Source organism: Aethalodelphis obliquidens, unplaced genomic scaffold, assembly GCF_003676395.1.
Source record: "Aethalodelphis obliquidens isolate GAN/ISIS:26980383/991018 unplaced genomic scaffold, ASM367639v1 scaffold23, whole genome shotgun sequence".
NCBI classification, from domain to species: domain Eukaryota; kingdom Metazoa; phylum Chordata; class Mammalia; order Artiodactyla; family Delphinidae; genus Aethalodelphis; species Aethalodelphis obliquidens.
This window is the reverse complement of record NW_020837967.1, coordinates 3384295-3528473: the sequence shown is the minus strand read 5'-3', so window position 1 is coordinate 3528473 and position 144179 is coordinate 3384295. Positions and strand designations below refer to the sequence as shown.

The window sequence follows — 144179 nt, the reverse complement described above, 5'->3', positions numbered from 1 at the left end:
GTCCTGCATGGCTAACTCCTTCCCTTCCTTTACGTCTCTGCTCAGATGTCCCTTTCTCAATGATATCTACCTGACTACCACATTTTTAATTGCAACTTTCTTCCCCAACCCTAGCGTTTTCATTACCCCTCATAATGCCCTACTTTTTCTCATAGTACTTATCCCCTTCCACGAATACTATACAATTTACTTATTTTTGTTATTTTTATTTTCTGTCTATTCTAACCACTAAAGTGTAAAATCCACAAGGATGAAGACTAATGTCCATTCTGCCCACATGTATTTTCTGTGTTCATAATAGAGCTTGGGACACACAATCAGAGATCAGTAAGTATGTGCTGAATGAATTCAATAAATGAATATGTATTACAAGGCCAATATTTTAAATAATATCCATTTTTAACTTTAAATTTACATATGGTATGGATTTTGCTTCCCACATGCCTTCCCCAAATTGACAGCAAGAGTTGCCCTACAATTCCAAAATAAAATGAATGAAATCGATGAAAAGAGTAGTAACCATCAAGTGTGCTTCTTAACTAAAACACCATAAACATTTAATCTACAGTTACATCACTGAGAATAGAAAATAACACTGGGTTTTGTTGTTGTTGTTGGCTGAGCAATTCACCCTGGCCCAGACAGAGAGGATTCATCAGGACATGGGGATCCTGAAATCTGTCACTTGATGGTTCCCAATTGTTTCTACTAAATAATGCCCCCTTTTTTAACATCAAAGGATATCATGAACGCCCACAACAATACAGCTGTAATTTTAGTGTACGTTAATTAGGGAAATACATAATAACAAACGGCTATGAACTAAATGAAACTGTATGTTATTAACCACAACTGTTATACTCATTTAAAATATAGTTACATGTATGCTCACATAAGTGCTTTTACTCAGCCTACATACAATGCTTTACACAATGTAAGTTCACACGACCCAGGCAATAACCTCAAGTCTTCCCATAAGTCCAAGATCTACAGGATGAAACCAGTGGCATAAAGTATCGGAAATCTTCATTATGGATCTTTGAACCTTATAAATGGAAATATCACATTAATACAATTTAAGCACAAAAAAGCTCAAGTAACTTAAAAAAAAACAAACTAGTCCTCTGGAGTCAGACTGTCTGGATTCAAATCCTGGATCCCCCAATTACTAGTGCGTAATCTTAAAAGTTTACCATCCCTACACCTCAGTCTGCTCGTCTACAGAATAAGGACAACAACAGCACTTAATTCATAGGGTTATGATGAGGACTAAATGAGTTAGTATATGTAAAGCCCTCAGAAGAGCGTGTGGCACCTAAGTCAGGGCATCTAAGTGCTGCTGTTTTTCACCAAGTTTCATCAAATCCAGCATTTAGTCTCTTGTCCCTCAAGGTGTGATATAAACTCACCATGCATTACACCTTTTTGCTGTTAAAGTTTAGAAAGGTTGAAAAAATAAAGTCTCAAAAAAAAAAATACCCGCTGCCATGACACATTTGTTGAAACATTTAATTAATATTGTTAAACTATAACCACGAGTTTACTGATAGGCTCTACTGCCATGGTGGGTTAAATACCACTTTGGCAGGTTCGACAATTGCACAGTATTTGTAAGAAGACTTACAATGTCTACTGCACAGATATGTAAAGGTATAGAATTCTATGCCATTTAAAAAAATTTTTCCCAAAGCAATTTTGGTAATACTACAGAGGACAGTTCTGGCAATCCTTTCCTTCCCAACAAAGCCAGCTTTAATAAAAATGAAGGCACTACCAGCTTCACGTGAAGTTGAACTTTAAGAAAACCTTTAAATGCAAAACTAAGTGTATCCCTGTTTCATATTTAACTTGCAATAGGATACCCAGCCACTATCAGGGGACTTGGCAAGGTTTGTGAGTTGACGACGCGATGCCTGCTGAGATGGGCTCCACACACAGGTAACACAAAATTGCAGACAAAATCTTCCAACCTACACCTCAATCTCCTTTAAAGTTAATCTGAACACACCATACATGAAAGGAAATGAAAAGTGAGTTTTTCTCCTTTACCATGGCACTGGGACTTCCTGAGTTTTCCATTCCATTGCTGATCGGTCCAGAACTACTGTTTCCTTCTAACTATTCCCAATTGTGTCTGTCACACATAATTAGGGTTACACACTAAAAAGGAAGTGTTAAAATGTAATAGCGCCATTAAATCCAACAAATAATTTTTACTTTCACCCTCAGTATATCAGGAAAAACAGCTATTACCATTTGACATCTGGGCTTAATGGAACCTTCATATTTTTAAGCTATTTTTATGTATAATTTACAGAAATATGAATAAAAGGATAGTGAAAACAAGGCTAGAAATGTTGCTATCTCTGCATTTATTTGTGATCTGTCTAATAATTATGAAATGTCAGTTTTTTCTCTTTTCCATTACAAGGGGAAAATGAAAAATTCTGCATTTTCAACTATGTTCAATTAACCCTAAAAGTAAGCTAGAACAATGATGTTTCCCATCTTCTTACATACATTCTTGAAACAGAATATAGAATTAGAAAAAAGTCCCAAAATTAGAAAAATGAAGGGTGACAATTTATTTCACTATTGGATCATCCTTATCTAGGTGATTTCATCCTTCTTCCATTTTATTAGTCTTTTTTTTAAAAGCATATTTGGGAATAACTGATGAGTAATGATGAGTCATAATAAAATACCTATGATGAGAAAATAGCAAGATGTTTCAAGATACAGGAAAATATGATCCATAAGATCCCATAATGTAACTTAGATTTATAAAAGGGTGCAATAGACCCATATGGTAATGGCAAGGCAGAACGAGTTTTATTCAATTAAAAAAATTAAATAAATTTTCTCTTTGTGCTTTGACAGCATCTAAGAAAGAATAAAAATCATGAAATGCCAATCCTTTCAGACAGTAAGAACTGCTCAAAACTCAAAAACAAAATTAGAGCCAATCGGGCTTCCCTGGTGACGCAATGATTGAGAGTCTGCCTGCCAATGCAGGGGACATGGTTTCGTGCCCCGGTCCGGGAAGATCCCACATGCCGCGGAGCGGCTGGGCCCGTGAGCCATGGCCACTGAGCCTGCGCGTCCGGAGCCTGTGCTCCGCAACGGGAGAGGCCACAACAGTGAGAGGCCCGCGTACCGCAAAAAAAAAAAAAAAATTAGAGCCAATCAACTCTAACAATACACCGAAGGTTAAGAATACTTTTTCTCAAATTATGTTAAATGTTAATACCAGAAAAATTTAAAAATTTTCAATGTAAATAAAATCATCTGTTAAATTAGAAACACTTTTAAATGAAAGATGGAATAAAATGGGTATTCTGTATTACTAGCAGTACTGTAAACTAATATAATATTTTAAGAGAAATTTCATTAAAATTCTTTTAACTTCCATAGTCTTTAACTCAGTAATTAAACTTTCGAAATTCAATCATAAGAACTAATCTGAAATACTAAGAAAACTGCATGAATGAAAGCATATATTGCAGTGGTATTCATGTAAGTTAGAACTTAGAAGAGGCCTAAATCTTCAAGACTAAGGGATGGCCTATCGTACAGTCATTTAAAATTATGGCTATAGGGACTTCCCTGGTGGCCCAGTGCTTAGAACTTCGAGCTGTCACTGCTGGGGCACGGGTTCTATCCCTGATCGGGGAACTGAAAATCCCACAAGCTGAGTGGCGTGGCCAAGAAATAAAATAAAATAAAATGATGGTTTTAAGACTATCTAGGAACATGGAATAATATTCTTCATCTTTTATTTCAGATGAGACCTCTCAAACATCACTCTGTAGCTGAACACCTAACTGCTATGAGGCATATACTCACAGATATTCACTAAGTAAGTACCACAAATCAAAATCTTTAACACACTTGCAGCACCTCCATACCCGCACCCTACTCAAAACACACTGTTGCTTACACACACCCTATCACGACTAACAGGGCGCACACACACACTTACTTTGAGGACTACATCACAGTAATAATAGTGGTTATGTTCCAGTGGGAGATTTTTGGTTTTAGTTCCCAATTTTTACCTAAAAAATTTAAAACAAAATGCCCCCTCAAATGTATTTGGTTTGTTTTTTTTTTTTTGTTTTTTTTTGCGATACGCGGGCCTCTCACTGTTGTGGCCTCTCCTGTTGCGGAGCACAGGCTCCGGACGCGCAGGCTCAGTGGCCATGGCTCACGGGCCCAGCCGCTCCGCGGCACGTGGGATCCTCCCAGACAGGGGCACGAACCCGTGTCCCCTGCATCGGCAGGCGGACTCTCAACCCCTGCGCCACCAGGGAAGCCCTCAAATGTATTTAATCTAAGTTTGTAAATATATACTTTGAAATTCAATTCCAGTGAGACTTCTAGGATATTGGTATAATCACAAATTTATTATGGCATCGCAAAATGATACAATTCTTTTGAAAAGCAATGTGTAATACATGTCAAAAACCATACATGTGTTTATACCTTTGACCTAAAAACTCCTACCCTGGGAATTTATCATAAAGAAATAATATAAAAGAAAAATGTGCACAAAGATACTCGATGCAACATTGTAATACTGAAAAACATTAAAAGTCTCTAAAAATAAGACAATGGCTATGTAAATTATGATACATTCTTTAAAAAAGAGTAAATATAAAATACACAGGAACAAGGAAAAGAGGTGACAAAAATGTTAAGTTAAAAAAGCAGAATATAGGGGCTTCCCTGGTGGCACAGTGGTTAAGAATCCGCCTGCCAATGCAGGGGACATGGGTTCGAGCCCTGGTCCGGGAAGATCCCACATGCAACTAAGCCCGTGTGCCACAACTACTGAGCCTCTGCTCTAGAGCCCGCGAGCCACAACTGCTGAAGCCCGTGCGCCTAGAGCCCGTGCTCCACAACAAGAGAAGCCACGGCAGTGAGAAGCCCGCGCACTGCAACAAAGAGTAGCCCCCGCTCACCACAACTAGAGAAAGCCCGCGTGCAGCAGCGAAGACCCAATGCAGCCAAAAATTAAATACATGAATAAATAAATAAATTTATTTTTTAAAAAGCAGAATATAAATACTGTTGAATTAAAAAGGGTTTAAAAATTGTATTAACTATGTCAATTAACCAAAAATTCTCTTCATAAATGAAAAAGGGATGGGCACACTGAGAAATAAGGAAGACTGTTATGTCAGAGTGGGGAAAAAGTGTTCATTTTTAAAGTATTTTCTAATGGGACTTTGAAGATAATGTTTAAAAATCAAAACATGCAGGGAAAAGTAGATACTCATGGATAATAATTTCAAATTTTTGAAAAGAAAATCTAGAGTTTCAGAAAGGATAACATAGGCCTTTGCTAAATGATAAAGCAAATTCTTGTCTAGATGCAAAAGTTTCCTTAAGGAAAATAAATTTTAAATATATTCCTATGTAACTGCTCTAGCAAAGTTCCAGAGACACTAAATTATTAACAATGTTGCTGTTTTTCTTTCTAAAACAAGCCATCTATGGTTAAGTTGTATGCTTTTTCTTAAGACTTTAAAAACTTTTCTTGGCATTTGATTGGATATTAACACTAACAGAAAAGGAAAGAGTGCCACCTACTGAACTGTAATCCCTTCCACAGTAAAAAAAGAAATCAATATTCCTATTTAGACTGCAGAATTTGAAGTCTCCAGCAAGGATAAAGTGGATAATTAAACATTATGAACTAGCAGCATATTTTAAACATTACATTTTTACTACATAATACCTGATAAAAATGAATAATAACTTTAAACCAAGTCTGATTACATGCAGGAAAAACAATCAATCAATGCGTTAATTGTGCACATGGCAGTGTATTAGCACAAACCATCAACAATTAATCAACACTGTAACGTAACATCACAAGGCTCACAACAAAGAAAAAGAAAGTATTGCAAGTATTGCTTCTTTTCTGTGGTAAAATTAGATGCAAATAGCTACCTTTAAGTATTATGTAAAATAAAATTCTTAAATATGTCTAAGGGTTAGAAAAAGTTGATTACAAGTTATTGAAAGTGGATCAGTAAAATTAAAGTCTATCACCAAAAAACAATGAAAGAGACATGCAGAAATATAAACGATAGCTGCAAAGATCTGGCCCAAACAACTTGCACATTCACACACATCTTCAATCTATTTCTCTCAAAGCCAACCAGCGAGGTAACATTCTGAGTGATGCTGTGGTCTTCAGGTGTGAGTCTGTGGACCTGAGCTGGCTGGCAGTGCAGCTCACACAGGAAAGGCAGGACAGTCCGTCAACCAGAAGGCAGTAAAATACCCCAGCAGATGAGAACCTACTCTGTGCCGAGCACTTCACACACCACGAGAATGTTCACATCAGAAAGAATTAGACTGGGTGTTATTACCAACGTGTACATTTACAGTACTGTAAGTGTTTCTTCAGGATATAATGGTATGACAACCATCATACTTGGTGCTGAGATTTTCAGGAACAAACTGTAAATGTGGTCCTGCTCTCAAAGACCAAGTTGAAGACTTACAATAATAGATGATATTAATCTCATTCACTTTTTTTTTCTCCAGCCACGCCACGTGGCTTGTGGGATCTTAGTTCCCCAACCAGGGATTGAATCCGGGCCCATGGCAGTGAAAGCATAGAGTCCTAACCACTGGACCACCGGTTAATTCCCTCATTCACTTATAATAACAACCCTATGGAGGCTACTATTTCCATTCTACAAATGTGGGAACTGAGGCTTAGGAGAGGAAAGAGCAGACATAACAATATTGTGGGAAAGCAAAAAAAAAAAAGAAAGGCTTTAAATCATCAAACCCCAATGAAATACCAAGCTAGAATTTTTGGCAGTCAAACACCACATGACTACAGCAAAAAACAGGCATCACAGCACGAGCGTTATCTATAACTTTAAGCCCTAAACTAATAAACTGAAGGTTGATATTTAATCTTTTAGTAACAAAACTAACGTGAGGTGTTTTTGAACAGTTTCTGTTCTAAAATCTCAAAGCATATTAATTCAGTATCCTACAACGACAAACAGGGCCATCTTCAAAAATCCTCATTACACCATGAGGTCAATGAAAGGAGAGCCTTTGCACCCCCAACATGGAGCACAGGGCCTGGCACAAAGCAGGTGCCCTAAAATTAAACTAGTAAAAATGACAATTGATAACAATATGCAAACCCGGCCTTTTTTTTTAAAGCAAGTGCATCTGTTGCCCTTAACAAACAACATAGTCTGCTCGGCATCCCAGGTTCATGCCGGATTATTTAATCTTGAACTCCATCTGATTCCTCTTTTTAAAAAATAAATATAGGTTATGCTGGAGCATTGCCTGAGGGATAGAAAGTCCATTCTAAGGTTAATCCCCAGATCAGGCCAATGTGTTTAAGATCAGGACACCTAGATGCTGAGATTACCACCCAGCCTCCCCAGCATGGAGCCCCGCTCCTCTCTCTAACACACTCTCTATAATTTATCTACCACCCAATCCTGTCCACTCAGCACCTCTCCAATCCGGTCCTTCCTCTGATCGCTTCACCACAGTCAGAATTCAGGCCCCATCAGTTCCCCCTTGCATGGCCACACTAAGTTGCACCCAGGCTCTTTTCCAGGTCTTCTCTCTCGAGGCCATCCTCCTCCTCACCATGAGAATTTACTCATGGAATCATCTTATGCCGGCCACTTAACCGCCATCGAGTCCCTCATCCTTACAGAACACTAAGTAAATATCTCAAATAATTTGAATCATCTATAAATATTAGTCTAACCTTTCTTCTTTCCTATAGATTAGAAGCTCTAGGAAGGCAGAGTTGGCGCTTTCTATTTTCGTTCGCCCCTGTATCTCCAGAAATAAGCAGCATGCCGGGCTGACAGTAGGCTCTCCATAGCTATTTGATGAGTAAATGAAAAAATGATTCTGAATTTGCCTTTAGCACCGATGGTACAGGATAAATATATAACCGCTTTAAATTGAAGCAAATAACTTGATATTATTCTCTCTGAAACAGAAAATCTCTATGTAGCCATAGCAGATAATTAGTTAAATAAAATGCAATTACTGCACTGTCCCAGATACGATTCAAATTCAGCAAAGCAAGATAGAATAAACCCTAACTACAATAAAAACACTAATGTTGGGGTCTTAACCCAAGTCAGCTGTGTAACAACTATCTCCCTACTCTGCTCAACCTCCCTCCCTACACGCACGCGCGCGCGCGCACACACACATACACACACACACACACACACACACACACGCACACACACACGGGAAATTTAATCCAAGAAATCTAACTGTGGATATTAGAAATGTTAAACTTCTGAAATTTTTAAAATTTGATAAAAAACGGACAAAATATTTTTTTCTGTCATGGATGCCTAGAAGGGAGAAACAGACAAATTTGGTGGTTGTAGTATGTAAAATATCAAAATGCTTAACTTTTCTAAGGCCTTTGATATTACTCTGTTGATTTAGAAACATACAAACTACTTATTATAACACTGGAAGTGTGCTCTGATTTTTATAAATCCACACAAATTAAAGGGAAAAAATTTCAACAAGGAAGAGAATTTTGGCCGGGTCCACTATAAACTGTGGTCTATCGTATCAGCATGTGCTGGTACTTTTACTGTCCATTGTGAAATGTATACACCTCTACTTAAGGGCTGATTCTGCTAGTCTGAATGCAAAGCAAAAGATACCCATATTTTTAAAAAACCTAATTTAAAAACTTACGCTGTAGGTAAAAATCCATATCAAAGGACAATAATAATAAGCAAAAATTCACACAAGTGAAAGAATCAAATAAGATGTTACCAAATGTGATTTTTTTTTTTTTTTTTAAGTAACTGCACTGAAGGAGTCAATCTGAAAGGAAAAGAAGAACACTGGAAGAGCCCAAGGATAAACCCTGCTCTGTTTCAACCTGGACTTGGAGAATAACAGCAGGGTGATGAGTGATGCAAAGGAGACTGGGCTAAGACCAATGCTGGGCCTCGAGGGCCAGCTCTGTCACTCAGCAGCTGTATTACTCTGGACAAGCTACTTTCTGAAACAGCTTCCCCAGCGTTCTGAACAAACTGCCCTAAGGACAGCGGTCAGTACCTTTCTCTGTGTCTTGAACTGACCACTTAGGTACAGTAAAAGGGCTTTAGGTTTTGTACAAAAGGAGGAGTGGAGAGAGAGTGCAGAGGAAGCAAGACCAGTGTAAGTTCTGGAGACAAAACCAATCATTAGAACAAGACGTACTGAGGGTGATGATGGAGACGCACATTACATGGCGCCTAAAGGAGCCCGGCTGAGGAGGGGACTCCAGATGAACCTGAGCAAAGATATGGAGGTGCATGGTTCATTTGGGGAAACATAAGCAAGTTAATGATTCTGGAGATTAAAGCCTGAAGCAATGAGGGGCATGAAACTAATATGAAAATGCAGACAGAAGTCTCATCATGAGGACCCTATAGGTTCACGCTCAGAAATTTGTCCTTAACATCGTAGACAAGTCAGCACATATCAACCCTTCATTATCACTTCAGATGTAACCTTTAGGCTCAGACGCTGTAGGATTAAGAAAAACAACACGATGCCTCCAGGTAACCACCTAGGATACACAGAATAAACTTTGCCCAGACCTTCGCACCCCAGCCCTGGGACGTTAGGAGGCGAGACCCTGAGAGGGTCCAGTGCAGGGCTGGCCACTGGGCTGGACTTGGGGCCAGGACGCTTTCCACAAGCCCGTCCGCTGAGAAGACGGGCTTGATGATGGTACTGCTCCACTCAGGAAGGCCTGCCCAGGCTGAGATTTCCAACAACCACAGAAGGAAAGCCCAAGAGTGGGGAGAGGGGACGCCTTATTCTCCTCTCTACTGTCAATCCCACTTCCCCGTGTAGGACTTGACACTGGGCATCCACGCACGCAGCACTGAACGGAATCACCAAAACCCGAATCCAGCCCTGCTCCCAATGCACCATGTAATGCAAGGCAAGGTAACTGAAACATTTTTTTTTGGAACTTTCATTTCTCCTCTGTAAAGTGGGAGTGATAACAGCATCTGCCCTTAGGGTTGTTTCAAGATTAAATGAAATAATATTTATAAATTTGCCATGTGATGCCAAGCTTTTATATGTCTACTTTCAAATAAACAAATATTGATATTTTAGTGACTTAAAAGCAGTGCAAATTTCCTCATTAGCACTCTTCTATTCAGTTAGTAAGTAATCTAAGTTGGAAGAATAAACATCTTTTCTTTAGAATGATTAAAGCTACATTTATCTTGACCCAGTGCAGCCAAAATTTAAAACAAAAAAAATTTTTTTTTTAAATTAGGGACTTCCCTGGTGATGCAGTGGTTAAGAATCTGCCTGCTAATGCAGGGGACATGGGTTCAAGCCCTGGTCCAGGGAAGATCCCATATGCCGCGGAGCAACTAAGCCCGTGCGCCACAACTACTGAGCCTGCGCTCTAGAGCTCACGAGCCACAACTACTGAGCCCGTGTGCTGCAACTACTGAAGCCCGCGCGCCTAGAGCCCATGGTCCGCAACAAGAGAAGCCACCACAATGAGAAGCCCGCACACTGCAAAGAAGAGTAGCCCCTGCTCGCCGCAATTAGAGAAAGCCCACGCGCAGCAACGAAGACCCAATGCAGCCAAAAATAAATAATAAAAGCAATCATTAAAAAAAAAAGTGGAAATGTTCAATTAAATATAATAATATTTTTTTAAAAAAGAGGCCCAAGTGGAAATCAAATTACATTTACATAAAAAAATTTTAATCTATAATTATCTTGCATGAAAAAAGGAACTTGCTCTCCACAGACATTTTTGGTTTTCCTTGAGAAACAAGGAGCACGCACTGTACCTGTAAGCAGTGGAGAGCCAATAAGGTGTTTGACACTATGGGATAGACTTAAGTTTTATTTAGCAGCTTATCGTGGAAGATAAGGATAGTTCAGGAGAGAGATAAAGGTTTAAACAAAGGGAATTTTGGGGTAGTGTTTTAGAAATTTTTAGGAAAGAAAATTAGCAGAATTGGTTATGGGACTGAAGGAGCAGAGTGAGCGGAGGGGCCAAAGTCAACACTCACACGTCTAGCTTGAGCGGCTGGGTATCAGATGGTGCCACCAACAGAAACAGATAACACAGATCATCAAGGGGGAGATACTGTGTGTAGCCCTTGATGCGCCAATGTGAAGCACCTATGGGAAATGTGGAAATGGCCGCCTGACGCCTGGATATAGAATCTCAAAGGTGTGGTATGAGGGGACAATTTGGGGACTCATCAGTATCCAGATGACAGGTGAGACCAGGAGAGTAGAGAAGATCACACACTGAAACACTGTACAGTGTGGGAAGCAGCAGGTCAAGGATACAATTTTGGGAGCATCAACATTCTGGAGGTAGAAGAGCCACGGGAGATGAGCCCATGGGAAGCACAGAGAGTGAATTAGTCACATAAAAAGAACTAAGAGAGGACGATGTCACTGAAGAAAAGGAGTTTCAAGGGGTGCCCAACAGTGACCAATGTAGCAAGAAGGCCCAATAAAGGGAATCCTACAAGAAAGCTGCTGCAGTGGCAGTGCAGTTTGGGGATCTTCCCAAATTGCCACATAAAAATAGAGCAACTACTATAACGAGGTGACAAAGTACACCCCTCGACACCAAAACACAGAGGGTGAGGGCCAATCACCAAGAGCCACAAGCCCTGAGTACCACCCATCTGCCAGGGCAAACGGTGAGAAGCAACGGGGAGACGGAAGGAAGATTCTCCTGAAGAAGGAGAGCCTTAAAACCCCAGCAGGTGCTGACTGCCAGCCAGGCAGGCCACACGAGAGGAGGGGCTGAGGCTGGGAAGGTCTGGCCACTTCCAGGGGCAGGGGAAGCGGAGATGGGGGGGGATTGATGTAGAGGGCGGAAGGGTCAAGCCCCCCGAGCTTTCAAACCTGACCCTTGGCTCCTCTGCCCAGGACAGAGCCCACTGAGAAGAAACTTGCTGGGCCTGGAGTCATAGCCGAGCAGAAAAGGAAAAGCAAGCTGGCAAGAAGGAAAGAGAAGATCCAGATACAAGTGCTGGAAGAAAATGATACAGAAAATCTCAGAAAGCAAGCTATGTCTGCGCATTACACAGCAACAGCAGAAGAGGGAGCACGTAAAGCTAGAAAAACCACCCTCAACTTCCTTCCAGATGTTCAGAAAACCTACATTCACCTGCACAATTTCTATAAGAAAAAGGAGATGAAATACCAAAATAACATCCCTACAGACAATGAAAGTACACGAGAAACACATACTCAAAAAACAGATGAAAACTGTAATGTTCTATTTGAAGATGGTCTAGAAGACATGAAAGAGCATAAATAAAATTAGGAAAACTCAAAAGATGTAACAGAACTCAAGAAAGCAGCTATATGGTCTGACAAGGTACAATCATAGAAAACTGGGGGTGAGGAGTAATAGGATAGCATAAGCAAAAACAAAATTTTTACCTGTTTCATGAATCATGAATGGCAGTTTTAATAGTGTATGTGTAATCCAGGATATGGATAATGTTCTAATTCTATCATCTTCTTTTTATCCCTGGGAACCAGAATTCTTGTTAGAGACAAAAGTATTTACTGGTATAACATGAAAAGCAAAACACCCAGAGTCATGAATTTGAAGTGGAAATATCTGTATAAACTCCTGAGGTCACCTATCTATTATCTGTCTGTCTAACTGTCTATGTATTCACACACATCTGTATGTATATATATGATATAGATATTTATTTAGTTATTGCCTAGAAACAATGACAACCCAGTTGTAGTAAGTACCCCAACTGCCCAGATTGTAAACTGGAAATGCCATTTCCCAAGAAGCCAAGGCTTTCTTGGAAAAGTGACTGATTCCGAGTGTGACACAAGAATATACAAGATGAGCTAGGACATTGTGAGACACCAGGTAGCAAGGGCACCATCAGAGACCACTAGCATCATGTCAAAAGGATTCAGAAGCCACACTGAAGAAGCCTCCACTGGCCAAAAGATGGGAAGATCTGGTTTGCAATAAGGGTAAGAATTGTAATGAAAGAAACCTAACAAATATCTTTAAATCTATGAGTTCATAGTGATATATTAAAAAAAAATTAGTCACCTATGAATGACAAGGAACCAATTCATTATCTTAAAGACAAGAGAGATAAAATGAAAGAACCAAGCATTTATCCTGCTTTTGTTGTATGAACTAAGTAACTAAATAGTGGATGAGGGAAAGGATTTCTTTATAAAATTATTCCAATTAAAGAATGAGATAAAAATAAAACGATAGAATATCAGTACCTTATGACCCCAACGAATGAACAGACCTAGGCACTGAGCACTGAAACTCCTAGTATCAAAAAGAGTGAAAATCAGGGACTTCCCTAGTGGCACAGTGGTTAAGAATCCGCCTGCTAATCCCATCCCTCTAGGTGGTGACCACCTAGAGAGGTGGGATAGGGAGGGTGGGAGGGAGACACAAGAGGGAGGGGATATGGGGATATATGTATATGTATAGCCGAGTCACTTTGTTATACAGCAGAAACTAACAAACATTATAAAGCAATTATACTCCAATAAAGATGTTAAAAAAAAAAAGAATCCACCTGCCAATGCAGGGCACACAGGTTCGGTCCCTGGTCCGGCAAGATCCCACATGGATCACTGGTCCGGGAAGATCCCACATGCCACGGAGCAACTAAGCCCCTGCGCCACAACTACTGAGCCTGCACTCTAGAGCCCGTGAGTCACAGCTACTGAGTCCGCGTGCCACAACTGCTGAAGTCCACGCGCCTAGAGCCCATGCTCTGCAACAAGAGAAGACACCGCAATGAGAAGCCCGAGCTCCACAACAAAGAGTAGCCCCCACTCGCTGCAACTAGAGAAAGCCTGTGTGCAGCAACGAAGACTCAACACAGCCAAAGAAAAAAAAGAGTGAAAACCAGACGTTATTTGCCTCCTGATGAAGGAAAATGACCCTGCATCTATCTTGCCAGAGGTACTGATCAATCCTCAGATTCTTGCTGCCAATTTCCAAGAAACACATTGTGCTGCACCATGAGTACACAGTCAGCAAAATCCAGACTGTGGGAAATACTATAAGTCCAGCCACCCAGGTTCCTCTACGAATACACTGTAAGGAAAAAAAGGGATTTGGTGGGGGCAGGGAATTACAGGGAGGACCTGTAGATTAAAAGAAACTTTAAAAGACATGTAAAGTAAAAAGAGGGGCTATGTAAAGAAATTAAAGTATCTAGAGATACATGTTTGATTGATAGAACTATAAAGAAAAGAAAAGCAGTATGTGCTATAAAGTGAGGACACTGGAGGGAGGGAAGAGGGGCTGGGCATATGGAGGGCTCTGGGGTGGCTGGTAAAGTTTTATGTATTGAACTGGGAGATGGTTAAAAGGTATTTTCTTTATAATTCACTAAGCTATACCCACCCCCCCGCCCAGAAAAAAACAGATCAGTAAGGATAAAAAGTTCCTTTAAGTCAACCAATTAGGCAGTACTTGGGATCTCAGTGAGAGCTGCTTCAAGAAAAGGATGGAGGGAGAAGTCAGATGGCAGTAGCTTGAGAAATAAATGGTAGGGATTGAAAAAGACACATATCCTTGAGTCTAAGGAGTCAAAACACTTCCTATTAAAAGATCTAGAAGGATTCATACTTTTTTTTTTTTTGCGGTACGCGGGCCTCTCACTGTTGTGGCCTCTCCCATTGCGGAGCACAGGCTCCGGACGCACAGGCTCAGCGGCCATGGCTCACGGGCCCAGCCGCTCCGCGGCATGTGGGATTTTCCCGGACCGGGGCACGAACCCGTGTCCCCTGCATCGGCAGGCAAACTCTCAACCACTGCGCCACCAGGGAAGCCCAAGGATTCATACTTTAAACAATGTTATTCATGGTGAATGGGAGTACGGGGAAAATAACGAGGACCTTTCGTTTTATACTGAATATACTGAGGCAATATTTCTTTTTTTTTCAACATGCTTGTGTTACTTTTGTTAATTATTTTGAACCTGTAAATGTTTATCTTTTAAAAGAGCTTCATAGTGACTTTCCTGGTGGTTCAGTGGTTAAGACTCCATGCTCCCAATGCAGGGGACCTGGGTTCAATCACTGGTCAGGAACTAGATACCGCATACCAAAACTAAGATCCCGCACGTGGCCACAAAAGCCCTGCGTGCCGCAAGTAAGATCCAGCGCAGTCAAATAAATAAATAGAACTTCCCTGGTGGCGCAGTGGTTAAGAATCTGCCTGCCAACGCAGGGGACATGGGTTCGATCCCTGGCCCAGAAGATTCCACATGCTGCGGAGCAACTAAGCCCGTGAGCCACAGCTACTGAGCCTGCGCTCTAGGGCCCGTGAGCCACAGCTACTGAGCCCCCGTGTCACAACTACTGAAGCCCAGGTGCCTAGAGCTCCACAATGAAGAGTAGCCCTGCTCGCTGCAACCAGAGAAAATCCGTGCACAGCAACGAAGACCCAACGCAGCGAAATAAATAAAATATAAATAATAATAAAAAATAAATATTTTTTTAAAAACTACACATAAAACAATATTTAATAAACAAACAAACAAACAAATAAATAAAAGAGCTTCATAATATAAGCCCTGGGGGAGAAGAGACAAATTGAGAAGAATTTCAAATAGTTTCTGGAGAAGAGTTTAATTTGAAGGTGGAAATACTCCACCTTCAAAGAGAGGGCGTGTAACTCCCAGCTCCTTAACTGTGGGCTACGTGTAAGGAATTCTTTCCAAAGATGACAGTGTGGGAAGCAGGAAAGAGGGTATCTTTACAGTGGAGAAACCTGAGAAACACTACCTCGGCCAGGTGACCAAGGTCAACATCAATACTGATCAATCACGTTGACAGGATGTTCCCCTAATACGATGTGATGAAAATGGCACTTTACTGCTGTGGTCTTCCTCCCCCAAAACTCATAACTCCAGTCCAATCATGAGAAAAGCCTCAGACTAATTCCAACAGAAGGGCATCTATAATGTATCTGACCAATACTTCTCAAAAGTATTCTCAAGGTCATCAGAAACAGGGAAAGTGAGAAGCTGTCACAGCCAACAGAAGCCTAAGACAGGACAACTAAAGTAATGAGTATCCTGGATGGGAGCCTGGAACAGAAAAAGGATATTAGGTAAAAACTAAAAATAATGGGCTTTAGTTAATAATAATGTATCGACGTTGGCTCATTAACTATAACAAACATCCCATACTAAATATAACATACTAACACTACAGGAAACTGGGTACAGGATATAAGGGCACCCTCTGTACTATATTCTCAATTTTTCTGTAAACCTAAAACTATTCTAAAAAATAAAGTTAATTTAAAATATTTTAGGAATAAAACCCCTAAAAGTAGCAGCATCACAGTATCTTTACCAAGTTTGCTAGGTTGAGGTTGGTAAGTTTCTACAATAAATAAAGCAGAGTAAATGGTTTCTATTTATTTTTTCTTTGTCAAATATTATGGACAGATCAACAGACCACCTGAACACTACTGAACACACTCTGAGAACCAAACAATGACTTTGGCAGAGAATGCTATTTTTCACGCATTCCTCAGCACAACAAAACAGGGAAGAAAAATTTGTTACTGTTGTGATTATGAAAATACGTATGACAGGCTGGCGGGAGAATGTTCTTGGTGAAACACACTGGGTACCGGCCATCAGAACTGTAATAGTCTACGCAAGACGTGCATTTATAAAATACTTCAAAGAGGTCTCACTTGTAAACATTTAATCAGATACAACGGGCAGGAATGCCTTCTACTTCATCTCCTCCCACACCATCTTCACAGGGCTGACAATCAGAGAGCTCTTCCATCAAGCACGCACCCTAGCCCAGCTGTTAAGTTTGTGTTCCCTCAGCCCCTAAGCATGTGATTAACAATGTTTTAGATTTACTCTTATTGTCAAGTCACTTCACAAATGTATATTGTCTTTCAAGTGAAAAGGAACTTCCTCAAGAGTGAGGAAGCAGGACTTCCCTGGTGGCACAGTGGTTAAGAATCCGCCTGCCAACGCAGGGGACACAGGTTCGAGCCCTGGTTCGGGAAGATCCCACATGCTGCGGAGCAACTAAGCCTGTGTGCCACACTACTGAGCCCCCGTGCCACACCTACCTACTGAAGCCCACATGCCTAGAGCCCATGCTCTGCAACAAGAGAAGCCACCACAATGACAAGGCTGCGCACTGCAACGAAGAGTAGCCCCCACTCACTGCAACTACAGAAAGCCTGCGCACAGCCACAAAGACCCAACATAGCCCAAAATAAATAAATAAATAAATTTATTTATTTTTTGTTTTTGTTTTGCAGTACGCGGGCCTCTCACTGCTGTGGCCTCTCCTGCCGCGGAGCACAGGCTCCGGACGTGCAGGCTCAGCGGCCATGGCTCACGGGCCCAGCCGCTCTGTGGCATGTGGGATCCTCCCGGACTGTGACACAAACCCGTGTCCCCTGCATCGGCAGGCGGACTCTCAACCACTGCGCCACCAGGGAAGCCCAGATAAATTTATTTTTTAAAAAAAAAAGAGGAAGAGAGATGGGACATTCATTGTTACGTGTCCTATGCGTTCAGCACCGTACTATTCTATATAAATGTCTTACAAAATCTCTCACTTAGTCCTCACTATCGCTCACGTGGCAGGTATTATACCTATCCTATGGATGATGGATATGACGTTCGGAAAAGTAAAGTGACTTGGTGAGACTGTAAACTCAGTAACTAGTTGAGTCACGTCTGAACAGCTCCATGAAGTCCAAACTTCTTCTACTACAGCCCGCTGCCCCTTCAGGCCTTCTAGGCTTCCACCCCCACCAGACGACTTAGACTGCTGTGCGTGGAGAAGACGTTCACACGCTTTTTTGACGAGAACCAAGTCAAAGGATTGATAAGAGGGTAGTCCCATGACAGTAGTTTGCGAACAAAATGTTATGACCAAAGTCTGACCGTGTCCGTGGCTCTTACGAAAATAAAAAAATAAAAAGCTTGGTGAACAGGTGTTATTATCAAAGCTGTTCACGTCTGTACCACACTATGCACCACTAGCCAGAATACTAGATACTTTCTAACATGCTGTGCCTGTGGAAAAAAAGACGTCAGGTTGTAAATGATTTATTAAGTTGACTTGTGTGGCTATATTAAAAAATGGTAACCACAGGACTGTATTTTATGTCCTTTTCCATGAATAAGGGGAAAAGTTTTTGATAAGCATCTTATTGTACTGCCTATCATTATTACATCCTTATGAACCATATGCATATCGTATGAATCAGCAATATCTCTGCTCCTTAGAAAATCCCTAAGTGTTAGCTGAAAAGAGAAGTGGTCAAGGCTTACATAATTCTCCTCTTAAAATGTTTATAATTTTTATTGAAGAAAACTTGAAATAAGATTCAGGTTTTGCTTCAAATAATCCAGAAGAGAAACTGAAAAATATACTACTGTAATTTCAGACAGAAGTCACTAGCTAAAATCACTGAATTCTTTTTCATACTTCCTTCACTACCCAGCAAAAATCTACTATCTCAGTCACATTTCCTTGGCAGTATTTAAACATGATAACTGTATCACTTGGAGAGAATTTCACTGTGCCATAAAAATGAAACAAAAGGGTTAAGCGTAGATTATAATCAAAATCCTAGCCTTGGTTTTGAGTAATGAGTTCATTAGGGCTTATTACACTATTAAAAATAATTAAATAACTCTCTAAATTAATAAATGCAGGCCATACATGGACCAGAGATGAACCTGTATGTGAACCAGGAACTGAGATTAATCAAATATAGATTCAAATTTTCAAAAAGACTAGAAAAAAATTAAACAATGTAACTATTAAACAGGAGGTGCAACAAGAGACAGAATGAAATGAAAACTACAAAACAGATTTAGAAAGCTCCAAAGCGCACCGAGAAAATGGACTAAAACTTTCTACATGGGGAAGATAGTAGTTCCGACTGAATCACACGCCAACTGATAACGAACCTAAGTCTTGGCCATTACCCATTACCACTGTCTAACCCACTGACATAAAACTCATATCCTTCTGAGATCACTGATGTGCCAGTTATATACAGTGCCTTTCCTTTAGTTTCCTCCTACGTAACGCCTTCAGTTTCCCCCCAGCATTTGATTACCATTCATGTTTTCTTAGCACAATTCCAAATTTTGTGTACTTCTAAGTGGCCTTTCAGCTAAAAATTTCAGAGCCATACAAAGACTATTCTTAAAGAACAAGAGGACAGATCACGGACTGACTTAGCACTACTTTCATGAAGAGGTCCAGGATGCTGAATAAATCACATCCAATGACAACAGCAAAGAAGGACATTCCAGGCCTACCTGACAGTCATGACCTGTTTATACGAGAAAATGGAGTTCTTCTCAATACAGCTACTACCAGGCCTCTGCCCAAGAAACCCTCCTTTGATAATTTTAATATTGAAACGTATTTGTTATATTTTTAAAGTAAATAAATATATGCTTAGAGATGCTGTAATAAATATGTTTCTAAGATCAAAACCACTGACATTGGGGAATGAGGGGTTTAAAGAGAATGACTTTACACAGGGAGCTACAAACAGTAAGATTTCCTCCAAGGTAATAAAGGTTACAAATACAAATAAATTCAAAGGTGGGGAGGAGACAGATTTTTAGCAGCTACTAAGGAAAGCTGGGGATGACTGAGATGCATGTGGCGATTTCCAAGTCCTGCTGTTCATGTACCATTAGGCCAGAAAAGGAGAAACAAGGAACCTCTACAGGCAAGATTCTATAAACAACGTTTACTTGAATTGAGTTCAAGAACATTTACTGAAGGCACCCTTTGTATCACATTTACCGGTGAAACTGATTGCTGCCTTCAGTCAGGATTAAATCTCTAAGAACTTTAAGCAGAAAAGTGCTAAGCTGTCAAGCAGAGTCTTTTTCTAAGGGACTCAAGCCAGAAAGCTATGACAACCTTCCAAAAGGTTACAGCGAGTTCTTTCCACACCCATGGTGCCTATCACCAAGCACGAACACAGCACTTCACCTCAGCACACTTGATTACAGCACCAGCCCTGTTCAGGAGAGCCCGCTGCCCCGAGATCCAGAGTGTCTGATGGCCACGCACCAACCCAGGATAAATCTCTACAACTTAGGGCCAGTGTTCATCCAGTTTTTCAGATGAGGAAACATTGACACACAGATTGTAAAACAACTTCTTTCATGTCTAAAGCTAGTCTCTGAAACAAGTAAGTAACACTTCAAAATGCTATTAAAGTGCAATTGGAGATTAGAAGAAATGAACCACAAGAAACTGGGACCCTCGGGAATTGCTGGTGTGAAGGAAAAATGGTACAGCCACTGTGGAAACAGTATAGCTGTTCCTCAAACAATTAAATATAGAATTACCATATGATACAGCAATTCCTCTTCTGAGTATAGACCCCAAAGAACTGAAAAGCAGGGAATCAGGTATTTGCAACGTTCACAGCAGTATTATTTGCAACACGCAAAAGGTAGAAACAACCCAAGTATCCATCAACAAGTGAACAGATAAACAAAATATGGTTTAATACGCACAATGAGGTATCATTCCGCCTTAAAGAGGAGAGAAATTCTGACACCTGCTACAACACAGATGAATCTTGAAGACATTATGCTAAATGAAGTAAGCCAGACACAAGATAAGTAACATTCCACTTTTATGAAGTACTTAGAGTAGTCAAATTCATAGACAGAAAATAGAATGATGGCTGCCAGGGGCTAAGAGGATGAGGAGTTATTGTTTAAAGGCTCAAAGTTAAAAAGGTTAAAAAGTTGGAGTTGGAGGTTAAAAAGTTCTGGAGTTGGAGGTTAAAAAGTTCTGGAGATGAACAGTGGTGTTGGTAGCATAACAATGTGAATGTACTTAATACCACTGAACTGTACATCAATAAAAAGGTTAGAAAGTTATTTCTGCCATCATTGGCATTATCCTGAAGCACATCTAGGGCTTCAGAATTTTAAAAAATAAAGAAATTTCAGCTTTTCCATTTTTTAACAAGAAAAAATATTCTGTACGTGCGTTAAAGACCACAAATTACTATGTATCACTTTAGAATCATAGTGAACCTAAATGATTAACATGTAAATCATGCAGGAAAAAAGGAACTCTGCATGGATTGACTACTGTGCCTGATTAGGTATTATTTTACAATAAAAATTCGATATGACCAAGCATAAACATTTCTACTCATCATAAAAATGCAGATAGCATGCTCTCACTGCCGATGGCCCAGATTCAATCCTTGGTCAGGGAACTAAGATCCCACAAGCCACACAGCATGGCCAAAAAAAAAAAAAAAAATACAGATAAATCTGCATAATATTAGTGAATGTTCACTCACTCACTGTTTCCAGTATTATCCAACTCACATTTATAATAAGGGGGGAAGGGGGAGAGCTACCCCAATTCTCTTTATGTTTCAAAGGCTTTCTCATTTACTTAATATCCCATTCTCATATAATACATCTTTGACAGACTTCTCTCTGTGGTCACATTCTGTTCTCCCCTACTTAAAATTTACAAAGGAAATCAAAGCCTCATCAGACATACCCTTGATTCCATGGCTCTGCCTGGTGAGGCCCGCTGCAAGATTGTTGGCTTAAAGGTTAGAATAATTTGTAAGTAGTATTATAATATTTTTACTGCATTTCTAGAATTTATATGTTAGCATAACTTTTTATGTAATTCAGTTAGGAAACCTAAGAAGATTAAAAACCCGTTAAAATAGTTACAAATATATGAGCGAGAAACAAAAAACCCCACAGACCTTCTTGAGAAGACACAATGGGTGGCATGTAATCAGGGATGTATTCTTTTCTTTCCTCTGCATCTTTACTTCCGGGTTGAGGAAACTGAAGTACGTTGTTCTTGCTAACAGGAAATGAAGGAATTTGATGTGGGAAAGTGACAGGTTCAATGTTGTGGATATAGTCTTCTAGTTCATGAAGACTAACGCCCATAAGTTGGAAAGCTTCACCAACATCATCCAAAATTGGGTCTGTCCGGCCATCTGAAACAAAGTCAAAAGCAAAGCAAATTATTTTAAGCAAATTCCATGAATATTTTTTAAAATATTAAGAAAAAAGTATTAGGTAAATATGCAGCTCAGAATCAAATATACTACATACTTAAGACCCAGTCACTGGAAAAAATTGAATAGATTTTCAATAAACTATCATATTGTTTAAATATTAGAAAGTTGACTCTGAAAGTCAATTTTAAATATGATCTGACAACCAACCAGAACACCACAGACAATTCATACTAACAATCAGCCAGCACAGAACTAACGTCAAAAGTAACTTGCAGATGGTCAACAGCACCTGGAACAGTGGCTGACACAAAGTAAATGCCCGATAAATATTACTATTATTATATTTTATCAAATAAGTATTGATAGAATGCTGAGCTAGGTAAATGTCCATTCCATTTTCTCTACTGCTCAGTGATACAACTCTGGAAACTACAACAGCGGTTGGCATATAGTTGGCACTCCATAAACATTTGCTGAATGAATTATACCACTGAATCAATTTTTTAAAGCCAAGAAAATTTGCTGAAAGGGCTTAGACCATAAAGGTAATTTACATGTAAAATTTAAATGTATTTAGAAGACACCGTATAAAATGGGTAGAGATAAAATGATAAAACATTAGATATAGTGAGATTCTCTTTACAAAAGGAAGTTTCTCCTCTGCCTGCCCTTAGCAGAACTTAAGGTCTCTACATCTTTTAAAACTTCTATGAAAATTCCAGTTCCAGATTTCCAATAAATAGCTTATTTTTTTAACTACAATCTCCTATGATCACGGCAAACTCAGTTTGTCTGAAATTAAATCATGATGTAAAATGGAAAAGAATCATCCAAAGTTCATAAAAATGAGACACATGTTTGCTCACACCCACACAAGGAAACTTCTGGAAGGATATACATCCAACTGTAACAGTTTATGGGGCTGAAAGCTGCAGAACAGGGGAAGGGCAGAGTTGAAGCAGGAGACTCGTTTCTAACTTCAAAGATTTTGTAGTCTGAATTTTTATACAAGTATGGGTTACTTCTTTGACGTAGAAAAAAGAGAGGATAAATAAAATGAATACTCATTCTTTCCTTTAATGACAGGCATTTCAACTCTTTGATTCTTATTAAAAGCAGTATTCTTTTCTCAGTCTTAAAAATGTGGTCCTCTTGAATTCTTCCACATTTTTGCAATTTCAACCCAAGACCTTCTGGTGTTCCCCCTGCACCCTTTTGGGTACCGGCTTTCAGAATTTTTCCTTTCTCTCTCTTCCTACTCTCACTGTCTCAGCCTAGTTTCAAGTTCTCCCGCCTTGCGCCTCTCTTGCACTTAACCGCCTCTCTTGCACTTAACCGCCTCTCTTGCACTTAAGCGCCTCTCTTGCACTTAACCGACAGCAAAATTGTCTTGAAGCATCACTTTCATCACACAATCCCCCTCCGTAAGAGTATGCAGTGTTTCCTACCACGTTGTAATTTCTCTCTCTGTTAAGTCCCTCCCTAATCTGATCTCACTCCATTTAACATCTTCCTCTAGCACCTTCCAAATGAACTGGTTACATATGCCAAGCTGGCCACCTCACTTACTCCCACTTGGTTATCTCAGGTTATGCTTTTCTCTACCTGGCATGCTCCCTACATTATACAACCTTGCTTCACGGCTCAACTCAAATCTCATCTTTCCAGTGAATCCTGCCCTGGAACCTAGAGTGTGCATGTGTCTCTCCTTCACCGCATTCCTTTTGCATTTCCTGCCTATACCTATACCGTGCACTGCTTTCAGTGTATACACACATTATTTAATGTATAATACAATGCATACAGAAACTTCTGCCTCTGAATGCTTTGGCAAATCGTTACCTTAGGGAAATTTTCAAATGCATTATTTGTTGAATTGATAGTAACTTCTGATACTTGCTTTAATGTTAGAGCATTTTTTTTTTTTTTTTTTTTCTTCTTCAGTGCGCGGGCCTCTCCCGTTGCGGAGCACAGGCTCCGGACGCGCAAGCTCAGCGGCCATGGCTCACGGGCCCAGCCGCTCCGCGGCATGTGGGATCTTCCCGGACCGGGGTACGAACCCGTGTCCCCTGCATCGGCAGGCGGACTCTCAACCACTGCGCCACCATGGAAGCCCTAATTTTAGAGCATTTTTAAAAAAAGGAACAAATACCATCAGTTTGTTTTTACTGACATTTCGACACCCTTTTACACACCTTACAGGCAGGGATTGTGTCTAAGTAAGCCTATGTCTCCGACATGTAGCACAGAACTCAGATCATAAGTGGTGCTCAATAAACGTGTGTCAGAAAGACAAAGGAAATAAAGAAACAGAATACAAGATTGCATAGTGGTGACCCGATGTTACAGTAACTCCGGTTCAAAATAACAATAGTGTAGAGAAAAGAATATTTAAAAGTCTATGACTAATAAGTATACCAGGAATTAGCATTTTCAAAAAGTCACCAAACCACAATGGAGAATGAACCCGATCATCGTATTCTCACTAAAAGCAAGAAAATCATTACAGAAATTGGTTAATTATCGAGGTTCACATTAACACAAAACAGGGATCACCCGATGACTCTAGAATACCTGGTTGCTTGGGGTGCCAGCACCTGTCTGGTACCATGTATTAGGCAGGAACAGTAACTATGTATTCAGGGTTATTCTGATTACCTAAAGGTACAGAACATCTGTCCTCATTTAGGAAACTTGGTAGCAAAAATACAACCTGGACTACGTATGCTGTAACAGTATACTCAAGCACCAGAAGTGAGGAGGGAGGGAAGAGAAGCAAAAGCAGACAGCGGTGTGCTGGTGGTGTATTTTAAAGATCAAGATGAATGAGAGCTACTCAACAGTTCCAAATTCAGATTAGAAGTATCCATGAAATCAAGCTGTCTAAAAATACACATTTTTAAAACTCAAAAGATGAAATGACTAAATAGTTACTATGGTGGTGGATTATCAGTTCACTTATTTATTCAACAGCTATTTCCTGGGTGCCTATTCTATTATGGCACTGTACTAGGTTACAGAATACAAATATAATAAATTTGTCTCCTGGGGAGGGGAGAGGGGAGGGTGAGAGATATACACAGATGATTATAAAGCAAGGTGTTCAATAACATAGCAGAAAAATGCACAGAATTATGAGAACAGATATCACGAGTTTGCTAAAGCAAGTGATAAGTGAATTTCAAACTAGAAGTCGTACTACTGGTGGACCAGGGGGCGAAGGACACACTAGGAAACAGCATGCATGCAGGAACGGAGGCTTAAAGTGTTTCGGAAAAGGCAGGTAGCTCAGCATGGTTGCAGATTTAGAATGACGGAATGGCAGAAGATAAGAAAAATACTAGCTCACAAAGGGAGGTGTGTGCTGCTCGAGAGCTTAGATTTTTCAGCCTGTAACCAACTGAAATACTTTTAAGAATGACAAAACCAGATTTGCATGATGGAGAGATTAACATATTATTCTGGCAGCACTATGGCGCTGGAATGGAATTTGGGGCCTAAGAAGTAAAGTGTATTCATGGGTCTCAACTTTTCAGTGGAGCAACCTCTTTAACAAAAAATATCCTATAAAACACTTCACCCAGTTTTCCAGCTGAACACCTGAAAAATAATGCCCCAAAACTTAAATGAGGGGTAGTTCCCCCTCCACACACACAGACTTCCCATCAATGAGATGATGTGTTGCTTCTACTAAATATTCCAACTTAGTAAATGCCACCAGCTATACATACTACCAGACATTTGCTTAAAAACCATGTACTGTAGCCCAGATTACCTGGGGAGCCTTGTAAATTGCCGATGATCCCTCTACCACACTTTGATAACCACTGACACAAAAATATAGAAGAGGAGGAAATCAATGGGTGGCTGAGACATAAGCCACAGGTAATCTAAGTGAAACCGACAAAGTCGGCCTTGGGAAGGAGTAAGCAGAGATGCTGTCTATGAAACGAACACATACAGAAAGAAGAGGCAGTGTCCCTAACGGACCAGAGCTGTCAACGAGTATGTGTTGTCAGGAGCTGAAGAATGGCCAGGCTTGTAAGAAACGGCCGGTAGACGGAGCGCCTGTGACAACTAGTTGTAGTAGTTTGCGGGCAAGGGAGGAAAAGAACCAAAGTAACAGAGGCTGTAAGACATTCTGGAGGTGGTTCTACACGCAGCCAAAAGCAGACGATGATTAAGACCGATGATCAGATCACAGAGGAGGGCAGAGGCTGTGGAGCTGGGAGCGGGGACAGGGCTCGGGCTACGGGCGGGATAAGTTAGCGGCTGACGAAGAGGGACCAAAGGGATGACTCGAGTTTCCAGGGACAGTGGGAGCGGAGGGACGTCAGGGGCCGAGAAGACACCCAATCGCGGGGTGGGGGAGAAGAACCAACACCTCCTGGACGCCGGTAGAGCGAAGGGGAACGCGGAGGTGTCACCCGTGACTGGCCAGAGGCAGCCCTCCCGCACCCAGCCCGGTACTCACACAGCTCAGAGTACCGGTGGCAGCCCCGTCCCAGCTGCTGCAGGTAACGCTGCAGCACGTCCGTGAGGAGGTGGCAGGCGCTCAGTTGTACCGAGTCCCAGCCCAGCGCCTGGCAGATCTGCGCCACCGAGACCCTCAACAACGACCTGGAGTAACTCTCGCACATCCCGCTCCGTGGACTCCACCGCAGTCCTTGCTGCCACTTCTCTCCACCCCCGCCGCCTAACCTTAGAAGAGCCCCTGATTCATCCTCTAGGGCCCCCGCGGCGGGGAAATCGTCCGCCCCGACCCCCGGCGACCACCTCAAAGCCACAGCAGCACGGAGCGCGCCAGCCTGAGAGCCGCCATTTTGGACTCGCTCCGCCTCCCGCTGGATGGTCGCCGGGGGGAGGCAGCACTAGCCGAGTGCGGAGCGCGCCGATGAGGAAGCTCCGCCCCGTTGGAGCAGAGCGATGGTCCCGGTATCGACTCTCGGGCCTGGAAGGATGCAGGAAACGGTAGCTCCGAGCGCCGGTGGAGGATGCGCCCGAGGAGGCAGGTGCTTGGGGCCTTCCCGGGGTGCTCGCTCGCAGATGAAGGAGGAGGGAACGTCAGTGGTTCAGGGGTCGAAGAGCGAGCCGGGATATGAACCTGAAATGCGGGTGTTAGACAAGAGTGGGAACCTGAGAGGCTGTGAGTGCAGGGGTGGTATTTGGGGCGTGGAAACTTCAGGACTTTCCCAGACTTGGATTTAATCCAATGCTTGCCTCTGCTAAAAAAAAAAGAGCTGCTTACCATTGTATAGGGTAAATCAGGTCCAAGCTGTTAAGCACGCCATTCAAAACCCTTCACAATAGGGCGGGGTGCAGGGTGTGGCCAGCGTGGCACTGACCTCCGGGCAAAATTTACGGGGGCAGCAGAAAACGTAATCAAGATCAATAATATTTTAATACAATTTTTAAAAAATCCGACCACTGCCCCCGAATTCCGGCCTCACTCCTTTCTAATCCCAGCCCTGGTTTCAATAAAACTTTATTTACAAAAACGGGTGGCATGCTTGTGAGCAAGAGTTTGCCGATGTACCCTTCACCAGCCTCTGGGATCTGTCAAAAGAAGAAAGGACTCAGTTGCCTGCGGAAAGTCCTTAAGTCTGCGAAACAGTCTGTGTATGGAGAACTGTTGCCTGCCCCAGTCTTCTCCTCGCTCCAGCCAAGGGTTGCCAGATCTTAACCAGATGCGGGACACCGAGATTTTGTGATCAATAGCTCGATCAATATTTTTAATTATTGGAAATACATTTTTAAAAATTTATTTATTTATTTATTGGCTCTGTTGGGTCTTCGGTTCTGTGCGAGGGCTTTCTCTAGTTGCGGCGAGCGGGGGCCACTCTTCATCGCGGTGCGCGGGCCTCTCACTGTCATGGCCTCTCTTGTTGCGGAGCACAGGCTCCGGACGCGCAGGCTTAGTAGTTGTGGCTCACGGGCCCAGTTGCTCCGCGGCGTGTGGGATCTTCCCAGACCAGGGCTCGAACCCGTGTCCTCTGCATTGGCAGGCAGATTCTCAACCACTGCGCCACCAGGGAAGCCCCTGAAAATACATTTTTTAAGTTTTAATTTGCAAGCCAAACTAATCCCACGGTTAAGCCAGATTCAGCCTATGGGTAGCCAGGTTGCAGTGGCTCACCTACTCAGTCTATCCTTTTGTGCTTTTTTCTTCTAAAAGCTTCTGGAGTGTTCCTACCTTCCCCTTCTCTCTCTCCTGTGTTCCCCTCTTCTTGCACCTATCACAGTGCATTTAGTATCTGAGTTTACATGCCTCTCCAATAAACTGTGAGTTGCTTCATGGCTCTACGTTTTCCTTATAGGGACCATTCCAGAACTTTGAACATAATATTCAATTTTTTTGAAGTCCCAGAAACCCAGTAGAATGGAAAATATGATTCTTCCGACAATCTGTAGACAAGGAGCAAGATACTAGGTGGCAGGGTGCCTATAATGTTTTCTCCACTGACACTTCTGTCCCCAAGATTATCAGGGACCTTCTAGATGCTAAATCTGGGGGACACTGTTCAGTCCTAGACTTGCTTGACCATTTTGTAGCCATTTGATAATGTTGAACACTACCTTAATTTTGAAACTCTTGTACCTTGGATCTCACAACACCCTGCTCTCTTCTGTTCCAATACTTCTGGAGGCTCCTTTTACATCTCTTATATTGCCTCTGTGTGTGTGTTTTACCCCTTAATCTTTTATTTTGGAAAATTTCAAACCTACAGAAAAGTTGAAGCAAGTATAAACAAAGGTACACACTTCACCTAGATTCACCAATTGTTAATATTGACTATTTTGCCACATTTACTATGTATACACACACACACACACACACACACACACACACACACACAAACCTTTTTTTTTTTTTCAGAACAGTTTGAAAATAAGTTGCAAACTTCGTGACATTTAACCCGGAAACAATTCAGCATGTATATCCCCAGACAGAGACATTCCCCTATATAAACATGTGTCGCAGATTCAGTTCTCCAGTTCTGAGGTGGAGATCAACCTGCAGGTTTATTGAGTGCTGCTGGGATCCACACCTGTGCAGGGGAAGGGGGTTGCACTGCATTTTCAAGGAGGGCCTCAGGCAATCCCATAGGGAGCTCTAACTCGGGGATGGCCTATCACCTCTGTCCTGAGTTGGGACAAGGGGGCTGGACCTTTATATTCCCTTGTTGGTAAGTCATTGCCTGAGGGCTTCCCTGGAAACGGTGTGTGATCTCAGGCAAAGGAGCTGAGTGCAGCTGGGGCAATTCCACAGAACACTGAAGCCTTTAATCCTGAGCAGTGCTGTTATGGTAGTCCCTACTGTCTTAGTTCTTTCTGGCTGCCATAACTCAGACTGGGTAACTTATCAACAGACATTTATTTCTCACAGTTCTGGAGGCTGGAAGTCTGAGATCAGGGTGCAGCACGGTCATGTGAGGGCCCTCCCCTGGGGCACAAATTTCTCAAGTTGTATCCTCACAAGGTGGGAGGGGCTAGGGAGCTCTGTGGGATCTCTTTTATTTAAAGCATTAATCCCATTAATAAGGGCTTCACCCTCATTACCTGATTGCTTCCCAATCAGGTAATAACACTGTCACATTGGGCATCAGTTATTATTTATAAAATATTGGCTATATTCTCTGTGCTGTATATTACATCCTTGTATCTTATTTTATACCTAGTAGTTTGTACTTCTGAATCCCTTTTCCCTATCTTGCCCCTCCCCCAACCCCTGCATTCCTTAGGTCTTTAAGGGTGCCCTGATTTCTGCCTCCCCCTCCCCCCTGCGCCTTCCCCAAGCTGGAGGGCCAATCTCAAAAGTTTGTGCTCAGCCTTCTCACTGCCATAGTTCTTACCCCAGAGGCCAAGGAACCAGCATGGGGATTGTACCAACTTCCCCATATGTGTGTTCTACTTACACATTCAGGAATCAGGGAATTGACCCTGAGTGGGTCCATCAACCCGGGGAACCCAGTGTGAGCCGGACCTGGGCCAAGGCTCCATTTATTAGTTGGCCTCCTGTGACCCCACTCTAACTGGGGGCCCACAATGACTCATTTCCTGGTTTCAGTCTCAGTGCAGAGAATGCGTCTTCTAGGTGAGGACTGTAGGCCCCAGTGCAGCAATGGCATCACTTTTTATTCAGCTGGTGTTGGCAGGGGCTCAGAACTGCAGTTTTCAAACTTAGAGTTTCCAGTGATAACAATAATAATAATAATGTTTCTGAAAGTTGCAAATATCCCATATTAAATAGTAAGAGAAACAAATGTTCATTAAAGGACAAATTATTAGAAAAAAGAAGTTATAACAATGGAAACTCAATCTTGGAATATTAAAATTAACATTTCTAGCACTTCAGATACTCTCTAGACAGGTCTCAGAAAGAAGTTCTGTAGTAAACCTTACTAATGCAAACATTTGTCATTGTTATTGCACTGATCTGATGCTTAGCAAAGAAGGAGGGGGTGTGACCTGAGGGACTTTCAAGCTTGCTTTGTAAGACTCCCTTCTGTGGGTCTAAACTGCATAGCATGGGGTGCTCACAGTCTTGCCTCAGATCACCTTTCCAGATTTATGTCACCCCAGTAGTTTAATTTCTGTTGGTTACTGCTCCTTCTGTTGGTGAGTTAGTTTAAACCTCACCTCCTTAAAGCTAGAATGCCTTTTCAGTCTGGTCATCTAACCCCAAACTGGGCTCATCTTCACCCAAACTTGGCTGTGTGCTCACCAATTATAACCTTCCACACATCTCATTCAGATGTCCCCAGCTTTACTCATACTCATTTATGTGTGTATATGTTTGTGATTTTTTACCTATATAGATTTAAAAAAAAGAATCTACCGGGCTTCCCTGGTGGTGCAGTGGTTGAGAGTCCGCCTGCCGATGCAGGGGCCATGGGTTCGTGCCCTGGTCCGGGAAGATCCCACGTGCCGCGGAGCGGCTGGGCCCGTGAGCCATGGCCGCTGAGCCTGCGCGTCCGGAGCCTGCGCTCCGCAACGGGAGAGGCCACAACAGTGAGAGGCCCGCGTACCGCAAAAAAAAAAAAAGAATCTACCACCACATTCAGGATCCTGAGCAGTTTAATCTGTGCCCACTGCCCTTTTATAACCATATCAGCTTTCCTATTACTCCCCTACCCCAGTCTGTGATCCCAGGCAACCACTCATCTGTTCTCCATTTCTAAAATTTTGTCACATAAAAAACATTATATACATGGAATCATATAGTATATAATCTTTCAGAATTTTTTTCAGCATAATTTCCTGGAAATTCATGTTACTGTGGCTATTAATAGTTCAAACTCATTTTTAAAATTTATTTATTTATTTATTTTTGGCTGTGTTGGGTCTTCATTGCTGCGTGCAGGCCTTTTCTAGTCGTGGCAAGCGCGGGCTACTCTTTGTCGTGGCGCGTGGGCTTCTCATTGCGGTGGCTTCTGTTGTTGCGGAGCACAAGCTCTAGGCACGTGGGCTTCAGTAGTTGTGGTACAAGGGCTCAGTAGTTGTAGCTCATGGGCTCTAGAGCGCAGGCTCAGTAGTTGTGGTGCACGGGCTTAGTTTCTCTGCGGCATGTGGGATCTTCCCGGACCAGGGCTCGAACCTATGTTCCCTGCATTGGCAGGTGGATTCTTAACCACTGCGCCACCAGGGAAGTCCCAAGCTCATTTTTTAGAATTGGATTTTCTGTCTTCTTACTGATTTGTGGATGTTTAAAAAAACATACACTCTATATACAAGCTTTATTTGTATTGTAAATATCTTCCCTCAGTCGTTTGATAATTTAATTTTAATAAAGCCCAGTTATCAATGTTTTTCAAATTAATTTTTTTTTTTTCCCCACAGTGTGGCTTGTGGGATCTTAGTGCCCTGACCAGGGATTAAACCTGGCCCACGGCAGTGAAAGCGCTGAGTCCTAACCACTGGACCGACAGGGAATTCCCTAAATGATTAGTTCTTTTTGAGTGAGTCATGTTTAAAAAATCTTTGCTATTCCCAATATCATGAAGCCTTTCTCCTATTTTCTTCAAAAAGCTATATTATTTTACCTTTTATATCTATGACCTCAAATTGAAATTGTGTATGGTATAAGGATCAGGGATTTTTCCTATAGAGATATCCAGCTGATCCTGCAGCATTTACTGGAAACATTCTTTTCTACATTGAATTACAGTGACTTATAAATCAGGTGGCTGTATACGTATTTGTTTCTAGTCTATTGTGTTCCATTAGTCTATTTTTCTATCCTTGCAACACCACCACACTATCTTAATTACCATGACATTTTAAGTAAATCTTTCCCTTTTAAAGCATGGTTATCTGAACTAAGAACAGTGCTGCTATGAATATCTTGTACATGTGACCGCATGCATTTCTCATGAGTATATATTTTAAATCATTGATCACTCGGTATACAAATGTTCAACTTCAGTAGATACTGCCGACCAGTTTTTCAAGGTGTTTATCCTGCTTTAAACTCTCAGCATGTATATGTATGGGACTTCAGTCCATATTTGATATAATCATCTCTTTATCTTAGCCATTCTAGGGCTTTTTTCTTTCTTTTTTTAAAAAGCAAATTCGGGGCATCTAACCCAACATTTTAAGCTACTATTCTCCCCCCTCCCATTTTCCTAGGTTATCTAAATAAGTGTTGTCCTTATGAGTTCAGATTCTCAACTATAAGTAAAACTGGGGACATCTGAGATTTTGGGATTGTATCAATGTCAATATTCCTGGTTGTGATATAGTTTCGTAAAATATTACCATTGGGGGAATTTATTTTTTTATTTTTAAATGAAGGTGTGCTTTTTCAAACGCCAGTAGAAGGCTGATATTTTTTATTGAGTGCAGTGACTTTATGAGGTAGGCGCTATTGTCCCTGGCTTACAGCTGAGGAGACTATTACTTTTTTTTTTTTAGATGTTGGGGGTAGGAGTTTATTAATTTTTGCTGTGTTGGGTTTCCGTTTCTGTGCGAGGGCTTTCTCTAGTTGTGGCAAGCGGGGGCCACTCTTCATCGCAGTGCGCGGGCCTCTATCGTGGCCTCTCTTGTTGCGGAGCGCAGGCTCCAGACTGCAGGCTCAGTAGTTGTGGCTCACGGGCCTAGTTGCTCCGCAGCACGTGGGATCCTCCCAGACCAGGTTTCGAACCCGTGTCCCCTGCATTAGCAGGCAGATTCTCAACCACTGCGCCACCAGGGAAGCCCCGGGAATTTATTTTTACTTATTTATTTTTTTGGCTGCTCCACCTGCAATGGAAGCACAGAGTCTTAACCACTGGACTGCCAGGGAAGCCCCCACTGAGGCGAATTGAGGCAACTGTACAAGGGATCGTTCTGTATTATTTCATACAACTGCATGTGAATCTACAATTATCTCAATAGCATGTTCAATTAGAAAACAAGCAAAAATCACACACACACACACACACACATACAGTGCTCAGAAACTTTTGGAAAGAGAATATCTAAGTTCCACACAACCAATATGCATGATTAACCCCACTCATTGGCCATCAGGGAAATGCAAGTTAAAGGTATTATTATATAACACTACACTCCTACCAGGATGGCGAAATGAAAAAGGGTGACAATACCTAGTGTTGATGAGGATGTAGACAACTGCCAGGAAGAGTATAAACTGGTATCAATACATCCACTCTGTGAAAGTGTTTGGCAATGCCAAAGCAGAACATCTACAGAACCTATGGCCAAGCAATCCCACTGCTAGGTATGTACACAACAGAAATTCTTTCAAATTTAAACCAAGAGAGGTGCACAAAAGATTTAGAGAAGCATTTATAATTGTTCCAAGCTGGAAATAACCTAAACGTCCATCAACAGAATTACTCAACTCTAAGATATTTATCACGTGTGGTAACATAAAACGATGAAAAAAACTGCTCTACAAATGTGAATGAAATCTCCCAGACATACTGTTGAATTTTAAGAAAAAGCCGACCCCAAAGGCTTCATCTGTATGATTCCGTTTACTTAAATTTCAAAAACAATCAAAACACATCTATGGTGATAGAAGTCATGATTGTGGGTACTTTTGTGGAGATAACAAAAAGGGCAGGGACACAAGGGAGGCTTCTGTGACGACAGGACCTTTTAGATCTTGATCTAGATTGTAGATACATGAGTGTTTACACTTTGCAAATTTTCCTGAGCCATAAACTTATGAATTATGCCTTCTTTTGTACATACACTATACTTCAATAACAGTTTACCAAAAAACCTTACCACGTCTTTTTTTCATTATTTGCTTGTCTTTGCTCCAGATGGTAAGCTCCTATAGGGAAGTATAATTATCATCATCGTAGCTTCAGAATTTAAGAGTGCTGATACACAGAACATCAGAAACACGATATTGAACCGATGGTCACTTACATAGATCAAGCAACATTTAATCACAGATACAGCATTCGTCCCACATCAGTTTCTAAGTATTTTGCAAATATTGATTCATTTAGTCCTCATAACAACCCTATGAGGTAAGTACTATTTTAATCATCATTTTACAGATGATAAAACTGAAAGATTAAGTAACTTGCCCAAAGTCAACACAGCTGGTTAAGGGCTGAACTGGGATTCCAACCCAGTTTGCCCCAAGTTTATGCTCTTAACCACTGCTCTATACATCGAACGCTCGTGTGGCTGGTAAAGTTAAATCCTTGCTTAGTTTTATTTCTCAAGACCCCATGCTGCATCTGCAAGAAAGTAGTGGAAGTGCAAACTTTCTAACACAAATTAATTTGCAACACAAATGAGCTGATGTCACTCATAGGCAAAGAACTCTTATGTTTCAATGAGAAAAAGAGAAAAACTCACTTAAAAAAATGGGCAATGAATGAGTAGTCTATTGTCTTTTCACCCATCAGATCATTAAAGATTAAAAGATAGTCTCAGCGAGTAGAGGAAATCAATTTTATACACTTAGCACAAGTTTACCACCTTTTTTGAGAGCTATTTGGCAGTGTCTATTAAATTAAAAAATGTACATAGTCTGAGTCATTGATTCCACTTCCAAAAATTAAGAACACAGAAGTACTCGTCCAAGTGTGCAAACACTTCCCCAAGGATGCTTATTAACAATTATCCTTGTGACATTTCAGAGCAACACAGGTAAAGACCTATGAGCTTTCAGAGAAAAACAAATGTCACAAAGGCTCAGAAATCAAAATGCTTCTTGTAACATTTCAGGGAAGCTAGAAAATGACCCTGAGATTCTGTTCCGTTTATCTTTCCCTGGCAGCCTTCTTCTTAAAGTGGCAACACTGCTCTTTACAGGTTTGTGGTTGCTAATCCATTTTTGTATCACTTATTGTTCATTTTTATGAATAGTTATTGGCAAAATGATAGCATATGCATGTATTTATTTAATGTTTTTAAAAAGAGTAATATAAAGTGTTAAGTGAGAATGGGCTCTGTATTTTTTTATAGTTCTACAGTCTTTTGTAATTCCTATACTACTTTTGCAATAAAAGCCCTAAGCCGTCTTTTAAATAAATAGGAAAAAACCCTGACACTGTTTGGCACGGCCAGCTCGCTGTGTGGAATAGCTCACGCGCCCAATCTTAATGGTTATCTAAATGCGAATATGGAGTAAATATCCTACTGAAAGGTTTCTCAGTCCTTGGAAAAGATTTAAAAATTTATTTAGATTTAGTATATGCCTGAAATTCTACACCGTGCACATGAGAAACAGCAGATGACCTGGACAGCGCGTTTGCTTCCCTGTGCTGGCTGTTCTATGAAGGTGTGGCGCTCAGGTGCCTGGGCTGGGGTTGTGGCCTGGTGCCTCTTCCTTCCACTCTGACCCCACGGAGGCCAGGCTTTCCATGGCTGTTAGGCAACCAGAAAATCAGAGGAGCCTCTTCAACTATCTTCTTAATAGTAGCATGTTAATATTTTTAAGTGTTTTAAGATCTCATTTGGAAAACTGCTGTTCTCATATAATAAGAAAAGACAGTGATTTTCTTACGGTGAGTCATTTATTGTAAGATAATTTACAAATATCTCGCTGTCTTTACTAATTTAAACAGTGGACCAACAATTTCTTCTGACAAGGACAGCAGTAAGCTAAAAACAAAATCAGCTGGCTGAATCTTCTTTACCTGAAAAATAAAAGTACAGAACAAATAAAGATGTCAAGATATAATACATATTTCGGTGGGACTTAAAGAACTGACTCTACATAATAAAATGCTACTCTACACCAGTGGTTCTCAAATTTTGGTCTGGTGACCCTTTCATGGGGTCCGTGAGGGCAAAACTATTTTTATAACAATGTTACTTGCCTATTTTATTCTCATTCTCAGGTACACACGGTGGAGTTTTCCAGAGCCTATGTGATGTGTAATATCAGGACAGAATGAATACAGAAATGGAGAGAACTAAGCTATCCTCTGTGAAGTCAGGTATCAAAGCGTTCTGAGACCAGGAAATTTGAGAACCACTGCTCCTCACCAGCCTGTGTTTAATAACTCAAAAGCATGCTAATTCTTTTTTCTTTTTTTTCTTTTTGGCCGCACCACGAGCCATGTGGGATCCTAGTTCCCTGACCAGGGATTGAACCCGTGTCCCCCACAGTGGAAGCGTGGAGTCCCAACCACTGGACCACCAGAGAGGTCCCAAGAATGCTAATTCTTTATCCTTACAGTTTATTTAATATATCGAAGAAGAAAAAAGCCCACTAACATCACCCACATACTCCCACCATCTGGCTGCTGCTCTAATGGCCTGGCCATCTCATCTCTCAGGGAATCAGTTTCACTGTTGCCGAATTACCTTCAGTTCTATCTGACTGGGTTTCTTTTCTGACGGGGTAGGGGTGAGTGTGTGAAATATTACTACTTTACCTCTTGTCTGAGGATGAAACTCGAATTTCATTAGTCCCTGGGTTATTATATTAGAAGAAAAAGACAAACACAAAACAAGCAGGTCAAGAAACAATCCATGCTAGTTAATCATTTACAATTTCTGACTAAAAAAGCCCACTTCCTCACTCACTACCTTGAGTATATCATATAAATACTTACCAAAATATTCCCTTAAAACAGAGTTCAATGATTGTTACAAAAGGTCATAGACTTGAATCTGGTTAGAAGCAATAAAACCATGTTCATGCAAGTAGGCAGGACTATGAAAGCATACTTTAAACAACAACTTTTCTATAAACAGCATACAATATATTAAAAAATTTTAGGCTAGCAACTAAATATTTGGTACCTCAAATATTATGGTTTATTCATGCCTTTTATATTATTACCAAAGAGCCAAATGTGTCTGCATTAAAGCCTTTAAGCAGAAGAGCTGACAGGTTACAGAGCATGCAAGTCCATTCATATAAATAATCCACCGTGAGGTGCACAGCTAACTTGCAATAAATGATTTAGACTGCCTTTCCAGAAAGCGAAAACTAGTCAATTTCCAGTTATTTGAGTTCTTTTTAAAATTCTTGGTCTTCATATCCCAATCTCCCTCTCCTCATTTCTCTGGTTTTGCTACTTTTCAGCCAAGTCCCCGCATTCCTAATCAAGAAAGAGCCTGGTCCTCAATTCTGCAGAGGCTGTAGCCTCCGTCTATTCCGAGCATTCATTCCTCTTTTCCTGGCTCTCCACATCTCACAGCTCCCAGACCTTAAGAGCGCAGTCCAAACTTTCCCCCAGGCCTCTGCATGCACGCCACCCAAGAAGAAGTCAGCGTGGCTCCAGCAGTAGGAAGTACAGCAAGGAGGACACGAATAATACACTTATTTAATCCCTGTATTAGCCCCCGTGTCATAGAAAACAACTGCGTTGCAGGGAGAGTATCTTAACCACGTCTATCAAGCTGGTAAGCGGCAGGGCCGCTCATCACTGCACTGGACTCTGATGTTAACAGAGCAGTAGTGACCAGGCTGAGAGGTGGATTAGTCTTAAACTCACGCTCCAAAGCAAAATAAGAGAAGGAAGCCTGCTGGATCCAACCAACACTTATAAAACAGTCTCAACCAGTTTATTTGTGTCTCTGGCATTCTGCCCATTTCTATCCTCCAGAGACAAAAGGACCAACTTAAATGTCATCATAGTGATAAACCTTTCCCTGATTCTTAAACCTGGATTCACGTTTTCACATACCCAATAAAATGTTACTTCTCTCTCTGCTGAACTTCCAGGTCTTAATATATTTATGGCGGGCTTCCCTGGTGGCGCAGTGGTTAAGAATCCACCTGCCAATGCAGGGGACAGGGGTTCAATCCTTGGCCTGGGAAGATCCCACATGCCGCGGAGCAACTAAGCCCGTGCGCCACAACTACTGAGCCTGCGCTCTAGAGACCACGTTCCGCAACAAGTGAAGCCACGACACTGAGAAGCCCGTGCACCGCAACGAAGAGTAGCCCTCGCTCACCGCAACTAGAGAAAGCCCGTGCACAGCAACAAAGACCCAACACCGCCAAAAATAAAAACAAACAAATATATTTTAAAAAATGTATATATTCATGGCACGTCATTCATTCACTCTACAAATATTTACTGAGGAAGTATGTGCCAGGTGATGGGGCTATAAGACTGAACGAGACACTCCCTGTCCCAAGCCGCAGGAGGACAGACAAACAGAAGGGCAATTCCTAGTAAAACAGTGTAAGTGCTATGATGAAAGGAAGCATAGGAGGCTGCCCCACTCAAACCAGGAAGGGGGGATTTCTGGAAGAAAGGATTACCCCAGCTCCGTTAGGAAGGATAAACAGAGTCAGATGTACAATCAAGGGTGCAGGGGAAAGATGGCATTTCAGGGAAAAAAACATATGTGCCACTCAAAAAATACATTTTTTAATTTGGGAGAGAAATGACAAGGATCTGCGTGAAGAGGGCATAAAGGGGAAAGGGTCAAGGGATATTTAGAAGGTAAGATTTACAGAACTTGGTGACCAATTAGCAGGAGGTGAGAGAGAATGAGTCAAAGAAAACTTATGACATATTTTATCTTTCAGCATAATTATCTGCATTTTTTTCTTATCCTATTAGCACATAAATGCCTTGGAAGAAAGGATCACATCCTTTAACACCGTGCCTAGCACTGTATGAGGCATATAATGGGTGTTCAATTTAATAATTTTTAAAACAGAATTCCCATTATCGTAACCGTGGTTTCACAAACATTAACATATCTAGCTAGACAACCAAGACATTTTCTTGAGGAAAGTGGTATTTTAAGAACTCCTTATAAGACAGTACTGATACAGAAAACTTAATTTAAAAATTCCTGGACCCAACCACCATTCAATGATCTGCAGATTTATATAAAACCAAACCCCAAACCAGTCCTGTAACTCAGAAAGCCTGATTTATAATATTTTAAGTTCAAAGACAGATTTTATAAATGATACTGAATATTTATCATTCAGTATAAATGATACTGAATTATTCACGTCCTTATTCCTAAAACTTGAAGAAAGTGAAAGCTAGCAATATACTAATTTCTAAAAAGAAGAAACTGAGCCTGAATATTTCAGCTGAAACAATCAAAATACACCAGAGATCTCATTTTCATCAAACTTTATGTTCTACGATTAAGGAAACAAGATAAGCAATGGATCACTTCATCGTTAACAGACAAAACAAAACAGAAAACTTAAACATGCAAAGGCTAAACTAGCAGGCACAGATGAGACACGGCGTCTGAGGGTGACGCACAGTTACTTACAGAGCCGCAGCACCGGAGATGATTTCAATCAGCTCCTTGGTGATGACAGCTTGGCGGGTGCGATTGAACGTCAAAGTCAATTTGTCAATCATCTCAGCTACAAACAGAACAAAAGACAACAAGATCTAAAACTAGAAAAGAATACCTTTGTCACTAACTCATTTATAGACGTGTGTTGCTTAATTCAAAAATAAGATTGTTTCCTTTTGGGTACCCAAACTGGCCACTCAAAAAATTTTATGAAGGTAGTTTTGTTTCTTCCACGAGATACCTTTTCAAAGTACCTGCACACTTACTGCGTACCAAGTAAGATATTACTTCCTTTAAGGCAGAGAATATAATTTTTCTATCCTCACAGAATCGGTGGCAGAGCCCAGGACTAGACCCCAGCTCTCCTGCTTCCTGGTCCACTTCCAGAATCGCTAATGCCTTTTGACGTGAGGGTCTTCATGCTGCTTTCCATAAGGGAATTCTCTCAGCGCTTACAAGCATTCTTGCTGGCATTGTCCATGGCCGTCATCCTGGCACTCTGCTCACTCGTGGTGGATTCCTTCAGAGAGTAGTAGATGATGTTGGCCAGGCTGTATTCTTGGTAATTCTGCAGCACGTCAGCATCAATATCATCATAGATACTCATGCTCTCTGTTAAAACAAGCCATGGATTTCTCTGAAGCGATACAGCACAAAGACTGATTTAATCAAGACAGCTTCCTGGTAGAAAAACTCTTTATAATTACAGAGAAGTCAACGTAAGATTGGTTAAAGGACTCAGTTCTAAAATCTTCATCTATTTCCATACTATAGATAATAGATTTTCAAAAAATATGATGTGTAAACAAAGCATCTGATATTCTACTTCAAATGCTTAACTTCATAAAACTTAAGAAGTCCACATTTAAAGTAACAGCACCACATTTCACGGATACAAATCCTTTGGATGGTATCTAGCAGCGTGCTGGGCACGAAGCCACCCAACAGTCAGTGACTGCGTTTTTCAATAAAGAAATTAAGGAAAGAACTGAGACTCGTATAGTGTAATATAAAAATCCCATTTCAGCCATTTGATTATTGGGGAAATCTGAAAGTTTCAGGAAAATAAGGGAGGGAAAGCTTTTCTGAGAATGTGGAAGAGAGAAGAGTTAAGAGGCTGCTGTGCATTTTAGTAATTAGGCAGTGGAAACGTAGCAGCAGACTTGAAAATTCACTCATTAGTGTAAAGTGCTGAGACAGTACTGGATTTCATCAAATTTAAGATGCGGTGGATTATAACTCCTATTTTATGTACCATGAAGAAAGAAAATAACACAGCCAATTAAAAATGACATACTGAAAAAATACATATTGACTGGTAGAAGCATCCCAATTTCTAAGACGTTAAAATGTAAATGTGATAGGGACTTCCCTGGTGGCGCAGTGATTAAGAATCCACCTGCTAAGGCAGGGGACACGGGTTCGAGCCCTGGTCCGGGAAGATCCCACATGCCGCGGAGCAACTAAGCCCGTGCGCCAGAACTACTGAGCCTGCGCTCTAGAGCCCATGAGCCACAGCTACTGAGCCCATGCGCCGCAACTACTGAAACCCGTGCGCCTAGAGCCCATGCTCCGCAGCAAGAGAAGCCACCGCAATGAGAAGCCTGCGCACTGCAACAAAGTGTAGCTGCTGCCTGCCTCAACTAGAGAAAGCCCACTTGCAGCAATGAAGACCCAACGCAGCCAAAAAATAAAGATTTATTTAAAAATAAAATGTAAAAGTTATAGATTTATTTAAAAATAAAATGTAAAAGTTATACACCTATTACAGGAGAAATCTAATATACAGAAAGGGAAAATAAAATCAGTTCCTGAGTATTATTTCCAGGATGCATCACTGAGCAATGATCACTTTGTTTAAACAGCAAAACAAGAGAACTGAGTTGTTCAACGTATATTAGTTGTGAATAGCGTTCAAATCTCTATTCTAGAGCGTCTGTTTTGTGGTTAGGGAGGGGTCCCACACACAGATTGCAAAGCCAACAGATCATTCTAGCTTAGTTCTTCAACCTCCAAGGACAGAAATCATATCTAACGATGGCCTTCAATGGATATTTATTAAATTAATGAAAGAATGCAGTAAGAGTCGTCAAACAATAAATGTTTATGATTTCATGGAAGCCACTAATAGATGGTGATAAACAGCCCAACGTCATTTTTGTTACTGCTGAAAAAAAGCCACCCTGACAATCACTGTTTTCCTAAATGTACAAATCTCTCCTTTCTATAGGAAAAATACTTGTCATACAAAACCTACTTACCAGCACTTGCAATGGTACCAAGGGAAAAGATGGGCTTTTCTTCTGTCTTGTAGGAGATGACAGACCTAGAAACGGCAAAAGCAAATGTAAATTCCAAAAGTATAATTTTAAACTGTTAAGTAGACATTTACTTAATGGAAAAATCTGAACATAAACATAAAAAAGCTCAGATTTCAACATTTTTCTTGCCTGAATCGGTTAAAGACGATAGACCCTTCATCAAATTCATATCCAGAATTTAACAGTTCAAGGGCAATGACCGACGCATCCCCAAAGGTAGGGGGCCTTCTCCCCACTTCTTTGAATGTCACCAGAAACTGGTTAGAATGAGTCCTACAAGAAAATGAAGAGGTCACATAAAATAGTTTAACAGAATACTTCTGCTGAAAGAACAGAGAACAAGGAAAAAACACGCTCACTATGGATCAAGCTTTTTTGAGGGGGGCGGGGGGTGTTCACTGAGTTAAGGCGCCCCTGCATTATCGTGATTGTCCCTTTCCTTCAGCACCTGCCAAGAACTAAGGACTAACACCAGGCCCTTCCTGTCTTGCATTTCTCTCTGCCTTTACTTCTCTCCTTCCAGCCCTAATCAGCTGTCATTCATTTCTGGCATTTCCTGGCTGTGAGAGCTCCTTAGGGTCCTCGTTAAAAAAAAAACTGAAAAACGTCCCCCAAAACAAAAACCCATAGCTTCTGATATTCCTACTGTATTCCATTTATGGTCTGGAAGAAGGAAAAACAAAAGATAAATAGAAAACAGGGGAAATCTATCCATTCTACTATATTCTGGAAAAAAATTCAAAACAAAACAAAACCTCTGTGTATAAAATGGTAACCAAAAAAAGACACCTTGCTTAAATAAACTATCAAAGAAACTTCCCTTTATTCATTCTTGCGGCCTTTTAAACATAAACAATATATACTTAAATTACCTGTGAAGTATACTCCTGAGTTTATCACCAACTCCAACAATCTTAACTTCTTTCCCAGCTGCTGTGAGATTGGCCACCTCACTCTTTAAGTGTTTAGCAATCGAGGAATGAATAGCACCACAAAGCCCTCGGTCTGAGGACACACCGATAAGGAGATGTTTCTTCTTGTCTTCAGGCACCTTAATATCAGCCTTTTCATACAGAGCTAAAAAAAAAAATGTGTGTGTAATTACACTAAATACAGCAATAACCCTAATTTACAAAATGATGCCTCAATATAATCAAGTGTCTGTGCATGTATTTCATTTACAATCAGGCTAAAAACCATAAAGGTTTAAATCTCTATTAAGACAGAGGTTCCTAAGGGCCAAATTATCTTAAGTACTGACTAAAAGAAATTGCTAGCACAATTAAAAAACTTGTAAAAAGGCCAGACTTATAGAAGTACCAACTTCTCTAGACTTGCCAAATTTCTAAAGAACACAGATCTTCAGTGTACAACCAAAAAAGCAGAAAACAAATATTTACTGAAATGCTCATATAATCTACATAGCAAGCTTTTATGAAAACCGCTGACATTTAAATGATGGATGCCATTTTATTTTCTATTTATTTATTTTTGCTGGGCTGCGTGGCTTGCAGGACCAGGGATCAAACCCGTGTCCCCTGCAGTGGAAGCACGCAGTCCTAACCACTGGACCGCCAGGGAAGTCCCTATTTTTGGTATTACTAACAACCTCACTTTGTTGGTCTTCCAAGAAGCAGAAGGCAAGAGGTGTTTAAATAGGATAAAATATACATGGATTTTACTGGGGAAATGCCTGTGAGAGAAAATAGGAAGGGGGTCAGAATAGCCATCACACCAGGATGCCAGTCTGACCAGTGGGATGAAAGGTGTGGTGGCAGCTTCCTGGACCGCTGTACAGTTGAGGGAAAGTTCAGCGAGGCTGCCAGGGAGCCCCAAGTCTCCCAAGAACACGCCTACCTGAGTATCCCATCTGTGCTCAGGTGCTGGCCAGGAGCAGCCCGTGGGAAGCATGGCTTAGGTGCAAAAACACAGGACGATTCAGCAGCTGTGCTCACTCTAGTTACAAAGTGCATCTTCACGGCTGCCACATTCCCCACTTCAACAAAATTCCTGCTATCGCCTTTTTCAGTATAGAGCAGTAATTCTCAAATTTCAATACCTGAGGACCCTCCATAAAAAGCAAGGAGAGGTAAATACTCAACTCCAAAGTTTAGGGAAGTGGAGAAAATATTCCTTTTCAGTCTCTTTTTGTTTTATATTGTACAGCATAAAATGTCTATTTAAAGTTCTTAAATATTTTAAATGATTAGCCATTTAATATCTAGCAGTTAGTATTTTTTTAGTTTGAAGGACTTAGAAGCTGAATGGCAGCCTTGACTTGAATTTTTAATATCACACCACAAATACTATAATTAGATATCTGAGTCAATTTCCTTATTCGATAGTTTTGTGGTTATAGAGTTTTGAGGGGAAACAAATTTATTACACTTATTCATTTCAGCATGAAAGGTGAACAGTGAATGACTTTCACCTTTTCATAAAAATAGGCTAGAGTAATTTATCAACCTCTACCGGGCCGCTAACTAGGTGCTCAGTATTATGCTGGTTATAGAACAGGACTCAGGAGAGCAAACGGCTGGGGTTGCTAATGATTGCTAACCCTAACTTAGCAAGTCTCCATTATGCCTCCTAGGAAAAGCTGAATATGGCTGCACCACACAGCCTGCAGGATCTTAGTTCCGCAACCAGGGATCTAACCCGAACCCTGGCAATAAGAGTGCCAAGTTCTAACCATTGGACCGCCAGGAAATTCCCTAAATATGGCATTTTTAAAGCAAGGAGGCATTTCCACTGAAGCCTAGTGCCCTATCGTTTTCTCATACAGAAGTTTCTTTACAGCGTGCTTAAAAAAAAGCATGCTAGGGCTTCCCTGGTGACGCAGTGGTTAAGAATCTGCCTGCCAATGCAGGGGACATGAGTTTGAGCCCTGGTTCGGGAAGATCCCACATGCTGCAAAGCAACTAAGCCCGTGTGCCACAACTACTGAGCTTGCGCTCCAGAGCCTGTGAGCCACAACTACTGAAGCCCATGTGCCTAGAGCCCGTGCTCCACGACAAGAGAAGCCCGCACACTGCAACAAAGAGTAGCCCCTGCTCGCTGCAACTAGAGAAAGCCCACGCGCAGCAACAAAAACCCAGTGCAGCCAAAAATAAACATAAATAAAATAAATAAATTTATATATAAAAAAACTGATTGGACTACCCTGGTAGCGCAGTGGTTAAGAATCTGCCTGCCAATGCAGGGGGACACAGATTTGAGCCCTGGTCCGGGAAGATCCCACATGCCACGGAGCAACTAAGCCCGTGTGCCTCACTACTGAGCCTGCACTCTAGAGCCCGCGAGCCACAACTACTGAGTCTGTGTGCCGCAACTACCGAAGGCTGCGTGCTTAGAGCCCGTGCTTCCCAACAAGAGAAGCCACCGCAATTAGAAGCCCGCGTGCAGCAACGAAGACCCAATGGAGCCAAAAAAAACCAAAAACACTGATTAAAAAAAGCATGCTATAAATGCATGCTTAAAAAATATGAAGAGCACAAGAAAACTATTGCACAAGGTAATTTATATGTAATACATAGAGGCATTAACACACAGATGATACAGATACATCTTTTCTTCAATTTGGAAATAAGCAAATTTCTCCCTCTTTACAGCTAATGTTTAAACATTCCGCTCATGTACTCACAGTCATATCCATGACTACCCAGTCACCTTCCACTGCAGGGCACCCCCTCCCCACCCTGCAGTCCTAAAAGATCACATCACAGTGTAACAGGAAGAAATCAAGCATTCGAGTCTAATGCACTAAACTTCCAAGTTCTTTTGATGGTGTATTTAATAATCTAGGAAAATTTTCAGAATATCTTAAAAGTGAACATGATCACATACAGTGGTTAACAAATAGGTTCAGATGCCAAGTCACAGAGGTGTAGTTATGACTGCACTGGGCTTCAGTTTTTCCTATCGGCAAAGCGGGAGCTCTGACAGTCCCCACCCGCACAGGGCTGCTGTGATAGATGGGGGCCTGGAAGTACTCAGGACAGATGAGTCCTGAGCAGTCATCTCTAGGTTAAACGGTACTTAGTAATTTGTGACTGCACTCTCCTCTTACCCAAGGATCCTATTCCATACACTCGGGCTGGTTTCAGCTCCCTCTCAGCTCGGGCATATTTCGCTGCTGCTACCATTTTCATAGACTTGGTAATTTTCTGGATGTTTTTGATTGATTTTAGTCGCCTGGTAACTGAAAAATAGAAGTGCTGTGTTAAGATAAAGGAGTTACCATTTCATTTGTGAATTTATCGAAATATTTTCCTAAACTTCAAGGTAGAATAATTAGCAGTTAGACCTTCAATTAATAGCAGCTGCTAAACTAGGCTTAATGTTAGAGTACCAATAACTCAGACCTTGTGCTACCTGGAGAGGACAAGCAAAACGGCAACATAATAGTATCAATAAATTATGTATTTAAAACACTAAATGGTACTGAAAATGGCCTTTTGCCACATATTCCGTAATATTTTATACACACACACAGTAGTTTTTTCTAGTTATATCATTATCATTCTACAGACAACAGAATCAACAACCATGTGTCACCTCACATGGGTCTTTTCCAAAACAAGTTCAATGCCGCACAGAGATGACATAGATTCACTGTGTCCATTTTGACCAAATATGTAAATGGGCTAAAGCAGCACATTTTTATTTGTCAAAGTTTAGTTTTTCTTAATTCACATATTGTGATAAAGTACTTACTATCTTTCAAGGTTGCCATATTTCGAACTTGGATCCTGAGAATAAAGGTGGTAAAAAACATTTTAGTTTTTTGAAAAATAGCTCAAAGAAAAACTTTCAAAGTTGATAAACTGATTTAAAGAGTATCCCATAAAGAAATGATCTATAAGACTGAATGTGTATGTATGTGTGTGTGTGTGTGTGTGTGTGTGTGTGTGTATACATAAATACCTCAATACTGATACCAAACCCTACATCATCAAAGATCTCATTCTAGGGCTTCCCTGGTGGCGCAGTGGTTGAGAGTCCGCCTGCCGATGCAGGGGACACGGGCTCGTGCCCCGGTCTGGGAAGATCCCACATGGCGTGGAGCGGCTAGGCCCGTGAGCCATGGCTGCTGAGCCTGTGCGTCTGGAGCCTGTGCTCTGCAATGGGAGAGGCCACAACAGTGAGAGGCCCAGGTACCACAAAAAAAAAAAAAAAAAAAAAAAAAAAGATCTCATTCTATTTGATCTAACACAAAGTTTCCACTGAAGTCACAATGGCATTCACACATGCTCTATTCCCACCCCTATGTCTTTGCCTATATTGTTGCTGACTGCCTCAGTTCACCGAAACCTTTTCAAATAACCCTTAGGGTCAACTACACATTCTAACATGACCACATGTGTCAAAGTACAGTTTATTTAAACCAATTAACTTTTTCAACTCAATTCAGTAAGCTCTTTACTGAGCAGCTACTCTGCTCCAGGACATGGTCTCTGACCACAAGAAGCATACTATTACCTCATAAACAAGATTTATGCAAATTTAGATTTACATGAAATTTACATTAAATATTTTCGACAGTCTTTTAAAGTGCTGATGCATTAAAGTCAAAATGATATGACTTAAAAGTAATGTTGGTGAAAGATAAATTACGAGAGGATCCTCCTCTTACTGGTGAAGACACGTTATTGAATATACATTATCTTGTAGCTCTTAAGTCCATAAAGTACCTGTGTTGGCCTGGAAAGCTCCATGGGAGAAATGAAGAATCCATAAATTTGTGCATAAAGGAGGGCCTAAGGAGGGCATTCCTAGGAACTGGATGTAGTTTTGAAGCTGGAGACATAGCTTGGGTTAATAAGTTTAAATATTATTTTATAGGTACTGGAAAAATGATGAATGTTTCTAAGCCCACAAATCAGTTTAGTTTTTCAGTAAGGTATCTCCGATGGCAGTGAAAAGCACAAAATGATACCAAATGTTGATGACATGGAGGCCAAACAAGGGGCTTCCAGACAAGAGAAGGCAAGCACCTGGACTGAGAGGTTGGCAAAGCAACAGGAAACCAGATGTGAGAGCAAGCAGACCCAAAGGTTTCTAACTTAATGACCTAAATGAACACTGTTGTCATTTAACCAAGAGAGAAAAACTGGGTGGGGGAGATCTCCCTGGAGATAATGAAGTTTGAATTTGATTTAGTTTAAAAAACCATGCGACCAAGTGGAAATCCTAACCAGGTCTGGGAAACATATGAGGTATTGAGATTTGAAACAGATTTGTAACTATCAGTAGACATGGTAGTTGGTGCCAAAAAAAATAAAATTAAAAAAAAAAAAAGAAAAAGAAAGAGAATTAGAACGAGAAGCAGGGGGAATATGTCCTAATTCTATAAGGCCAGCATAACCCTAATACTAAAACCAGATAAAGACATTATATAAGAAATGAATTTTAGAGAACAATATCTCTCATGAACATAGATGCAAAAATCCTCAACAAAATATTAGCAAATGCAACCTAACCATGTATTAAAAACAATTATACACTACGACCAAGTGGGATTTATTCCAGGTATGTGAGGCTGGTTCATCATTCGAAATTCAAATATATAATCCACCACATCAACACACTAAAGAAGAAAAATGGTATCATCAATAGATGCAGAAAAAGGATCTGACAAAATCAAATGCCGATTCATGATTAAAAACCTCTCAGCAAATTAGGAACAGAGGAGAACTTCCTCAACCTGATAAAGAACATCCATAAAAACACCCCCTAAGGTTTAATGGTTAGAAACTAGGAGCTTTCCCCCTAAGACTGGGAACAAGACAAGGATGCCCTGTCTCACCACCCCTACTCAACATTGTACTGAAGTCCTAATTAATGCAGTAAGACAAAAAGGGAAACAACACGTATACAGGTTGGGAGGGAAGAAATAAAACTGTCTTTGTTCATAGATGACATGATCAACTACATAGAAAATCCCAAAGAATGGCCAAAAATTTAAAAAAAAACTGACAATACCAATGACGGCAAGAATGTGGGGTAACAGGAACTCTCACTGATCACCAGTGGTTATACAAAATGGTATGGCTACTTTGGAAGATGGTTTGGCAGCTTCTTACAAATCTAAACATAGTTTAAACATACAATTCAGCAATCATACCCCTAGATACCTACCCAACTGAGCTGAAAACTTTTATCTACATGACAACCTGCATTCACATTCCTATAGCAGCTTTATTCATGACTTCCAAAAACTGGAAGGAATCAAGATGTCCTTCAATACATGAATGAATGGACAAACAGACAGGTGCATCCATACGGTTGGAGCAGTATTAAGCAATAAAAATAAACGAGCCATCAAGCCACAAAAAGACATGGAGGAACCTTAATTGCATATCGCTAAGTGAAAGAAACCAATCTGAAAAGGCTACATACTGTATGATTCCAATTATAAGACATTCCAGAACTGAAAAAACTTTAGCAACAATAAAAATATCAGTGGTTGCCAGGATTTTAGGGAGAGATTTTTAGGGCAGTGAAACTATTCTGCATGATTTTGTAATGGAAGACACATGTCACTATGCATTTGTCAAAACCCACAGAAGTGTACAACAAAACGAGTGTCCTTAATGAAACTATGCACCTTAGTTAATAATGCATCAACACGGGTTCATTAATTGTAGTATACACTCCACACTAATGCAAGATGTTGATGACTGGGGAAAATGTCCAGAGTGGGGTGTGGGTATATGCAACTCTCTGTGCTACTCAATTTTTCTATAAATCTAAAACTGTACTAAAAAACAGACTAGAAAAAAGTCTATAATAACTAAAAAATGCAGGCTATAAGATATGATGCCATTTTTGTGATTCTATGTGTTTATGTGCACAAAAGTAAGTCTGAAAGTTCATAACTAGAACAGTTATTTTTTAAAAATCTCTTGACTTATGTATCTTACTACTGGTATTACTCAGCCATGGAGAAAGAAAAATAAAGAAAATAAGAGGAAGGAGATGATCTGGAAAACATTAGGGGTTTGGTTTTAAGAGTGGATCCCCCAAAGGCAAAGATAAAAGCTGTCAAACATTGACAAGCTCTGCTAGTTTCAGAGGGCAGACTTACCAACATAATGACCATCCCATGAACATTTTTTCATCATGGCACTTGAAAAGTAATATTTTGGGGATGATTTTCTTTTTTTGGAATAACTTTTTTGCCCATTCTAAATTTAGAGACTATAAAGAGTGACACTGGGACAGTATGGTCTTAGGCATGCACTCCAATTTAACTGACACAGGTTTCTAGTCAGAGTACATCATATCGAACAAAATCTGAACTGCATGCCATATCTGGATGAACACAGAATGTTCGGGTCTCCACATGTATCCCAAGTGAGAGGTATGCAGGAAGATACAGGATCTTTTGTGATTCTTTCTGCTGTGCACACACCCTAATTTCCCCAATTTTGAAGCACTCTCATGTTTAGACTTCATTTAATTCTAAACACGTCTATCTGTGTTACAAAGTTATTTTTTAAGTACAATTTGAGTGCAAAATAACCACGAGCTGATCTGAACTCCCTCTAGCGACAGACTGCTCTACTGAATATACAGCTTTTGCAAATGAGAAGATAAAGGAAGTTCTGTGTCAGTTTTGTGTTCTGGAAAATTGCACCATGTCCTAAAAAATTCTCGGGAGATTATCTGAGAAACTAGAAACACGTCAAATACAGCAGAGGGCAAATCGCACAGATAGATGGCAGACTACCATGATCTACTATGATCACACAGCAGGTTCGTGGGTGAACTATGTATCATTCAAAGAAATTACAGACAGCTTGAATGAATTTTAAGGAGTGTATAATGCTGAATAATATAAAAATTAAGGAAGAAGCAGCACCCACTAATTCCTAAGGAAAAGAAAATTATGAAGTATGGCTAATTCTAACACTGAATGCCTGGGTGAAAGTCCAACCCTGGCCTCTCCACCAAGTGACTCCCCAGAACTTTATCACCAACCATGACACACAATTCAGTCTTGTTAGGCTTCTAACCTTCTCACATTACATTTTATGTAGAACGTGTATGTATAAATTCGTTTTCATTTTTCAACTGATACATCTGGATCCTCACAAGCATTTTTCCCACTGTCCTTGGTTCTTTACAAATACTGATTCACTTAATCCTCACACTAATCCAATGAATGGGGTACTAGCATTACCCCCATTTAACAGAGGAGGAAATGGTACAGAGACACTGAGTAACTTGCCCAAGGCCACACCGCCAGGTGAGTGGTGGTCAGGATTCAAAGCCGGGCAGTTTGGCACCACTCCATCGGGTACACTACAGGCTGCTGCCTCACGTTTAAAAGTAAATATCTGCTATGTCAGCCTCAGATGATGGCCTCTCTTCTCTCTCCTGAAATGCCATCTCTCCCCCTTTTCAGTGTCCATAGTTCAACTTACAGCCTACTGGTTTCCTATTATAAAATAGTTCCATTTTAGATAATGTGGAAAACTAGGAAATAGAAATGTATTTCCCCCTGATTTGAGATAGAAAAATCACTCTTTCCCACCCCCAAATTTCTTATTTCCATTTTCTTAAATACTACTTTAAAAAAGTTTAATTTCCAAAAATTTAGGGTATTTTACTGACACCCTGAACAATTAAAACAACTTCACTGTAAGTTTAATTAAGCCTAATGTTTAGTTAATGTTGGTATGCTAACCTCCCTGAAACCAAAACTATAACAACAAATTGCATTTTAAAAAGCTTTCAATAACCAAAACACAACCAAGGAAATGCCTCTTTCTGGTTCTGCAAAGACAAAAGTATAATGTATTTCCCTTCCAAATTAATTCTGTGGCATGTGAAACATTAAGATGGCTTTAGTTTCTGAATTTAAAAGGCAATTATAGGGAGTGGAAGGGAAAAGGCAGAAGAGGCAGGAAAGACAGCAGGCACCTAGAGTGATGGAATGTATGAAAAGGAAGAGGACCAAGTATGCCTTGCAAGGTGGAAACTGACGTTTGATGAATATTCATAACCTAACAATTTAAAACCAACACTCCAAAGAGAGTAAGGTCAGGACTTCGACATTTATTTGCTGACTGAGGTTCAAGTCCCACCCCAAGCAGTAGTTGTCTCAGACCCAGCAAGCGCTTAAATGCTTCTTTACTAAAAGATCTTCAAAAGATCTTACAGGTTTTTTAAAAGTTATTTTTACAATTTTATGTAATGTATTTTGTCCTCATTTCAGAAACTGTCCATTTTTAAAGATCAACTTGGATAACTTAAAGTTCTAAAAATATTTACAGATAACATTAATGCACAGCAAGATGGGAAGGAAGGAAGGAAAGAGAGGTGATGTTTGCAGAGCACCACTGCATGTGAGGAAGTGTCCCACAAAGGTTACCAGGATCATGTCGATTTGTTCACCACGTTCTAGCACCTTCCACAGTGCCAACTTGGCGCAGGGCAAGCACCCAACAAATGTGCGCTGAGTGATTAAGAAATGGGACAACCTATACCAGTGAGACTCCAACTAAGGTGACTTCTTACTTCCCATGAATACTCTTTCAATATTAGGAGAAAGAAACTCTGAATTCCAAGGCAAATCCACTAACATTTGTATGTAGGTTTTTCACATCAGATTTAATTACTTCATTAAGCTGAAAATCTTTTATTGTTATAAACTTTTTGCTTAATGAACACATACCTATTTTAATTAATGCTTTATAGTCCCTTCTCATAAATTAGGTACAAAAATCTAGTTTAGTGGGGTGGCTCCTTAGAATTCTCCTTTACTGTGAAACCGGGGAAGTGCTACAGTCTATAGCTAACCCTTTAGCACTGTATCTGAAATCCTTCCAGACTCTGTCTAGCTTCATCACATCTCCTCCTATTACAGGGTACCATACAAACCAACGTTTGTCTGCCTATTCCTAGGCCTTCTAAGATGCTTTTTCTGGGGGGTGGGGGGAAACCAATGTTTAAAATCCCTAAAACTTGCATGGCAGTGAACAGATGACGCATAGAAGTCCATCTATCTCCTCCTCCTCGGGGCATTGGGACGATGTCATGACCTTGCAGGGTTACTGATTCAGCACAACGGTTTCGAGATAGTGCAAGGTCTCTTCCCCTTCCTCACCAACAGATATTTAAGGTCCCCTCTGCAACCCACGAGGGCACTTATTTTATTCACTTGGGCCCAGCAAAGCGCCTGCTACAAGGTCACTGCTTAGTTCGCGTTGTGCGTTACTGCGCTCTGCACCGGAGAGTTTCAAAAGGCGTCAAGGACAAAAAGCACACCTTAACCTTCCGCTGGACCTTTCCTGGGGCCCTCCCTTCTCCCACTTTGAGGGCCCGGGTAAGGCCTCCCAGAGGCTCGCCGCCTGGCGCGCAGCAGAGGCTCCCTAAGCATTTACTTAGTAGCTGAGAGGATCCAAGACTACCCTGAAATTAACTGGGCCCAAGGCCCCACTCTCGAGGACCCAGATAAGCACTCCTCGTGGCCCTCCCCCCGCCCTAGCCCGCCTCCGGAGACTTGGCGCGCCCTTCCCGGTTCCGAGCGCTTCCTGCAGCCCGGGCTCCGGGGCCTCTGCGGGACCCCGGCCTGGTCGGCCCTGCGACCCCGGGTCCGTCCCACTCGCCTCCACCCGCTTCCCCTGCCCCCTGCCTGAGCCCCTCCATCCGCCGCAACCCTCCCGTTCCCCCCGCGAGCTGCCATTACCATTGCGGCTGCACGGCCCAGGCCGACAGCCCTGCTAGGCCCACCGGAGAAAACATGGTGATTCCGGCCCTGCTGAAGGTCGGTCAGACAGGCCTCACCGCGCCTGCGCAGAAGCTCCCCACACGCCCCGCCCACCCCGTGGTCTCATTCAGTCTCGCTTCTTCACGCAGGATGGAACGAAGCCTCGCGAGCGTTGGGGGGGGTGGTGCCCAGGCTTCCGAAGCCCCACCTCCTTCAGACTAGCCGAGAGTATTTGTCCTGCCCACCCCCGCCAGCCCTGTTCCGCTTCCGGTCAACCAGGCTCTGGGTTGCGGAAAGTTGTTGCTGCGGAGGGCGCGATGGGGAAATCAGATTTTCTTACCCCTAAGGCCATCGCCAACAGGATCAAGTCCAAGGGGCTTCAGAAGTTGCGCTGGTATTGCCAGATGTGCCAGAAGCAGTGCCGGGACGAGGTAAGTGGGCCCGGGGCGGCCCCGTGTCCACCCCCTCCTCTCCCCGGAGGGACCCCGCTGGAGATGCAGGCTGAGGTCCCCGACGCCGGGGTGAGGGCCTGGGTCTCCAGTCCCTAGTCGTGGGGACTGCGCAGGGTGAGTGAAGGACTCAACTCAGTAGGGCCGTCCTTCCCTTCAGCCCCCGTCCTGGCGGGGAACCAGTGGCCTTTGACACCTCCTTGTTTCCCAGTCTAACCCCAAAAAAGAAGTGAAGTAAGAAAAGGTTTTGCAGCCCTCGCAGAAGTGACCCCACTCAAGTCGTCAAGAAACGGGGGGTGAACAGTGCCGAGCCGGACGCCCGGGAGTGACAGTAACAGACGTCTCGGACTTGACGTGGCTCTTAGACATGATCAGGGTGTACGCCTCTTTTCGGGATCAGATGAAAAAGGAGAACTAAGCTCTTGCACACTAGTCACCTAACAAGCATTTATCGAGCACCTGCCATGTGCCAGGACTAAGATGTTATTGCGAGTGAGATGTGGCCTCTGGAGTCAGAATCAGAATTAGGAAGCCGACAAGTCACATTGTCTCTGCCTGTTTACTTATCTGAAAAGTGAGAATAGTAAGTGTCCCTACTTGTAGGATTGTTGTGAGTTTTAAATGAGTGAATTATGTGTAAGGTGGCTCAAGGGGTCTTTGAGCAGATCTTGAAAAAACTTCGCTGTGCTGTGGAGTTTACATTTTTCCCCATTATTTAGATGGATGATGAAGCACCTGGAAAAATTGAGAGCAGGCTAGTGACAGGATCACGTTTTTCTCTGGAGATTGAATTGGGTAGGAAAGGAAGAGCACTGGGCACTTGGAATAATCTAATCCAGTGTTTCTGCAAGTGAGGGATGAGATACTTTAGGTGGGCCTCACGTTGAATAACATCGATACAGTTATTCTCTTTCATTTCTCTTTACTACTAGTCAAGGTAAAATTCTTACACAGAAAACTAGAGACTAGTACCGGGAACATCCATATATCCACTACCCAGATTTAACGCTCTAAGTTTCACTTAACATTTTAAATACTTTGCCATGTTTCCTTTTCTCTGAAATATGTAAAGTAAATTACAAGCATCAGGGTATTTCACCTATAAATATTTAAATACGCTCCTCTAAAATATTAGGATATTTTTCTATATAGCCACAATATATGTCATCACATGTAACAAAATTAATAAATATTTCTTCATATCATCTGGTGCATATTCCATAGTCACATTTTCTCAATTGTTCCCATAAATGCTTTTTAAACAGTTTTTTTAGCATGGGGAACTATATTCAATATCCTGTGATAAACCATGATGGAAAAGAATATGAAAAAATTATATATGTATATATAAATACATATAAGTACATATAAATACATATATATATGTATATATAAAAAGCTGAATCACTTTGCTGTACAGCAGGAATTAACACAACATTGTAAATCAACTATACCTGAATAAAATAAAGTAAAAACAAACAAACAAAAAAACCCAGATCCAGTCAAAAGCTATACATTGGATTTGGTTATTTGAACTTTTTAAAAAATAGACTATTTTTTAGAGCAGTTTCAGGTTCACAGCAAAAATGAGCAGAAGGTACAGAGATTTCTCGTACCCACCCTGCCCTCAACATGTACAGCCTCCCCAACCATCAGCCTGGTGCAACAGAATGGTACTTTTGTTACAATCAATAACACTACATTGGCACATCATTAGCACCAAAGTCCATAGTTCGTATTAAGGTTCACTCTAGGTGTTGAACATTCTGGGGCTTTGGACAAATGTATCATGACAAATATCCACCATTATAGTATCATACAGAATAGTTGCATTGCCCTAAAAATCTCTGTGGTGTCGGGTGTTAGGACTTTTAATTCTCTCTCAATTTTAAATTTAAAATAGAATTCCCTCCCTTCCCCTCAGTTGTTTTTCTTGATATTGACTTGAAGAGGCTAGGCCAGTAATGATCCTAGAGGATTCCCCCTGTAACAATTAACTTTTCTTGTGGTTGTCGTTCGTCTTCTTTCTCTAACTCTTGTAGTTTTTGTAAACTGGAACTTAGGTCTGAAGGCTTGATTAGGTTCAGGTTAAATATTTGGGAGCAGAATCCTTGATAGGTGACCCTGTGTATATCACATTGCATCAAATAAGGAAGCCCATGATGTCTGGTAGTGCTAAGAAAATTGAGTACAGTTGACAGCCTGTAAAGTAATGTTGGAAAGTAATATTTTCCCCTTTGCAAGAGCAAGTACCTCTGGGGGAACTGGTAACAAATACTAGTGGAGTGTGGAATCGTGCCTATAGCTCCAATTTCCCATCAGCCTTTTACTCATGTGTTTTAACATCTTTGCTTGAGTCACTTATTTCATTAGAAGTTGAAAAGTGGTTATTTTTCTAGTTCTTTTTACATTTATTGTTGACCACCATTCTTTTGAAAAAATGAGCTTTTTCTCATTAACTAGGGTTATTTGGTTATCCTCAAATGTTATCCTAAAATAGAATTCCTCAGGGAAAGAGAAGACACGTTTGATTCTCTCTTTTAATTACTACTTTTCAGAGTAAGACACTTGGGGTGATTCTGACCTGTTTGCCCTCACATCTGTTCATTGCCCTTCCCTGCCTAGGGGAGGAGAAGCTGACCCCTACAAGCCCCCTCCCCTGTCTCTGTCTCTAATACCGGAAGAATGAGGGGGAGGGAGGTCAGATCCGGAGTATTCCCCTCCTGCCCATCCACTCCCTTGAGTTTCTAGAATTTAATAACATTATTTTGCTTTCATCTTACTGATTTATTTGTAATTTATTGGAAGTGGTGCTGGTTTTTCGTTTATGAGACTGATATCAAGTCTCCTTTTAAGACGCAGTTAAGGAAGAGTAATGCATAGGTAGGGCACAGAAGAGGCAAGAATTGTGTAGGCATCTGTGGATGACTGAAGATTAGGAAACTGCTCTAAGCAAGATTGAGTGTTGAAATCAGGGCAGTGGCAATAGGATTGAGCCGAGGGACTGGGTAAGTTATTAGGTCGGCGGAGTAGACGTAGTGCTGGGTGGAGGTAGAGGACTCTGGGATGCTGTCCTGGGTCCTGGCCGGGTGACGGTACAGGACAGTGCTGTTCACCAAGATGGGGGAGACAGAGGAGAGGCACATTTTTCATTTCTCTTACTAGTGGAGAATCAGGTTCAAATGTTAAGTAGAATAGACACAAAGTCAAAACTTGCATGTTTTTTACAATCATCTGAAGAAGATACAGATTTAGTATGATAAAATAAGGTTTATGTATAAAATGCAAGTGTATTTTGGGTAATGAGCTAAAGTATAGGAAAGTGAGTGAAAATAGTTTCCTTAATGGAAATTCACTAATGACCCATTTTACCTTGTTGTAGTCCTCGAAACGCTTGCATAACACTTTGTATGAAGTAGGTGCCCAATAGGAATTTGTTAAATTGAGTCAAAAAATAAAATCGCTCTTCTGTTACTGTGCCCTGTAATGTTTGTTACTAATGTCTGTTTTCTAAAGCAGTATTTTTCTGTCTCTTTAATCTTCAGGGATTCTTTGATTAGCACGGTTGCAAAACTCAACTTTATAAAAAAAATTTTTTAGAACGATAGGGTGCCTACAGCCAGTGACTTGATTATTTTTTACAATTTATCATCGAAGAGCAGCTTTTTAGGATTTAATTAAATACTTATATTTAGGGCCTATTATAATGAGCTAAATCAAGATTTAACCACTACCTTTACATTTTTGTAGAATGGCTTTAAGTGTCATTGTATGTCCGAATCTCATCAGAGACAACTGTTGCTGGCTTCAGAAAATCCTCAGCAGTTTATGGATTATTTTTCAGAGTAAGTAACTCAAAGCCATCCTTATATCATAAGCTTTATTCAGTTGGACATTTAATAGATGCTTAATATTTAATATATTGGAAGCTCTGTTTATTCCTTACGTATTAATGTGATAGCTGTATTATCTTTGTGCTCAGTTTTTGTTTTGACAGTTTATCATTGTGTGGAATTGTTAAAAAAGTGTGTCTCACAAATCAGTCTTTCTTCCATTCACTTCAAACATATGAAAAACCATTGCTCAGTCTAAAACAATTGTGGCTAAGAGCACACGTCTGGAGTCAGACTGCTTGTCATTAAGTCCTTCAGAGCTGGGCTTCTCCACTCAGGAGCTGTGTGACTTTGGGTGAACTTATACAGTTTCTCTGTGCTTTAGTCCCCTCATCTGTAGGTTTTGTACCTTTCAAGTATTGTCTTTCCTTCATAGGGTTTATGCGAAGATTAAATGAGTTAATACTTTGAAAGTGTTTAGAAGAGTGGTCAGTACTCGATTAATATTAGCTGTTAATTATTATTATTACAATTAATATTTAGTCTTGCCTCCATCCCTTTCTTTCTTTCCAGGGTTTTAGACCTTTTGGTATTAAACCCCAAAGACTTTTGTTTATGTGGGTTATAGCTTGTAAATTAGGGATTAAAACTGAGACATTAAAAAAAATTTATTCATTTAAAATCACAATATAAGCCTATTACAGTTAAAATAACATTTTTACATGAAAATTAACTATATTTTCCAACACACAAAAAGCACACAAAAAAATAAGAGTGGTGGTGTTTTACATTTTTGCAAATCTCTTCAGTGTCTGTCTTCATAGAACACAGTTGTATTCTCACATCTGCTTCTACCTTCATTCTCTTCTGAAATGTTGCTTGGTTGAAATACATAGAGAAAGTCCAGCTTTTACATAGATGTGTAGTTGGAAGCAGGAGGAGTATTTTAATAGCCTTTTCACATAATTTTGGCTATTCTTCTATGATACTACATTGAAACACAATGGCGTGGTAGTTTCTTAAAGATTAGTTGCAATGTGGAATCAGAAACCATATAGCAAACCTTTTCTTTTTTTTTTTTGCGATACTCGGGCTTCCCACTGTTGTGACCTCTCCCGTTGCGGAGCACAGGCTCCGGACGCGCAGGCCCAGCGGCCATGGCTCACGGGCCCAGCCGCTCCACGGCATGTGGGATCTTCCCGGACCGGGGCACGAACCCGTGTCCCCTGTATTGGCAGGCGGACTCCCAACCATTGTGCCACCAGGGAAGCCCCTAGCAAACCTTTTGTACTCTATGACGTTAAAATCCATGTGATCTTTTACTTGAAGTGGATCTTGTACCCATGTATGGTTTTGTAACATCACACATCAGTCATTTGGAAAATATTGCTTCATTGAGTTACACAGGTATTCTGAAATTCTGAACGGTGATACATTTTATTATGCAATATCATAAAATCATATTCACTAATGTCAACTCAGTGCTGTCAGAAACATCTTTAAGTATTGGGAAGTATGTCAGACTCATGGTGGCGGATGCTAGTTTACCAGAATTCACATTTTTTGCTTGAAAGCTCAAATTTTATCATTGGCAACAAATACTGTCAGTTGTTTTTCTTGACCTGACAGGCTCACTTGGTTTATTTTTGAGAAAATATCTACTGAATACTTAATTTGAAATAACTATTGTCTATATGTCTGTCATTTCTCAAATATCAAGTGATACTTTCATGTCTCTGTGCCAGATGGGAACATCCTTCTCTTTCTCTTCACCTGTAAACGTCTTGGTCAGAATGTATATCTTATTCACCTATGTTTATCTGTCACTTAACATAGTGTGCTCAGCTCAGAGGGACACATTAAGTGCCAACTTCATGTTTTATTATCAATAGAATGGGATAATTATGCCACATTCAGTAGCACTGAGACTCCATGAAGAATCCGCTCCAAACATGTGTGGTCACTTTTGCTGTGCCACCTTTACCAAGACAAAAAGTTCCAACTCCAACTTGACTTTTAACTTTAATTCTTGAAAGCTGTAATCTTTCAGGATTTTTCCCTTGTTCAGTTTTTAAAAGTTCGGAACAGATATTAATGTAGATGTTTTATATATCATGTGCTCATGCAAACTGTATGATGGCTTAAATTTCAGGAAGGTGATGCTATGTATTTGTAGAAATCACCTTAATGCTTTCCCTCCCTGCTTTATTAGGGAATTCCGAAATGACTTCCTAGAACTTCTCAGGAGACGCTTTGGTAAGTATCTTAAGTCTTGTGCACATAATGACTTTATAATCTCATAATCTGCTCAGGGTCAGCAGTGTCCTAATTTCTTCTTAGGAACCAAGAGGGTTCACAACAACATCGTTTACAATGAGTACATCAGCCACCGAGAGCATATCCACATGAACGCCACGCAGTGGGAGACGCTGACAGATTTTACTAAGTGGCTGGGCAGAGAAGGTAAGAACAAGACATGATGTGAACAGTTGTTATATGGCTTCACTGCAGGGAGGGAGAGAATGATCATATTTTCTGTGTAAATTTATGAAAAAGAGGATGAGTAGGGCAATTAGAAACTGGCAGAGAGGAGCATAATCTTCCAGGATTGATATTGTGCGCTGCAGGTGTGTAAGAGCGTCTGGAGTGATCCTTTTCAACAGTGCAAAGGTACATCACTGAAGCATCCACTCGTTAGGTTAAGGACCAGTACCCATCCTCTTCCACTTTTCCCACTACATTCGTTGCACTTTTGGAAACTTGTTACCCCTTCTTAAGGCAGTTTTTAAATTTGCTGCCTCTTTTTCCATTTCTAATAGGATGGAAAGTTCAGGAAAAGAACAGAGAAAGAAATTTTGTATCAGGGTATTAGTTATTGAGTGTGTTTCTTTATTCCATTTTGGGGAAGATTTCTGCTTGGTTAAGTTAGAATATCCTGTACTCAGTGGATGTTAAGTACTTAGTTGAATAATTGCTAAGCAAGATAATGCTTTTTTTTAATGTTTTCCTTGTTTAAATGTGTTGCCTCAACCTAGTCAAAAATCAAAATAATATTTCTTTTCTCTTTAAAGAGATAAAATATTCCAATTAAAGTCTAAATGCCACTAACTGTAAATATGGAAAATTCACGTGCTGTATGAATTTGTGTATTTGAATGTGTTTGAATGAGTGTATTTGAATGAATGAGTAAATACTGCAGAGAGAGACCACATTTATATGTACTTTCAGCTTTGATTGTATTCAAAATTATAGTGTCCGTTACTGTTTTTTTTTTTTTTTTTAAATCCATTACTTTTTTTAAGGCTTGTGCAAAGTGGACGAAACACCAAAAGGCTGGTATATTCAGTATATAGATAGGGACCCTGAGACGATCCGCCGGCAGCTGGAACTAGAGAAGAAGAAGAAGCAGGACCTTGATGATGAAGAAAAAACTGCCAAATTTATTCAAGAACAAGTGAGAAGAGGTCTGGAGGGGAGAGAGCAGGTGGGCATCATCAAGAGAGGCAATAGACAAAGGTCTGAAGAAGCAAAATCGCTTGTTTGTTTAAGCCTTGAACGAGTTTTGTAGGAGAAAGGGCATAGCCAAGTATAAAAGTCCAGGCTGTGGAGTTGAGACAAACCTGGGTCCATTCCTGACTTACTGACTTCACAAGTTTGTGTAATTATGGAATCTTCTAAACCTCAGTTTTCTCATCTCTAAAATAGAGTCAGTACCTAGTGGCAAAGACATAAACAGAGCGTTTCAACTGATTATAATTAATGCAGCGCTGGGGATGAACACAGTGTGTGAGAACACAGAGGGCTGGCACTTGCTCCAGCCTGGGGAGGACCTAGAATATTTGGAGGTAGCTACATCCCCTAGGCTGAGGAGTCTTGAGGAATTAATGGGTAAAATCCAGGTAGATGGGGAAGGGAAAGCATGATAAAGTTGGTTCAGGTGTTAGAATAACTAGATCAAGGCATTTATTCCAACAGACATTTATTGGTCACCTCCTGTGTGCCAGGCGTTCTTCTAGGCACTGGGGATACAGCCAGTGGACCAAAGATAAAAATCCCTGCCCTCAAGGAGCTTACATACTAGAAGTTGTGTGTGAGCAGGAAAATACAGCCTAGTGTGTATATGTGAAACTACTAGCCATTTAGTATTTTTAAAAACTTTTTATTGTGGTGTAGCACACATGAAGTGAAGTGGATGATGTGCATTAATCTTAAGGTTACAGCTCGATGAACTTTCACATATGTATGTGTCTTTAGATGGATGGATGGATGGAGCAATAGATAGGTAGTCCATGTGGCCACCACTCAGATCAAGATATGGAACATTTCTAGTATCCTAGAAGGTTCCCTCATGCCCATTCCCAATTAATATTCCTTGTCCTCTAAGAAGAAAGCACTGTTCTGATATACTATTGATTGTTGGTTAGTTTAGTCTGCCCTTGAACTTTGTAGGAATGGAATCATCCAGTTCTCTCTGTGTCTGGCTTCCTTAGCTCACCATAATGTTCTGTATGTGTAGTTCGTCTACATCCTTTCCTATCAGTGCTTCACTCTTTTTTTTGATTGATGTATTTCATTTTACGAATATAATACAATTTATTTATCCATTCTCCTGTTGAGAAGCATGTGGCTCGTTTCCAGTTTTTAGCTATTATGAATACAGCTGCTCTGATCATTGTTGAGCACATGTTGTATAAGCCGTTGAGTACAGAGTGATGCAGGAAGTAGCAGGCGATGAGAATTAAGATATCAGTGAGGATCACTTTGTGAATCAACTTTTGTACCATGTTGATTGAACTCTTTGATAAGTGAGAGAGTGAGTGTGTGTTACGTTACTTACATTAACATGCATATTGTCACACAATCTTTTAGAAGTTTTCTACATTAAATTAAAACAGGAACAGTGCTTAAACTGCTGTAAATGTGAAATTTAAACTCCTTAAGACCGAAAGCTTTTTATTCTCTTGCTTTTTAAAAATTTAAATCTTCATTTTCAATAGAGAAAATATTATAACTTCCTATCGTGGAAATCACAAAGTATTCACATCTTGTACTGAGGAAAGAGGTTTACTTTTTGGAATAACATTATTGCTCTGTAACATTTTAGCTTAATATTGCTAAAACCTTCAAGTTAATTGTACTTTTCAGGTGTAAACAGTATCTTTACCCAAAAAGCAGGGGAAATTCTATTGATCAGTGCTTCCTCATTCTACATTTAAACTTATCAATTTTTTCAAAGTAAGATCATGTTCTTTTGTGTTCCTTTGTGAAATCCTATATGGACATTACCTAACAAAATATTTTAGCTAGATCTCAAGGTCATCCTTCTTATTTATCAGTAGTAACAACAATTAACATTTATCAAACACTACGGCAGGCACTATGCTAAGTGTTTTATTTATATTATCCTAATTAACCCTTATCATAACTCTAAATATGTAGGTTATCCCTACTTTAAAGATGTAATGATTGAGCCTTCAGGGAGATGATGAGATTGACCGAGATGACAAGGCTCATAGGTGGCAGCGGAGGCTTTTATACATAGTCTTCTTCGAGTCAGTCTTAGACCCTTAATCATTACACAAAAGCGTACTACAAAAGAGAAAGGTTTTGCTGTTTAAAGTAATCCTCTAGCTAAGATTCCTAGAGTTTATTGCTTTATGTTGCTGTTTCCTGCTTAAATTGTAATAGAAATAAAAATGTAGGTAAACTTCTGCAGTTCGGTACAGAAAAGCTACTTTTTTCCCCCCGTAGAATAATTCTTTATTGGAGAATATTTGCAATACATATAATTTCTTAATTAGTATCTTAACCATTTTAGGTAGCAAGTCATAATTAAGGACTATTGAATATTGATGGTAAATGCAGTTGTGAACCAAACCTTCAAACTTTTTTTTTTTTTAAAGGAAGTCCCTGTTTTTACGGAATTAAGCAGAGAAAATGATGAAGAAAAAGGTAGTTTTACTTTTCTTTCTTCCTTTTTTAATATGGATGCTTTTGTATTGGCTCTGCCAAAAACTAGCAACATGTTTGGGAGCAAGAGGTGTTATCTGTCTGGATTATTCTCCTCAGTAAAATGAAAAGGTGATAACAATGAATTGGATGGAATGCCTACAGCAACAAGTAACCAGACTGAGTAAAATGAGCCTAAACAATAAGGAAATACCTTGCCATACCAAGAGTCCCAGAGGTAGGATGGTTCCGGATGCCACACTATCAGTAGCTGGACACAAGGTGGCTGCCGGCAGTCCAGCCATCATATGCAGATCCAGTATTGTCCAGAAGAAGACAGAGAGCATCTCTGTCCTTTGGAGTCCCCTGTGAGCAAGGAAACTTTTCCTAGAAGACCTTCTTCCCACCAGCAGACTTCCTTTTGAATGTCATTGACCAGACTGTATCACATGTCCACCTCAAAAATAGTCACTTGGAAAGGGAGTGGAATTATTTTCATTGGTTTAGACCAAAGAGCCTTACTAATCACCTCCCATAGGTCCCACCCCCTAGTCCCATCACCTTGGGCATTAGGTTTTCAGCATTTGGATTTGGGAGGGGACACAAACCTTCAGACTGTAGCGTCCTCCAAGCCATACGTGAGTGGTATGGACCCCCAAACAAAATTGGATTCCTGTTACCAAGGGGAGAGGGGCAGTGGAGTGGGGAAGTGGCCAAGGCTGTCTGCTACATCATGTGATGGTCTTTCCCAGCTCTGTAAGCATCAGTCCAGTATATTTTACAGGAGTTTATGATCTCTGGGTAGGAGCATTCCAGCTCTCATGTATTCAAAATGTCCATGAATTTCTACATAGCTGCATTGTGATATTTATTATAATTTTCATTATAATTTTGTTTTATTATATCTGATGTTTTATTATAATTTTCCTGAAATATATATGGAATACCAATTCTTTTCTTCCAGTTACATTTAATTTGAATAAAGGAGCGTGTAGTTCAGGAGGAGCATCTTCCAAATCAAGGTGAGCTCTGTGAACAGGTATCTTAGAACCTGAAAATTTTGATGAAATGTTGATTACTACATTTTAAAAGGTGCAGAACTGTGAATTATTTTTTTCTGGTTTTTATTTTCATCTCTTTTTCCTTTTTGTTTAGTGATTGTTTTGTTTTGTTTATTTTCTTAGGAACTGGTTTTTTTCTTATTTGCCTATGATGAGCTGATTATATCTTTTAAGGAAAAGCTCATTTTCATTAAATGCTTCACATGGTAAACATTAGCTTCTCCCTGAAAGCTTCTCCACTTAAAGGTTCTTTCTGTGCTATGGCAATACTATTCAGTTTTCTGTCATAGCCCACTATCAAGTTTGTTAACTGGAGTACACACTTCTTGTTTTACCTGCTCTATTATGATCTTCTGAGAACAGAGACTAACTTATTCAACTATCTCCTTAGCACCTAGTAGAATATAAGTGCATTAGTAGACACTCAGTAATAATTGCCTTCCCTTCTAGATGGTGTGGTACTGAGCAAGACTTGACCAGCCTTTTCTATAAAGAGCCACATAGTAAATATTTTAGACTTTGTTGGCCATGTGTCTTTGTCATCACTTAACTCTGCTCTCAGAGCGAGGATGCAGCCATAGATGATACATAAGTGAATGAGCTTGGCTGTGTTCCAATAAAATCTTATTTATAAAAACAGGCAGCAGACTGGATCTGGCCCTCAACTGCAATTTTTCAAGCCCTGGTATGGCACATAGTCAGGTATTTATATCTACTTTTCATGTTCTCTTCTATTGCAGTTCTCATATATTCTTTCACCGAATATCTGTGCAGTACTTATGATGTGCAGTGCATTCAGTTTGGTTATGGAGGTGAAAAGATAAATCAGACAGGATATTCAGAAGGGCACTGTATATTCAGTATCTACTGGAATTTAGTTTTAAGCTGGGTGATTTGCTGTTTTACTTAATATTCCACATGGTGCTTATTTAACCTAACTCAGTTTTTTGTTGGTGGGAGTTTTTTTTCTTTTTGGTTTACAGGCTAGTGGTTATTTGCACGACTAAATAAGTGTCTAGGAGAATTGAAGGAGATGGGCAGTCTGAGTCAGCAGTGCCTAACTGCTTCAGGATGACTTGCCAACTGTCTTAACTTTGATCAAAGTGTTTCAGTAGTAACATCTATATTAGATATCATGAAGAAATTGGTTAATTGGGTTCTATATATGGTACATTTGAAAAGAAAATTTCTTTTCAAAATATTGCTGTGATATGACCAGAAAGACAGACTGCAGTATATCTTAACACATGCCATATAGTTTTGGACCCTTATGTGTTTCTGTTTTCCTTTATTATTTGTTATTCCTAAGTGTAGATGAATGCTGAGATTGGTCCCACTGGGCCCCAAATTGATCGCCCTTATGTTAGTTTTCTATGGCTGCTGTAACAAGTTACCACAAACTAGTTGGCTTGAAACAGCAGAAATTGATTCTGTCTCTGGAGGCCAGAGTTCTGAAATCAGTATCCTTGAGCCAAAATCAAGGTGTCTGCAGGCCTGTGCTCCCCCCAGAGTCTCTGGGGAGAATCTGTTACTCACCTCTTCTGGCTTCTGGTGGCTGCAGGCATTCCTGGGCTTTGGGTTGCATCCCTTCAGATTTATCTCTGCTCTATCTTCACATCACCTTCCCCTCTGTGTGTCATCCCCCTCTGCTTCCCTCTTTTTTTAGAAATTTATTTTTTAATTTTATTTTTATTTATTTATTTGGTTGGTTGGTTGGTTGTGTTGGGTCTTCGTTGCTGCGCGTGGGCTTTCTCTAGTTGTATCGAGCGGGGGCTACTCTTCGTTGCAGTGCGCGGTCTTCTCATTGCAGTGGCTTCTCTTGTTGCGAAGCTTGGGCTTTAGGCGCGTGGGGTTCAGTAGTTGTGGCTCGCGGGCTCTAGAGCACAGGCTCAGTAGTTGTGGCTCACGGGCTTATTTGCTCCACAGCGTGTGGGATCTTCCTGGACCAGGGATCGAACCCATGTCCCCTGCATTGGCAGGCGGATTCTTAACCACTGCACCACCAGGGAAGTCCCTGCTTCCCTCTTAAAGGATGCATGTGGTTGCAGTTAAAGCCCACCCAGATAATCCAGAATAATCTCATTTTAAAATCTTTAATTTAATCCCATTTGTAAAGACCCTTTTTCCAAATAAGGTGACATTTGTAGATTCCAAGGATGAGGACCTGATAGCTTTGGGGGTCTGCTATTCAACCTATTACATCCCTATGCCAAACTGTGATTTAGTAAAAACATTAGTTCTATTTGACCAAGTTCTGTGACTTCAGTCTCAACTGTCTATAATAATGTGAAAATAGTGTTGCAGATAATACAATGGAGAGACTATCTAAGTTTTCTTTTTCTGAAATTATGGTATATTTTTTTAGAGGTTGGGATTTATTTTCCTGTTGATTTATATCTCTTATATATTTAAAACCCAGAATTAACTAAGTTATCTAGATATCAAAAATGGATAATTTAGGCTGTGTGAGGCACAAAGATAAGCCCTGCTTCCCCATTGCTGGAACAAAGGTTACTCAGTTCTCACTTCTGTTTTTCCTTTGGGCTTCTCTGTCTCTTTTTGTTTTTTTAACATCTTTATTGAATATAATTGCTTTACAATGTTGTGTTGGTTTCTGCTGTATAACGAAGTGAATCAGCTGTATGTATACATATATCCCCATATCCCCTCCCTCTTGCACCTCCCTCCCACCTTCCCTATCCCACCCCTCTAGGTGGTCACAAAGCACCGAGCTGATCTCCCTGTGCTATGTGGCTGCTTCCCACTAGCTATGTATTTTACATTTGGCAGTATGTATATGTCCATGCCACTCTCTCACTTGGTCCCAGCTTACCCTTGCCCATCCCTGTGTCCTCAAGTCCATTCTCTACGTCTCTGTCTTTATTCCTGTCCTGCCCCTAGGTTTTTCAGAACCATTTTTTTTTAGATGACATATATATGTGTTAGCATACGGTGTTTCTTTTTCTCTTTCTGACCTACTTCACTCTGTAGGACAGACTCTAGGTCCATCTACCTCACTACAAATAACTCAGTTTCGTTTCTTTTTATGGCTGAGTAATATTCCATGGTATATATGTGCCACATCTTCTTTATCCATTCATCTGTCGATGGACACTTAGCATGCTTCCACATCCTGGCTATTGTAAATAGTGCTGCAATGAACATTGTGGTACATGACTCTTTTTGAATTATGGTTTTCTCAGGGTATATGCCCAGTAGTGGGATTGCTGGGTCATATGGTAGTTCTACTTTTAGTTTTTTAAGGAACCTACATACTGTTCTACATAGTGGCTGTATCAATTACATTCCCACCAACAGTGCAAGAGGGTTCCCATTTCTCCACATCCTCTCCAGCATTTATTGTTTATAGATTTTTTGATGATAGCCATTCTGACCGGTGTGAGGTGATACCTCACTGTAGTTTTGATTTGCATTTCTCTAATGATTAATGATGTTGAACATCCTTTCATGTGTTTGTTGGCAATCTGTATATCTTCTTTGGAGAAATGTCTATTTAGATCTTCTGCCCATTTTTGGATTGGGTTGGTTTTTTATTTTGATATTGAGCTGCATGAGCTGCTTGTATATTTTGGAGATTAATCCTTTGTCAGTTGCTGCACTTGCAAATATTTTCTCCCATTCTGAGAGTTGTCTTTTCATCTTGCTGTGCAAAAGCTTTTAAGTTTCATTAGGTCCCATTTGTTTATTTTTGTTTTTATTTCCATTTCTCTAGGAGGTGGGTCAAAAAGGATCTTGCTGTGATTTATGTGATTTATGATTTACGTAGAGTGTTCTGTGTATGTTTTCCTCTAAGAGTTTTATAGTGTCTGGCCTTACATTTAGGTCTTTAGTCCATTTTGAGTTTATTTTTGTGTATGGTGTTAGGGAGTGTTCTAATTTCATTCTTTTACATGTAGCTGTCCAGTTTTCCCAGCACCACTTATTAAAGAGACTGTCTTTTCTCTATTGTATATTCCTGCCTCCTTTATCAAAGGTAAGGTGACCATATGTGTGTGGGTTTATCTCTGGGCTTTCTATCCTGTTCCATTGATCTATACTTCTGCTTCTGTGCCAGTACCATACTGCCTTGATTACTGTAGCTTTGTAGTATAGTCTGAAGTCAGGGAGCCTGATTCCTCCAGCTCCATTTTTCTTTCCCAAGATTTCTCTGGCTATTCGGGGTCTTTTGTGTTTCCATACAAATTGTGAAATTTTTTGTTCTAGTTCTGGGAAAATGGCATTGGTAGTTTGATAGGGATTGCATTGAATCTGTAGATTGTTTTGGGTAGTATAGTCATTTTCCCAATGTTGATTCTTCCAGTCCAAGAACATGGTATATCTCTCCATCTGTTTGTATCATCTTTAATTTCTTTCACCAGTGTCTTATAGTTTTCTGCATACAGGTCTTTTGCCTCCTTAGGTAGGTTTATTCCTAGGTATTTTATTCTTTTTGTTGCAATGGTAAATGGGAGTGTTTCTGTAATTTCTCTTTCAGATTTTTCATCATTAGTGTATAGGAATGCAAGGGATTGCTGTGCATTAATTTTGTATCCTGCTCCTTTACCAAATTCATTGATTAGCTCTAGTAGTTTTCTGGTAGCATCTTTAGGATTCTCTGTGTATAGTATTATGTCATCTGCAAACAGTGACAGTTTTACTTCTTCTTTTCTGATTTGGATTCCTTTTATTTCTTTTTCTTCTCTGATTGCTGTGGCTAAAACTTCCAAAACTAAGTTGAATAGTAGCAGTGAGAGTGGGCAACCTTGTCTTGTTCCTGATCTTAGAGGAAATGGTTTCAGTTTTTCACCATTGAGAATGATGTTGGCTATGGGTTTGTCATATATGGCCTTTATTATGTTGAGGTAAGTTCCCTCTATGCCTACTTTCTGGAGAGTTTTGATCATAAATGGGTGTTGAATTTTGTCAAAAGCTTTTTCTGCATCTATTGAGATGATCATATGGCTTTTCTCCTTCAGTTTATTAATATGGTGTATCACATTGATTCATTTGTGTATATTGAAGAATCCTTGCATTCCTGGGATAAACGCCACTTGATCATGCTGTATGATCCTTTTAATGTGCTGTTGGTTTCTGTTTCCTAGTATTTTGTTGAGGATTTTTGCATCTGTATTCATCAGTGATATTGGCCTGTAGTTTTCTTTTTTTGTGACATCTTTGGTTTTGGTATCAGGGTGATGGTGGCCTCATAGAATGAGTTTGGCAGTGTTCCTCCCTCTGCTATATTTTGGAAGAGTCTGAGAAGGATAAGTGTTAGCTCTTCTCTAAATCTTTGATAGAATTTGCCTGTGAAGCCATGTGGTCCTGGGCTTTTGTCTTTTGGAAGATTTTTAATCACAATTTCAATTTAAGTGCTTGTGATTGGTCTGTTTATATTTTCTATTTATTCCTGGTTCAGTCTCAGAAGGTTGTGCTTTTCTAAGAATTTGTTCATTTCTTCCAGGTTGTCCATTTTATTGGCATATAGTTGCTTGCAGTAAGCTCTCATGATCCTTTGCATTTCTGCAGTGTCAGTTGTTACTTCTCCTTTTTCATTTCTAATTCTGTTGATTTTAGTCTTCTCCCTTCTTTCCTTGAAGAGTCTGGCTGATGGTTTATCAATTTTGTTTATCTTCTCAAAGAACCAGCTTTTAGTTTTATTGATCTTTGTGATTGTTTCCATCATATCTTTTTCATTTATTTCTGATCCGATCTTTATGATTTCTTTCCTTCTGCTAACCTTGGGGGTTTTTTGTTTTTCTTTCTCTAATTGCTTTAGGTGTAAGGTTAGGTTGTTTATTTGAGGTTTTTCTTGTTTCTCGAGATAGGATTGTGTTGCTGTAAACTTCCCTCTTAGAACTGCTTTTGCTGCATCCCATAGTTTTGGAATGTTGTGTTTTCATTGTCATTTGTTTCTAGGTATTTTTTGATTTCCTCTTTGATTTCTTCAGTGATCTCTTGGTTATTTAGTAGTGTATTGTTTAGCCTCCATGTGTTTGTATTTTTTACAGGTTTTTTTCCTGTTATTGATATCTAGTCTCATAGTATTGTGGTTTGAAAAGATACTTGATACGATTTCAATTTTCTTAAGTTTACCAAGGCTTGATTTGTGACCCAAGATATGATCTATCCTGGAGAATGTTCCATGAGCACTTGAGAAAAAAGTGTATTCTTTTGTTTTTGGATAAAATGTCCTATAAATATTAGTTAAGTCCATCTTGTTTAATGTGTCATTTAAAGCTTGTGTTTCCTTATTTATTTTCATTTTGGATGATCTGTCCATTGGTGAAGGTGGGGTGTTATAGTCCCCTACTATTATTGTGCTACTGTTGATTTCCCCTTTTATGGCTGTTAGAATTTGCCTTATGTATTGAGGTGCTCCTATGTTGGGTGCATAAATATTTACCATTGTTATATCTTCTTCTTTGGTTGATCCCTTGATCATTATGTAATGTTCTTCTTTGCCTCTTGTAATAGTCTTTATTTTAAAGTCTGTTTTTTCTGATATGAGAATTGCTACTCCAGCTTTCTTTTGATTTCCATTTGCATGGAATATCTTTTTCTCTCCCCTCACTTTCAGTCTGTATGTGTCCCTAGGTCTGAAGTGGGTCCAGTAGACAGCATATATATTGGTGTTGTTTTTGTATCCATTCAGCCAGCCTATGTCTTTTGGTTGGAGCATTTAATCCATTTACATTTAAGGTAGTTATCAGTATGTATGTTCCTATTACCATTTTCTTAATTGTTTTGGGGGTTTTTTTGTAGGTATTTTCCTTCTCTTGTGTTTCCTGCCTAAAGAAGTTCCTTTAACACTTGTTTTAAAGCTGGTTTGGTGGTGCTGAATTCTCTTAGCTTTTGCTTGTCTGTAAAGGTTTTAATTTCTCTGTCAAATGTAAATGAGATCCTTGCTGGGTAGAGTAATCTTGGTTGTAGGTTATTCTCTCTCATCACTTCAAATATGTCCTGCCACTCCCTTCTGGCCTGCAGAGTTTCTGCTGAAAAATCAGCTGTTGACCTTATGGGGATTCCCTTGTATGTTATTTGTTGCTTTTCCCTTGCTGCTTTTAATATTTTTTCTTTGTATTTAATTTTTGATAGTTTGATTAATATGTGTCTTGGTGTGTTTCTCCTTGGACTTATCCTGTGTGAGACTCTGCACTTCCTGGACTTGATTATTTCCTTTCCCATATTAGGGAAGTTTTCAACTATAATCTCTTCATATATTTTCTCAGTCCCTTTCTTTTTCTCTTCTTCTTCTGGGACCCCTATAATTCAAATGTTGGTGTGTTTAATATTGTCCCAGAGGTCTCTGAGACTGTCCTCAATTCGTTTCATTCTTTTTTCTTTATTCTGCTCTGCAGTAGTTATTTCCACTATTTTATCTTCCTGGTCAGTTATCCGTTCTTCTGCCTCAGTTATTCCGCTATTGATTCCTTGTAAAGAATTTTTAATTTCCTTTATTGAGTTGTTCATCATTGTCTGTTTGCTCTTTAGTTCTTCTAGTTCCTTGTTAAACATTTCTTGTATTTTCTCCATTCTATTTCAAAGATTTTGGATCATCTTTACTATGAGTAGTCTGAATTCTTATTCAGGTAGACTGCCTATTTCCTCTTCATTTGTTTCATCTGGTGGTTTTTTACTTTGCTCCTTCATCTGCTGCATATTTCTGTGTTTTCTCATTTTGCTTAAATTATTGTGTTTGGGGTCTCCTTTTCACAGGCTACAGATTAGTAGTTCCCGTTGTTTTTGGTGTCTTCCCCCAGTGGGGAAGGTTGGCTCAGTGGCTTGTGTAGGCTTCCTGGTGGAGGCGACTGGTTCCTGTGTACTGGTGGATGAGGCTGGATCTTGTCTTTTGGTGGGCAGGACTGTATCCGGTGGTGTGTTTTGAGGTGTCTGTGAACTTATTATGATTTTAGGCAGCCTCTCTGATAATGGGTGGGGTTGTGTTCCTGTGTTTCTAGTTGTTTGGCATGGGGTGTCCAGCACTGGAGCTTGCGGGTCATTGAGTTGAGCTGGGTCTTAGCGTTGAGACGGAGATCTCTGGGAGAGCTCTCGCCTATAGAGATTACATGGGGCCGGGAGGTCTCTGGTGGACCAAAGTCCTGAACTCGGCTCTCCTACCTCAGAGGCTCAGGCCTGACACCCAGCCGGGGCACCAAGACCCTGTCAGCCACACACTGTCTTTGGTTTTCCATCTCCAGGCACAGCCTGGCCTCCACACACCTCCGTGTCTCCAGGAAGACTTGGCACTGGGCCCGGTCTGACAGGTAACTAATGAAGATTCCAGCTGTGTTCATACACATGAATAACACTGCCTGGGCCACAACTCATCAGCTCAGTAACTCCACTTCGGTGTGGCTTCCCTGTCTCTTAATTGCACACATGCTCACTCCAGTTACTGAAAGCAGAATCCTAGGGCTGTTCTAGAAGCCTTCCGTTCCATTTCCAGTCTGTTACTGTTCATTTCCTGCCTTGATTTTAACCTCACTTGACCCTGTCTCAATCTCTCACCTTTCTACTAGAATCTTTTTTTGGGCTGGAGGGGCATTATTGGTACAGCAGCTGGTGTAAGATTATCATACAAAGCAAAGCTGGAAACAAATTGCCTATTTTCTTTTTTTTTTTTTTCGGTATGTGAGCCTCTCACTGTTGTGGCCTCTCCCGTTGCGGAGCACAGGCTCCGGACGCACAGGTTCAGCAGCCATGGCTCATGGGCCTAGCAGCTCCGTGACATGTGGGATCTTCCCGGACTGAGGCACGAACCTGTGTCCCCTGCATTGGCAGGTGGACTCCCAACTACTGTGCCACCAGAAAAGCCCTCAATTTTTATCATTTGTATAATTTTTGTTTTTCTAGAATATTCTTTTCAACGAGGTATTCAAATTTATTATCCGTTTTATTAATCTTTTAGAATACTGTCCTTCATCATGTCTCATCAACATTCTTTATATTTTTCATTTATTCATTTTAGCTCTAAGAGATTCTTTTCTAAAATTTAATTAATTTTTGGCTGTGTTGGATCTTCATTGCTGTGCGCGGGGGCTACTCTTCGTTGTGGTGCGTGGGCTTCTCATTGTGGTGGCTTCTCTTGTTGTGGAGCACGGGCTCTAGGTGTGCAGGCTTCCGTAGTTGTGGCATGCCGGCTCAGTAGTTGTGGTGCATGGGCTCAGTTGCTCCGCGGCACATGGGATCTTCCCGGACCAGGGATTGAACCCGTGTTCCCTATGTTGGCAGGCAGATTCTTAACCACTCTGCCACCAGAGAAGTCCCTCTAAGAGATTCTTGATATCACAAGCAGAAAGGATCTTTCTGAACGTCAAATCTTACCATGTCTTTCTCTTGTTAAAAACTTTCAGCAATTTAAGCCGTCGTCTATATGATAACCTCTAGTTACGTTTACAGGCGTACCACCTGCCATCTGCACCGCGGCTCTGCTAAGCCATTTGTCTCCTACGCACTCTGTGGTCTCACCCTCGCTTGCATCTACTGCTCTCTCTCCGTGCAATGCCCTCCGTATCTGTTCTCCCACTACATCATGAGATCCTGATGGGCTGTTCTGTTCATCTTTTTATTCCCGATGATTCTCACATTTTAATCATTTAGTAATGCTGAATACATTTGCTAAATAGAAAACTTTATTTTTCCTATTCAGTTTAGTTTTCTTGTGTGGTGAAATATACATAACATAAGATGGTCCATTTTAACCATTTTTAAGTATACAATTCAGTGGCATTAAGTAGATTCACGTTGTTGTGCAACCATTGCCAGTATCCATCTCCAGATCTTTTCATCATCCAAAACTGGAACTCTGAGCCCACTAAAAAATAACTCCCCACGACCCGTCCCCTTAGCCCCCGGTTACCTCTGTTCTACTCTTCCGTCTTTATGAATTTGACTACCTCATTTGAGTGGAATCATACCGTGTTTGTCCTTTTATGTCTGGCTTCATTCACTTAGCATAAGCTCTTCGGGGTTTATCCATGTTGTGGCATGGATCAGAATTTCGTTCCTTTTTAATCTGAATAATACCCCACTGTATATATAGACCACAGTTTGTTTATCCATTCATCTGTCAGTGAACATTTGAGTTGTTTTTACCTTTTGGCTCTTGTGATTAATGCTCTTCCGAACATCGGTGTACAGATACCTGTTCAAGTCCCTGCTTTCAATTCCTTTGGGTATTTACCTGGAAGTGGAATTGCTGGAGTGTATGGTAATTCTGTGTTTAACTTTTAAAAGGTTTTCCACAGCAGCTGCAGTATTTTACATTCCCACCAGCAATCACACAAGGGTTCCAGTTTCTCCACATCCTTGCCAGTGCTTGTTATTTTCTGTAATTTTTTATAATAGCAATTCTAATGAGTGTGGGTAGTATTTCATTGTGGTTTTGATTTGCAGTTTCCGAATGATTAGCGATGTTAAGCATCTTTTCATGTGCTTTCTGGCCATTTATAGATCTTTGGAGAATTGTCTATTGTCCATTTTTAAATTGGGTTAAATTTCCAAGCTGAAACAAATACCAAAATATTGAGTAATTTATAGATGTGTTTGACGACTCACTGTTGATAAAATTTGAGGAATCATGGAGAATGTGAGAAGACACAGAAAGCAGAAAAATAAGCAAATGTTTTTTCTAAAAGTGGAGAAAAATCTTCAGAACACAATAGTAGCTAGCTTTTCCTAGTGATTATAGTAGGAAATAGGTGGATTATGAACATGTAAGGAAGAAGTAATTACTAGACCCGAAAATAGCCACGTAATCCTTCTGCTGGGATTATTAGTGCCTATTATATAGACATATTGTGGTTGTTTATGATCTGGAATTATTGCTAAATTCGGTGGATTCCTAGCTCAAAGTACATTTAACTCTAAAGAGTATTTATTTTGAGTAGCACGTTGAAGAGTTTATCTTTAATTGGACTTAATATGTTCACAACCAATGTATATTATTTACAGTTGTCACAAACCTTAGAACTTAAAAATATGACAGAGGATTGAATTATGGGACAAAACCTAGTAAGTGAAATATCGCAAGGGTAAATTTAAAGCCTTCCAGTTAGATGAAGAGAGAATGGCTTCCATGAAGACAGGGTGTGGGAGTCCTGACCTGCAGCCTCCCCATATAAGAAGCAGGGATTTCAGTTGACTGCAGGCTCCACTGGGAGTCCTTACAGTCGTCCGGCTGCTAATAAAGCTAATGCTGCCTTTAAATGTCAAAGGAAAAGGTCCAAAGAGTGGAAAATATTAACTCTACTGTATTTTATATAATCACGCTTTTTTTCTTGTTTCCATGGTAGCTTTGTGCAAATATGTGTTCTTTGTATTTTACAAGTATGACAAATTAAATAATTAGACTGATAATATTCAGTGAGTCAGCAAATATTAATGGAGCATCTATTTTATCTGAGTCACAAGATAGTTACTGCTACTTTACAGGGGGAAAATATATATATATATATATATATATATATATATATATATATATATATATATATGTGGATATATATATTCTCTCCCCTACTGTGAGAGAGGAGTCATATATACAAATGATTATATACCAGGTGGAGTGGGATGCCTGCCCCAAAGTGCTATGGCGGTTCAAAAACAACAAATTCCAAGAAGCCTCATGAAGAATGGATCTTAAAGAAGTTCAACAAACGGAGATAAATGGAGAGACTATTTTAGGTATAAAAGAGGCATGTGCAGATTTGCAAAAGCTTGAAGCACAGGGCATGGCTCAGTCAATAGCAGATTGTTCAGAATGACCAGTATACGTAATAAATCAGGGATGGCATTCTGGGGCCTGTGGTGACAATTTTATGATGACACTCAGAAATGTAGAATGTACACTGACGACGTTAGGCAATTGGGAACGATAAAAAAAATTTTAATTGGATGTTGAGATCTTTGCTTTAAAGAAATAGAACTGATAACAATGTGCTGGACTTCTACCAGCTGTTTTACAAACATCTCACTTAATCCTGCCGGTCGAGCTAGAGTTGGGTCACATTACGACCCCCGTTTATATGTGAGGAAATGAGGCTTAGAAAAGTTAATTGCTCAAGGTCCCAGCAGAAGTAGGATCAAACCCTGGTGGCCCCAACCCTGAAGCCAATGCTGTCACCCGTCACTCAGCCACACTGATAGAGTGGCACTAGCTGAAGGTGGGGGGACAGGAAGGGTTCCATTTTCTCATGGTGCTCCCGGTCCTGTAAGTGATAGACACGCCCTTTGTAGTTTTGACTAATCTGTTGGAAGCTAACCATATAACAGATTTCTTCTGTGTTGTTCCTTTTGCACATTATATAAAGCCTGCGTCTTTGCACAGTTTTTGTTAACAGCACGGTTCCTCTTCCCATCAGTTCTTTGGGACCAAGTGCTCTGAAGACAGTAGGGAACGCAGCATCGGTGAAACGGAAGGAATCTTCCCAGAGCTCAGCTCAGTCAAAAGAAAAGAAGAAGAAGAAATCTGCACTCGATGAAATCATGGAGGTACGCTTTATGAAGTGCTTGTCAACTCTAGCTGTTAGGGGAAGGATGTGATTCCAACCAAGGAAAGTTAAATAGTTTCACCAATTATGAGATTAATATAAAGTGAGAAAAATGTGCTCATACCAGGTTAGGAAAAAAGAGCGTAGGTGTAGTTCCATCTGAATGGGGCTGGAACCTCCTTAGATAGGTTTATTTTCTTGCCTCAAGTGCTGTCTTCAAAACACTCCATGAAATTATGGTCAATAGAGTTAGTTTAGGAGAACCTCAGTGGTAATTGAAGCCAGAAATGAAAGCTCTGCTCACCTTTGGTGGCTTCGTGAAATTGGCATTCTCCATGGATGCCCCCACCAACCTGGGCTCTCCTGTTGCCTCTGACTTCCACTTACCACCTCCTACCCGGGAGAGAAAGCTCTGACATTATTATTTTTTTTTTTTTCGCGGTACGCGGGCCTCTCACTGTTGTGGCCTCTCCCACTGCAGAGCACAGGCTCCAGATGCACAGGCTCAGCGGCCGTGGCTCACGGGCCCAGCCGCTCTGTGGCACGTGGGATCCTCCCGGACCGGGGCATGAACCCGTGTCCCCTGCATCGGCAGGCGGACTCTCAACCACTGCGCCACCAGGGAAGCCCTCTGACATATTTTTAATGTGATTTAACCTGATGGCCAAGTTTATATGATGAATCAGTGAAAACCTATGATTATCTGGATCTAGGGCTATACTTTTGCTCTAAATTTACCTGAAATTCTAGAGCCGTTCTGCAGAAGGTTCTTAATATATTCCTAAATGTTCCTTTCTCCCTTCCAACACATCACCTTCCCTTATCAATAAATTTATGAAATAAGTAGAAAAGGCAAAGAGAAAGAATAAATGGGTACAAGAAGCTAACGTTTTTCCCTGTAACATCATTTCCTCTGGTCTCCTCATTCCTTTTCTTCATTTGTCAAGGGATGGGAGTAACTGTTTGGTCTTCCCTGTTACTGAGTCCTCACACAATGCAGGACAGTTAGAAAAGCTTAAAGTATAATATAACGTGTGTACGCCGTGAGATGTAGTCATTCCATCATTCAGCAGATACTGAGTTGCTGTTACGTGCTGGGCATCATGTGAGGTCCTGCATGTGTAGAGTAGGGAGAAAAACACAGTCCCTGCATGTCATAGAACTTTCACCCTAGTGAAGGAGGCATTCCACGACCAAGTGAACCAGTGGATAAGTAATTACAAAATGCTATGTGCTGAGGAGGTCTGAGGGCAGGGAGTGGGGAGATAGCTTGTTCCCCCACTAGGGCAGGGGAGATCTCTAGCTCAGCATCCAAAGGGAAGATCCAGGTGGCTAGAGCATGGTAAGCACAAGAGTGGTGGCATTTGAGGTTGGAGAGAGAAACAGGGGCAACACCACAGAGGTCTTATAAGCCATTCTGTTTTAATTCAAAGTAAAATGGAAAGCCAGATCTACCTGCTTAGAATATAACCATGCCAAGTTTAGAATATTTTTTTGTTCATATTGGAAAGTTGGAGGAATTAAGATGAGGTTTTGAATCAACCAAAGAGCGTCATTGTTCAGTCCCTTTGAAAGTAGGTACTTAGGGTTAACTGAGCAGTTGAGAAAGAAAAAGGTGTGAGATACAGCCAGGTCAGCTGGTCAGCACGTTTTCCTTTTGTTCACCCTTTCATTTACTTCTCTCCTGGTTGTGTTTTTCTTCCCCTCCATTCACAGCCTTTATTATCCTTATCAAACAGGGAAGCTCCTCTTTGCCATCAATCTGTATACCCAACTATGCTGTGCTGAATTGGTCTGTAAGAGTTATGTTTTTGCCCCCTGAATACATCGCTTGTTTTCCAGCGCATGACAGTCCAGGGGAGGAAGCAGGGATAGGGCAGAGTAATGCTGGCAGGTGGCGTTGCAGTATTGACTCAATAGAGGTTGTTTACGTTTATCTTCTTGGTCAGTTGACTTGCCTATCACTTATTTTCCTAAATCCAGGTTGCTTTTTTTTTCAATCAAAAACTAATTGCAAAAAAAGGTTTGTGTTCATCAGAGATTGCAAATTATATCGATCTTCTGTGAAGTGTGTTTTATGGTGTTCTTTTGCTAAATAGAATGTTATTTGAAATAAACTGAGGATTTTAAAGAGGTAATTTTATGAATGTCTCATGCGTCCTCCAGATTGAAGAGGAGAAGAAAAGAGCTGCCCGAACAGATTACTGGCTCCAGCCTGTACGTATCCCGCTGGGGCTTCTTACTTCTAAATGTGCTTTTAAGCGAATGATTTAAATAGCATTTGGTATAAATGACTAAATTTCTTAAATATCTGTAAATTCTGTAGATAGATTTATAACTTTAATGACTTGTCTTTGCATCTACTCTGTAAGTATTGGTTGTATTGTTATTAGAGGGTTACTTCATGTTCATGGACCAGTAATGTTTCTTGAGTTTAATGCCAAATTTGTGTATGGACACCTTGAATTTAAGCCTGGAATTATTTTCAGTTTTTGCTATAAGAATACCCAGTTAGGTACTTTGTTGTAAAAACAGCTTTTTTTTTTTCTTTAACATCTTTATTGGCGTATAATTGCTTTACAATGGTGTGTTAGTTTCTGCTTTATAACAAGGTGAATCAGCTATACATATACATATATCCCCATATCTCTTCCCTCTTGCGTCTCCCTCCCTCCCTCCAACCCTCCCTATCCCACCCCTCTAGGTGGTCACAAAGCACCGAGCTGATCTCCCTGTGCTATGTGGCTGCTTCCCACTAGCTATCGATTTTACATTTGGTAGTGTATATATGTCCATGCCACTCTCTCACTTTGTCCCAGCTTACCCTTCTTCCTCCCCATGTCCCCAAGTTCATTCTCTAGTAGGTCTGTGTCTTTATTCCCATCCTGCCCCTAGGTTCTTCATAACCAATTTTTTTTTTTAGATTCCATATATATGTGTTAGCATACGGTATTTATTTTTCTCTTTCTGACTTACTTCACTCTGTATGACAGACTCTAGGTCCATCCACCTCACTACAAATAACTCAATTTTGTTTCTTTTTATGGCTGAGTAATATTCCATTATATATATGTGCCACATCTTCTTTACCCATTCATCTGATGATGGACACTTAGGTTGCTTCCATGTCCTGGCTGTTGTAAATAGAGCTGCAATGAACATTGTGGTACATGACTCTTTTTGAATTATGGTTTTCTCAGGGTATATGCCCAGTAGTGGGATTGCTGGGTCATATGGTAGTTCTATTTTTAGTTTTTTTAAGGAACCTCCATACTGTTCTCCATAGTGGCTGTATCAATTTACATACCCACCAACAGTGCAAGAGGGTTCCCTTTTCTAAAAACACGCTTTAATTATATAAGTTCAAGGAAAGGTTTGTTTTTTATTGCTTTTTTATTATTGCTTCTTCTGTCTTTTTTCGTTTTTTCTTAATCTAATTTACTAAAGTCTTTAAAAAAATTTTTTTTATTGAAGGAAAGATTCTTTAAATTCTGTAGTGCTTTCCAGTTTTCAAAAGTTTCACACACATGATTTCATGTAAGCCCATAATAACTTTTTTTCCCTCATCCTTTTATTGCCCCTCTCCACTTCCCTCTCCCCATTGGTAACCACTAATTTGTTCTCTATATTTGTGAGTCTGCTTCTTTTTTGTTGTATTCACTAGTTTGTTGTATTTTTTAGATTCCACATATAAATGATGTCATAGTTTTTATCTTTCTCTGACTTATTTCACTTTATTTCTTGTTCTTTTAAGATAACAATTGCATAATAATTTTTAAACATTTCAGTACGTTAAATATTTTTTATTTATTGCTGCTCAGTTTTGAACTTAACTGGAATATGAAGTTTTCATAAAACCTTCAGGGTATCTTAGTTATCCTTAAGGGAGCTGGCTTGATCAATAACACGAGAGTGAAAAGTAATTATTTGGGTAATTTCTGATTTGAAAATTTCTGATTTATTATTATTATTAATAATGATCTTGAAGATCAAAAAGCATAAAGTTCTAATTTAAATCTTCATAGTTATTCCCTCACTAGCTTAAAAATAATTTTGTTTCCATGTCTTAGTTTATGTTCTTATACAATGGGAAACATTTGCCTGGTGACCACATGAAAGATCATGAAATAAGTTATGTAAAATGAAAATCCTTGCTGTATTAAATAGAAAATAAGTACTTCATAAATCAGACAGAGAAAGACAAATATCATATGATATCGCTTATATGTGGAATCTAAAAAAAAAAAAAAGATACAAATGAGCTTCTTTACAAAACAGAAATAGACCCACTGACATGGAAAACAAACTTATGGTTACCAAAGGGGAAAGGCAGGGGGTAGGGAGGGGATAAATTAGGAGTTTGGGATTATCAGTTACACACTATTATGTATAAAACAGATAACCAACAAGGACCTATGGTATAGCACAGGGAACTATACTCAATATTTTTTAATAACCTATAAGGGAAAAGAATCTGAAAAAGAATAAACATATACATATAACCGAATCAATGTGGTGTACACCTGAAACTAACACAACATTGTAAATCAACTATACTTCAATTAAAAAAAAGAAAAGAAAAACTATTAAAAAAAAAAGTGCTTCATATGAATTATTTCAGTTAATTCTCATATCAGCCCTACAAGGTAATTACTGTTATTATTCCCTTTTGATAGGTGAGACAACTGAGGTATAGATTATTTGAGTAATTCCCCCAAGGTCATTTAGAAAGTGGTGAGCTAGGATTTCCCTGGCAGTCAGATTCACTAGGTTGTACTCTGCCCTAATAAACAGTACTTCCTGGGATGCATTAGTCTCCCTGACTTCCGTCTCTGAGTAGAAGTCTGGGTGAAGATTAGAAAAGGAAGGACCTAGAGAGAGGTAACCATCTATGAATTATTTTGTTTGCTTTCCCTGTCCGAGTAGCTAGCATTTGATATTAATAGTTTCATATATTGTTTATGAAAGTGTAATCAAGAATTTTGCTTAGAGCAGTAGTTCTTAACCAGAGCACAATTCAAAAAACTTTAGACCATTTCTTTCCAAGATATATATGCTTCAATACTACCACTATCCAGTCTTCTGGGGTGAAATGGCTATTTTCACTAACCGCCTAGGTGATTCTCATGTTTAGAATCACCTTTGTTCAGAACCATTGGTTTAAAGGAAAAAGAAAACAAACCAAAAGCAAAAAAAAAAAAAAAAAAAAGCATTTTTAGTTAGTCCAAAAGTTCTCTTCCCAATGACAATACTTTTTTTTTTTAAGATTTTTTTTCTAATGTGGACCATTTTTAAAGTCTTTATTGCACTCCTTACAATATCGCTTCTGTTTTACGCCCTGGTTTTTTGGCCACAAGGCATGTGGGATCTTACTTCCCCAACCAGGAATTGAACCCACACCCCCTGCATTGGAAGGCGAAGTCTTTAACCACCGGACCTCCAGGGAAGTCCCTGCATTGACAATACTTTTAATAAAATTTTATTTTCAGTTTGATAATCTTCTAGTATAGTAAATTATTCAGATTTTCTTCCTAGCTCCTCTTGGAGAATGTTACATTAAAAGTGAAGATCAGGGCTTCCCTGGTGGCGCAGTGGTTGAGAGTCTGCCTGCCGATCGATGCAGGGGACACGGGTTCGTGCCCCGGTCCGGGAAGATCCCACATGCCGCGGAGCGCCTGGGCCCGTGAGCCATGGCTGCTGAGCCTGCGCGTCCGGAGCCTGTGCTCCGCAACGGGAGAGGCCACAACAGTGAGAGGCCCGCGTACCGCAAAAAAAAAAAAAAGGGAAGATCAGCCAACAGTGATCCAGTGACTCAGTGTGTGTCTCATTTTGAAGCGGGCAGTATGTGTGTTAAAATAACCAGCAGCCCACAGAGATGGATTGGAGAGCTTAAGTTTTTAAACTCAGAAAAGAAAGTTTTGACAGATGTGCTATGAGCAAGTGTCAATAGTACAATGAAGTAATGAATTATGTTTAAATTATAAGTGTGTGTACCCTTGAGGGCCTTTGAGAAATTTAGCCCAGAAATCAGAGAAGCTGTTGGTATTATATGGCTTCATTGAGAAAGTCTTAATAGAATACTGGCTTAAGAATAAGAACATTCAAGCCTTCTCTTAAACATATTTTTCTGCTGTTAAATATTCTCCCCCAAAGTCCTTACTAGGTTTTTGTTAATGTAATGTTTAGCCTGGCTTATTGAAGTACTTGTGACCATCTAGTACTTCTGCTGTATCCACTTGAAGTAGCGAATACAGAATTGCTGTAGTGAATCTGGAATTAAGTCAGGTGATTTAATTTTTATCGTCAGCCATTAGCCAATTGAAATCAGGAAAACAATGATAAGGAAGCAAACTCAGAATGCATTAACATGAAATAAACTCAGATTTCTCTCCCGTTGAGAACTAGATGCTCAGAAGAGCGATGCTTTTAGCTGGAGCTAGTCTGGAGGAGTCCAGTCTTACCAAAAATCCAGAGCAACATCGTGAGAAAAGAGCATTGTGGAAAGTGTTGTGCTTTAGCTCAAAGCCTCCATTGCTTGCAGTTCCCAGTGAGACTCCTGCTCTCTTGAGTTTTTTTGTCAGCGGTGAATGTCAACATATAACATCCTTGGCATTTTTTCTTCCTTGAATGGAGAGAAAGAAAGAAGCTCTCTATGAAAGACCTGGATTAATAGAGTTGAGATTGGTGGATGAAAGTCCTAGATTTCAGGAAACCTTCACTATGGAAATCAGCCATGAGATACGCGTTTTTTCCTCTTGGTAACCAACTGTGTTGAATAAAAAGAGACAGAAGGAATGAAAGATTACTAAGGAAATGTTCTGCCATCGTTGGGAAGACTTCCATCTCCAAAATGTCTTATTTAGCAAAGCAGTTAACATTTTACTATGATTTTTGGTGAAAATGTTTAAAATGAAGGATCAAAAGAGGAAAGATAATTTATATCATTCCTTCCATCTTTATTTTTTTCTTATTTTCCAGGAAATTGTAGTGAAAATTATAACCAAAAAACTTGGAGAGAAATATCATAAGAAAAAGGGGATTGTTAAGGTAAGAACATGAAGTTATGATGGAATTTGGTGAAGGAGCTGGCGTGTGGCTGAGTAAAGCCATCTTGATACTCCTTAAAAATCAAGTCCTAGTAACAGAAGCAGTGTGTCTAAGGTTCTCGATGGTTCCATGAAAGGAAGGCTGACTTCCCAACAGTTGGAGAAATATTTCATTTCCAACCATAGTTTATACTTAACTTTGGTCGGCTTTCTTACTAGAGCAAATGGTATGTATGAAATCCCATCGGCACCTCTTAAAAAATTCAGTGAGCGCACCTTGCTAGTAAGTAAGGTACATTCCCTTTGTTAATGACGGGCAATGTAATAGTGCCCCAGAGTTCCAAGGAGGACTTCCTTGTGGTTTGCCTGAGAGACTTATCTTTTGATTGCTCTAGGATTTTAAAATTTAAAAAAAATCAATGCTCCAGTCTTTTTCTTTCTTGTGCTTTTCCTGAGTATAGTTTCATGCTAGCACCCACCCTTGTGCATGCATAAGTTGCCCTCCTACTGTACTTGAAATGACACAGAATTATCCCTCTCATTGTATTTCTTAAAGTCTTATTCTAAGGTCACCATCCTCTTCTTTCCAGATGAAAACCTTAACTAAGCTTTGAATTGAATTCTTTAAGAACCATAGCCTGAGGTCATATATGGCATCTAGAAAATAAGCTCCATTGATACAAGGAGTTACTCTTAAAACAAGTTACTCTTACCTTTTGGTTAGAATTTCATTGTTTACATTTATTTCTGTCCTTTGGACTTTGTGTTCACATGTCTCTTCTGTTATAAAAGTGTTGGTTTTACATGGCAGGAAGTAATTGACAATTACACCGCTGTGGTGAAGATGATTGATTCTGGAGACAAGCTGAAACTTGACCAGACTCATTTAGAAACAGTAATTCCAGCACCAGGTAAATCTTTTTGCAGACCATTTAATATACCATCGAAATAAGTGATTCCATTCTTTAAAACCTTAGTTTTTGACGTTACTTGATAGTTCTGGGTATGAGTTTCCTTTTTAGAAACATATAACTGCCAATATAACTGATCCCAGTTTGACTTGGTGAGGTGGTAGTTTACCAGTCCTCTGAGAAAGCTATTTCGTGGCATAAATAAATTTTCCCTTTCTAGAATCTTTGTTTTCTTTCCAGAAGCAAATCACAGACATATCTGGATAAAATCAATCATATTAGGATTATTATTAATATACTTGTTTAGCTATTTGAGATGGTAAAGTAAAAGTCAGTATTATTTTGCATTTTCTTTTCCTTAATTGTCTTACGCATATCTAGTATAAATGCTTCTGTAGTTAGGTTGTTTGCCTCTGACCCAGACTCTTCATGGTGGTATCATTGCTGGCACAGTGATAATGTTAGTCTGTAAAACTTCTGTTTATCAGATCCTATATTCTTTCTCCATAAAATAAAATTCATTTTATGGATTAGAAATTGTGGACTTTTTTTTCAGCTTCAGTAAGATGTAATTAACATAAACTGCATCTGTATAAAGTATACAATTTGATGTTTTCAACACATGCATACTCCCGTGAAAACCACCCTTACAATCAAGTTAGCAAATGTGTCCATCACCCCGCAAAGTTTCCTCCGTTTCCTTTATAGTCCTTCGCTCCCTGCTGTCTCCCCCGTCCCCCACGCAACCACCAGTCTGCCTTCTGTGACTATAGATTAGCTCATAGTTTTCTACAATTTTATATAAATAAAATCATACCACGTGTCCTGTGTTTCTGTCTGGCTTCTTTCACTAAGTACATCATTGTGGATTCATTCACGTTGTTGTGTGCATCTATACTTGATTCCTTTTTATTGCCAAGTATTTCATTATGTGGATGTGCCAGATTCTTTATCCAGTCACCTACTGATGGACATTGGGGTTGTTTACAGCTCTTGGCCATTACAAACAAACCAGCTATATGAGCATTCACATACAGATCTTTGTATGGATATATGATTTCTGTTCAGAAAATTCTTAGAGATAGAATGGCTCAACCAAACAGCAGGCATATATTTACGCTTTTATGAAACTAGCAACCATCTTATGATCTTAAAAAGAGAGAAATTAAAAGTAAGCTGAATTTTTTCTGATTACTTCTGGGCTCTGGACATCTCTTCCAAGAACCTTATACTCCTTGGTATAAAATTAAAACATCCCTTGACAAATAGGTAGAAAAAATGAGTCTTGTAATGTTACAGTAATCAAAGTATCTACAGACTGTACTGTAGCATCATACAGATATTAAGTGGTTAAGAACATCTAAGAGAAGAGTTTTGTTTTCTACTATGTTGATTCAGTGTAATTGCATTTGGCTGTAAGAAAGTAGAAGAAAGTGGCCATTTTCTTTGTATTAAGTGTTAACCCTTTTCTGTTACAGGAAAAAGAATTCTCGTTTTAAATGGAGGCTACAGAGGAAATGAAGGTACCCTAGAATCCATCAATGAGAAGACTTTTTCAGCTACTATAGTCATTGAAACCGTAAGTATAGTTTACACAAAGACGGAAATTTCAAAATGCTTTTAAAATGTGCTATGGTTTTTTTTCATCGGATTGGTGTTTTAAGTTTGGGTTTTCTGTTTGCCTTGTCTCCTATTTGGAAATCTATAAGCTTATTTTCTCTAATGACTGACATTACTAAAGCATTTTATTTTCTGATTACAAAAGAAATTCCTTATGTGTCTTAATCTGTTCAGGCTGCTATAACAAAATACCGTAGACTGGGGTGGCTTTAGAAACAACAGAAATCTATTTCTCACGTTTGTGGAGGCTGGAAGTCCAAGATCAAGGCACAGGCAGATTCGATGTCTGCTGAAGGCCTGTTTCCTGGTTAATGTGTCCTCACATGGTGGGAGGGGAAAGGGAGCTCTCTGGGATCCCTTTTTAAGGGCACTAATGCATTCTCAGGGGCTCTGCCCTCATGACCTAATCACTTCCCAAAGACCCCACTTCCTAATACCATCACATTTTGAATGTACTGAATGAATTTTGACAGGGACACAAACATTCAGTCTCTAGCAGCACTCTTAGATAAAAGCTGAAAAATACAATTTAATATAAATAATTTTTAAAATTGCCCGTAAACCTCCAGGCAAATGATAACCTCCATTAATATTTTGGTCTGTTTTTTTTCAGTCTTTCTATTTTATAACATTGTATATATTACACATAGTTTTGTATCCCAGTTTTTTCCCCCCACATCTAACATAAAACTCAATCTGCCGTAGTGTGATTAGTGGGGAATATATAATCAGAGTTAATGGGGGAAAAGGCACAGAGATCAATAATATTTTTTAATGTCCTTCTTTCTTTCATAAAGGATTTAAGGTAGAAGAGATCAATAAATAGATTTTAAGAAGTCTGACATTTAAGTAAAATTGTTCGTTGATTTAGAACTGATGGTCCACTGACAGGTCTGCGCATGAGGCTGAGTGAGACCTGAGCTGTCTTCAGAAGGAAGGGTCTGAAACATGTTTTTTCCTAACTGCCTAATTCTTTTTAGATCCCTGCGCTACCGCACCGTGTATCTTTATCTCTAAACGAGAAGCTTTTTCATCTCCACTACAGGAAGTTTTAGTGTTTGGGGGAATAATCAACTTCCTGAAGAGTTTGATGAAAGTTTTGGGCTCTCTGCAAGAAACTGCACATAAACTGCCAAATTTTATGTGTTCCCTTTAAGGAGTTCTCAGGTCCCCTGAGCCCAGCTATGAACTGGTTTGAGAACATGTGTCTCAGGAAAGCTTTCTAGAAAAACCATTTAGGTTCTTATTTGAAAGAAATCACATTTCAGTAAATTAAGCATTTTTTCCCTGTCCTTGAAAATACTAACCTAATCACCAATGAACATAAACTCTAAGGGGAAAAGAAGGAACAGGGAATGTCACCTGTCAGTAGGGAATTTATTAATCTGACTACATGAACAGATTGAAGTTCTTTTTTAAATCAGTTTTTTTTTTTCTGATTCAATCAGCATAAGATTGTGGAAACTCTCGTATTTCCTTGGCAGGTTGAATCTCCTCCACTTTCTAGTTTCCTAATACTATCCAACTTAGACCCCGCTTCACGTTTTCATCTAAGGGAAACAGAAAGACTCAGTACTGTTGAGGATATTCTAGGTTCTGTCCACACCTTTGGTTTCCAGTCTGTATGATTTTCGAGAGCTGCTTTCTTCCCGGCCTTGCTGTGAACCCACAGCTCCATCTTCCCCTCTAATGCTTTCATCGCTCTCAGAGCCGGATGGAGATAGAACCTCGGAGGTGATCCGCAGGGAAAGCCTTTCTGGTTGATTGCAAAGCAGCGTGTACTCTTGGGGGAGGAAACCCACATGCAAATTTTTTGGTTTTTTCTTCTTCTTTTGCAGCCTGCCTCCATTAAAAATATCTGTGCTGGTTTGTGCATGTCGGTCAGCTTGTCTCTACGTCCGCATGTTTTCTCCAAGTCAATGCCCTGAAAAACATGAACTTTTCGAGTGGTTTCTCCTATTTTTATTATTTCTGGCATCTTAAATTTTAGTATCAGTATCATAAGATTTGGAATTTACACATTTATTAAGCAGATTTTTTAAATAGCTCACAAATTGTTCAAAACCAGCCCCAACTTTTTAGATACTTGCCTAGTTAACCCAAGTCTGGCCCCCTTCTTTATCCCTTGCTTGGCCTTCTTATCACAGAAGTGTGATTGACCTTTGACCTTTAAACCTGATGATGTCAAACTGGGTCATGCTTTATCTGGGAACTTATTTCCTTTATATGTAATCATTATAGTACATTAAAAGAAAGACATTTTAAAAGCATTTTTTAAAGGAAGGTAAAAAATGTTAAAATCTCAGCCCAGGGTTAGAGTCATCATCATCATTTTATATTTTGCAGCAGAGAGGACCAACTTTTAAATTTTAACTGAAAGATTTAATAAGAGTTAAGAATTATTGAGCTTGGGCTTCCCTGGTGGCGCAGTGGTTGAGAGCCCGCCTGCTGATGCAGGGGACACGGGTTTGTGCCCCGGTCCAGGAAGATCCCTCATGCCGCGGAGCGGCTGGGCCCGTGAGCCATGGCCGCTGAGCCTGCACATCCGGAGCCTGTGCTCCGCAACGGGAGAGGCCACAACAGTGAGAGGCCCGCGTACCGCAAAAAAAAAAAAAAAAAAAAGAATTATTGAGCTCATATGCGTATTATGTTCCAGATGTTATTCTGAGCACTTTATATGTGCTAACTCATTTATATTTCTCAACAAGCCAGTAATGTAGGGTACTGTTACTGTTCCCCACTAGGGGATAATGGGGCACTGAGGGGTTATGTCACCTGCTGAGGGTGGGGTTTGAACTTGGGCAGTCTGGGTCCAGAGCCCATATTCTTAGCCTCTGTGTTCCCAGGCTGTATCAGCTTTTATGACAGGTATCATCTTTCATTAATCCAGTTTTCTTTCCCCTTTCCCTTTTTGTTGGATATGAAGGGAACAAGAAAATATATTTCAGGTTGGTCTCATTTTCTGTAATAAGACCAGCCTGTCACAGCTAAACTAGACAAATATCTTTGAGTATGAGGATTTGTATTGCTTAAAATAATATTTGTTATTTAAAAAAAAAAACCCGACTGATAATGGCACAAACATGATAGACATTAACTTCTCATTTTGAAGTCCAGAACAGGTCTTCTGAATCAGGGAATGGCTCTTTTCTTAGGGGTGATTTGTGAGCCCAGGGTCCTTCTGACTTGTGGCTCTACCACCTTCAACCGGGGTTTTGACAGCTGCCGTGTCCGTGTGCTTCAGGCAGGCCGCGGGGAGCGTGACGGGTTGCCTGTGGAGGGGAGCATGGCCTGGGCCTGGAAGTGCCCCACGTCACTTCTGTTCCCTTCCTTGGGCCAGAGCTCCATCTCATGGCATACCTGACCACAGGAGGAGCCAGGAAGTGTGACTTGCTCCAGGAAGCAGAGGAGATACTGACCAGCTAGCCAGTCTCTGCCACAGGGTCTAGAGGTAACACATGCCACATAGCACTGAAGAAAATACGGCCAGTTCTTGATGAGGTTGCCGTGGAATGCTTTAGAATACTTGTAAAATTCACAGATGTGTAGAGCTGTTAGGTACCTTAGTGGTGTCTTAGGGATGTGAAAAAGGCAAAGTTGGATCCAGAAGTGTGTGTCCTTTTCTTGTCTTATAAGTACATGTGTGTTCTTAACCTCTTCTTCAATTATTTTAATTTGTAGGGCCCTTTAAAAGGACGCAGAGTTGAAGGAATTCAATACGAAGACATTTCTAAACTTGCCTGAGTTTGATAACTTGTTAACAGCACATTAAAATCTTAAAGCATCAAATTGGTGTTCACAAAGGCATTACAAGACTCTACTGTGTTAGGGTGTTTCTTTTGTATAAAACAAATGGATTTATTTAAATATTACTGTATAGTTGTTTAGCTAAGCTTACAGAAAAATCTAGTTATGTCTCATGAAGTATCAAAATTGTGTAATTTTGTCTTTGTTATTTTTATTTCCTTTGTAATATTTCCTTGATGATTTTTTATCTTCATTAAAAGAACATTATTGTAAAGTGTTTTATATAGGACAATTTAGAATCGTATAGTTAGAGGAAATCCTTCATATACTCTAAATTTCTATTTTCATCAGTAAAGTTGAACTGTAAATATTATTACATTTTAAAGAGTCAAACTATAAATAGAATAGCAGCTTTATTGAGATATAATTCACACACACCATACAATTTCACCCATTTAAAGTGGACATTTCAGTGGTATTTAGAATATTTACAAAGTTGTACAAGCACCACCACTATCTAATTTGAAACATTTTCATCACCCCCGAAAGTAACCCTGTATCCATAGTCACTCCTAACCTCCCCTCTCTCCCCAGCCCCTGGCAACTACTAACCTACTTTCCATCTCTGTGTATTTGCCTGTTTTGGACATTTCATATAAATGGAATCATACGATATGCGATCTTTTATGACCAGCTTCTTTCACACAGCATAATGTTTTCAAGGGTTATCCACGTTGTAGCACGGATCACTATCTCATTCCTTTTCATTGAACAATTATCCATCATATGGGTATACCGCATTTTTAAAAAACTATTCATCAGTTGCTGGATTTGGGTTGTTTCCGCTTTGAGGCAATTATGAATAATGCTGCTGTGAACATTCGTGTACAAGATTTTGTGTGAACGTACGTTTTCAGATCCTAGGATTGGAGTCAGTCATACTGTAACTCACTCATGTTATACCATGTTTAACATTTGAAGAGCTGCCAGGCCGTGTTCCAAAGTGGCTACACCATTTTACAATCCCACCAGCAATGGTGAGCTGTCCATTTTTAAATAAGTAGGGCAGCATATTATGAAGGGATACAAAAGACAGGAAACCCACCTCACAGTTGCTTATGGGAAAAAAAAAAAAAAAGGAAGTTTATAGTTCATATAACTGCGAAGGAGCAGACCCTTGATTCAAGTGAGATTCAGGGTGCAAGCAGTCCAGATTCAGGGCTGGGCCCCTGTCATCTCTGGCTTCTGTGTTGGGTTCATTCAAGGTACTTTTCAAAACAGCAAGATGACTGCCAGCATCTCCAGCCTCCAGGTTTACATCTTACCCTTCTGTCACAGTTCCAGCAAAAAACCTGGGATTGAGTCTTATGGATCCACACCGGGACAGATCATTCCAAGTAAAAGGATTGGAATACTACCGACTGGCCAGACTTGGATTGTATTCCAACCCATGGGCCATCCCTCTGGAACCCCACCCTTAGGGGAGGGGTGATAAATCTGTTATCAGAAGGTGGGAGAATATTTGCTGGTGAACAGAGACAGAGGAGGCAGCGAAAGAAATAGTAATGGGATGATGTCCGTAGCTTTACAGAAAATGTTATGGGATGAATTAAAGCATTTCCGAAATAGCTGGACAGCATCGTACTGGGGAAAGGAGCTGGGTTTTGGAGTTGGGCAGACTTTAGGTTGAATTTTGGCTGTTCTATTCACTAGCTAAGTCATCTCAGGAAAGTTAATGTTCTCGAATTTCAATGCTTTTAATGTATAAATTGTCAAAAATAGTGTGTCCCGGCAGGGTTGTTGTGAGAACTACAGAAAATGCATATGGAGTGTCAGACGTAAAGCCCAGCACTTAGTAGGTGTTTGATAAACGGAAGTGAGCATAGTGTCAGTAAATGGGGGCGAGCGTTTGTGACCTGAGGAATTTCCATAAGGGGAATGGTTCTCCCTGATTATAGTGGAGAAATAAAACATGACAAATTTCATAGGCCTCCCCCAAATCTGTAAGTTTGGAATCAACTCAGTGGTTTTCTTCTTAGAAAACCATGTTTCATCCCTACCGCCCACGTTTCTTTTCTCCAGCATCTTCCTGAAATTGTCACAGGATAAAATAAAGTAGTATTATTGAAGGTGAACTTAATTGAAAAAAGTCTGAAGCACAAAAATATGATGCTAGACTGTAGAACCTTTTTTCCTGTAAGTTTTTAGAGGCCAATATGGTTATGTTAAGCAGAGTGACTGCAGACACCTAAAATCAAGTTTTATGTAGACTTTTTTCTCTATTTTCTTTTCTTTCTTTATTTTTATTTTTTTGGCCGAGCCACATGGCTTGCAGGATCTTAGTTCCCCAACCAGGGATTGAATGGATATATGTTCTGCAGTAGAAGTATGTTCTGCAGTAGAAGCGCAGAGTCCTAACCACTGGATCGCCAGGGAATTCCCTGACTATTTTTTTCTTTTTAAAGCATCGTAAGCTATTCTTTTTTTTAAAAAAAAAAAAAAAAAAAAAGACTTTATTTTTTTGAGCAATTTTAAGTTCACAGCAAAATTAAGCAGAACGTGTAGAGATTTCCCATGTGCCCCCTGCCCTCCAAGCCACAGCCTCCCTACCATCAGCACCCCACCAGATGGTGCATCTGTTATAACTGATGACCCTGCATGGACATGTCATCCTCACCAAGCATCCGTAGCTGACGTCAGGGTTCACTCTTGGGATTGTACATTCTATGGGCTTGGTCTAATTTATAATGAAATACATTCACCATTATGGTATCGTGCAAAATAGGTTCCTCAGTCTAAACATCCACCTGCTCATCCCCCCTCCCCTGCCTGCCTCCATCAACCAGTGATCTTTTTACTGTCTACATAGTTTCGCCTTCCCCAGAATGTCTGGTAGTTGGACTCATACAGTATGTAGCCTTTTCAGACTGACTTCTTTTACTGGGTAATATGCATTTGTTTCCTCCACGCGTCTTCTCGTGGCTTGATGGCTCTTTTTTCTTTAAGTGCTGAGTAATACCACCTTATCTGTATATACCACAGTGTATTTATCCATTCACCTACTGAGGGACATCTTCGTTGCTTCCAAGTTTTGTCAACTATGAATGAAGCTGCTATAAACCTACGTGTGTAGATTTTTGTGCAGGCATAAGTTTTCAACTCATTTGGGGAAATACCAAGGAGCGTGGTTCCTGGATTGAATGGTGAGATTGACTTCCGAAGTGGCTGTTCTGTTCTGTAGTCCTGCAAGCAATGAATGAGAGTTCCTGTTGCTCCACCTCCTTGCCAGCATTTAGTGTTGTCTTGATGTTGGCATTCTAATAGGTGTATAGTAGTATCTCATTGTCTTAATTTGCAATCCCTAATGACATATGATGTTGAGCATCTTTCCATATGTTTATTTGCCATCTGTATATCGTGTCTATTCAAGTCTTTTGCCATTTTTAAATTGGGTCATTCACTTCCTTACTGTTGAGTTTTAAGAGTTCTTTGTATATTTTGGATGATCGTCTTAGATAATATCTTTTGTAAATATTTTCTCTCTGTCTGTGGCTTCTCAGTTTTTGGAAAGCTGTTCTTTTTCACCAGCTTGCTTGAGGTCATATCAAATTATTGGCATTGATATCTTAGGAAACCAAATTCCTTGAGTTTTCTTCATTAGGAATGCCGTCAGATCCCATTGCCTTATTTGCTCTTTTTACCCTTGTGTACTTCTAACTGCCTATCAGTTTTTGCTGACACGTTTGAGTGAATTTATTCAACAAACATTTACTAAAGCGCCTCCCCTAAGTAAATGATCACAGGAGGTGCTGGAGATAAAAGGGTGAGAAGCAGGTGTAGGCCCAAGATGGGTGTCGTGTAGGAATTGACAATGTTTAGTGAATTGATATTCAAATGAAATGATTGGCCGATAAAGAGAAATTAGCTAATTTGGAGTAGCTACTTAAAAACCCGCCCTGGGACTTCCCTGGCTGTCCAGTGGTTAAGTCTCTGCGCTCCCAATGCAGGGGGCCTGGGTTCCATCCCTGGTCAGGGAATTAGATCCCACATGCCGCAACTAAGACCTGGTGCAGCCAAAAAAAAAAAACCCGCCCTGACTTTGACATACCGCAGTGAGAGACCGTTACGGTTACCCGTAACGTAAGTAGGAACTGTACATACCTCAGTTCCTACTCTGGTGAAATGGGATCACAGGATTAGAATATGGCTCAGCCTTCGTTGTAAGTTCGTCGTTAGGTAGACTGAAGGGACCCCGGAAACGCTAACTGGGTAATTGAATCACTGTACCATTAAAAGGAAGCATCCTTGCTTTTTCTTTCTCTCACATGGGTATTTCAGAAAAAGTCACCCATGTAGACTTTGCCAGTGTGAAAAAGTGTTTTGTTTTGTTTCGTTTGCTTGTTTGGTTTTTTGGCCATGCCTCATGCTTGCCGCTTGCGGGATCTTACTTCCCTGACCAGGGTTTGAACCCGGACCACGGCTGCTGAGCCCTAACCACTGGACTGCCAGGGAATTCCCTGAAAAAGTGTTAAGAAAGGAATAAGACTACTAAATTATTACAGCATATAAGCATTTTTATGTATCTAGGCAGCCAGGTAATTTCTACTTTCATCCTACTGGGTCTTTGGAGTCACTTACAGCTCTTTCGATTGGGATAAGTCTGAAGAGATGTTCCTCCTTATGGTATTAAGTGACCCTTTAAAGCAAGTAGAATGACTTGCATAAGACCTCATACCATTAGGTAGTAAAATAACTACTGATTCATAGTTCATTTTTACTACACATAGAGACACTCTCTAATTCCCTTTTTTTTTTTTTACTTATTTCTTTGGATTGCCAATTTTCCAACTCTAAGAAGCCTTGTTTAATTTTCAGATATTTAAAAACACAAACAAACAAACTTATGACAGAAGTATGACCTGAACACAGTCTTGTTTCTCAAACAAAGGCTCTTATTTTCCTGACAGTTCTGACAATAAGACATACATATCTAATTGGTTTAATGGGAACTGTTTAGATTGATACTTACAGAAAGCTTTGAAGATAGGCTACTTTTGTCCTAAAGAGGAATATATTTGACAAGTACCAGCCCTGTAATACCCCAACTTTATACAAAATTAAATATTGATCAATTACCAATGGGTTCCAAGGTGTTCAACGAATAAGCATAGATAATTGTCAACTTGTTTTTCTTCATCACTGAGAGCATAATACTTTGAGAACTAACCAAGAGGCAGACAGTGGAATAGTTTCTTCTTTTCCAATGATTCCCATTAATTTGGTTTCTTCATTTGAAATTCAAAATTGATTATTCCCTTATAATTCAAAATTAATTATATAGAGAAGGCAATTTTCTGGTCTCAAGAGGGACACATGTGAACAGTATTAATAAGGTTATTTTTTACAGGAAATGAATTTTAAAACACCAGCTATTAATAAAAGTTTTGATAATTTGAATAACATGGGTTTGATTTTAAATCTAGTTTCTTTTGCTAGGACTATGTTGCTCAGTACTCTGCATGTAAATTTACACCCCAAGATTTTCATCATTATTTTTAAAACTACTGAGCACATGTAAAATACTAGGAATAGATCTAACCTTATATAGCTAAAGGTAGCTGTTTTAAGGTCAAAATTTTTTACAAAGTAACCAGTATAAGAACCCACTTTTGAAGTTGGTGTTGAATATTAGCATTTTAAGATTAGTATTTTTGAAATAGGGATAGAAAAGATGTAATAGATTTTTTTAAAAATCATAGGTGCCATAGGTGACCAATTTTTATAGAGGAATGAAACTAAAAGGCAGTGCTATTTACCTCTTCAGCACTGAGGTTATCTTGGAAATTATAGAAATAATCACGTTTAATATTTTGCAATTATGTCAAAAGATGATCACTTGCTTTCACAAATATTGGTTGGGTATGTCCAAAAAGAGGTAGTTTTGTCTACTTTCTAAAATGAAAAATGGTTTTAACCAAATTATGGAGAGAAAGCTTCATAAAAATGTACCTTTAAAAAATTTTTTAAGTGCAATTTCATCACTTTGGCCTTTGAACATATATCCATTTTCAGAATAGATTTAAAGGAAAGTTATAAACAAAGGAAAGCACAGAATGATAATGGATCAGACTTGCACCAGCCTCCATAATCATGTAAGGCAATTCCTTATAATAGATCTCTTCTTTTATATATATGTATATATATATATATATATATATATACACCATTGACCCCTGAACAACATGGGTTTGAACTGCATGGGACCACTTGTATGTGGATTTTTTTAATTTTTATTTTTTGCGGTACGCGGGCCTCTCACTGTTGTGGCCTCTCCCGTTGCGGAACACAGGCTCCAGACGCGCAGGCTCAGCGGCCATGGCTCACGGGCCCAGCCGCTCCGCAGTATGTGGGATCTTCCCAGACCGGGGCACGAACCCGTGTACCCTGCATCAGCAGGCAGACTCTCAACCACTGCGCCACAAGGGAAACCCCTGTATGTGGGTTTTTAAAAAACAAATATAGCACCTGTTGTTTCATTTTACAGATCTTTAAAATTAACTAAGTATGGGGAAAAGTTTGTGTTTAATTAGAGATCACAGTATGTGGAATCAAAAAACTAGGGTTTGAGGACTTCCCTGGTGGTTCAGTGGTTAAGAATCCACATGCCAATGCAGGGGACACGGGTCCGAGCCCTGGTCCGGGAAGGTCCCACATGCCACGGAGCAACTAAGCCCATGCACCACAATTACTGAGCCTGCACTCTAGGGCCTATGAGCCACAACTACTGAGCCCACGTGCCACAACTGCTGAAGCCCACGCGCCTAGAGCCTGTGCTCTGCAACAAGAGAAGCCACCATAATGAGAAGTCCACGCACCGCAACAAAGAGTAGTCCCTGCTTGCCGCAACTAGAGAAAGCCCATGCACAGCAACAAAGACCCAACACTGCCAAAAATAAATAATATAAATAAAAAATAAATTTATAAAAAAACAAAAAACTAGGGTTTGAGTCCTGATCTGTTCTATACTGTTTGTTTCCTGCCCTTGGGTGAGCCATCTATCAATTCCTTTGTCTTTGAGACAGAGATAAAAGTTTGTTGGTTTTCAACTGTGGGATTTTGGCAGCCCTAAGCCCCACGTTGTTCAAGGGCCAACTGTATATGTGTGTATGTTTATATATGTGTGTATATATGACATGGCTATCCTACTAGTTCTCTTTCTCAGGAGAATCCTGACTAATACAGGCTTCTTGGACTAAAAAGGTCTCTGAGGCCAACACTAAGGAAGGAATTTTGGCAAAGCATCATGGGTATCTTAGGTACCTTGGCAAGGTTATCCCTACAGAGGGTGACAGGGCTTTGTATTCATATATATATAACTACAAAACAATTAAGATAGGTGACTTCCCCTGTTCTTACTCCAAGTTCACCAAATAACCTCATAATTGAATTTCCCATGTAACTGACAACCTATTAATGTATTCAGTTGCAAGGTTGAGGACCTGACACTAAAAACAGTGAAGTCCTTACAGTAAATGCCAAACCCAGGACTCCGTCTGGACGGCAGCTTGACTCACCAATGCAGCCCTCTTCTGCACGACCTCGATTAACACACCTTCCCGTCTGAAAACGCCAACAACATCCTAAAACTTCTTTGCAAAGTATTTATCTTCTTCAGGTGTGTTAACAGGTTTTATAAACCACCATGATATCTGGTTAGTTTTTAATTATTCAAACTCAAGAATGACTACAAAGGTGGCAGGGAAAAAATGTATATTTATACATATATAAACTTTTCAAGGCCATTTGAGAAAGCTGTAGAGCTGAGGCACAAAGTAGTCCTTGTAATGTCCGTCGATGAAGCCTTTCCCACTGTTGTGCACAAACCAGCAAGGAACGTTGGTCCCAAACACTCTGTCTGTCCGGTAGTCCTTCTGCAGGCCTCTGCAAGGAGAACAGTGGGCGTGGTTAGGACACAGACCAGGGCGTGGCCAGCCTGTGTATCTAAGAAGACACACTCTCCCTCTCTGTTTTCTGCCCCCTTCTAGCACCGTATCTGCTAACACCCCTGTGCCCCATCCCCGTTCCCCAAGTCTTCCCCAAGTCATACAAAGCACCAGAGTCAGGGGCTTGGTTTAGAAAGACAGACAATAAGCAGTGTGTCCTTAGAAATTCAAATAACCTGTCTAGAGATTGACCAATATGGACTTTTCCAGGAAGGTAAAGAGTGCAAATTAACTTTCCTTTTTTATTTTTTCCCTGCTGCCTTGGAGGGGAGGCCCATGTAGTCAGAGGCAGTCCTCTTTCTGGACATGGGGAAAGGGACAAGGGGGCAGTGGGAACTGGCTGGGGGCTATGTCCTCAAGGTTGCCTAGGGCTGGTATAGTCTCCAAATTAGCCCAGAGCAAGGAAGAAGCTGCCAGATTTAGCAAATAACAATGCAGGATGCCAGTTAAGTTTGAATTTCAGATAAACACCACTCATGTTTCAGCAGAAGTATGTCCCAAGTATCTGAAATTCACAATTTCCTGGGTGTCTTGTGTTTATCTGGTGAGGCTGGAAGAGGATCCAACCATCGTGCTCTGGGGAGCTGAGGCTACTGCAGGGAGGCTGTGGGGCGGAAATAACGTTCAAATGGAAAGAAGGTGGAAACGAAGCCCCAGCTCACAGGTTCCCTGCAGGATGAAGCTGAGGTGCCTCTCAGCTTGACTGCAGGGGTGACTGTTCTACTTAGGAGCGACGCCGGCTGTTCCTGAGACATTCATGGTTTTCGTTTTAAGGGTAAAGAAGTTATACGGTATATTGCCATTAATGAGCTTTAAAACATACATCTTTGCGCGTGGCCCACGGGTCGAGTTAGTTTCCGCTGTGCGTCACGAGGTGCTGGCAGTAGAAGAAAATGGGGCCCAGCCTTTACCTTTGGTCATTAGCATAGAGTAGATATGTTTACCAATCTCAGATAACTTGTTATTACTGTGATCAACTGTGCTCAGCGTTGCTTCTATGAAACACGCTTACTGACGCCCAGTGGTAACTCACTGATCTCTGGTAAACCCATGCTAGTTGAGTAGTGTACTAAGAGCCCATTGTTGCAGTTCACAAATCTATTTCTGTGGTAACTTTATTTTACTGTTGTAATTTTATGGCTTAATGATTGTTGTAATTTTATGGCTTAATTGTAATTTTATGGTTTAATGAAGTACATGGAAGCCAATGACATTCGTGTGCCAAGAGTCATTTCTCATCGAGCAAAGTTGGCTGCTTTGTAAAAACTCTAAAAAGGCCCCGAATTCTTTAATATGATACCAGATTAGGCCTGGGTGAGACAACTGTAAAAGACTGGGAAAAATGAAAAAGACGTATAAAAAGTTTAAACTCAGGATGCTTTACAGGTATCTATGTTCTCACTTCAAAATGAAGCATATGGATACGGTTTGTGTAAGAAAAGCTACACCAAGATGTATTCAGTAGATTCAAACACAAACATGCATTCAGTGGATAAGTACTCAAAAAGAAAGCTCTAGGCGTAAGTAAAAATCTACACATTCTTTCGCTAGCACTAAGGCGAGTAGGTGTTTTTATGATTTCTTCCTTTGATCTGCTTTTTCAGTTATCCAGCTTGTGGCCGTATGGCTTCTAATGTACGAAGGTGAGAAGAGTAGATTAATTAATCTTGGCATTTGATGGTACGTACTTATGTACCTGGTCATTTTTTGCATTTCGGATGGACTCCGTGCAGTGTCCTTACGTCAATGCCATGTATGTGTCTCTTCCTGGTGAATTGTTTAGTGTGACACAGGTAAAGTTTGAAATAGCTTTTCTTGTTCTTCTATTTGGCCGTGGGTCCAATCCTAACAGGAGCCCTTTTTTGTTCCCATAGTATATGCATCCAAGACATACCTGGTGACAATCAGCTTTTGTCCCTTCACGTCCATGTTTGCCTCTGGCTTCTCAGGGTCCTTTCCTGGTCGCTCATTGAAGATATGTATCTTTGGCTCATACATGAACTGGCCTATGAAACAAAGTCCAGACGTTTATTTACATGTAACTCAAGGGAAGACAAAAGGACAGGCTGGTCATGTGATCCAAGCTGCATTTTGGTTCCCCCATCTAGACTTTCTGGGGTAGACAGATGTACTGAGAGGAAAAGGATGCAGATGGGGGTGGGTTCTTCCTGAGGGCAAATCCATGCTGCTCACTCATATGTCGTTTGACATATGAGTCTGATCAGCTGGACCCCAAGTAAAATCAAACACTCTGATGGTGGGGGTAAAGGTCAGCACCTGAGAGTACAGCTCAAATCTAGAAACACGTTTGGTTTGTGACACTATACAGTATGCTTAAATCACCACCGTTCTTTAAAAAGTAGGGAAGGTTGACCTGGACGCCCTGCTTGTTATCACAGACTTCCTAAACCAGTTCACTTCTCTTCAGTGAGAAAAAAATCTTCAGCATAAAACTTACAGTGTATCCATCCCTTCTCTTAATTTGCCCAGTATGTGATGAAATCCCAGCCCTGGGAAACTTTGTCTGGAGCAGCAAATAGTCCCAGCTATAGCATTACGAGTTGCCCTGCACTGCTGTGTGGGGTTGTAGGAATCTTGTTTTTTATTCTCTGTATATTATGATGTTTTGACGTCTTAAAAACTCCGTCTGGCTGGGGGGGAGACTGCCCCTCCCAGGGAAAGCCAATTCTGAAAGAGAGCAAAGGACTCAGCTGGGAGCAAGGCGGGGATCTGCAAACGAACCAGGCCAGAGCCGGGCCTCCTGTCTCTGGCCTGGGAGCCCCAGAAGGAATCATTCCAGAGCCAGGTGCCAGGCAAGGAAAGACCACCCTGTAGCCCAGTGCCCACTGAAATTATTAAGCCAGCCAACCCCAAACTACCCTGCTCTGTCCTGTCTTTGCCACAGAAACCCCAGTAAAGGCTCTGGCCTGGACCTATCTCTTGCTCCTGCTTCTGGTTCCTGACCCAAACCTGGCCTCCCCGTGGCCCTGCATGGTGAGATGTGTCTCATGTTTCTATGGAAACCGCGAGCAACGGTAAATGCTACACTCTGTCAATGACACTGACCTCTTTGTGTGTCACTCAGGCATCTTCATAAATTAAGACCAGGGTGTGGGTCCTCCCTGAACCATTGAGTCCATACCTGTCACTTTCCCACATTCTAACCAAATGTTCTAACCTTGAGCCAAAGTTGCTCAAGACCTAGGGTGGTCAGTCCCACACCTGCCAGATGGTCCACGGACACTTTACCTATCAACCCGTGTACATTAAGAGAAAACTTGTTTGTGGGGGGGATGTAGATCCCCAAAAAGTCGACATTGATCGGATGCTTCTTCCAAACGCGATGAAGTAAAACAGAGAAGGACATCTCTTTATCCAGGGTGATAGTCACAGTTTTCTCTTTCTTCACCGAGACAAGCACCCTGGTGGGAAGTCAAAAAGGAGTTAACGATTCCGGAACAGACTCGTTTTAGAATGTCATTCCTCTCCCACCCCTAATATGACTTCACTCTGCCCCGTACAACCCCCCAGTTTTTTAAGAGCTTTACGACATTTTGGCCACAGAACGTTGATTTATCTCCCAGCGCTGAAATTCTGTCAATGGATACGTTTCCATATCAACAATGAACAGGTACTAATGGGAAGATATTACTCATAGGACAGAATCATAGTGTTTCTGAGCACTCTGACACACTGGGCTGGATTTCAGTTGATGGATTCATTCACACGTCCAACATGTACTTATTGAGTGCTTACTGTATGCCAGGCGCCAGGCTAGCACTGAGACACACTGTGTCCAAAACACATAGACTCTACTGCCAGGAGCAGGGCAGGAAGTAACAAAATTTTTTCTGAACCTTGACTTCTTCACATTTAAAATGATGATTTTGAGTTTTATGTTTGTGTCACGCGTGTCTGGATTTGTTGATGTAGTCACGTGTCAAGGATACGCCCTAATTCGGATGTAACTGTACTTGCCTCTGGTTAAGGATGTGGGCCGTGTCGGACCAGGACAAGACAGATGTTCGAGAGCCCCCGCTCAGGGAGATGGTCTCGGTGCTGATTTCTATTTTCATGTCCTCACGTTGGAAATAAAATCCCAGTTTCCCAAAATAGGTGCTTAGTTTTTCATTCTTGGGCTTCTTGGCACTGATGAGCTGTCCATTGACCAAAATCCCTGCAAGGAAAAAAAATGTTTTTTTCTCTCTTGTGCGCTCTTTTTCTTTCTTTCTTTCTTTCTTTTTTTTTGCACATGTGGGCACCATAATTCAAATTTATAAAACTTGACAGAATGGGAAAATTATTTTTTTATTTAGCTTCAGGATTTACAGCATATTTTTTTCCTCTATAATTCTCATTTTATAACTATTTTCTTATGGTTTAAATTAATCATATCACAAGTTCTGCTAGTTCATACTCAGAGTATTTTATCTAGAATAGTTCAAATAGTTAGGAATATATTTATAATTCATTTCTCACTATCAGAGTTTGAAAAGAGTAGTTTGAAATATATATATATAAGATTTTATTAAGGTAGGAAAGAAAGAAATCCCAGGTAGTGACAGTGAAGAATGACCATGATCTAGTAGTCTAATTCTAATATAATATCTTTTTATTTTACCTAATTCTGGATCAGAAACAAGGTTGAGGATTTTTCCAGGTTCTGAGTCAATATTGAAACAAATATTCTTTTGGCTTTTTGGTAGGTAGATGACGAAGTGTGGGTCATTTTCAACTGGAAAATATACAAAGAAAATGAAAACAAACAAAATCATAGAAAGGAAGATTAATTTGAACAGTATTTTATTCCTGAACATCTTTAATTTCACAACAACAAATGTTTATTGTGCTCCTACTATATGCTAGGTACTGTTCTAGGCACCAGGGACCCAGTGGTCCAAGCGCTGTCCCTTCCTCATGGAGCTGCCATCAGAGTTCTAGGTTATCTTACAAATATAATGTATACTCGTTTTGTAGCTATCACATATATTCTAGGCTAGAGAGAAAAAAATGAATAAGAAAGACATTAGGAATAAGAAACACAAGCATACACACTATATGTATAATATATACTACAAATGCACTACATGTGTGTATATACAGTGACTGTGTGTATAAGTAAAATACCTGTAAAATACCTGTATTTTTAAGTAGTCATACACAGTGCATAAAAATAAAAAAGACATAATATTACCTTTTGGCATACAGATTAATATTGATCAATTCCAAGAGCAATGAAGGATCAAGCTATTCCCAAGAAAGTACTCCTTTGTTACTAGACACCATTATTCTGGCTGATCTTTTCTGTTTGTTTGTTTACCCATTCAACAAATATTTGGTAAGAAAAAAAACCAAACCATGTGCAAAACTCTGAATTATGCAACGCTTGGTGTAGCTATAAATAAGTCATGGTCTTTACCTTCAAGAGAGAAACAATTTAATGAAGGAGTGACAAAGACTCTCTCCTGGGACTAACTCTACTCAGGCTTCCCTGAACTCTTCGGGTTTGACCTCAACTTTTGGACTTCCATGTTCCTCTCTGCATTGTCTAACTTTAGCAAAAATCCTACTAAGTAGGTTTAGCTAGAATCCCCCACCCTCCAAATCTGATCACCCTTGATATCTATTCAGGTTCCTCCTCCCCCCACCATCCTCAAGTGAGGTCTGATTACCTGGCCTGCCTTCAGCAAGAATCCTGTTAGGTTAGTTTAACCAGAACCCCCCCTTTCCACTGATGTTCCCTCTTAGTAATATTCCATTTACTGACCTCAGCCTGGTTTTTGTCTGTAAATTCCCACTTTCCCATGGTGTGTTCAGAGTTGAATCTAATCTCCCTCCTGCACTGCAATACCCCAATGCAGTGGTCCCTACACCCATCATGAATAAATTGTTCCTTACCGTGCTTTAACAAATGTCTGAGAGGTTGCTGTTTTCTAGATGCTATCACAAAGCTCTTTGCAAATATTAACTAATTCTCACCGCAGTCCTGCAGAGGACAGGTGACCTGCCCGAGGTCACATCACAGTGTTAATAAGTGGCAAAGTTATGACGCAAAGCCACGCTGTCTGATTACATGCCCATTCTCCCAACCATCCTGATATGCTCCTTCAAGTGTGTGTTTGGGAACTCGAAATGGAGGATAAACTCATCCAGAACTGGAACAAAATCTTGTACTTCTTTGCACCCCTCACACCACCAAGCTCATGCTCTGTAGTCAATAAATACTTGGATAATTGATTTTGTGTAGGAGCTGGGCATGAGAGGGCATCATTAAAACACGCAACGAAGCTTCCCAGCTCTGTTTTTTTAATCAAAAAAATCATTTTATTATGATAGCCTCTTCTTTCCTCTACACAAATAGGGTGTTTTGAGATAACTTGGCTTGAAGGAAATTGCTTTCATTAAAGATAATCATGGGTTTTGCCATTTTGATGAACCTAGATCCCATCCATCAGGCCTTTTGGTGAGCAGCAGCGAATCAGTACTGCCCTAATGAGTGGATAGACGTCTACCAGAAACAAAAGATCATACTGAAGTTAGTCCGTGCAGCCTTCCATTCTGATCAGGTTGGAGGGAGATTGAGGACCTGGGGTTAATGGGTGTAAGACTAGCCAGCATTTACCGAGCTTCTCCTAGGAACCAGGAACCTACTTTAGAACCACCTTGCAGGTTATTATCATCCCCATTTTGAAGGTGGGCTGAGACCTATAGATGTTTCAGTGTCCAGGCCAAGGTCATGGGGGCAGAGTTTGACCCCAGAACTGTCTGACTCTCAAGACCTTGTCCTTTTGGTTGCCTCATACAGCAGAGACAAGAAACTCGGAGCAAGCACTGCATTCTTACTGAGAAGAACACTTCAAAATAAATTGGCTCGGGCTCTACATGTTTCTATGAAAGTTTTATTTTGCAGAGGAACAGTTTTAAGTGACTCATGAACTTGTCCCTGCAATCAGATCTTGCTCTCAGAAGCCACTCGCTGGAAACACATAGTAAAAATGGCTGTTGTGCAAGCACAGCGACCTTGGACACACAGATTCCCTCCTCATGTGCCACTTGACGAGGCTGTCACTCTGAGAGTCACATGCAGCGCCCTTCACCAAAGCTCCATAGTTGGAGGTGATGTGGGAGGGGAGTGGAGGGACCTCTGTCTGAAGCATCCCCACCAATGGAAGCGTGAAGAAGAAGATCACCTTGGGCCCCCAAATAACAATTTCAGAGCCAAGTCGTAGAGGTGGGATGTTTTAAAATCTCTATCAAGATACTTATTAAAGATATTTAAAGATATCATAAATATCCATTCAAAGTCCTCGCTGTGTTCTCTCTGTTATAATTCTGTCAGGTGAGTGGTAGGTGTACAGTCCTGAGAAATCAGTTCTGAGGATTTCTGGGTAGAAGAGTCTTACATTCCAAGCAGTCTAGAAAAGCAGCACATTTCTAAGAAGCTACACCAGAAGCTACTCTGATACTTAAACTGCAAACCACCCGAGTTAAGCTGGTACTTTGGACCTTCCAAGAGGGAGAGGGATGTGCTCCTTCTTTGAATGTTGAAATTTACTCCTAAGTAAAAGGCAGAAAAGGGACACAAGCTTTCTACATGGGACCAGCCAATGGGTAGGCAGTGGAAACCCCTTTCACTGAAAGGCATAGTGCAGACCAGGAACAGGAGAGAAGATAGTTTCCTATTTCCCCCAGGCAGCCCCTCTCTCTGGTTGAGAAATAAGACCCTGCAGAGGTTGATGACCAGAAGGCAAAGAAAGAATCTGCACAAGGAAGCCAGATGCAGCTGCGAGGACCCTTGCGAGGAAATTCATTTTCCTGGCTTTCACACGATTGCATCTGCTACCCATGCCTGCCACTGCAACCACTGGTAGAAAGATTTTTAAATGCTGAGCAAAACTAGGATTTTCAAATATGCTGTTGATTAAAATCAAGTAAGCAAATTAACAAACAACCTCACAAAATAATGTATGATAATGCAGTTATATAGGAAACAACATTCAAGTATTTTTGATTATAAAATTGATAATAACACCTATTTAGGGACTTTCCTGGTGGCCCAGTGGTTAAGACTGTGATTTCACTGGAGGGGGCACAGGTCTGATCCCTGGTCGGGGGAACTAAGATCCCGCATGCTGCATGGTGTGGCCAAAAACAAACAGAACACCTATTTATTGAGTGACTATAACATGCCAGCTCTTTAAAGATGGTTACACATTTAATCGACAGCTATGTAAGTAGTTTACATCATGATACTTACGTACTACCAGCTACACAAGTATCATGATGCCTGTTTTCAAAATGAAGGAAGTGAAGTGCAGAAATGTTAAGTAACTTAAGTTCAAATGAGTGTCATGAACAATCTCCAAAGAAGATGTCCTTCCATTGATACCCACTGGCCCTCCCCACACGAGAGGTGCATCTCTTCCATCCCAGAAGGTTTGCCTTGTACAGTTGGAAATGGGGTGCTATGGAATGCGTTGTCCCCCCAAATTCATATGTTGAAGCTGTAACCACCAACATGGTGGTGTTTAGAGGTGGGGCCTTGGGAGCTGATGAAAGTTAGACAAGGTCATGAGGGAGGGACCCTTATGATGGGGTTTGTGCCCTTATAAAAGAGACACACTGGAGAGCCTGCCCTCTCTCTCTCTCTCCAGTGCATACACAAAGGGGCCATGTGAACACACAGGAAGACAGGTGCTCCCTACAAATGAAGAAAATGAAATGTACCTGGCTGGCACCTTGATCTTGGACTTCCCAGCCTCCAGAACTGGGAGAAATAAACTTCTGTTGCTTAAACCACCCAGTCTATGGTATTTTGTTTTGGTGGCCCAAGCTGACTAATACATGGGGCCATCTTCTTTCCATGGAAGGCAATGATGCCTATAGAAGGCTTCCAGTTTTACCAGGATTTTTTAAACGTATACCAATGCTCCATGGCATTATGGTCCAATTGAGATCTGGGATGTGGAAGCATTGTGGAAGTTCCCTTACCTCTCATCACGTGTGGAGGAGGGGTTGTCTCAAGCACTGGAGCACCAACCGCGGGCATTGGGACCATTGGTGTCGGTGAAGGGTTCACCCAAGGTGGGAATGAATTTGGAGCAACTCTGTTGCCATAATACAGGGCACCTGCATAGAAAAAAAACTGTATCCATTAGTTTCCAGGTTTACTTTTCCATGGACATTGCTTACAATATCAAGAATCTGTTTTATGCAGACAGACCCCAGAGGTTTTCAGCTAAGGTTTTCTCCCATTATTTTTATTCCTGAGTTCTCTATCTTCCAGCTCCTTCTGTCATCATGCTGTGAGGGCCTGCTGTAGGCTTCTCTGCAGAGTCTGGGTCCTGGGCTAGGGTCTGTAGTAGGAGGAACCAGCCCTTGGAGGTTGGGGAAGGACCTTGTGCCTTCACCATAAACTGGGGAGATGAGGTCCAGCCAGACTCTGGACGGCATCTTCGGATCTATTCCTATCCACTCACCAAATGACAATCAGAAAGCAATAAGGATTTACTGTATAACACGATATTCAATATCTTATAATAACCTATAATGGAAAATAATCTGAAAGTACATATATATATAAAATGGAATCATTTTGCCGTACACCTGAAACTAACACCATATTGTAAATCAACTATACTTCAATAAAAAATAAAACAAAACAAAACAATCAACTGAACGATTTAGTTTCCCAACCAACCAATATCCCCTACTGGTTGCAAAAAATTCATTTGGGGGCTTCCCTGGTGGCGCAGTGGTTGAGAGTCCGCCTGCCGATGCAGGGGACACGGGTTCGTGCCCCGGTCCGGGAAGATCCCACATGCCGCGGAGCGGCTGGGCCCGTGAGCCATGGCCACTGAACCTGCGCGTCCGGAGCCTGTGCTCCGCAACGGGAGAGGCCACAACAGTGAGAGACCCACGTACTGCAAAAAAAAAAAAAAAATTCATTTGGCTTTCTGATACGCAGTCAGCTCCTTGTCTCTGAGAAAAAAATGCCAGTTCACCTAGGCATTTTATTCAGGGGATATAAAATCACCTATAAATGCCAGGTCATCTAGCCTGAGTTTCTCCCTGCATAAATTTAGCTGTGAGGCTCCAGGCTATTGTAACTGGAAGTCAGAAGTAAGAGTTTCTTGAAGCCTGGACCACTGTCATAAAGTTGGCATCTCACTTGGACAGAATTAAAAATGCAGAAAACGATCCCTTCAGTGAATGCTGGTCATTCTCAAGATTGTTATAACAGGACCAGTCCCTAAGAAAGGGAGGAAGGAAGAGATGAGTAAACCAAGCTCTTCTAAATGTGGGCACACGTGCCCTTGGGTGTACCTTGGGACATTCCACGAGACACAGAGATCATGGATAGCTTTTACGGCAATTTTGAGCTTCTTAGCTTCCATATATATTTTTCCCAAGAAAACCCTTTCTTCTAGTTTAGAAATGGAAGGCACACCTTTTTCCTGCCTGCCTCACCAAAAACCTCCCGGGAACTAAGTGTCCATTTGAAAATCGGTGTAGTGCCCCAAAATGGAATAACTCCAATGTCTAGGAAACAAATCTATTTGTGAGACAGTTTTCAATTCTTTGCTTTCAACAGGATTGGAGAAGGGCCTGACATGTCATCTGATAGACCATTAAAAATACTTTTTTGAGTACTAGATTCTATATGAGTTTTGTATATGACTTCAAAGAAGTTCAGATAAGTGACTGCCACTGCTGTAACCAAGTTCTTTCCATTCCTGTTTACTTTTATCTATGTCAACAAGGCTCATCAGGACTTAGGCTTATAAAAAAATATCGGGTTGGCCAAAAAGTTCGTTTGGGTTTTTCCGTAACATCTTATGAAAAATTTCTCCACCAGGTAGGCAGACTCACCTGAACAACAAGAATGGTCTTGTGGAGGGGAGTCTGCCAGCATGCGTTCATCCCCGGCATCATTCTCAATCACCAAGGATGTGAGGGGGGTCACTATATGGTGATCCAGAGACATCTGCAGGATTGTTTTTGTAATTTTCCTTTTCACAGCAGCTGTAGGAGCCAGGCTCCTGTACTCAGGAAACAGAGACATTGGACAGCATCACTAGATTTAACTCCACCACTTCTGGGTCCAACTGGGACCCTGGGGACCATGAGGTAAAACAGAATTAACTGGCTTCATGAAGCTTAGTATTTTGTCTATCCATGCAGTCCTAAGGGATTTTTAAACAGATTAGTATTTTTCTTAACTGAAGTATAGTTGATTTACAGTGTTCTCTGTGTTAATTACTGCTGTACAGCAAAGTGCTTCAGTCATATATATATATATGTATATATATACATTATATATATATATATAATATATATATATATTTAATATATATATACATTCTTTTTCATATTATTTTCCATTATGGTTTATCCCAGGATACTGAATATAGTTCCCTGTGCTACACAGTAGGACCTTGTTGTTTAGCAGATGTAATAGCTTACACCTGCTAACCCCAACCTCCCACTCCACCCCTCCCCCGACCCCCCCCCCCTTGGAAACAAGTCTAAATAAGTTATTTTTGAGAGCAGTTTCAGGTTCACAGCAAAACTGAGCAGAGAGTAGAGCTTTTCCATGTACTCCCTGCCCCTTCCCCACCCGACAACCTCCCCCATTATCAACATCTCCCACTAGAAGTGGTACATCTGTTACAATCGATACATCTACATCTACACGTCATCATCACCCAGGGTTCACTTTTGTGTTGTACATGCTATGGGTTTGGACAAATGTATAATGACAGGTATCCGTCATTATAGTGTCATACAGAGTAGTTTCACCTCCCTAAAAAGTCCCCTGTGCTCTGCCTGTTCATCCTTTCCACCCACTGCTCCCTGGCAACCACTGATCCACTTTACAGGGATTGTCTTTTAAAAATCAATGTTTAACGTCTGCAGCAATTTGCTATACACCTTTACATGCACCCAGTTGCCTCTGTAAAGATGCAGGGACAGTTCTCACTTACTTTAAAGCCACAGCTTACAATCTTGTGTCTGTTTTATAATCTTACTGACATTAAGGATTTTCTCTCTGAGCACAGTTATACAGCCATATTTCATTTTTCCCAGTCCCGTTCACACCACCCTGCTCCCTCTTCCTAAGAATCTGATCAAATAGGTGGAGGCGGGCTGGGGAACAGTAATTTTCTTATCCAAACACCCCCCTGTAATTCTGATACACGTGATCAAAGAACCATACATTACTCTAGAAATATAGTTTTTATATTGGAGCATTTAAATACCAGTCAGCTGAGAAGCCAGAGATGGAACAGGTACCTATAGGAAGCCCTTACTTACGTGATATCAGAATTGCATAATCATAAATTTCTCTTTGGACAATAATCTATTTTCAGGAGTAAATGCAAATGAATTCCTGATACCCATAGCAATGAGATGGATGAATCTCACGGGCATCACACTGAGTGAAAGAAGCCAGAAACAAAAAATACAGTTTGTATCATTATATGAAATTTCATCATAGACAAAACTAATTGATAGTGACAGATGTCAAAATAATTATTTCTACTCGAGGTGGGAGGTGGGTGTTGAGTGGAAAGGAGAATGAAGGAGACTTCAGAAATGGAAGAACTGTTCCGTGTCTGGATCGCGTGCTGATTACGTGGGTGATGTGCATAAAAATTCATTAAACTGTACATTTAAAATGAATGCACTTCACATGCTTTATTGTATGCATGTTATATGTCAAGAAAAAAGAAAAAAGAGTGAACCCAGCTTGAGTTAAAACTGCCTGAAACCAGTGGAAATGAATACTCCAAACCCTGTAATAATTTGCTGCCTTTCTTGGCTCCAAACTCTTTTTTTTTGTCTATTATGTCAAGTATCCAAGGCAAGTCTTTTGCTTTTGCAAATCCCTGTGGTGTACGGTCTTCTTACCGTTCAGCCAGAAGTTGGTTGATAGTCAGATAGGCCCACAATTTCTTGGTGAAATCAGGATCTGCATGCTTGTCTTTGGATAGAAAATCCTCCAAGCCATCCATCTCGGCCAGGGTTTCCAAGACTAACTCCGCATTAGCCTGGACAGTGGAAGGTTCAGTTGAAAGACACCAGTGGGGCAGAATTGTAGTTAATCAATTCACATTTTCCAAAGGATCTACTGTGAGTGAATCAGGGTAGCAGGCAACTGGAAGGGGAATGCAAAATAACCCAAAAGAATACACAAGAGGAAGTAAGAGCCAACCTCTAGAGTTTGGGATGGAAAAGGTCAGGATTTACACAATAGTTGGGAAGACGGCACAGATATTCTCAGGCCTTCCCTTTCGCTTTTTGCTTTTATTATACCCACATGATTCTTGGAATTCAGAGTATCAGCCTGTTAATATACAAGATGTCTCTTGTATACTAAGGGGACAATTAGTATTTTTAGAATAAGCAGATAAGTAGAAGTACCGAAGTTGCAGTGATAATACCCTGTAACTGCTCCAATTTATCAGGGTCAACTTTTCCTGCCACCACGATCTCTGAGCCTCCAAAATAGTTATGGAAACTGTTTTGAGTGACATCTGTTACTGGTGTTTGGGGATAGTTGAACTGAACGTTCCGGAGCAAGGGAGTCGAGACCTGGTTGTAGAATTTCTACAATTCAGAGAAAAAAACAGAGAAATCATTATTTTCATATCACTTTATAGATCTAAAGCATTTTTCTCTGAGATTCTTCAAGGGCTTAGCAGACATCGCTCAATTTATTCTCCCAGGATCTCCGTGGAAAGCTATGGAAAATTCTCATAGTTATTCAATGAACTGAAACAGAGACGATCAAGACTTTGTTAAGAATATTACTCTTAAGAGCCCAGCATATTTTCTTTCTGTTATGACGAGCATGAAAAGCTCATGGACTCTCATAATAAGTCAGCTGGGTGGATATCCCCAAATTAGCACCTGTCTCTTACCTGTCCCCAGGTTTAAATATGGTGCCTGCTATCGATAGATGGTACCTGGTACTGACAGAGGGTGGAGTAAAGTATATTCTTCTTCTCCTTCATTTTTTCTTGTCCATTTAGTCAAAATAAACAAGTAATTGATATCCTTTATATTTAAGGAAATGTACAGGCTATAGTTTGACTTGTGTTGCATTATAGAAGTTGATTTCCAAGATGCCAATGTACTTTAAAGGGAGAACAGTGCCCATGACGATTAGGAGGACCGATGGCTTAGTGGGACTGGAGAGACACAAGAAGCTGTGACAGTGTCTCCCAAGACCTGTTCAGGGAGTAGGGAACTTGGTATCCATCACCTTACCGCCTCTCATCTCACTGTTACTGCAGGTGTACAAGTGGGGGTGGGGTGCATGAGAAAGGAATAGAACACTTCCCCGATTCTTGTGACCTAATATAACTGACATAACGACAATTTTTACTTAAATTCAGCCATCTTCTTTTAGGCATCCGATATTGCTAGTTGAATGATTTTAAGTGAAGAAAAAAAAAAAGAACAGAAAAAAAAGTTACCTTGAGTTGGGCAGAAGTGTCCTGGTTTCCATAAATCCTTTGCGCGATCCCACGGTTTTCGTTGGAGAGTCTCTTCAAAAAATCATAGTCAACATCAAATCCTATCCCCAAACTGAACAAGGAGATGTTTTCTCGTATGTTCTGCTTCACGTTTTTCTGAATTTTTGACAATTTCAATTCCCCTAAAGATGATGACAGGAAGGAAAGGAGTGAGAAGCCAATGCTATCAAGATTTAGGAAAACGCATGGAGGGCAGTTTAGCAAAATTTGTCCCAATTCAAAATGCACCTATGCTTTGACTCAGTCACTCAACTTCTAGGAATGTCCCCTAGAGATGCCCTCATACATGTTGAAATGAAGGATGGACAGTGGTATATAGCAACGTTATTGGGAATAGCAACACATTAGAAACAACTTAAATGTACACCGATAAAGGAGATGGGTTAAATTATGGTATATTCAAACTGAAATACTATGCAGTTATAAAAAAGAACATGGCAACTCTTTATGTGTTTATATTGAACGATCTCAAAGGCACATTTTTAAAGGGGAGAAAAGCAAGGTGAAGGTCAGCATATGCAGAATGCATTTGTATACATGTATGTATGCGTGCGTATATATTTTCATATATTTGTGTGTATATGTATATACAGTATACAGATACACACAGAATATCTCTGGAAAGACACATAAGAAACTGGTAACCAGTGACTGTCTCCCGGGACAGGAACTGGATGGTTGAGGGTCAGGAGTAAGAAACTGACAATCTTTTAAGCTTATTTCCTTAAGATTTTATTCTAAAATTGAATTTTAAAAGTCATCTGATCCAAGCACTGAATCTACAACAAATACACAACAACTGCCACTCTGCCTCGCTCTCCGTCTTCCTAGAACTCTGGGTACCTTGTCAGGATCGCATCACTGGTTCTCCTTCCACTGAGCTGTGTCACGCACAGTTAGGTACATCCTTGTCTACAAGACGGACTGCAGCGCAATCTAGCATTCACTCTCACTGGCGCTTGTCCGTGTAAAGACGCAAATGAAGCAAATGCAAAGAACAGTGTATGTAATAGAAGCAGGGAGACGGCGAGCCATTGTGTGGATAAGAAAACACACAGGATGCATCAGAGAGAAGTAACCTGTCCAGGTGCAGTGAGTACATGGGGGAAATTTGGAGAACAGTGGGAGAACAGGTCACTGCAGACTCAGAGGATACATCCTCATCACACACTCTCCACACACCACCTCGCACACCTTAGGCTGAGGAAATAAACACACTGCACTAGTATGTATCAGCAATCCTCACAGCATGTGACTCAAATTCAAGTTTCCCCACGCTGTGGAGGTGAAACTGAGGCATTCAAGAGCGTCCTCCCCCAAAACGTCCGGGGACTGCTTTAAGTGGAGTGAATGCTTCAGGGTCAAAAGAACCCTTCTTTTAGGAAGCACGGCTTTAAAATGGCTTAAACACTCAGGCAAATGCATTTGAGTTCCCATTTTGAGCAAATCACGTTCCCAAGCAACAAGAGTAAAAATATTTATCACTAAAAATGTAAATGATACTCGCCTACTGTCGGATCGCCGTCAGACACCAAAATGATCAGCGAGACCGCGTTGGGGTCCAACAGTCCCAAGTTATTGGCTTCATTCAAAATAAAGATGGCCCGCAGCAGTGCTTCGTTGATATTCGTCCCTGTGAAAGCCGTAGAATGTGCTGTTCTGTTACATACTCTTACTTTCCACAGAAACAATCATGTCTTCGGTTCAGGTTCATCTGTTTGGTGATGACTCATGTATAGTTTATTCAGTACCCAAATCATTCGATTGCTTTCTAAATTTTGACCAGGCTGGTCCAGATCCCCCAGTGGAATAAAATACTCACTTTGTAGTCAATGGTTCCCTTAGAGATGAATTAACCCTTTCAAAGCACCAGTCATTTTGTTAACCACCAAACTGAAGTTACCTAATTCAGCCGTGCTGACATACTTGGACACTGTCCTGTAAACAATTATGTTATGATATGTGATTTTTTTCTTTTTTTTTTAATTGAAGTTTAGTTGATTTACAATGTTGTGTTAATTTCTGCTTTACAGCAAAGTGATTCAGTTATACATATATATACATTCCTTTTTCATATTCTTTTCCATGATGGTTTATCTCAGAATATTGAATATAGTTCCCTGTGCTATACAGTAGGCCCTTGTTGTTTATCCATCCTGTATATACTAGTTTGTATCTGCTAATCCCAAACTCCCAGTCCATCCCTCCCCCACGTCCCTGTCACCCTTGGTAACCACAAGCCTGTTCTCTATGTCTGTGAGTCTGTTTCTGTTTCATAGATAAGTTCATTTGTGTCATATCTTAGTGATATTATATGGTATTTGTCTTTCTCTTGCTATGTGAGTCATAAGAAGGCTAGTGTCACTTGCTGACACCCTTTTCTGAGGTGTGTGGGATGGGGTATGGATTATGCTTTCACCATGACCATAGTATTCATTGTTGAATAATAAATGTATTATTTAAAGCAGACCACTGCAGACTGGGCAAAGACCACTGGGGTAGGGAATCATATTTCTTAAGTGAACAAAGATTTGAATCCTATGGGAGTTTCTCACTGGGCTGTGGGCTAAACCTACTTACCTCCACTGGGCTGGATTTTGTGAATGTAATTCTTGGCATCTGCAATCTGTGTTTTAGTAGCTGAGACTAAATCGTTTCTCCAGGTTCGAACATTGTGGTTGAAATCAACCATGGAGAAATGGTCTTCAGCGCGTAGATCATCCAATATGGTCTTCATCGCTTCCACCGTCTGTTTTGAGAGAGAATAGAGAAGGGTCTTAATACATAAGCTCTAAGCCTAAGATGAAACGAGGAAGACCAAGAATTCATCCTAGTCATCTTGCAAGTAGTGGCTCAAGCTGTAATTTTTCCAGAAAACCGTATAAATCCACTTGAGTCAACACAGATCTACCTCTCCTGTATTCTGAACATGTATTGTCTGTATTTCGATACTTAAACTTTTACTGTCTTACTTTGTCATGCATGACCAGTCTCACTAGCTTGACTTTAAGTTGAGGATTATGAGCCTCAGGTGGCCCCTTTGTGGTGTCTGAAAATCAAATGTATTTCTCAAGTGCATCTACTCAGCCTTCTCATCCACTACCACGTAATTATTGCTTCCTGTCTCCTTCCCCTTCAAACCACCAACACTCCCCTCTCCTGTCTCAGCTGATGACCTGGATTCCTACTTCACTGAGAAATGCAAGCAATCAGAAGAAAACTCCCACAACTCCCACCACCATAAAATCCCACCTGCCAGTACTTGTACCCATAAACTTTTCCTTCCCGCCTGGTAATGTAGAAGAACCGGTAGTTGTATTTCCGCCTAATGCAAATCCATTCACATGTGACCTAGATGGCATTCTCTCTCGCCTACTGAAGGACATGGCTCTAGCAACTGCCGTTTGCCTCTCCTGCATCTTGAATTTCCCTCTGTTGGTACATTTCCATAAACAGAGTAACATGCTATCATTTCTCATTCCTTAAAAAAACTCATAATGTACCCACTTGCCCCATTTCTCAGCTTCCCTTTGCAATAAAATTCCTTGAAAGAACTGTCTAAAATACTGTCTCCAAATCTTCTTCTGAAATACATTCCATTCAGGCTTTCACCATCATCCCTCCACTGAAACGTCGCTCGTCAAGGTTGCTGTGAGATCCGGTGGACTATTCTCATCTTATCAGACTCAATCTGAGCAGCATCTGGACCAACTGGTCACATCTCTCTCCTAATATAACTTCCTCGTCTTCTTCCAGAGCCTTGGACACTCTTGGTTTCCTTCTTCTTTCATTGGCTACTTTTTCTTAGTCTTCTTTGCTGGTTCCTCGTCTTCTCCCCAGATTATTCTAATTATTGGAATAGTGTAAGTTTGACTCTTGGTTTTCTTCTCTTATCTACACTTACTCCTTGGTGTTCTCACCTGGTCTCATGGCTGTGAATACCTTCTACATACTGGTGGCTCCTAAGTGTCTATCTTAATATCTCACCTCTGAGCACCAGATCTGTAGAGCCAAGAGCCTGCTTAACATATTCGCTTGGGTGTGTAATAGTCATCTCAGACTTCGGTGATGAACTAAGTGCCCGACACATAGTGGGTGCTTAACAAATACTTGTTAAGTGAGGGAAGGAAGGGAGGGAGGGAAGGAAGGGAGGGAGGGAGGGGTGAAAAAACTCTTGTATTAGAGCAGTGGTTCTCAACTGAGGGTAATTTTCTCCCCAGGGGATATTTGACAATGTCTGAAGACATTTTCGATTGTCATGACTGGAACGGTGGGTGCCACTGGCATCTAGTGGATAGAGGCCAGGAATGCTGCTAAACATCCTACAACATATAGCGTGGTCCCCACAACAAAGGATCAGCCAGCCCAAACCGTCAGAAACACCACTGTTGAGACCTGGGTACCGGGGTAGAAGCACAGTGGGCAGGGCCATGTCTTCTCTGTCTTTTGGATCCTAGAACAGTAGTGAACACTTGGGTGGTCAGAAATGGTTGTTGAATGAATGAATGGTTACTCGGTGGTTCAAACTGGTTGAATGGATAGATGGATGAATAAAATAAGAAATTTCCTTGTTTGTTTAGAATTGCATCTATACCATTAACACTGAATAAGCCTATGTTGAACTCTGAACTGGAAGATGTGAGACAGGAGGGCCACCAAGGAATTACAGCATAATTAGAAAATATGGGCATATAGTGATGTCAAAGTTATTCATGAACAATGGCAAGGTATTAAAGTGTTATATGCAGAAGAACCAAAAGGATATGAAGCAGAAGAGTGAGCAGAGTGAGAAGAGGTTATACTGACACGAAAGTTTTCAAGAAGGTGAGTTTTGAATAAATTTCTGCTGTTCAGAAGCCACCCAGTCTGTGTGACTTCATTAGCAGCCTGAGCTGAGACAAGCCCTGTGGCAAGAGGCCTCGAACAATTGCATCATCAGGAGAGGATCAGAAAAGGTAGGGAGCCCCAGGTACCCCTGCCCACCAGGGGTACTTACCTGTTTCATTTTTATTCCCCACATTGAGCCACTAACGTCGATGACAAAGAGGATGTTTTTGGGAATTGGGTCCATGTTCTCAGGAGCAAAGAAGTGGACAAAATATCCATTAAATACCTGGAAACCAGAACACGTTTGTGATCCAAACCATTAGCAATGTTTGGAATGTAGGAAGACGAGGGTCTGGGGACTGAGAGAGGAGAGGGGTGGTCACAGGGGACAGGAGAGAACAGAGGCTTGGTGTCCCCCTGCTTCTCCTTTCTCCTTCCTGCTCCCACTCTGTCCTTCCCTGCGAAGGTCTGAGCCTTCTCAGCAGTTCACCTCCTAGGCTATTTCCCTCCACTCCTTCCACCCCACCCAGTCTTCATCGAGAGCCTCCGTCCCAGGCACCCTGCTCACCGACGGTGAATCAGGAAGAGTCCCTGCTCTCCTGAGGCTCGCGGGCAATGAAGGACCCAGACAAATAAAGAGGCAATTTGAAGCACAGGGTGTTAAGTCTGTGATCAGGAAAAGTAAAAGGCTCCGAGAACACCCCCAGTGGCGGTGCATCTAAGTCAGACAGGGGCGTCTTCCCCAGGGAAAGGGCATCTACGCTGGACTTGAACGTGGGTTCGTGAGTTTGCAGTTAGGCTGCCAGCATCAGGGTTGGACTGAGCGGGGGGGTGGGGGCCAGGCCGGGGAAGAGACTTCCAGACAGTGCGGCCCTTGGCACACTTAGGGCTCCATAAGTGGTTCAGCACGATGAATTCAAGGAGTTAGGGCAGAGAACCCACCGGGCAGACCATGAAGGACCTTGATGTGCACCCTGGCGAGTCTGGGTTGTTCTAGAAGTTAATGGGAGGGGCTGGATTCCTGATCCCCCCCCCTGTCTTCTCTTGTAGGTGCTAAAGACTGGCTCACCTCATTCTCTTTCCACTGCCCTTTGGTTGCTTCCCCCAGGACATTACAGTGTCCAGCTGTCAGGTGTGTAGCTGTGGACACTTCCCGACACCCCCCCCATCCCTGGAGAGAAGCACAGGCTCTTGGCTACTAAGGCCTCATTACTTTAGCACAGGGAAATATGCACACACATCTAAGACGTGACAAAAGAGGAAAGGGAAATGCTCAAGAAATCTCACAGGGAACGTAATCTCTGTGCTTTCTTTGATCATCTCATTGCAAAGGGCCTTGGAAGGTTATCGAAAATTCCCATTTTGTGATTTCCTATGGTTCTTCATTCAAGGTCTAGACGTACCTTCCTGGGACAAAGGCATGAGACCCAATGACCTTTATTCAGTTATCTTGACATAAAATGCTCGGCGACACTTAGAGAAATATGCTTTTAGTCCCCTGTCTGCAGCCTTGACACTCGTCTGGGCAGCTGGGAACTACCCAGAGGCCGACGAGGTTTATTCGGGGGTGGGGGGGAAGGGGGGGTTATTCAACAAAAACCAGTTCTTCGGCTTTGGCGGGGCCATTCTCCCAGAGTCTGTTTTCACCCACCTGAAGCTCACCGACTTTCTCCTCTCTGTTCACATCATACATCACCACGAGCTCACCATCTACCGCAGTCTCAGAGCAGTTGGAACATTTTCTTTGTTGTGCTACCGTGGGCTTGAAGGTGACGTGTGCCTGGAAAGAACAGTAGTGTCACAGCCCGGTCTCGGCCCCCCTCCCTCTCCAGGTGAGGAGTTGACAGCTGCACCTTCTCGTGCACACAGGTGGAGGTCCAGGGCCATTCTGCATGCGGGCAGCATCGGTGGTCTCGTTGTTGATGGAAGATATGGTGCCAAAGCATGTGAGGGGACGTCTAACAGCTTGCGGTGCTGCTGGCCTGGTTTCAGTCCTTTATAAGAGATTCAAAGAATTCCTCCCTTTCCCCCCATGGAAGAAACAGCTACCAGCTCTAGAAAGAGCTGCTGAAAGGTTCTTAGAGGACTTCGATCCCTCTGAAGGTGGTTCCTGTTGGCCATTAAGGCAGAGAGGATTAGGCTGATATTTCTTGCTGTGATTAAGGAAAATCCACTGTGTATTATGTGAAAACTGTCTTTTTTTGGCTGCACCATGCGGCATGCAGGATCTTAGCTCCCCAACCAGGGATCGAACCCGCGTCCCCTGCAGTGGAAGCGCAGAGCCTTAACCACTGGACCAGTGGTTTTCAAGTCCCTGTGAAAACTGTCTTTTAGCTACTGCTCAAGTGAAATTACCTGGGGGAAATGGGACAGGACCTCCAAAAGGGACAGACTCCGGTCAAAATGCAATGAAACAATCCGTAATATTATTCTGTATATCCTGTGGGAGACCCTAGACTTTGCTCAGGGATCACTGTTCCTTTATATAGTTCCCTCAGCTCAGCACCTGATGGCTTTTCTATCCCCCAGAGCAGAGGAGGAGAGCAGAACCCGGGAGCCAGCTGCCACTTAGACTCTTTAACATCAATGCTTGTGGTACCTTCTGGTGTCCTTTAGATACGACGGGAACGCCATCAAAATGCCCATCAAATGTGTCCAGAACATGAAGAAATCTCATTCCCTGAGGTTCAATAATCCACATATCTACCTAGAGGTGGGAAAGAAATTACTCAAAGCATTAAAATATTTCAAGATTGAGCAAGAAGTACACTTACTAACTCCTCTGCTGCTCTTCTCATCTTCAGGATTTCCCAAAGATGACCCAGCACGGCTCCATCATCACTTCTGCAAGTTCTTTAAATTGTGTGTGACACGATGCATCTCACCATGTAGGCTGAAGACCTTTTGGGCAACCTAGTATTCCCCTTCTATTGCTTCATTTCTCTGGGATTTAATTCCCCTTCATCTACTCTGTTCCATTCCATTCTTATTTATTTTAAAAAATATTTATTTATTTGGCTGCACCGGGTCTTAGTTGCAGCATGCGGGATCTTTTAGTTGTGGCATGTGGGATCTAGTTTCCTGACCAGGGATCGAACCCGGGCCCCCTGCAATGGGAGCGCTGAGTCTTAACCGTTGGACCACCAGGGAAATCCCCATTCTATTCTTGTTTAGAAATAAGAATGGAATGAGAATTTTACCATGCTCCATTCATTCATCCCCTTGAATCTTCTACATCAATGGGCAAATTACAACCTGTCTGCTTCACCTTCCTATGTGTCAAATGGAGAGCAGGTCGAACTGTGCACTTCCCTGGGTTTCTTCCAGTTCTGCTCTGCCTCTTACACAAGTGGTCACGTGATGTCAATAAGATTCGAGCCAAGAAAAGAGCAGTTCAGTTCTCACGGCAAGAGGTGAAGATTACAGCAGAGGTGAGTTCAAATTGGTAGCCAATGCCCTGCCGCAGCACTGCTCTCGAGGTGAAGGGAGCTGGAGTGCAATGCGGGGAACGTGGAGCAGATGAAGACGACTACCTCAACCTCCACTGAGCTGCTATTATTTGCCACCTACTTCCATAAGCTCATCTCACTTGTAACCAAGGAATCTAAGAACGTTGTAGTACCCTTTTCACAGGTGAGAAAATTGAGGCTCAGGATAGCTTGTCCCATGTGGAAGGTCAGTGTAGTGGGTTAAATGGAGCCCCCCGCCAAGACATGTCTACATCAAATCCCTGGAAGCTGTGACTACTATCTGATTTGGAAAAGGGGTCTTTGCAGATGCAATAAAGGATCTTGAGATGAGATCATCCTGTACTACCCAATGGGCCCTAAAGTCAACGACAAGTGTTCTTACGAGAGCAAGGCAGAGGGAGACTCGAGACACTCAGAAGACACTCAGAACAGGTCACACCCTGGTGGTGACCAGGGGGGCAGAGATTAGAGTGATGTGGCCACAAGTCAAGGAATGCCAGCAGCTTCCAGATACCAGGAGAAGCAAGGACAGACTCTCCCTGGCAGGCTTTAGGTGCGTAGCCCTGCCAACAAGTTGATTTCAGACTTCCGTCCTCCAGAACTGTGTGAGAAGACGTTTCTGTTGTTCTCTGCCACCCAGTGTGTGGTCATTTGTTACAACAGGCCACAGGAAACTGACACAGCTAATAAGGAGATGAGCTGGCATTGAAATCCGCAAGGAAGTGGCCTGGTTGACTCCAAACCCAGAATCCTTTCTGCACGCCACCCTGACCTGCAGTGTCGAGTGACATGGAACACCACAAAGAGTGGGGACAGGCAGAAAGCACAGATGAGGGACAGAGCCGTAGAGGGATGGGCTCACCTCCAGGTGCTTGGCCAGTCGTCCTGGCTGCAGGTGGAGCCTGTGCTCGTAGGACCCCAGCTTCCTCCACTTCACTTCCTGGTAATGAAGTTCAAACTGCACCTTGGCTCCGGGGGCAATGTTCACTTCGGTTTTGAAGTTCTCCATATCGAGGGCTCTGCTCCTACAGGTGCGAGCCCCCCACGTGAGTCACCACAGGCAGAACCTACACAGAGGGCAGCCGGGCTTCCCTGGGCTAGCAACCTGCCTACTGTCCAGAAGAATGAACGGTAGGTAGAGGTAACTGCAACTTCTAGATAAATTTCATTCCACCAGCCTGGAATTTTCTTCTCCTCTCCTACCTGATCTTTTTCTTCCAGAGCTTCTTACAGATTTGAGTGTCATCTGCAAAGAGCTACTAGTTATTGATCACCTATTATGTGCCAGGAACTGGACACACATATCATTGCTATTATAGCACCTCTGCAAGCTGGACCCCAATACCCTCAGTTATCAAATGATGACAGATGAGGCTCACAAAGGGTAAGTAATCACTCCAGACCACACGGTGAGTCAATTGTACGGTAGGAACTCAAACCCAAGTTTAGATGATTCCAAAGACAGCACGCCTTTCCTCTACCGCTTTTGAGACTCGTTCTAGAGATTCTTTATATTTTGAAAGTCTTCAGAAAGAAGACATCTATTATTTCATCAAATTGAATGTGTATTTCCAGCACTAATGCCTTATTTAGTCCCATACACACCAAAAGTCCAACGTGATCATTAATCTTGAGGTGTTTATGGTTTTAAAGAGAAAACAGCAGGATTGTCAAATGAGGGAGATTTGAGCATTAGGAGAAACAATGGGTGATTAAAAAACAAATTAAACAGCTAAATAAGCAAGGTGAGACCATGCATAATCGGATCGTTTGGGATCAGGGAAGTACCATGAAGAAGTGAGCTTGGGATACAGGGCAGCTGAAGAAAAAGATGAGCACGGCCGGGTACAGAGCTTAGGAGTAGAGAGTGGGGTGAGAGGCCTGATGTATCTGGGTGGGGGAGGGCAGGCTACAATGCGAGCTCCGTGTTCTCTGCTGTATCCGCAGTACCTGGAGGAGTTTCTGCTGCAAATAAATATTTGTGGAATGAAGAAATAATGAATGGATGGATGATGTGGTCAAAGTGATGGGTAAAGACGGCAGAATGATACTTAAAGCACTTATTAACCTGGAGGCATGCTAGAGATGTTCCCTGGCTTGGAATTTCTCCTGTCCTTTCTCCTGGCTGAATTCTATTAATCTCTCTGGGCTCAGCTCAAACATCGAGTCTTCTGTGATGATCTGGACCCCTGGACAGAACTGTTCACTTGGTACTTGGAACTCCCATAGGGTTTTGTACCATCTCTACATTAGCACATTATACCATTATATATTACCCCATTATATATTATATATATTACACTTACCTATATAATATATATACTGTAGGCACCTATATGGTATATATGTTATAGTCACCTATATATTATATATATTATAGTCACCTATCTGTTATATATATTACAGTCATCTGTTATATATATTATAGTCACCTATAGGTTATATATATTATAGTCACCTGTATGTTATATGTATTACAGTCACCTAAATATTATACATATTACAGTCACCTATATGATATATATATTATAGTCACCTACATGCTATATATGTTATGGTCATCCATATGTTATAGTCACCTATACACTGTCCGTTCCATGGCCATCTCCTCCACTGGCCTGACGGTGTTTGTTGCAGTGTTGCTGTCACCTTTGACAGAGCTGGGTAGTGTTAACGTTCAGTGCATTTTTTTGAATGAATGAACACATGAATGAAATGAAAAGAACTTCAGCTAAGGGGAAATTTGGGTGTCTGGAGGAGGAGAAGGAGATGAAGAAAAGAAGATGGCAGGATCTGAGGGCGGCTTAGATACACAGTGTGGGGATCAGTGAACATTCCTCTGACATTTCTGGTGGGAGAGGCTGCCTCTCTGAGGGTGGCGTGGCATTTCCAGTGTCTTATTTAAGACCGTAAGGGGAAAAAAATAAACAGACTCTAAACTAAGTAACTGTGCTGAAAAAGGTGCCACCCCATAAAAATAGGCCAGGAAGATCATTAAGACAAATTCCAAACCTTTCTTTCTGTGTTATGTGGTGCTGTAACAAGATCACCAATATTTTTCTTTCTTTCTTTTTTTTTGCAGTAGGCGGGCTTCTCACTGTTGTGGCCTCTCCCGTTGCGGAGCACAGGCTCCGGACGCGCAGGCTCAGTGGCCATGGCTCACGGGCCCAGCTGCTCCGCGGCATGTGGGATCCTCCCAGACCGGGGCACGAACCCGCGTCCCCTGCATCGGCAGGCAGACTCTCAACCACTGCGCCACCAGGGAAGCCCCAATCACCAATATTTCTGTAGTTCCTCTCTGTACTCTGCTGGGAATCAGTGTTTAGTGACAAGACAGCCATCTACATGCAAGGCAAGCTATGTAAGGCTAACACGTGTGAGATCATCCAAAACTCATGTGTTGCAGGAGGCCTTAGGGAAACAGGAACGGAAATACCTAACTCTGCCACCTGAGGATGAGGTTCTGTGCCTTCTTGGAGGCTGGTTTTGGGGTTGAGTGGGGGCAGCAGTGGATGAGGACCCCCCCCCTTACCTCACCAATCCAGCCATTTTGCCTTTTGCTCTGGCCTGCGAATAGAGGGCTCGGCCCACCGTCTTCTCCTTAACATAACTAGTAAATGTCGTGCCATCCACAGTCCTAAAAAATGACAGAGGGCCTACAGTTGGTCCAAATAGTAGTCTTAGCGCAACAAACAAACAACAAGCCAACAACCCAACCAGGTGGACTTAATGAATTATTTAATTATCATTTTGAACCTGCAGGAAACACGGAGACGTTGCATATTTCACAGGAGTCCCTTTATCTGTTAGTGTGATTAAGAGAGGTGAGGTGGGCTCCCGTCCTAAAAGCTTCTTCTTGCATATTGTAGTGTTTAAAATGTTTCTTCCTAACGTTCATAGCAGCACTATTTACAACAGCCAAGACACGGAAGCAACCTAAGTGTCCATCGACAGAGGAATGGATCAACAAGATGCTGTACATATATACAATGGAATACTACTCAGCATAAAAAAGAATAAAATAATGCCATTTGCAGCAACATGGGTGGACCTAGAGATGATCATACTAAGTGAAGTAAGTTGGACAGAGAAAGACAAATATCATATGATATCGCTCATATGCGGAATCTAAAGAAAAGGATACAAATGAACTTATTTACAAAACAGAAAGAAACTCACCAACTTAAAGAACAAACCGATGGTTACCAAAGGGGAAACGTGGAAGGGGGAGAGGTAAATTAGGAGACTGGGATTATCACATACACACTAGTGCATAGAAATAGATAACCAACAAGTACCTACTGTATAGCACAGGAAACTCTACTCAATATTCTGTAATAACCTAAATGGGAAAAGAATTTGAAAAAGAATAGATGCATGTATACGTGCAACTGAATCACTTAGCAGTACACCTGAATTAACACAACATTGTAAATCAACTACACTCCAATATAAAAAATTTTTTTAAATGTTTCTTCATTTTCCAGTTTTACCCTTCAGATTAAGGGTTGTTCTCTTGTGCATCCCTTTGGAATGACAAATGTGCCTAGGATTAGTGACTGATAAGTCACTAGTTATCTGGCTGACTTTCGGTTTATAAGATCATCCTCCTGTGTGTTAAGGATCTGGGGTGGCCTGGGGGCATTACACTCTCCTGTGAGGGTGGAAAAGAGCAAGGAAAGATGAAGAAAGGTGCCTGTCAATCTCTTTGCACAGTTTGTGTTTATCTCTCCAACATCTCCCTCGGGGACCTCTGTGTGCTCATGTCACCTCTGTCTCTTAGCTGGCCCGTCACCTAATCCATCCCAATAATGGTTAGCTGGAGCAGTCGAATGACAGAATTTTAGAAGCAAAATGGAACATCTGGGCTTCAAGTGTGCAGCATCTCTCCCCAAGGAGGTATTTAAAGTGCATGGAGAAATTTTTGGCTGTTCTGATGACTGAGAAGGGCTGCTGGCATTATGGGACGACCCCAAGAGTGCTAGACATTCTGCAATGTGAGGTGGAGTTTCCTGTCCCAAATGCCAACAGCATGCTTGTCAAGCATGCTTGGTTCACCTCTGTAGGTGAGAGAAATAAGAGCCAAGGAGACAAGCGACTTGCTTGAGGTCACACACTCGCTCAGAGGCAGAGCTAGAACTGGACCCCGAGTGCCCAGGTCGGCACTATTTCCATCAAATCATGCTAAGGTTCGAAGATCAAAAAGTCTTTATGACAAAAGGAAATAATCTCTAATGGTGGAATATTTGGAACCTTGATAAATAGGCAGGAGAAGTTTTTTGACTGGAGACGGAGGTCTGTGCGGTTCATATTAAATTGTGGTGATGTAAGGAGCTATCTTCTCTGATTTATACATTCAGCCAGCAGTACAGAGAGATCAAAATAAACATATTTCACAATTCTGTCTTTCATCACCTCAAATCTTCTAAGGAATGAGATGGGGACAAAGGGAAAGAATGAAGGAAAACAGAAAGATGAGATACCTGGAATATCTAGTCATATAGTTTAAAAATAAGAATTTATTAAACTAGCTTTAATATAATTTTTTAGACAGTGTCATATAATACCACTACATAAAATCTTTTCCTTCTACATTTGCTTTTTAGAAAAGGCTGACTAAAATAATTTTTTTTGTTAATAAATTTCTCAGACAATTTGAAGGATTCAAAATCCATGAATTCCAATTCCAATAAGTCCAATTCCAAGTTACAAATTGCCTTTTGTTCCCCTCACCTTTGTTTTGTTTAGAAAATATAATTAAAATGGCTCTGCCATTTTTAGAAGCCAAAGTGCTTGGTATTTGAACCTTTTATTTTATTTATTCCTCTACTGGCAGAACAGGGAAAGTTTACCCTTGATGAATGAAGCCTCAGGGTGGGAACAATATAACTGGCCTTCACTATTTGAAAGACATTTGGGCGGTTTAAAATTTTTTTATTATGGAAATCTTTAAGTATACAAAAAAATAATGTAAGACACCTCCATGAAACCATCACTGAGTTACACCATTATCAATACTCAGCCAACCTCCATTGTCTATACCCCTTCCTTCCACCTCATTTATTCTGAAGCCAGTCTCAGATAGCTGACCATCTCATCCTTGAACACTTCAGTATGCATTTTGTAGGGAATTTTTTAAAAGTTCTTTTGTGAATAGAACTAGAGTCGTTGAGTAGGAAATGGAACGGATTTCCATTAAGTGGCAGAAATAATTCTAAGCACTGCCAACCACTGAGTGAATTGCCTTGGAAAGTAGTGAGTTTATCATCAAGGAGATATTCAAGCCAAGCCTGGGTAATTCTCACTAGTCAGCGGCTACACAGAGGAATTCAAGCACTGGACACGTGACTGGATTTAATCAGCGGTTCTCCACTTTTTTTTCCCCGTAAAGAAACATGTGATAGATGATGCTGACCTGCAACCTCCTACACACTCATATACGGTTTCCTGTAACCCAGGGCAACTCCATATATTTTTCTCTCCCCAAGTAAGTGGGAGGTTGTTACCACAGAGATAGGCTTAAGGATGCTTTAATTTATTAGAAAAGAAAAGTGAATGCTTCACAAATTCTGTTACTCTGAACAGAAGCAAAATACTGGGACCCACCCCAAGATGACTCTTTTTTTTTTTTTTCAAGATGACTCTTGATGTCCAGGGGGTCCACAGCTCTGAAAGCGAGAACCACTGGACTAGGTGGCCATTAAGGTCCATCCTAACTGTGACGGGGTTCGATTCTTTGAGCAGAGCACATCCAGTTTCTGGTTCTGCACAGGAGTTACTCACATGGAGAAGTTGGAGATGAAGGCTCCTTTGGGAATCTGCACATCGAACACGACATCCTGAGGCTGTGGGGAGTGGTTCACCACTTTGGCCTGGATGACAGTGTTGGCCATTCGGGAAGTGATAGTAGACCGGACTTTATAGCTATAAAGAGTCACTTGATCAACATCTTCCTGTAATTGGCAAGAAAATACAACTGTACTCAGAGAAAAATGACACAGAACTTCACTACGTATTCAACGCTAACATTGGTCCATTTGATTACAAACAATTCTAAGGCATCGGTAAGCATATAACTCAGGTATTACTAAGCATTCTCCTAACTTCTTGGAATACTCCTCAGGCAGAAGCCTGAGATAGCTTCTTTTTTTTTTTTTTGTCATTAGTAAACTTTAACGTGCCCTTTTCAGAACCAAACAGATCAAAGATTAAAAAAAGCAAAGTCATAAATTAAATATCAATAAAAATAAAAAAGTCAGAGGAAATATGAAATTAAAATAAATAAAATTTAATAACAAAAGGCCTGAGATATCTTGAGATGCCTTTCAAGTGCTATGAGTCTATTAAAAATGATTAAAGGTTAGAATACGAGGAGAAAATGGTTGTGGGGAAGCAAGTTTGGATTACGAAAGTGCAGGAAATAACTTCGAATGCAGGGCCAGAGGGAAGGAAGGATGCAGGACTGCAGCGTTGGAAGGGGACCTGGGCACTTCCAGCGGTACGGTGGGGTGGAAGACACATGTGGTCCCAAAGCCCCACACTGCCACCTACCTTCTTCAACCTGATCTATTGTAATTTCACCTTCTTGCAGTCCTCTTGTCCTTTCCCAAATTAAAACAAAATATGAGAATGCTGATGGATGTGAGCAAAGAACAGAATATCTTACAGAGGGCGTTTTGATGCAGTTACTGGTCCAGTACTCGGGACCCCTAATCCCAATCCTTCTCTACTGATTTAAGGCAGTTCTAGTATCCGTATGCTCAAAGACAAAGTACTGCAAACGCACATCTTTTAGGAGGTGATTCTAAACAGTCAGGATTATGGCAGTGATGTGACCGACTAGGTTTTGCTTTTTTCTCTGAAAGGTTTTGCTTATTTCAATACTAGGTGTCATATGCCTCAACTTTGTCATCCAAGATTAAAGCTTTCAACACATTAACATCCAGCCCACCTCAAGCTGAGATAAAACCCAGGCTACGTTGTTTGTCCTTCTTCCCCCCTAACCCAGAGCTTCTCACAGTTGCTGTCAGTTCAGAGCAGGAAGCCCAGGGAACCCCTTCCTCTTGATGTTTTCTTGCCACAGGAAGCTCTACTCCGAACATCTCAGGGAATCGGGCCATTTCATGTTTAAGAGTGCTTTTTCCATACTCACGGCTTTACCCTCCAAAGCTGTTAGGTGTCCTATTTTAAATCAAAACTATTCTGTTGGAATAAATACACAGTTTTTATTCCAAAAACACCTACAATGTTGTCAAAACTTGCGAAAGTAAAGAGAAGGGACATTTTCACTCCTGGGGACAGCTCTCCCGGCTGCATACAAACTGCACCCTTTCATGCTGAATTTTAGACACACTTCCAAACAGAACTGGGCAAGGGGGTATTTCGAAAGTCAGGTAAACATTCTCAGTGATGAAGACAAAGGAGGCACCCGTATTGATTTCTCGATAATAGGTAACAGAAAAGTCATTCAGACATCAATTTTTAACAAAATCAAAGTAAACTTACCATCATTTCTCCAGATTCTCCAGAAACACTCCTCTGTGAAAGGAAGTTGGATAATCATTCTTCAGAAGCGTGTTGCTTATTACCTTGAGGGCAAAAACTGTTTTCTCAAAATATACTTTCTCAAAAGATATTTTTTCCTTCAGTGCTGAGCTATAATTCATTCACGGGAACCAAGACATAATTACCAAATATTCTTGAATGCTATTTTCCCACTGGTGTGTTTCTGTGAACAAATGTCTCAGTCACTGTTTGGTTGCATGCCCACCATCCTTCGATACAATGCTAAAACCTATGTTTTCAAATGAAAATGTTCAACCAAACTTAAGCTGAGTAGCACAGATCACCTTTACCCTGTCTATTTGTCTGATTGTTTTCTCAGCAGCAGAGTCTTTCTTCAAAGTCAGGCAGTGGGAAGGCATGTCTGTCTCTTCCACTAGATGAAGCTACATGGGAGCAGAGACTTGGATGCGTTTCCTCCTTGGTGTAGCCCCTGAGTCAAGCACGGTGGAAAATCCTGTACTCAACAGCTATGCTAGAGAATTACAGTAAGTCCCCTACATACGAACCTTCAAGTTGCAAACTTTTGAAGATGCGAACGTGCATTCCATCAACATCAGGCATGAGTGAAATTGCAGCTTGCCCTCCGTCTCCTACTTCTGACGGTCCTTCAGCTCTACCATCTCCCACCTCCTCTCCCTCCTCCAGGCAGTAACTCTCCTTTCCTGTTCACTCGATGCCATCCCCTTTACGCCTGCTGTTGTACTGCACTACTGTACTTTTCAAGGTACTGTACTGTAAGATTAAACATGTTTTCTTGGGACTTCCTGGTGGCGCAGTGGTTGGGAGTCCGCCTGCCAGTGCAGGGGACATGGGTTCAAGCCCTGGTCTGGGAGGATCCCACATGCCGTGGATCAACTAAGCCCATGTGCCACGACTACTGAGCCTGTGCTCTAGAGCCCACGAGCCACAACTACTGGGCCCATGTGCCACAACTACTGAAGCCCGCGCACCTAGAGCCCGTGCTCCACAAGAGAAGTCATGGCAATGAGAAGCCTACGCACCACAATGAAGACCCAACACAGCCAAAAATAATAAATAAATAAATAAATTTTAAAAATTAAACTTAAAAAAATTATTTTAAAAGTTTTATTTTTTGTGTTTGTTTTTTATGCATTATTTGTGTGAGAAGTATTATAAACCTATTACAGTAGGTTTATAGCCGATTGTGTTAGTTGGGTACCTAGGCTAACTTTGTCACACTTACGAACAAACTTGCTGAACGTGCTCTCAGAACGGAACTCACTCATATGTAGGGGACTTACTGTATCCACATGAATGACTGTCCTGTGGGCATGGAAAACTGACTGGCTTTAGAGTGATGGGTGAACCTTTAATGTCAGATGGATTTTAAAGTAATAATTAAGGTGTGGGACATTAGCTTTGCTTGCCTGATTTGGGGTGAGTTGAAATTTTAGGGGGTATATGTGACATAGTGAGGCTGCCTTTTTCTAGACTTTTTTTAAATTGGAGCATGGTTTATTTATTTATTTATTTTTGGCTGCATTGGGTCTTCGTTGCTGCACACAGGCTTCTCATTGTGGTGGCTTCTCTTGTTGCGGAGCACTGGCTCTAGGCGCGCGGGCTTCAGCAGTTGTGGCTTGCTGGTTTCAGTAGTTGTGGCTCACGGGCTCTAGAGCTCAGGTTCAGCAGCTCTGGAGCACGGGCTTAGCTGCTCCGCGGTATGTGGGATCTTCTGGGACCAGGGCTCGAACCTGTGTCCCCTGCATTGGCAGGCGGATCCTTAACCACTGCGCCACCAGGGAAGCAGTGTTAGTTTAGTGTTAGTTTCAGGTGTACAGCAAAGTGATTCGGTTATACCTACATATATAACTATTCTTTTTCAGATACTTTTCCCTTATAGTTTATTACAAAATACTGAGTATAGTTCTCTGTGCTATACAGTAAGTCCTTATTGGTTATCTATTTAATTTTATTTATTTTTTGGCCGTGCTACGCGGCTTGCATGATCTTAGTTCCCCAACCAGGGATCGAACCTGTGCCCCCTGCAGTGGAAGCGTGCAGTCCTAACCACCGGACCACCAGGGATGTCCTGGTTATCTGTTTTATGTATAGTAGTGTGTATCTGTTAATCAACTTCCTAATTTATCCCTCTCCCCCTTTCCCCTTTGGTAATCCTAAGTTTGTTTTCTATGTCTGTGGGTCTTTTGGACTTTTTGAATGCAATTCCATACGATGATGTTTTCCCTTTTAGATGAAGACCCTGACATGAGGACTTGCCTATTGGGTTTTAATACTATCGGTCTACAAAAATCCTGGACTTGCAGCAGGTCAAAAATTCATACCCGCACAAAAGATGTCATAGGTCAGCTTAGAGTTGCTTCCACAAATACCTCCTTTTTTAGCACCTGGGCTCTACATGGGAGAAGCCAAACCTTTCTTGGCCCCCTGGAGAACTCACCCCATGAGTTAGAGCATTTTGTCTGTGCTGTTGCTGGCATCCGGGAGGAGACCACCAGCATGGTCAGGTCCCCTGTGCTCTCTGAGCAACTCCCCGAGACAGTAGAGACCGTGACTAGGTAGGAGACCATGTGTGGCCCCAATAGGAAGTGTCCCAAGAGGAAATTCTTCCATACAAAGCAGTAAAACTATCCCATAATCTTAAACTTTGAAGAAAACACATAGCAATGTATTCTCTAAGGGACCAAGGTGACCATTACAGTTTGAAGATGAACAGACAGCCGTGTGGAGGCTTCCCTTTATTTCAGCTGGACAGTGTTTCCTCCAGGTGTAAAACCAGCAGACTCTTTGCTGCTAAAAAAACATGCTCTTGAGAAAATGTAGCAAAAATCATCTCAACCCTTTTCTTATTTCTTCAATCATGATCTCTTTCACTTATTTGCCCTTTTGGAACTGAGGTTTACTGTACCTGGTACCTCCGGTTCTCTGGCACAAATTGAAATTTGCCTGGGGCCAGTTCCACAAGGTCTCCATATTCTGCAAACTTAAAAAAGAATTTAGGATGTTTATTTCTATCAACAAAAAGCAGGGAGCTGGTGATAGGCATAAGGGACTGTATTCAATATATTATTTTGTCTTGTTTTCTATATCTCTGGGCAATCCCATTTTTTCAAACAATGATTTCTTTTTTTAAAATTGAAGTATAGTTGATTTACAAAGTTTCAGGTGTACAGCAAAGTGATTCAGCTATACATATACATATAATCTATTCTTTTTCACTATCTTTTCCCATACAGGTTATTACAGAGTATTGAGTAGAGTTCCCTGAGCTATACATACAGTAGGTCCTTGCCATTTATCTATTTTATATATAGTAGTGTGTATCTGCTAATCCCAAATCCCTAATTTATCCTTCCCCCCTTTTCCCTTTGGAACTGTTAAGTTTGTTTTCTGTGTCTGTTACAATGATTTTTTTTTTTTCTCTCTAGTTGCAGAGAGCAGGGGTTACTCTTCATTGCAGTGTGCGGGCTTCTCATTGCGGTGGCTTCTCTTGTTGCAGAGCACGGGCTCTAGGCATGCAGGCTTCAGTAGTTGTAGTACATGGGCTCACTACTTGCAGCATGCGGGCCCTATAGCACTTGGGCTTCAGTAGTTGTGGCACATGGGCTCAGTAGTTGTGGCTTGCGGGCTCTAGAGCACAGGCTCAGTAGTTGCGGTGCACGGGTTTAGTTGCTCCGTGGCATGTGGGATCTTCCCGGACCAGGGCTCGAACCTGTGTCCCCTGCACTGGCAGGCAGATTCTTAACCACTGTGCCACCAGGGGAAGTCCCTACAATGATTTCTTTAATATATTTGTTTGCCAGTTACTTCTCAGAGGTGAGTAAATGAGAGTTAGTATCTCCAAATTTGCTGGAAGCAGGAGTTCATTTCTGAGTTTGCCTGAAGATGATGGGATATCCAAGTAGGAGTTACAGTAGCCCAGTGATCAGGTAGGTGCCTGGCAGAAGTACTGGGTAGATCTTGGGGGCATCAGAGGTGTCTTACTAGGTAAATGTGGGCCATTATCCATTGAGTTAGAAATGGCGATGTGAAAGGAATGCCAGTAAGTGACTGAAAAAGCACAAACACATTTCGATATCTTGCCTCCAACTCCTGGCTTCGTCAATGAGATTTCCAACGTACTCTGGTAGTTTTTAAAGTGTTAGAAAATATGATAGTTTCTAGGCAGACAGGGTGATTTTTTTTTTCTTGCAAATATGCCATCCTGTTCTTTGGCATCTTTGTAGGTAATCCACTCTGTAAGTAGCACAAGCCGCTAGGCCTTCTAGGATATTCCCAGAATACATGCTGCTTTTCTGGCATCAAAATAGCTCTTGGGGCTTCCCTGGTGGCGCAGTGGTTAAGAATCCGCCTGCCAATGCGGGGGACACGGGTTCGAACCCTGGTCCGGGAAGACCCCACCCACCCCTCGGAGCAACAAAGCCCATGAGCCACAAATACTGAGCCTGCACTCTAGAGCCCGCGAGCCACAACTACTGAAGCACGCACGCCTAGAGCCCGTGCTCTGCAACAAGAGAAGGCACCGCAATGAGAAGCCCGCGCACCGCAACAAAGAGTAGCTCCTGCTCGCCGCAACTAGAGAAAGCCTGCATGCAGCAGCAACAAAGACCCAACGCAGCCAAAAGCAAATAAATAAATAAATTTATTAAAAAGAAAAAAAGCTCTTGTATGACTTTCAGTCCAAGGCTTTCAATACGTTGGGGATGATCAAGGGTCTGAAGTGAAGACCTTGAGCTCCCCAGGAGTAATTCCTACACTCTGCCCGTCCATTTACCCAATCTTCCCCTTTAACAGGAATATTAAGTGTCCTTAATTTGGATATCATTTTCACTTAGGTATGACAAACAAAGTGCTTTGAAAATGACTTTTCTATATACTCTTAAGTAAAAGAGTGATAGTGATATTCCATAATAACAGTTATGAGAGCTAATAATTATTAAGTTCTTCCCCAGGTTTGCACTGTGCTGGGTAGTTTACATATGTCACTTAATTCTTACAACAACCCTTTGGGTTAGATCAATTATTATCCCCAATTTTTTAGATAAGGAGGGGGCAGCTGTACTTCGTAAGCGGTACACCATGGGGTCGGGCTGTAAACTTGGTTCTCATGCAAAACCTGTTAATGCTCTAAAGGGTAAATATATGTTCCAGAACTTATGGTTACCAGGGGGAAGGGATAGTTAGGGAGTTTGGGACTGACATGGACACATGGCTATATTTAAAACAGATAACCAACAGGGTCCTACTGTACAGCACAGGGAACTCTGCTCAATATTATACAACAACCTAAATGGGAAAAGAATTTGGAAAAGAATAGATACATGTATAATTGAATCACCCTGATGTATGCCTAAACTATCACAACATTGGTAATCAACTGTACTCCATATAAAATAAAAAGTTAAGAATCCTTATCACAAGGGGAAAAAAACTGTAACTATGTATGGTGAGAGCTATTAAAGACATTGTGGTGATCATTTTCCAATATATACAAATATTGAATCAAAAAAAGGGTAAATACAGGTTCCAGTAATTATAATAGTGAACACGTCTACGCAGATTAATTTTATCATGAATTTCCATTCCACACAGAATGCTGTCCTTGAATAGCAACAGGTAACAGGTTATTTACCAAGCTAACCTTTGGAGCCGACAGCAAGGAAGTCTTCTGGAAGTACTTACTTCTGAAAGTCCGTTAGTGGGGATTTCGAAGCCCTGTGATTCAGAAAGGAGGAAGCAGACGAGAAAGCACACGAGCCCCTTCATCGTGCTAGGTTGCTCTGCCCAGCTCTCCAGTGCCGGGTCTGGGAGGAGCCCACTGCTCCCTGAACCACGATCAGAGGCACAGCAGAGCCGTACAGTTGGTTTTCAAAAAGAAAATTGAGAGAAAAGAGAAGAAGAGAGCTCTCAAACTTTGTTCCAAAACAGGACAAATATTTGTTCTGGAGTTCAAACTTAAGCTGGGGAGGGGGGGTGGGTCACACACCCAGAGGTTATTCAAACAGCAGAGCTGGGGGCAGTCCCTGGGCTGTGAGAGTAAGGCAGGGTCGGACAGATGTGCAGTGCTTTTTTTTTCCTTTTGCTGATTTCTCTTCATCTTAAAATCAGAGAGACCTAAGATCAGCGTCATCTTCTTTGAAAGACCAGGTGAGGCACGTGACTGAGAAATCGAGTCAGAGAGGAAAAAGCTAAAGTGAAAAGCTTCTGGAAACAAAATCCTTTGGTTTAAGTGAAAGCAAGAGGAATTTAGGAAAAGTGGGAGAAGAAACCCCATGGTTTTCTGAGCAAAGCACTCACTGGCAGTGTCTCTCCCTCTCCCTTTGAAAACCGAGAACCTATTTCATGAGAGAACTGGGCAAGCAGCAGTGTGGGAGGTTAGGCACCCCTTCAGCAAGGAAGTTTCAGGAACCTCTTTGATTAAGAGAACAGAGTCTGTTCCGGCTGCCCCTGGTCACTCTCACTCAGGTCAGCGGAAAATCAGTTCTCCCCATCCCAGAACCAGAGACAGCCCAGCCTGGAATCCCTTCCCACCCATGGTCATGAATCCTAATAACAATGTTAACTAGGATTTATTGAGCCCTTTGTGGTGTCATGCACTTTTACCTACATTAACTTTAACCCCCTGTTTTTATTCAACTATAAAAGAGCCATGTGAGACGTGTACTACATTTATCTTCATTCACAATGGAGGAAGGTAAGGTTAAGTATCAATAACTGATTCCACATCTCATAGTTAGCACGTGGAGATTTCATTCAAGGTCAGCCTGACCTCAAATCCTTTGTTGTTCATGACCACGTCCAGGAAAGGCAGCCTGGGGTCCATCTCTGGGATCGGTGTTCCAAGTGTGAATTTGGACTAACAGTTACCTGTAGTTCCCAAGCTGGGTGGCCAGTGTACTTGATGAGCCTCTACTCCAGACGTCTGCTTGAACAGAGCCATGCTGTGGACCTCAGTTTGGCCAGCTCCCATGTCTTTTCTGGCAGTTTCCTTTGCCAGGATGGAACTACGGCTTCCTGCCCGAGGTCCCGGATCCATCACCTGGTCCGGGTCTTGCTGCTGAAAAAACCTCTACTTTCTCAAAGTTCACTCCCACAGGGGAACTTTCACCCACATGCAAACAGAAAGTCTGCGATGGCCTTTGAAACCTGGTGATGTAGGGCTGTTTCCACCAGATCCGTGCCGACCAGACCCAGCTAGCTTCTGTGGACCCCAGACACTCATCTTGAGGATTACAGTGAACCCAGGACGAACAGGTCACTTCTCTGAGATTGCCCTCTGATTCTGTTCAAAGGGACACGGTTTAAAGTTTATTTCAAAAACAATGCAAGTGAAAAGAGGAAATCAAAACCATGCCAAAAAAGATAAACTGACATATTAAAATATGCAAAATGATCTTTAAAAAAGGACAAATTTATTTGTTAAATCCAAGCACATGCCCCAAATAACTGGAAGTGCTGGTTCAAATGTAATATAAAATGCAAATAGATTAAATTTATCTGTAAGATTATGAAGGGTTACTGATGATTGTTTTTAAAATGTTCAACTGTATGCTGTTTCTAACAATTACACTTTATCTCCAAGAGACAAAAACAGACTGAAAGTTGAGATAGCATTAAAATCTATCTTATTTATTTCAAATACTTGAAAATGGGGGTTACAAAGTTGGTATAGGGTTAAATTAGATGTCACAGCAAATAATACTAAAAAGAAAGTCAGAAGAGAGAATTAAATCTAAGATTATTAATTGTATGCAAATTGTTGCGAAGTACCTCTCTAGAAATTGTTCATCTTGCAAAACTAAAACCCTGTCCCCATTAAACAATAATTCCCCATTCTGCCTGCCCCCAGCTCCCGGCAACCATCATTCTATTTTCTTTTTCTATGAGTATGATTACTTTACATACATCATATAAGTGGAATCATCCAGTATTTGTCCTTTTGTGAATGGCTTATTTCATTTAGCATAACGTCCTCATGGTCGATCCATGTTAACGCCTGTCAGGACTTCCTTCTTTATTTAAGGCTAAATATAATAGTCTATCATATGTATATATCCCATTTTCTTTATCCATTCATCCTGCTATGGACACTTAGGCTTTGTCTGTTAAACAAGTGTATTTTTAAACTTTTCTCTGAAATACTTCATAATTAAACATTTTAAAAACAATTTAAAGAGCAAAAAAAAAATCAGTTTCAAATCAGTTAAAAATATTTTCAGCAAGGAATAAAGGTCAACTTGGTGGAATAAAGAAAATCCCTTGTTTTACGTGCCGCCTCATTTTGTTTAAATAGAATAGAGATCTAAGCTAAACAAATAAATCTATTAGCTGAAGGTAGAGCGGTGTTTGCTACGAATGAAGATGACGTGGGTTCAGATCATGTACGTTGATTTGGTTGTGTTAAGTGTGGACTGCATGATTTGGGTAGTGAATTTACACGCCCCTTCCCCCCCCCCCCCCCCAAATGCTTGGTCTCAGCTAAGAGTGAACGTGGTAAGCATTTCTGGGGACATACCAACCGATATGGATTGCACTTTCTCTCCATTCCCACTGTCACTACTCTCATTAATTTTTCTGGAATGATAGCGATGTTTTCTAGGGACGTCTTGGCTGCTGTTTCTGAATCCATCACACCACGGCTGAAGCAGCGTCCGAGTGCAGCTGTGAAGTGGTTACTCCCTGCTCCAAAGTTTTCACTCTCTTTCTATAGAGGATCCGGCCAAGACTGATTTTCATGGTGGTCAGTGCTCTACCTTTTCAGCCTGAGCTCCAGCCTACACACCACAAAACCAGATTATTGGCTCACCTCCAAACCTTTCAACCAAGTGCTTTCCCCGACACAGTTCCCCTTGCCTGGAATTCCCTTTTCCTCCAACGTCTCTCTATTAAAACCACATCCCTCTTTCAAAGCCCGTCTTAGTTGCGACTTCCGTCACCAACATTTTGCAGATTCCTCTGGCTGACATTTGTCATTTGGGGGCATAATTGCAACACACACCTCCATGCCTTGCTACATTTTCTCAAGTGTAGAGACCACACACTCCTTCATTCAACGCTCTTTATAGAGGAAGACAAATACCATATGATATCACTTATATGTAGAGTCTAAAATATGACATATGACACAAATGAACTTATCTACAAAACAGAAACAGACTCCCAGACATAGAGAACATACTTGTGGTTGCCAAGGGGGAGGGGGTGGGAGAGAGAAGGATTGAGAGTTTGGGATTAGCAGATGCAAACTATTATATAGAGAATGGATAAACGACAAGGTCCTACTGTGTAGCACAGGGAACTATATTCAACAGCCTATGATAAACCAGAATGGAAAAGAATATTTTAAAAAAGAATGCATATATGTATAACTGAATCGCTTTGCTGTACATCAGAAACTAACACAACATTGTAAATCTACTATACTTCCATAAAATACACTAAAAAACCCACTCTTTATAGACAGCCTACTATGTGCCCAGCACTGCGGACAGTACTCACCACAGTGCCTTTGAACATAACTGGCCCTTAAGTATCAACACTGACTTGAATCACTGTTGGAAGGTGACCTGGGCCCAAGAGTAATAATTCTTTCCTTTCATACATTGTCCTTTTCAAAATATGTCCACATCGAGCTATTTGGCTCCTAATAATGGAACATAATATTCAATACCATCTTCAAAATCTAGAGTCTACCTCTTACTAGATTAGTCACTGTAGCAGGTTACTTTATCTCTCTGTAAATCAGTTTCTTCACTTGTAAGATGGGGCTATCCCATTCACGTCATGGGGCGGCCGTGAGGAAGAGTAAGTGAAGAATAAGATAGGTGCCTGGCGCAAATCTAGGAGCTCTTCTGTGCTTGTATCATTACTGTCACTGTTCTAAACAGCAAAAGAAGCCCAGCTTGGAATGTAAACCAGAATCAAGGGCATATAACTGAGAGTTGTCTCTAGTTTTCTGCCTAAGTTTTCCCTTCAGCCTTTGAAATTGCACAGTGCTATACCTCCTGGAAAAATGTATCTTCTGGATACCGGAAGCGGGAAAAACACCCCTCCCCTCCCTTGTGTAGCGCGGGCTGGGGGAGTTCCCAGCCCAGTGGGTGCCTCAGCCTAGCCCTCATGGAAAAACCCTGTCACAGCTTTGCATTCTCTGCTGAGATAAAGACAATTAAGACCTTATGGGTTGAGTACCAAACAGAACCTCCAAAATTTGAACAAAACCATTCTCAACTAAGAGGTCCAAGATAATCTCTCGGTGGATACCTTTAACAGTTATTAATGTTGAAATAAATTCCATAGTATACTGTGGATACTGAAGTTGAGAAAGCAAAATTAACACGGTCTAAAAGAAAGTTACTTAGCACATTTTGCTGTTTTCTGAGATTGCTAGTGTGTTGGCGGTGGTTGGCTGTGGGCAAGGATAATGTGGAACATTTTTGTTGGTCTGCTAATAAAAAAAAAGACCTTATGGCATGTTTTGCAAATATAAATATGATTTCCAATATTCTGGCCCCTTCCATTGGTCATTTCATCTCTGATGACTATAATCTGACATTTGGAATGACCTCAGGACAAGCCAAGCTAAGGGCAGCCTGGGTCACGCTTCTCTTTTTATGCTGATAGCCTATCTCCAAATTCCAAGGTCTTGGGAAAAAACCCACCACGTTTGATCTCTCCTGCTGTCCAGAAGCGCCAGGCTCCCTATCAGGGCAGGTGTGTATTCAGGTCACGGGGTCCTGCACCTGGGGCCCTTCCACCAGCCCTGGCCCTGGGCGGCTCTCACTGGTGAATGGAATGTATCGGTTGGTACGTACATTCTCCCGATGTATAGCATGGAAATCGCTACCACAAATGCTGCCAGAATCTTCACTTTCATAGATGTGAGAATCAGTAGGAATCTAAGAGAAAAACATTTCAGTACGCTTCATAATGTTTAAATAAAAGAATAACTCATTTCGTGCCCAATGAGAATTCTCGGGAATATCAATACACTTGGGATTTGTGGCTCTGAGTGTAAGGCATGGTGGCTTAGATAACGGTGCGGTGATAACTATCACACATTTACAAAACCCAGTTCTAGTTCTATCATTGTGAAAGAGTATATTTTTAAAAGTCCAAAGTCAAAGGTGAGCTAACGTACAAATAGCTGTATCTGACCCTTACCTGCTTGTTTCGCTAGTTCAGATGGGGCATGACATGGAGCAGGTCTGTTGTCTACACGTATTTGAACTGTCATACCTTCCTTCTAGTAGTCAGGTTAAGATGTTCTGTCTCAGGTTCTTCAAAGATTATTTGTTTTAATTTCTCAAGATGATATTCCATTATTCTGTCACATCTTTTTTCCTCTCTCTTAGGTGTAGGTGTGGGCTGCTGTAATTTGGGACCAGAACACAAAGAGATTTCAGAAGAAAAATGTTAGACATTGGGTAGAGGTTTCATGAGCCAAAAACACAAAGTTAGAGTGTGGGGGGCTGATTTCCTTGTTCATTCTTTTTAAAAAATTGTTTATTTTATATTGGAGGATAGTTGATTTACAATGCTGTGTTAGTTTCAGGTGTACAGCAAAGTGATTCAGTCATATATATGTATATATACAGATTCCGATGTTCTTCCCATATAGGTTATTACAGAGTATTGAGTAGAGTGCCCAGTGCTATACAGTAGGTCCTGTTGATTATCTATTTTCTATATAGTAGTGTGTATATGTTAATCCCAAACTCCTAATTTATCTCTCCCCTCCACCTTTCCCCTTTGGTAACCATAAGTTTGTTTTCTAAGTCTGTGAGTCTGTTTCCGTTTTGTAAATAAGTTCGCTTATAGCATTTTTTTTAGATTCCATATATAAGTGATATCATATGATATCTGTCTTTGTCTGACTTACTTCACTTCATATGATCATCCCTAGGTCCATCATGTTGCTGCAAATGGCATTATTTCATTTTCTCTCTTTTTTAAAAAAAATTTTGGGGCTTCCCTGGTGGCGCAGTGGTTGAGAGTCCGCCTGCCGATGCAGGGGACGTGGGTTCGTGTCCCGGTCCAGGAAGATCCCACATGCCGCGGAGCGGCTGGGCCCGTGAGCCATGGCCGCTGAGCCTGCGCGTCCGGAGCCTGTGCTCCACAACGGGAGAGGCCACAACAGTGAGAGGCACCCGTACCGCAAAAAATAAAATAAATAAATAAATAAATAATTTTTGGTTGTGTTGGGTCTTTGTTGCTGTGTGCGGGCTTTCTCTAGTTGGCGGCTAGAGAGGGCTACTCTCTGTTGCGGTGCACAGGCTTCTCATTGCGGTGGCTTCTCTTGTTGCAGAGCACGGGCTTTAGGCACGTGGACTTCAGTAGTTGTGGCACGTGGGTTCAGTAGTTGTGGCTCGTGGGCTTAGTTGCTCCGAGGCATGTGAGATCTTCCCGGACCAGGGCTCGAACCCTTGTCCCAGGCATTGGCAGGCGGATTCTTAACCACTGTGCCACCAGGGAAGTCCTAGCTCATTCTCTTTTTATGGCTGAGTAATAGTCCATTGTATATATGTACCATATCTTCTTTATCCATTCATCTGTTGATGGACATTTAGGTTGCTTCCATGTCTTGGCTATTGTAAATAGTGCTGCAATGAACATTGGGGTGCATATGATGTTTTCAAATTATGGTTTTCTATTCCTTGTTAATTCTTGAGCCACAAAAACTTGGCTTTGCCGTTGAGTCGTTTCCATTATTTTCTGCTCTGTGTTCCCTGTCTCAGAAGTTTGCATTCAAACCCATTGCCAAAAGGGAGACAGTTGGGTCCATGGGTGCCTGGGGACTGACCAGCCATTATAGGTCAATTCCAGTGTAGCGGCTTCCTGCATCCCTCCCAGGGAATCTGGGTGTCTCTGGCGGGGAAGGGATCACATCTGGAAGCTGCTCTCACTATGACACTGACAGCTGGTATTGCTATCCCAGGTTGGGAAGCACCTTCATATGAGCTATTGTGGTTGCCTCTGAGGTGTAAATAGGGCAAGGAGTATGCGGGTATCTGAGCCACAAGGGATGCTCAAAGTCATCTAGCTGAGAGTCTACTTTAAAAGATGATGAAAGTGAGGCTTGAGAAGCTAAGTCCGGGGCTAGAGTGATACAAGCTGGTCGTGGACAGAGGAGTGATATAGGGTGGGGGACAGACTAGTAGTGGCAATGGTGTCTGAACTGGGCAGACTGGTTCCTCCTCATTTCCAGCCCCAACCCTAGCCTGCTAACTCACCAGCTGTCTTCATGACTTGGGGCAATTTTCTGCGTGCCTCCATGTTCTCATCTGAAAAATGGGGATAAGAAATAGTACTCAACTCTGAGCATGTGTAAAGGGCCTAGAACAGTGCCTGCAACATATTAAGTGCTCAGTTAATGTCAGCAGTGATCAGTAGTGGTATCAAAGCACATTTAATCCATGGAATTCTGATCTCCAGGTAAGTACTCGGTGGTTTTTTCATTTCATGTTACATCTCTTGTGTCCTCAAGGGTGTCTCAAGGGCATTTCAAATGGAATGAACACAGCCAAGGAGAAAGGCTGTCCTGTTAGCCTTGCATCAAGGAGGGGCCTCATGAGCCTCCCTCACTCTCATCCCTAACGTACCTCTTGCAGTTTGGTGTCAGGGCAACAGGGTAAACTCTCTCCCTCTTTTCCAGTGAGATGGCAGGTGAAAGGGACTTGGAAGGAGAGGTGGATTGAAGGGGTCATTACCAAGAAGACCAGCACACTTGTGAGAGCAGTGCTGGGAAGTCTAAAAGAATAAATAGATGTGTGAGAGATCCCAACACCAAAAGGCACCTTTAAAGCTGTGTTTGGAGCGTGTGGGG

General features: G+C 41.0%; 4 protein-coding genes across 8 annotated transcripts in view; 1 reads left to right on the top strand and 3 right to left on the bottom strand.

The window, feature by feature from the left end:
* The window catches only part of TAF3 (TATA-box binding protein associated factor 3), a 151602-nt gene extending 124652 nt beyond the window's left edge, over positions 1-26950 (bottom strand). Inside the window, exons 1-2 of the mRNA XM_027121586.1 lie at positions 26583-26950; positions 21842-22084 (exon numbers count right to left, since the gene is read on the bottom strand). Of these exons, the coding sequence (XP_026977387.1) occupies positions 21842-22084; positions 26583-26748 (409 nt within the window). The 5' untranslated portion in view covers positions 26749-26950. The remainder of the gene's footprint in view (positions 1-21841; positions 22085-26582) is intronic.
* Positions 26951-36077: 9127 nt separating this feature from the next.
* On the bottom strand, positions 36078-53925 carry ATP5F1C (ATP synthase F1 subunit gamma). Of its 5 annotated transcripts, none has more exons than XM_027121584.1 (10): positions 47071-47092; positions 46861-46895; positions 46214-46345; positions 43017-43221; positions 42274-42417; positions 42085-42149; positions 40280-40435; positions 39794-39890; positions 36967-37003; positions 36078-36222 (listed from the first exon to the last, which is right to left on the bottom strand). In XM_027121584.1, exons 2-9 carry the CDS (start codon positions 46877-46879, stop codon positions 36997-36999), a joined length of 825 nt encoding a protein of 274 aa, XP_026977385.1. In that variant the 5' UTR covers positions 46880-46895; positions 47071-47092; the 3' UTR covers positions 36078-36222; positions 36967-36996. The 5 variants fall into 5 exon arrangements, with proteins under 5 accessions (XP_026977385.1, XP_026977383.1, XP_026977386.1 ...); XM_027121581.1 differs by lacking the exon at positions 47071-47092 and adding an exon at positions 53843-53925 and having other exon boundaries at positions 36081-36222; XM_027121582.1 differs by lacking the exons at positions 36967-37003; positions 47071-47092 and adding an exon at positions 53843-53925.
* A 195-nt stretch (positions 53926-54120) lies between these two features.
* On the top strand, positions 54121-91810 carry KIN (Kin17 DNA and RNA binding protein). The gene is made up of 13 exons (XM_027121580.1): positions 54121-54294; positions 58063-58157; positions 60358-60401; positions 60486-60608; positions 61448-61629; positions 64049-64097; positions 65059-65116; positions 77515-77644; positions 79810-79860; positions 84622-84690; positions 85501-85600; positions 87079-87179; positions 90902-91810. Exons 1-13 carry the CDS (start codon positions 54181-54183, stop codon positions 90962-90964), a joined length of 1179 nt encoding a protein of 392 aa, XP_026977381.1. The 5' UTR covers positions 54121-54180; the 3' UTR covers positions 90965-91810.
* Positions 91811-98654: 6844 nt separating this feature from the next.
* Positions 98655-136123, bottom strand: ITIH2 (inter-alpha-trypsin inhibitor heavy chain 2). Its single transcript, XM_027121486.1, has 20 exons — positions 136040-136123; positions 133273-133340; positions 128597-128821; positions 125346-125450; positions 122676-122838; positions 120943-121050; positions 119995-120123; positions 118513-118629; positions 116097-116265; positions 115024-115149; positions 113457-113638; positions 112399-112584; positions 111886-112025; positions 109843-110012; positions 107962-108099; positions 103592-103705; positions 102949-103147; positions 102220-102392; positions 100865-100976; positions 98655-98908 (listed from the first exon to the last, which is right to left on the bottom strand). The coding sequence occupies exons 1-20, from the start codon at positions 136121-136123 to the stop codon at positions 98761-98763; spliced, it is 2856 nt and encodes a 951-aa protein (XP_026977287.1). The 3' UTR covers positions 98655-98760.
* Positions 136124-144179: the final 8056 nt, after the last annotated feature.

Coding starts and splice junctions, on each gene's coding strand:
- ATP5F1C (XM_027121581.1), bottom strand. CDS start 53,898: ATGTTTTCTCCGGTGGGCCTAGCAGGGCTGTCGGCCTGGGCCGTGCAG. Junction 46,346..46,860: donor TATGGCAACCTTGAAAGATA/GTAAGTACTTTA, acceptor TCTATTTTTCAG/TTACCAGGCGACTAAAATCA. Junction 40,436..42,084: donor TGGTACCATTGCAAGTGCTG/GTAAGTAGGTTT, acceptor TTGTTTTAACAG/AGAGCATGAGTATCTATGAT.
- KIN (XM_027121580.1), top strand. CDS start 54,181: ATGGGGAAATCAGATTTTCTTACCCCTAAGGCCATCGCCAACAGGATC. Junction 60,402..60,485: donor ACTTCTCAGGAGACGCTTTG/GTAAGTATCTTA, acceptor ATTTCTTCTTAG/GAACCAAGAGGGTTCACAAC. Junction 64,098..65,058: donor AGAAAATGATGAAGAAAAAG/GTAGTTTTACTT, acceptor CTTTTCTTCCAG/TTACATTTAATTTGAATAAA.
- ITIH2 (XM_027121486.1), bottom strand. CDS start 136,123: ATGAAGGGGCTCGTGTGCTTTCTCGTCTGCTTCCTCCTTTCTGAATCA. Junction 118,630..119,994: donor AGAAAGTCGGTGAGCTTCAG/GTGGGTGAAAAC, acceptor TCTGGTTTCCAG/GTATTTAATGGATATTTTGT. Junction 98,909..100,864: donor CAAAAGCTGATTGTCACCAG/GTATGTCTTGGA, acceptor TTCTCCTTGCAG/AGGCCTGCAGAAGGACTACC.